General features: G+C 41.5%; 10 protein-coding genes and 1 pseudogene across 24 annotated transcripts in view; 5 read left to right on the forward strand and 6 right to left on the reverse strand.

The window, feature by feature from the left end:
* eif2d (eukaryotic translation initiation factor 2D) overlaps nt 1-9,054 on the forward strand; it is a 10,804-nt gene extending 1,750 nt beyond the window's left edge. The window contains exons 4-16 of one of the 2 annotated variants that reach the window (XR_012956202.1): nt 89-179; nt 269-376; nt 737-1,002; nt 1,294-1,411; nt 1,497-1,542; nt 1,640-1,746; nt 1,882-2,037; nt 2,794-2,883; nt 4,383-4,478; nt 4,915-5,035; nt 5,424-5,598; nt 5,696-5,854; nt 7,662-9,054. Coding sequence is in view for 1 of the 2 variants with exons in the window: in XM_076100453.1 (XP_075956568.1) it covers nt 89-179; nt 269-376; nt 737-1,002; nt 1,294-1,411; nt 1,497-1,542; nt 1,640-1,746; nt 1,882-2,037; nt 2,794-2,883; nt 4,383-4,478; nt 4,915-5,035; nt 5,424-5,598; nt 5,696-5,766 (1,445 nt within the window). In the remaining variant the exon portion in view is untranslated. Of the gene's footprint in view, nt 1-88; nt 180-268; nt 377-736; nt 1,003-1,293; nt 1,412-1,496; nt 1,543-1,639; nt 1,747-1,881; nt 2,038-2,793; nt 2,884-4,382; nt 4,479-4,914; nt 5,036-5,423; nt 5,599-5,695; nt 5,896-7,661 lie in introns of those variants that run through there. The other variant, XM_076100453.1, reaches the window with a different exon arrangement.
* A 27,230-nt stretch (nt 9,055-36,284) lies between these two features.
* slc12a5b (solute carrier family 12 member 5b) lies at nt 36,285-48,737 on the forward strand. 3 transcript variants are annotated; one of them, XM_076092272.1, is made up of 25 exons: nt 36,285-36,398; nt 36,487-36,627; nt 37,349-37,495; nt 39,456-39,510; nt 39,598-39,728; nt 39,892-40,139; nt 40,224-40,435; nt 40,531-40,698; nt 41,578-41,676; nt 41,779-41,836; nt 42,323-42,497; nt 42,843-42,961; nt 43,048-43,146; nt 43,431-43,550; nt 43,702-43,806; nt 43,924-44,092; nt 44,502-44,697; nt 45,062-45,231; nt 45,367-45,498; nt 45,796-45,903; nt 46,183-46,299; nt 46,469-46,662; nt 47,166-47,180; nt 47,290-47,423; nt 48,646-48,737. In XM_076092272.1, exons 1-25 carry the CDS (start codon nt 36,384-36,386, stop codon nt 48,735-48,737), a joined length of 3,219 nt encoding a protein of 1,072 aa, XP_075948387.1. In that variant the 5' UTR covers nt 36,285-36,383. The 3 variants fall into 3 exon arrangements, with proteins under 3 accessions (XP_075948387.1, XP_075948395.1, XP_075948404.1); XM_076092280.1 differs by having other exon boundaries at nt 46,496-46,662; XM_076092289.1 differs by lacking the exon at nt 47,166-47,180 and having other exon boundaries at nt 46,496-46,662.
* Nucleotides 48,738-52,235: 3,498 nt separating this feature from the next.
* LOC142950718 (ammonium transporter Rh type B pseudogene) lies at nt 52,236-53,557 on the forward strand (annotated as a pseudogene).
* Nucleotides 53,558-55,618: 2,061 nt separating this feature from the next.
* On the forward strand, nt 55,619-63,838 carry LOC142959234 (RNA-binding protein 39-like). 8 transcript variants are annotated; one of them, XM_076100474.1, is made up of 19 exons: nt 55,620-55,841; nt 56,935-56,992; nt 57,177-57,252; nt 57,645-57,712; nt 58,073-58,412; nt 58,548-58,597; nt 58,726-58,917; nt 59,847-59,900; nt 60,044-60,085; nt 60,198-60,315; nt 60,407-60,559; nt 60,753-60,890; nt 60,979-61,044; nt 61,123-61,327; nt 62,159-62,245; nt 62,326-62,416; nt 62,866-62,971; nt 63,104-63,182; nt 63,300-63,838. In XM_076100474.1, the coding sequence occupies exons 5-19, from the start codon at nt 58,407-58,409 to the stop codon at nt 63,398-63,400; spliced, it is 1,488 nt and encodes a 495-aa protein (XP_075956589.1). In that variant the 5' UTR covers nt 55,620-55,841; nt 56,935-56,992; nt 57,177-57,252; nt 57,645-57,712; nt 58,073-58,406; the 3' UTR covers nt 63,401-63,838. The 8 variants fall into 8 exon arrangements, with proteins under 8 accessions (XP_075956582.1, XP_075956589.1, XP_075956597.1 ...); XM_076100498.1 differs by having other exon boundaries at nt 55,687-55,702; XM_076100482.1 differs by lacking the exon at nt 57,645-57,712.
* A 1,368-nt stretch (nt 63,839-65,206) lies between these two features.
* pabpc1l (poly(A) binding protein, cytoplasmic 1-like) lies at nt 65,207-76,230 on the reverse strand. The gene is made up of 16 exons (XM_076100533.1): nt 75,612-76,230; nt 73,994-74,198; nt 72,500-72,693; nt 71,583-71,698; nt 70,859-70,998; nt 70,455-70,549; nt 69,907-70,044; nt 69,561-69,656; nt 68,650-68,910; nt 67,459-67,546; nt 67,252-67,371; nt 67,043-67,179; nt 66,843-66,951; nt 66,623-66,753; nt 65,839-65,914; nt 65,207-65,480 (listed from the first exon to the last, which is right to left on the reverse strand). Exons 1-15 carry the CDS (start codon nt 75,612-75,614, stop codon nt 65,852-65,854), a joined length of 1,896 nt encoding a protein of 631 aa, XP_075956648.1. The 5' UTR covers nt 75,615-76,230; the 3' UTR covers nt 65,207-65,480; nt 65,839-65,851.
* Nucleotides 76,231-76,367: 137 nt separating this feature from the next.
* Nucleotides 76,368-81,413, reverse strand: LOC142959295 (14-3-3 protein beta/alpha-1-like). The gene is made up of 6 exons (XM_076100543.1): nt 81,258-81,413; nt 79,863-80,164; nt 79,613-79,736; nt 78,925-79,088; nt 78,363-78,458; nt 76,368-78,254 (listed from the first exon to the last, which is right to left on the reverse strand). Exons 2-6 carry the CDS (start codon nt 80,154-80,156, stop codon nt 78,198-78,200), a joined length of 735 nt encoding a protein of 244 aa, XP_075956658.1. The 5' UTR covers nt 80,157-80,164; nt 81,258-81,413; the 3' UTR covers nt 76,368-78,197.
* Nucleotides 81,414-83,666: 2,253 nt separating this feature from the next.
* On the forward strand, nt 83,667-85,476 carry LOC142959363 (mimecan-like). The gene is given in 6 exon segments (XM_076100619.1): nt 83,667-83,786; nt 83,788-83,938; nt 84,170-84,334; nt 84,414-84,616; nt 85,081-85,173; nt 85,306-85,476. Coding segments are annotated over 6 exon segments (903 nt in total).
* A 46-nt stretch (nt 85,477-85,522) lies between these two features.
* Nucleotides 85,523-88,784, reverse strand: uqcc5 (ubiquinol-cytochrome c reductase complex assembly factor 5). The gene is made up of 2 exons (XM_076100609.1): nt 88,444-88,784; nt 85,523-86,087 (listed from the first exon to the last, which is right to left on the reverse strand). Exons 1-2 carry the CDS (start codon nt 88,595-88,597, stop codon nt 85,999-86,001), a joined length of 243 nt encoding a protein of 80 aa, XP_075956724.1. The 5' UTR covers nt 88,598-88,784; the 3' UTR covers nt 85,523-85,998.
* A 1,147-nt stretch (nt 88,785-89,931) lies between these two features.
* On the reverse strand, nt 89,932-93,092 carry kctd6b (potassium channel tetramerization domain containing 6b). Of its 5 annotated transcripts, none has more exons than XM_076100582.1 (3): nt 92,951-93,092; nt 91,993-92,094; nt 89,932-91,521 (listed from the first exon to the last, which is right to left on the reverse strand). In XM_076100582.1, exons 2-3 carry the CDS (start codon nt 92,017-92,019, stop codon nt 90,835-90,837), a joined length of 714 nt encoding a protein of 237 aa, XP_075956697.1. In that variant the 5' UTR covers nt 92,020-92,094; nt 92,951-93,092; the 3' UTR covers nt 89,932-90,834. The 5 variants fall into 5 exon arrangements, with proteins under 5 accessions (XP_075956697.1, XP_075956680.1, XP_075956713.1 ...); XM_076100565.1 differs by having other exon boundaries at nt 92,854-92,993; XM_076100598.1 differs by lacking the exon at nt 91,993-92,094 and having other exon boundaries at nt 92,951-92,998.
* Nucleotides 93,093-93,190: 98 nt separating this feature from the next.
* Nucleotides 93,191-97,262, reverse strand: abhd6b (abhydrolase domain containing 6, acylglycerol lipase b). Its single transcript, XM_076100555.1, has 8 exons — nt 97,138-97,262; nt 95,941-96,097; nt 95,160-95,273; nt 94,945-95,077; nt 93,995-94,152; nt 93,791-93,845; nt 93,610-93,710; nt 93,191-93,438 (listed from the first exon to the last, which is right to left on the reverse strand). Exons 1-8 carry the CDS (start codon nt 97,260-97,262, stop codon nt 93,259-93,261), a joined length of 1,023 nt encoding a protein of 340 aa, XP_075956670.1. The 3' UTR covers nt 93,191-93,258.
* Nucleotides 97,263-101,550: 4,288 nt separating this feature from the next.
* Nucleotides 101,551-108,862, reverse strand: slmapb (sarcolemma associated protein b). Its single transcript, XM_076090367.1, has 9 exons — nt 108,811-108,862; nt 106,512-106,640; nt 106,332-106,406; nt 105,938-106,240; nt 105,725-105,773; nt 105,503-105,652; nt 105,169-105,340; nt 102,735-102,869; nt 101,551-101,628 (listed from the first exon to the last, which is right to left on the reverse strand). The coding sequence occupies exons 1-9, from the start codon at nt 108,860-108,862 to the stop codon at nt 101,551-101,553; spliced, it is 1,143 nt and encodes a 380-aa protein (XP_075946482.1).
* Between the last annotated feature and the right edge of the window lie 3,257 nt (nt 108,863-112,119).

The following is a 112,119-nucleotide window of genomic DNA, read 5'->3' on the forward strand; positions in this document are numbered from 1 at the left end:
GCTATATGGTTGCGATATGAACTGAGCTACATCCTGTAATAATAACTTACTTTGATGTGAAGTAACGAATACTGTGTTTCCCTAAAAGATCTCATGCTGCCAGGCGTGGTGGTGCCTTCAAGTGGTCTCCCTGATGTGAAACCGGGCGACTGCTGTTCTGTTACGTTGGTGAACAACAGGTGAGTTATTGTAAAAATCAGATTTAAAAAGACGTCTTTAACAGTTGTCCTCACAGATGTGAAGTGTGACTCTTCCTGGTTGATTGCAGAGCTCCTGTTGCTGTCGGCACCGCTGCAGTGTCCAGCGGAGAGATGCACAGTTTGGGCATGAAAGGGAGAGGAGTGTGTGTTCTCCACGCGTACATGGATCATCTCTGGCGAGTAGCTTCCATCTTCCTGCAGATTCTAAGAACGCATTTTTCTGCATGTTTTCGTTCAAAGGAATAATTCCACATATCTACGACGACACCGAGTGAAATCAATCTCCTCATCTCACTCTTAACAAGAAAACTAATGAGCATATTTTTTAATTTGTTGAACTATTCCTTTAATATTGAGATCACAGTATTAATCAAAATCATCCACCCTTTTATTTTGCTTAATAACCCTCTTAATAAGAATCTCCTCATGCAGAGCTGGAACTCTGAAAGTTTAAATAATTGTTGCTGAAGTTATGAATTTACAGTTCACAGGATTCACCATCAAGCCTTTAACTTTGCATGTGTGTCTTCTTTCAGGGCTTTCGGAGATAAGTCAGGTCCTCCTTCGTTACCGGAGGCAGAGGGTGAAGGACAAGAGGTGAATGGAGAGGATTACGAGGTCGATGACACAGAGGAGGAGGAGGTTGAGAAGTGTGTGGAGGAGGAGGAAGAGGAGGAGGAGCAGACTCCAGGTGAAAAGGTCACAGGTCAAGCCTGCTCTGGTGTTGAGGAGCTGAGTCTGGCTGAGCAGGAGGAAGAGAGGGGCAACGAGGAAGAGGAGGCGAACCAAGATGACCTGAAAGGTACCAGACATCACGCCTCCCAACATATTAGTGACAAAGTCATGTTAAAAAGGAACTATTTCCAGTCATTGCTTATCCAGGCATGCACATTCCACCGCAGTTTATCCAAACCAGCTTAATATAATATAATCATAATTATTATCCCTGATTCAAATCAAATGGAGACATTCTCCAACTAAACGATTGCAGGGCTGCAGTTAATTCAGTGAGATGAGATTTTGTGATGTGGCAGAACGAGAGCCTGTTCAGACAGAAGAGGATGTGACCCGGGTCATGCCCTGATTTTCACAGAGACAATGGATGCCCTGCTGCTGCAGTGTTTTCTCCACGCACTCAAGAAGAAGGTGAAGAAATCGGAGCTCCCCCTGCTGACCAGCACGTTCCTCCGCAACCACATGTTCCCCTGCTGGTAAAAGTTCAGCTCATGTCTTTAAGACGTTCTAAAGAGGAATTAGATTTAGCACTGAAAAAAAAAACATCTGGTGTTATTTCAGCCCGAGTGGAAAGCAGCTTGATATCAAGAAGTCCAGCTATAAAAAGGTATATTTGATGTCCAGAATGAGACCTTTCACAAAGAGAAATAGACTCATTTATAACGGCCATCTGCATTTATTCATTGTGTTTTGTTTTCCAAAAGCTGTCCAAGTTTCTACAGGCCATGCAGAAGCAGCACAACCTCGTGCGAGTGAAGGAACTGACCAAGGGTGTGGAGAGCATTGTGGAGGTGGACTGGAAAAACCGAGAGTGAGCCAAGCAACAACTCAACTTAAAGAAATTCTTCGGTCGAGATTCAAACTCGCATCCCACCCACATTCAGACTCGCTAACCCTTTTGTCTTCCCCTTTTTTTTCCCCTTCTCGTTCCGTTAAAACTTTACAGGCTGCGTTACTTCAATGTTCCCGAGGAGACGGGTGATGAAGCGTCCCCGGTGCAGGACGGGGGGGAGGCAGAGCCCCCGTACCATCCTCCCGAGATCACCACTCTGTACTCCGTGTCGTCTCGACTGGAGCCGCTCTTCCTGGATGCCAAGAAGAGGTGTTTTTTTTTTTTTTGCGCTAACCCCCCTGACGCTTGATGCATGCACATGTTTGAAGGGTTCAGACGGCAGGGGGGGACGTAACACGGAGAGTCGAAAGCTCATCTATGCGCAAGCATCCAGCTGCTTCGTGTTTGCTTGAGCGCAGCACTGAATCCCCATCAACTCCAGGACGGCTGTTCTGGAGTTGACCCTCCCTGCAGAGGGGGCAAGGCCGCTCTCTTCATGACCAAGTCACAAATCTTAATCTCAAGCCGAGTTTACTGGAGTGGCTCAGATACAATACAATGTAGCGGAAATGCCTCAGATGAAGCTTATAATGGTGGAAGTATGCAAGTCTATGGATCACTCGGCTAGTTTCCTATTATTTGCTTCTAATTTGACCAATTTACATTTTTAGAGTGTTTAGGTCCGCCCCCCCCTCAAGTAGGAGACATCATGTGTCCATTAGTTTTTAAATGAAACATATTTGCATATTCATAAATTCTGGATTTTCTAAATGAGGCAGAAAGAGTAGATGTAATTTAAGATTTTCTTTTTTAAGACGGTGAAAGTTTTATTCCACACTTAGTGTTTATCTAGAAGGGACCTTTTTAAATAGCTGTTTTGTGCCGGATGTATTTTCTTGTTTACAAACTGTATGTGTTTTATTTCTGTCCCTGTAGAATAATCGCTTTATTCATACAATAAATGTCAGCTGAAGATGTGCACATGTATTCTTTACTTACTGTGTGTGTGCTTTGATGCCCCTACAGGAAAGGAACAATCCTGCAGCCGGCTGAAGTGAGACATATTGTCACAGAGTACGTGAAGGATAATGAGCTGGTGGATGAAAACAATAAGAAGTAAGTGATACTTAAAATACCAAGAAGTTATGATCTCAACATAATATCTCATTATCTCACTCTGTGAGCCGGTCCGCTGACGTTTTGACTAATCAGTTAGTCAATCGACAGAAAACTAATCACCAACTAATTAGATTTTTAATGAAAGTACGGCAGAAAATCTAAAGAATTCTGGCTTAATTTCAATCAAAGCGTATTTTTTTAAGAGTGAACTTATTTGGGGGGAAATGTATATTACAAGGTCTCACGGCATGTTTTGGTTCAAAGTATTCCCGTTGAATTGTTCAGCAACTCGTGTTCAGATAATTTAGAAGACACTAGAGGTGTTTGTCTGTGTCTGTAAAAGATGTACGTATATATATATTATATATATATATATATATATATATATATATATATATATCCAAGAAGTGGAATAACGTCACCCATTAGTTTGTGGACTGATGTTTTAAAGTCTCCACTTCTGCACTTTGGCCGTCGCCATCTTGTTTTTTTGCAACCAGACGTGACACGAGAGACATTTTAGACGACCAAAAAGTTACAGTTAACTTTTATGAACTGAAAACACACTGAAAGGGTTAAAGTTCTAAACGTAAAGGTGTGCAGCCTGTTCCCATTACCAGCTCGTCAAATACTGACCGGCACCTCCCCGCAGGGTTGTGCGGAGGTGTGAATACGTTTATGTGCGCTTCAGAATGTAGCCGCCATGAAACCAGAGAATACGGTTTTATGTCTCTGATTCACTGCTTTGTTCAAATAGCGTCTCTCCCTCTTCATTCATTCACGCTCTGGCTCCCTCGACCACCTTTTCCAGGGAGCAGGGGCCAACTTTGAATGATGTGTGTTTACGAACAGCAACCGACGATGCTACAGGGTTTACCTTTAACTTGCTAGCTCGCTCACCCGCCATCACATGGGAGAAGTTTCTCTTTCTGCCAGAAATCTCCTCAGATTTAGGCAACAAGCCTACTTAGGTTTAGGTTTAGGTTTAGGTTTAGGTAAAGGTCATGGTTTGGGGTTAAAACCGACCCTTTCTGGCAGAAAGCCCTGAAAGCAAACTCCTGTATTTGACAAATGAATGAATGTATTATCTCTGCTTCTGATGTGGGAAAAGGTTAGTCTGTACCGGCATATGAGATGGTAAAACTTCCTGAGCAGATAACTCTGTTTATTACATAACAGGGTGGTAGAAGGGCAACCTTAATGACCTCTGAACCTTTACAGAACTGACCCCGGACAATGTGATGTCGTTGTAATTGACCAGAATGCTTTAAATGTGACTCAACTAAACAGAAGAGACGTCTCGTGTTTCCTTTTAGGTCATAAATAAATCTTTGATGTGAAACAAATTGATAAAGACTGATGGGAGAAATTAAATGAAATCTTGCCATGCAGCTGGCAAAGCCTAACACGGCAGCATGTTTCCTGTTAAATGCCATGCTTCCACTAAAAGATGTGCTTTTTTTTCCTTTTTCCAATCAATGCTACCCTCGTCACAGTTACGTGACCATAAACCCGACGCTGTGCGACTGCTTACTGGAGAAGTCTGAGTACCAGGAGGTGGAGTCTCTGAAGTGGGATGACCTCTTTAGCAGGTAGACGCTTTGTTTTCTTTGTCTTCTTTAAGGACCATGTTGAGTATATGTGATGATTTTCACCTCACTCACACTTATTTTATCTCCTTCGGCAGGCTGCAAAGGGAGAACAATACAGTGCATGTAGTGCATATAGTATACTGTGGATTTTTATAGATTAACAATTAATTACGAAGAAGAGATAAATGACCAACATGTAACGACACTGTAGGGGGAGACAGTGAGCTTCATCAGTGTTATTTAAGACTGTAACACAGGCATGGGCAAACTACGGCTCGCGGGCCGGATACGGAAAATAATAATGAAGTATAATCTTTTTTGTTTACATGGTGGTTTAGTGATGATATGCTCTATATTACTACTAAATGCAACAGTGTCCCCGTCAGTCTCCGTCTCTCTGGTGCAGGTTAAACGAATGCCGCCTCATTTTTTACAGGGCGCTGGCGAGAATGCAGGAGTGCTATGAAGTCGTGTTCCCCGGACATGCACCCGTAAGAAAGAAGGGCCACATCGAGCCCATAGACATCTCTGTGGCTTCTCGAGGCTCCAATAAGAAGGTGACAACTTTTACTACAATCTCTTAGATCACCAGCTGGAGAGCAGCAGGTGATTTCTTCAAAACTCTCTCCACCAATAAGGAGACATGAGAGTTTAACAAAGAGTCTACAGCCGTGCTAGCAGCTCGCTGAACGAGGGTGCTAACTTAAACATGCTAACGTGCTGATGTTTAGCAGATGTCATTTTTACCATATTTTGCTAAGTTTGTTAGCATGCTAACATTTGCTAATTAGCACTTACGGGAGGGATTGACCTCTTGTCCGCCATTAATGTGCCTAAAAGATCCATCTATCTATCTTTACCTTGTGACTTATTGGTCGACGTAACAACTAAAGCAAATGTTGAGTTATTGTTCTGGCTCTAACTGTTTCCATGTGCTGCTGGCAGGTGACTCTAATAAAGAACCTGGATGTGTACGGTCTGGATCCTGCAGCTGTGGCCACCGCTTTGCAGCGCAGAGTCCAGGCCAGCTCCAACTTACAGCCCATCCCCGGGTCCAAGGACAAAGTCCTGGTCCAGATCCAAGGCAATCAGATTCACCAAGCCGGCAATTTGCTGATAGGTTTGGAACTTAATAATACCTGAAGCATCTCAGAAATAGTTTATCTCAATTGCTTTACTTGTACAAATGCATTCTAAGATTTTATTTATGATTGCAGATCATTTTCAAATTCCTCGCAAGTACATCCAAGGACTAGACAAAGCTCCAAAAGGTGGAAAGAAGATGTAACATTTCACCCGGTTTACTCTTCACTGTCTTTGAAGCTGCTGTATGTAAACACGACAACAAGCGACTGTCCACCACTCGTGTAATAAAGGTGATTTACTTCTCTTCTTCTGGAGGCTGATGAAGGACGAACGCTTTGTTGTGTTGATCTGATTTGGCTCCTGAAGATATTAGATTAAGGTTTCTGATGTGATCATTTAAACCAGACCAGCATCAAACATTCAGTGAAACTGATCGAATGTGTATCCAGTTTAATGACGTGTCCAACGTTTTTCAAACGTTTCAAACAAGCCACAATTTTGTGCGGTGTAAACTTCAAGGCAGCAGTATTTCACGTCACCACACCAAAGGAATCTTCAGTGACTCAACTTTAACTGAGGCTGCGTGCAATTAGACAGCCTGAGTGATGTTGAGGTCAGGTGTCCAAGTGTTCCATCTCCATATTTGTTTTCTAAGACTATTAAGTCTATTAAAAGATGGAATTTGGCAAAACAAGATTTAATTATCATCCTGTTATGTCACCCTCACTTCGTAAAATCCTGTTTTCCCCTCAGCCACTGAAGTCTAGATGAGAGAAGATCTCAGTAGATTAAGATGATACACTCATCTGAAGTGTCCGTCAGTTATTGATCAGGGGCCAACAACCGACAATGAAAAGAGAAGCCAATGGTGAAGTACCTTCAACTTGCATTCTCTCTACTGTCCACCAGGGGGCGACTCTTCTGGTTGTATAGAAGTCTATGAGAAAATGACTCTACTTCTCTCTTGATTTATTACCTCAGTAAACATTGTAAACATGAGTTTATGGTCTCAATCTCTAGTTTCAAGTCTTCTTCAACACAGCATGACTGTTGATGGACAGGTCCTCTGTCACCTGTTGTCATCAAAAAGAAATTGTCAAAAAGCACAAAACTTAAAAATGCATATACCAATCCATTTATTCTCAAACTATAACAAAGGTAGCCTACATCTCCCAAAATAAAACACCAACCACGGGCCTCCATGTGCACCACACCTGTGTCAAATGAGTCGAAACTAAACTTAAAGGGACTTCTGAGGAAACACAGCGCTACTCATTGGTCAACATCTAAATGGCTCCCACGCAACCGGCCCCTCATTCAGACACACCGGCCCCTGTTTGGCTTCCAGGGACGTGACTTGGCACAACTGTGTTGTGAAATAGTTGGTTCAGGTTCACTGGAGTTTATGCTGTTGGTGTTTACTGGCTTGTGTGAAGCCTTTAGATGGCTCTGTTTTCCACAGATGTTGAGACACCCAAAGCGAGCTCCTTTTTCCTTTTAAGAAGTTAATTCTGGATATTCATCCAGAGCGTGACCATGTTTTGGTTCGTACATACATTCCCCTTTGACATGCATTCCTTCTTCTGTGGTTTGGATATCCCCAAAAACCGGATCAGACCACAGCTTGACTTGATATTCCACAAAGTGCACAACATCCCTGAAAGTGGGTTTGCATTGTTGTCTGTCACTACAGGGGTCTTGATCTGGAACTGCTGTGACTTTTAATTGAGATGCTCGATACCAGCGATCCAACATCTGAAACACAGTCCATTAGTTTTAGTGTGTTGAAACATTTCATGATGCGGTGAAAACAATTAATTTACACCCAAAGAGTTGTGCCTTCAGCCAAATTTAAGGTTTCCTTTTTCCTCCGCAACAAGTGTTGTACATTTAACATTAAAAAAATGAAATATCCACATTTTTTTATTTTTGTATTTCACCATTAACTTCACTTTTGATATTTATTTTTAGGCGAGAAATCCACTGTAATATAATATAACAATAATACATTTACCAACAAATAAAAACCACTGCACAGCAGGTAGCCCACAGATGGCTCTAACAGGATGTTCATGTTTTTTTTGTATTCTTTTGAAGGCTTCTGGAAGCCTGTTGTCCTCGTGTGACTGGAGAGACCTGGATGTGATCTGTGGCGGTCTGTGATGGGAACTGGGACTTAGGACATGAAATGATCCAAGTTTAAGAACACTGCACCTGTTGACACTTTATATTTACTTTTCTGACATAACAGACACGGTCTCTGCACATGCGCAATATTTGCAAAAGTATATAATAGGAGACAAGCAAAAAACATTATTTTAAAAGGTGTAATTTGGACCTTTGAGTAACACATCTGAGAACTCACTTTTGATTCGTCACGTGGTGAAAGACGCAGGTGGGAGACGCAGGTGAAAGACACAGGTGGAAGTAATACGATTAGTTATGTCTGAGCTCCAGTCAGCTGCCTCGGCTTCAGGGTCCTGGTGGAGGTCCTGTTCAAAGCAGTCTTTTTTGACATGCATGGCCCCGCTGGGTGAAGACACATGTGATTAATAACATGAATTATGGCACCCTTCCATTTAGGTGAGTCAGGCCTCCTGGTGTTGTGCTCTTACACACTAAACAGAATGGGACCATAATTCATTGTTTTTTATTAACACCAGCTGTGTTGACCCTGCTGTGATATGTCAAAAGGGTTGTGTTACGCATGCGGGCTCAATTTCACACATTTGAATAGAGCAGAGCCATCATTTAAGTTATTAATAGCCTGACATCTGTGCTTTTCCTGTTATAACAGTGTACAGTATTGCATCTATTCTAGCCTTTGGGAATATTTTTGTGTTTTACAAATTTCTCTGCGTGATTCCGAGTATTCTTATAAATATTGGTTGCCGCATATTGTTGTTTGAAGATGTTAAGACGATGGGCTGTAGTTGGTTAGTGCTGTCTGTGGAGGAATGTCGTTTTTGATTTGTGAAGAAAGAAAAGATGGACGGATAATATAAAAAATGTTGTTTTAATGACCAGTTTATTGCAGTCCTGTAGTAAATAATCAAAAAAGTGTATGAGAAGAAATGTGGTAAATGTTCCATATAGGGTCCTAAATTAAATAATAAAGCATGTTTAAACATTCAAATATAATTATTAAATGACAGTTTTTAATTGTATTTATAAAAAGAAAAAAACTGCCTACCCCAGCTTTATTCTAAGACGGCTTGATTCAATGAAAGGCAGTTAAGGCTTTCCAGCTACCGACAATGAAATCAAACTCGGCAATTCTTAAAAACTTAAATCAGGAATTTATGGACAACAAAGAATTAAGCTGGTAGTCGTGCACATTTACACCAGTGCTCGAATAGAGTTTCCTAAAAAGTATCCCGTCGTTAAACATGTACCCAAATAACAGGGGGGGCAATCACTTTTTCACACAGGGCCATGTAGGTTTGGATTTTTTTTCCCCCTTAATAATAAAACCTTCATTTAAAAACTGCATTTTGTGTTTACTTGTGTTATCTTTGTCTAATATTTAAATTTGTTTGATGATCTGAAACATTTAAGTGTGACAAACATGCAAAAAAATAAGAAATCAGGAAGGGGGCAAACACTTTTTCACACAACTGTAAAAACAAACTGTAATGCTACAGACCAGTAGAAGAAAGTGAGAATACCTGTGTTTTTATTTTTATTTTGTCATTGTTTGTGTTTGGGTGGACTGACCTGAGGTCTGTACCATGAAGCAGAATTTGGGGTTAGTGAGGTAACGTCAGGGTTAAGTCTCATTTGTCAGTTCCATGTCGGAGGTTCACTTCTTACCTGGATAGACCTCTCTTCGTGGTACAGGCCCCTGTTAAGCTAAATTTAAACCAAATACTAAACAGTCTGTCACTTTCAAGGTCTCTGTTTGATCATCGCCAGCTTGGGTAAGTTTATAACATGTATAATTCATAATCAACAGTCTTACTATTAGATAAATGATGTCCTTAACTCAACAATTGTAGGAAAACAAGGATGGGGTAGTGGTTTTCAGTGTGTATATGATTCAATGCCATCATCTTTAATGTACTCCCCATTTATTTAATTTATACATTTGTATTATGCAGAGTGAAAATACTGTATGTGTTCAGGGTTCAGGGTTTAAGAGCTATTAAAACATACCTGGCTATAATTCTTTTAGGTGTACCTGGCCTTGCAACAAAAACTCCAACTTCCACTGCAACACGTCCTAGAAGACCCTGTAATGGAAGAAGCGATGGCAATACCCCAACCCTAATGACCCACATTCTTTTTACAGCTGTGTAGCTGGAAATACCTACGTCCAACAATGCCCATCAAATTTGGTGTATAGACAATCCAAAAAGGCTTGTGACCATCCCTGGATAGCTACCAGTACAGTTCATGGAAAACCCTGTAATGGAAGAAGTGATGGGCAATACCCCAACCCCAATGACCCACATTCTTTTTACAGCTGTGTAGGTGGAGGAACCTACATCATACAATGCCCAACAAATAAACAATTCTGCAATTGCTGTCAATATCCCAGAAAAGCTCAAACTACCATCACAATAACTCCCACACCCAAAACCTCCCGCACTTTATACCACAACTCCCATAACCACAGCAACTCAAACCACAACGACACATACTGAAAACCCCTGTAATGGATAAAGCGATGGGCAATACCACAACCTTGATGACTAACATTATTTTTATAGCTGTGTTGGTGGAAGATGCTACATCCAAAAACAAATTTGGTCTACAGACAATCCCACAACCACAGCAAATTAAAACCAGAAGGACATACACTGGAAACCCCTGTAATGGAAGAAGAGATGGGTAATACCCCAACCCTGAAGACCGACATTTTTTTTTACAACTGTGTAGGTGGAAGAACCTACATCCAACAATGCCCATCTCATTTGGTGTACAGACCATCCTGCAATTGCTGTGACTATCGCAGAAAAGCTCAAACTACCAGTACAAATAATGGAATTCCCTGTACTGGAAGAAGCGATGGGCAATACCGCAACCCTGATGATCCGACTTATTCCTACAACTGTGTTGGTGGATGAAGTTCGATGCAAAATTGCCAAAAAATTGGGTCTTTAGACAATACTGCAATTGCTGTGACTATCCCTAACCGCTCCCTCTATCACCAACGCAACTCCCACACCCACACCCACTACCACCACCACTAAAACTCCCACTACCACAACCACCTCCACTACAACTACTACAACTCCCAAAACCACAGCAACTCATTGGGACATTGTCAAATTCTGTTAAATGTACAATTTCCTGTCATTCTTCATTGCTGTTGGATGTGAAAAGTTGAATAGTGATTAAATATGTTCATTGAATCTGACATGCCTTACTTGACTTCGCGGTTGCTGTTTATGATATGAGACTTTTCTGTTGGTTCACGCAGCCCACGACAGGACAAGTAGCGTTCTTCGCTTGAGCTGTGTGAGCAGGTGTGTGATAGCCAGAAAATTACAGTCGGACAGCAGTGGATTCTGCAGAGCTCCGTGGGTGGGGTCACCTAGCTGTAGGTGGTTCACCAAAAAACCCAAATTAGGCTTGGGACTTTAATTATGTAGAAACAGGACCCTATTTTGATCAGCTCTGTTTCAGCGATATGTTGCCCTCCCGTCAGTGTATGATGGCGAGGTGCAGCAAGTAACCGCTAACGGCAGCAGACACCTTGAATAAAGTTCAAACAAACGTTTTAATGAGGGTGCCCGTTTACTGCGTTGCACTCTTCTCTTGTTTTGCTTTACTGTTCTTCTTCTGAGAAACTTGACAAGGAAGCGTGAATACAATGCACAGACAACCCCCTTAGTGGTGAGATGGTATTATCTGCTGGCCATTTTCGATATTACACACATTACAGTATAAAATTAAGACCAAAAACAACGAGTATACATCAGCGTTCAGCCTACTATCTCCTCAGGTTGGTAATATTGTTCAAATTTATTTCTCCGATAAACAATTATTGCAACTTCCCTGAGACGATAGTGTCCCGTTGTTTTGTGGGACGTCTTTCCCACGTTTTCCCAGCAGAGGTATCTGACTGAAAAGAAAAAGGGTCTGAAAGAACAGAGAGAAAGAAAAACACCTTCAGACGCATGTGTCTATTACATGTGCCCCATTGCTGTGGAAAACCGGGTTTAGTGGTCTGCTCTCAATCAAGTAGAAGGTCTCATCTGGAGAGGATTTGAATGCAGGATCATCTAATAATTCACACGTAGGCTTCTGGCGTCTCTCCAGACTGCCCACAGTGATCTGGCTCTGCTTAGCTCAGCGTGCAGCTCCTGGTCGCTGCTCCTCCCGGCAGCCCCGAGGAGATATCCGAGTTCACTGATGTTGTACCAGCGACACTGCACAAAAATGAGACTTTGATTACTGTGCGATGCAGAGGTTACATAAGGCTGTAAGCCAGTCATTAAGAAAGATGTTTTTAAACATTTTGGAAATCTCCATTTGGCACTGAGGTCGATGATGCTGGTGGTTACGGTGTAAATTTTGTTGCGCGTGGCAGATTATCTCCGTTTCACTCTTCCTGTTACAGTAAAGGCTGCAGTTCGTTTCCAATCCATGAAGGCTTGGAGACGATTTGCTGTCTATAAAATCAATAAAAAACGATGTGACAAATCAAACGTCGTTATCTTTTTGTTTTACTGTTTTGCCTCCCATGTTTTAAAAGTGATGCCCACTTGCATATTTTTACTGTTGCATGTCTAATGTTGGATTATGTTTTTTTCACGAGTGTTTCCGCTTGCATCGGTTTCAATTTAGATAACAGACTTGCTGATTGCGTAACGGGTGTATGGCGATGCTTCTTTTGAGCTTACTGAGGTCATTCTGCATCACTGCCGGTCCAGTTTACAGCTGAGAGGATGAGAAGATCAGAAATGATTTGGATGCAGTTATAGAAAATATAAATCTGGTTCATCTGTTTGAGGTCTGTCGTCACAAGCAGCATGTTTCTTTTTTTATTTTTGTTGTATCTGATAATCCACTGACAGTGTTTTGAGCTTATAATGTGGTTTGTAAAATGACCAGTTATTTTTGTTTTGAACAAATATTATTTCCATTTGGTTATGAAATTATATCATCACTGCCAGATTTTTGTGGCTTGTCATGAAACCATAAAGAGATGAAAAGATGTCTCTTTCCTCACAGTATCTGTGCAGACTTTGGGTAGTTTTAAATCCCAACAATCCTCCTGGATGAGTGTTCCAATTATCATTTTAGAAGGCTGTCATGAGTGCAGAGCAGTAAATACCTAAAGGCAGAAACTCACAAGAAGCAGATGTCAAACAAGACAGAAAAAAAAACCTGAAAAGAAACAGCCACGCATGAAATAAATCTATAAACCGTAGGACTCAGCACAGAGCTGAGGAAATGGTAATTCACTTTAATGAAAAGGTGCAAATAATCAACAGTGATAAGTCTGAGAATGAACAGACACAGTCTGTGCCGCCATCTGTTGGTCACCAGTCAACACATCAAAAACTCTTTACAGTTAAAGCAATAATACAGGCTTACAGTTCACAAGGCCTGGACATCAACGGTATTCTGCCTGTGATTAAGTAAGTAAGTAAAGTTGTATTGACACAGCACTGCCTTACAGCAACATCAGTGCTGAATGCAGAGGTGTAATTTCATGTATGTACCTGTAAATGAATATAGAAATAAAAAAAATACATGTAAACGCAACGCACTTAGGATCACAGAAAGCAACCAGTCACCACACAGATTAACCCTTGAACTTGAAAATATATGGAATTTATAGTGAAAAAAAAAAGATACATTTATAGAAAAAACAACTTAAAGAAGTGGGTTTTAGGATTAGCTGTCACGTTTGTCACGACTTACCGGCGACATGAATTATTTTGCTGAGAAATGACGCTGGCGTAGCGTCGTCAAGCTCGTTGATGCTGCCATCGGCACACATGTCTTTGCTGCTTACTTTTTGTAGATCAGTTATGTGTCGTGTTTAATCACGCAAACATGACACCATATTGCAACAATAACTTTGGTCCATGTTGCAAATGCGACATATAGCACACAGGAGTTGGCTGCAGGCGAGGCGACCGCTCCTGCTTCCTTCCGCTCTCATTGGCTGAAGCTTCGCCCCAAAAGACTCGCCGACACCTCCAGATATTTAGCATGCTAGAAATCTGGAATGCATCCGCAATGCACCAAATATCAAGTCCTCGAACAGCTCACAAATAGCGCCCGAGCGTTGATGAAAGAATTCAGAGCCAACGTGGATTTGCCTTTTGATCTGTTGGCTTTTGTCCAGGAGCTCCAAAAACTGACGGCAAGCAGACAATCGGGTCTTAAGTTGTGTCGAGTTAACGAAGCAGAACACACCGGCAAAGTGTGCGGGGGCAAGAGTCAGAGCTAAGTACGTGTTCAAGCAGACTCACGAAGTGTGTTGTTAGCGGAGGAAGCGCTGTGTTGCGTCCATTTTCCCTTCAAACACTGGTTTAGTAGAATTTCTAAGGTAGCTGGCAGATACATTTTTTGGCTTTATGAGTATAATTAGGACAAAGGATTAACAAAAAAAAAAAGTATTTAAATTGATAATTTTTTCAGTGAATCGATTACGTCAATGTTCCTTTTGATAACTAACGTAATAACTACTGTAATATTGTTTCATTTCCATTTGCTGAGCCTCCCCTGGAACTGGATGGAGCCTGCCTCCCACTTTGAAGACCTCCGTGCTAAGCTAAGCTAACCAAACAATTAGCTTTTAGAAATCTATTACTTTTGTAATGTATTCATGTATTTTATTGTATTGTATCATATTGTGTGGTATTGTGCAGTACAGTGTTGTACTATAGTGTTTGCTGTTGAACTGTACTGATAATATTAGGGCCACTAAATTGTAATAACCTGCCCATTGACTACAGACAAACATTAGCGCTCTAGCTAACTCTGGCACGTTTACATTGCGGTGGAAACCCCTTGTAAATACATAAATAAAGCAGCTGCTGACTTTAGCTTCATATTTATTGCACAGACATTACAATGACATTGATCTTCTCATCTAAGTCTCAGCAAGAAGGCAAAAAAGCATATTTCCAAAAATTAGCATAAGTAATCATAATGTTGGTGTATTTTCCATTAAATTCCTGCAGAAAAGGTTAGCGAGGCTTTTCGATCGCTTCGGGTACATCTATCAATACCTGCAATGCAATTCAACTGACTTACAATACAGACAGAGTTTCAGGATCCATGGAGTGAAGTCTGTCAGTCACTGATCCATCACACATCATACAGTACGTCATCATGCTGAGAGGATTGCACTGCTAAAAATAAATAAATAAAGGATTACACCATTTTACATTTTCCTGACCAAAACTGCTTAAGCACTTTGATTAGAGACCCAAAGAAAGAACATTTGTGACGACACAGCAGGTTCAGGTTGTTTTTTTTGGGGCACCGATTATGTTCTTGTGGTATGGCTGAATCATTGATAGGTCGATAGATTATCAGGGGACACAGATGTATCACAGCGGCCCGCCGTGGACGCGGCGTGTTCACTTTTGTTTTCATTTGTTCTTGCTTCGTCTTTATGGAACATTTTAAAATTAGACGTGACTAACGAGTCGCGCGACAAACTAAAACGTAAACAAAAATAAACGTGACAAAATAAGTCGGTGTCTAATTTGAGTTTTTACACAAAATCTTTTTTGGTGTTGGGGTTCCCAACTCTATTGCTTTATTATATCCCCTTTATTATAATGTTGGGATTTTCTACAAACGCAAACTTGTGACTCTGAGTGCATCTGTGTTGCAAGACATCTGCCCAGTGTTTGTCTTCCCCACATGCAAATACACCGGCCTATTATCTCTCAGACTTTTGCAATATTCATCAACTAGGACTCTTGACAGATTGACAGCCATTCTGTCGTAATTTATTAAGGACTCTCAAGGTCAGGGCTGGGTTGCGCTCAATGTGGTAGTTCAAGTACAATTAGTAGGCTCCATCATAATAGTGCTCTATTGACATGGGTCGAATGTTACCAGGGGTCCTCGTGTGATTTAGAAATGACCCCCCACGTCTGTGTTTCGTGGGGCGCATCCACACAGGATAAGTGAAGTCTATATTTTAATATTATAAATATTATAATATATAATATTATATCCATGTTGTGTAGCGAGATGAGCCTCCTGAATTTGCACCCAAAATACTGTAAACTTTTATTTAGAATTGCCAACGCAGGCTCCAAAATTCTCAACCGATTTGCACGATATGAGCTCTGTGTTTGGGGAAATATGGGACATAATTTGCGGCTGAATTTTTACTTGACGAATTACGAACATGGCAGATTAGCATGTGAATAAGATGACAGACGACCTCCGCAAGTATTACAAATTTCCAGAGTTGCCCAGGTAATAGTCTCGAGCTGATAGGGCTGTTGTTGGTCATTTGTAGCAAGTCAAATTTGCGTCGTTTTCAGCAAAAGAATAAAGTTCACCACACCCAGTGGAGGCTCCAGTACCTGCTCAGCAGACTAACACACACTTCATGCTTCAGAGGAGCTGGTGGCCTCTTCACCTCGCCTGCAGCTGACCCATCCTCCTTTCTTTTAAAGGAGACACTTACTCAACAATTTAGCTCGGTGCTTGAACAGGAGGGGAAAAAATCATCACTTCATGGCCTTAATCTGCAGGATCAGAGCATCAGAAAGTTTGTGTCTGTGCATGTGTGTTAGTGTGTGTGGGTGTTTGCAAAGCTTTCTTTGCAGGTAATTTGCTCGTGTGTTGTGCGTGCCGGCGTGCTTTTGAATACCAACATAGGTGTGAATGAGCGTGTCAACAGCACTGAGAGCCACATGTGCGGTAGCAGCAGCAGACAGGCGGAGAGGGAGGGAGGTGCCCGTGGGTTAAGAGCTAAAGCCGCTTGGCCCAGATGAAAATGGCTCTCAGGCTCCCTGCCAATCAAAGCCCAGCCAACAGCCCACTCTCACTGACAGGGCAGGGAAACGGTCAGTTAGGCCACACGCACACTTGATGTACGGGCAGCCTATATACGGACGTAGTGTGGTGTACGAAATAACATTATGGGATAGAGACAAAGAGCGAGGGCTCTACTTGAAATTGCATTTATATAAAGCTGCTGTAATCAATTTTTTTTACATAGACAATGGATTAAATTACTTTAGTGCATGTGAAAGGGGTCACTGGTACGACAAACGGGACTCTGGAGTTTCCCCCAGCTCTACGGAGCGCTTATTCTGCACATTGTTTTGTTTTTTTACAGCCTGCAAATTGTCTCATTTCACTCTCATCGCTCTCATATTATTGTTTTTTTTGGTGCCAGACGGAAGCTGTTTTCAGAGAAAAAGCTCTAAAAACATCTGTATATTACCTGCCCGGCATCAAACAAAAGGCCGATACAGTTATCAACTATCTGGTGAACATAGAGCAGCATTTAGCAGCTAAACAGACATATTTCAAATTATTTCAAGAGAGTGAATATTGGAATTAAATCCATCAGAATGCCAGAATCACGACTTCTTGAATGATGATGTTGTTCCTCATCTGCTGGGTTGTATAAACAACTGCTTTTGCTAGCATGTTCACAATATGTGAACAGAATATAATACATCATGACGATGAAGCCTCTAATAGCTTATAGAGACGAATAAAACATCAGGGGTTGGGTCTAGCTTTAAGCCCTCTTCTCGCTAACACCAGGTGTAAATCTAATGCTGGAGCAGCTGTAAAGTCTTAATCCAAGTTGTATTCATCACGTATCCCCTCATGGCTGTCCGCTGTGAGTTCACCGAAGTCGGGACTCCGTGTATTTAAAACTGTTATTAATAAAAGAGCAGCGGGGTGCAGCAAGCTGCCATGCAATGTCTATGGAAAGCTGATGTGGCCGCTACACATTTACTTGCATTGTCTTTTGATGTTTTCTTTTGTTCTTTTGTATTATGGCTCAAATTTGCACCACATTTGGATGGAAACCTGTGACCAAAAAGTCAGTTAATGCAGGTTTACAGTAACTTGACCTTGCAAAAGATGCATGGCGGGTGATTGGATGACCCATCTGTCATGGTGAGGCGAGGTGTAACAACGATCAGCCTGGATGTGTACAGCGCATTGCAGTGAGAGTCGGATTTTATATGGACAGAAGAAGAAAACATGAGATGTATGATGCCATTTCTTTCAACAAGTGCTTTATATATAAATAAATACCAGTGACATGTCACAGCTTGTGCTGTAAACCGAAATATCATCAGACTTTCTCATATTTAAATCCGGTATTTGACGGCTTCTTACACTGTGGAAAAGAAAGCTTGAGTAACGGTGCTGCATTTTAATTTCAATGAGTTATACAAGTGCTGCCTGCAGCCCTCCTGCAGATAATGGGCCACGGTCACGCAGGAGAACATAAAAGAGAGAAGCAGGATAAGGGGCAAAATAACAAAAGCGTGATGAATACACAGTAATGAAATGGAATCGCATTCTCCATTTGAAAAGAACATCAAAAGAGATGCTTAATCTCAGGAGGCAGTACTTTGTCAACTGACGTGCATCCCCTCTGTCTCTCAATCCCTCTCCATCCATCCCCTTTTTTCATGATGAGATGGATGATGATGATGAACGTGCGTGAGGGAGGGGGGGAGGGAGGGATAATACCTCCTGAATACATGAATGTAGTCATTGGGCTTAAACCGACTGGGGGGCAATTGGCGCACAGAGACTGAGAGCGTGCATGTGAGTGACACCAAGCACCATCATCAACTCTCCCCCTGCAGCCTCTCTGTCTCTCCATCCTCCTGTGACGAGAGAGAGGCACATGGCATCACGCAACAGACAAGACAAGTCAAAGAGAGGATGAAAAATTGCCTCTTTTTTTTTTTTTTTTTTTTTTTTACTGAGCTACGAAAAGAGGCAGTGAGACGCAAAAAGTAGAAGCAGCATCTCCCGGTTGGCTCCAGCCAACCCAGCATCCAGCTTTTCTTTTCTAAGCAACGGGATCAGGAGCCGTGCTCAGAGTGCACAACCTGAGGAGAGAGAGAGAGAGAGAGAGAGAGAGGATGCTGAACAACATGACGGACGGCGAGGAGGGAGAGGGGGGACCCAACAGCCAGGGTGAGTGACGGAGGATGGATGTGTATGTGACGTGAGTGTGTGTGTGTGTGTGTGTGAGTGAGTGTCAGCGTGGGTGCTGAATATTCCAGTGCACACGTGTGAGTTGGGTAAAGTTGGGGGAATGAGATCATTTCGTCTGCCTTTTATTGTGTGTGAGGAGAGAGAGGGATGGAAAAAGGGGGAAACTCTGTCCGCTATGGGTAGTCTGAGGTTGATTGGAAGCAGATATTACACACATGTTGAGAGAATGGAAACAAGTGGATGTTCTCCAGTCAAGCATCCGTCCGCTGCATCGCGCCTTCACTTGGCTCTCACCCCACTGCACCACCTGGGCTTTTCAGACTCTCCCCCCCTCTTTTCTGCTGTTCATTTGTCGGGTGGATGGATGAATCTGACATCTTAGTGCATTAGATGTGCTTCAGATGTGGCCCCGGTGCCTACATGCTCACACGTCCGTGTCAAACACTTGTAGAACTCTAATACAAAACAGTTTCCAGCGGACGGAGTGCAGCCCCTGCAGAGCGTCTTCCATGTTTCTCGCCATCAAGAACATCTCGCCAGGGGCAACATCTGCCATTCATAATGGTGTGTTTGTGTGTGTGTGTGTGTGTGTGTGTGTGTGTGTGTGTGTGTGTGTGTGTGTGTGTGTGTGTGTGTGTGTGTGTGTGTGTGTGTGCATACAGTCCAAGTGTAACCAAATATGTCTCCACCTTACCATATATATTGCAATATCTTTAAGGTGCAGAGCAACACGTGCAGTTTGCTTATATTAGTTATAAACTAGAGCTGCAACAATTAATTGATTAGTCCATTGATAGAAAATGTATTTGGTACTATTCTATACTCGTCAATAGTTGAGATGTGTGGATTTGAACACTTTAGCCCTGCTTACATCATTTCACCTTCTTTGTGTAGTTAACCGGACCAAAGTATAAAACAATTAAGCACAGTGCTTTGAGCTTCATGCTCACAGGCGTTGGCATGTTTACTGTTTGGCTTGTTATCATGCTAACATTTAACAAATAGTTAGCATAAAAGGGTGATTGGTATGTCATCACTTTTTGCTAGGAACTAAGACATAAATTACATGTTCGGTAGCATGACGCAGATGCAAAAGACAGGAGTTTCAACTCAAGTGCATTAGACTAAACAACAGGGGAACGATTACTGTTTTAAAGGGCCTGATTTGGGTTTAATATTACATCACAGGGGTGAATAATGAGGTGGCAGTTGAGATGATAGAAAACAGAGCAAACCGAGCAAGCGTGTACTAATGACTAGCAAGACCATCGTATTACACTCTGGCCTCTTTTAACAGAGCGGACGAGATGACGGATTTATGAGCTCACTGGAGGCTGCAAATACAAACAGCAATTCTCTTTTCTCATAAATTACTTTCCCATTCAGTTCCATATTGATGTGCCTACACCCCTTCAGATGGAAATACTCCAGGGAAGTAAAAGTAAATGGATCCAGACTTAATATAAAACCCCCACTTTAATACAATACATTATATTACAACACAACTACATAGTTTAGTGTCCGTGAGCAAGGCGTCTAATCTTCAACCATCCTGAGTGCATCAGCAGGCCGACAAACCAACAGCAGAGTCTTTAAAATGGTTGGAACAGCAGTCATTCACTCCATGTTCACAGCACTGTTGGGTCACAATGGAGCTGAAGCCACCAAAACACTGCTGGTATCATCTGGAGCAGCTGGTGCAGGAGATAAACAAGGGTCATCTCAATGTTACATTTTTGGTGGGGTTTATATGAAAGCATGTAATGACACCATGTGTGAGTAATGCAGGGTCAGAAGTGAGGGTTTTATTATAATACAGGAGCTGACAGATGAAAACAAATACTCATGCAGGAAGATGCAAAACAGAAAAACGTTAACAAAAAGTAGACGAATAAATCCACTTCTTTGTGGCTTTGGAGATGCTTTTTGGATAAAATTGTGAATTAAAACATTTACAGTAAAGTCATTTGAGAGTTGAAGTGGTGTCATCATAAACACCACTTGCTCTAAAAACTTTTCATGTATGAGATTTGTCTTCTATAACAGGTGTGTATGTTTAACATCTTTTCACACATTTGTAAAAACTCGATGGCAGGTTTCACCGTCGGTGTCCTCGTCATTTTGGTGGATCAATACGATCTCTGGGGACAGATGTTCTGTTCAGACTGGGAGAGATTAAACCTCGGTTGGAGGTGCAAGCACACACACAGACATAGAATAGGAGTGGAACAGGCATTGAAATGTTTTCCGTGGTCATTTGACTTGTACAAAAGAAAATGGCGTTTGTTGTTAGTTTTTATGGTGACAACTCATGTTAGTGGGGCTGTAGTAGTGATGTCGCAGCTCGCCAGGAAGAGAGCGGATGCAGCTCCGAAGACGAATGTCTGGCTAGTTAGCTAGGTAGCTTGTCTTTCTCCGGAATGGTGGGGAATGAGGCGTCGGGACCGTTAGATCCAGCAGCCCGCTGTACCAGTGTAGCATTAAAGCATGGTCGAATTAGCAAGCTAGCTGCCCGTTAGTTCGCTAGATTGCTAGCTGATTCCACCATGCTTTAATGCTACACACCCGAATAAAGTTGTCACTCACCTGGCGATAGCATTTTGCTTTTCTAGGCTGTGACTATAGTGAGTGCATGAAGCATTACATTTTTAAATTTTAATAATTTACTCTGGCTCGCTACGCTTCGTACCATTTCTACTCCACTGCTCATTTTAGTCGTTACTGCAAAGACTCACCTCAGTGAGTCCGCGACTTGTCATAAATCGGTTTGGTATGGTTGTCAGCACGCTACAACGCTCGCAATGGCAACGGTACACATAAAAATGTCCGCTGCTCTGACCATCCCACTACGTTGATTTGAATAGGAATTATAGTCCTGTTTTATTTCTACTGTGTGCCCACACACACACAGTATACATTACATTACAGACGCTTTTATCCAAAGCGACTTACAATTCAGTATCTATCTATACACCGTAGGCACAGCTACGGGAGCAATTTGGGGTTAAGTGTCTTCCTCAAAACTGCTTTAATTGCCTGGAGCTAGAGAAACTGTTTAACTGAACAACAGAAAAGTAAAACTATGGACTCTACACAATATTGTTACTAGCTGTTTATATTAAGGTTGTTGTAATATGTTAAGAGGTGATAAGGCCTTCATAGATCCTTATAAGATGCTTATTAATGTTGTTATGTGTTAGTAAGACTATATAAGTGTTAATATTAGCATCATAGGCATGTGTTTTGTTACATTATAAAACATGCATCAGCACTTCAAAGAAAATTGAATTAACAATTTATGAGTTTCTTATAATTGTTTATATATATATATATATATTAGCATCACACTAGTGTTAACTTTAACTAACTTACCTATTATGTCCTTATTAAACCTACTTAGCTTTTTTGTTGTTTTATTATGCATTTATAGCAGTTAACTATGCACTTATTAACAACTGTGTTTTTCGCAGTTCCCCCATTTGGAATGAGAACTACATGTGGTCAAAGTTAATAAAATGTAAATAAAAAATGACATAAATCAAACATTTTAGCGATGAAGGACAAAAATACAGAATGTTTTAACTTTGACCACATGTAGTGTGGTCAAGGTTGTAACTTACTCCGTCATTCCAGATGACGGAGTAAGTTAGTTACACTCAATATATGTGTTTGTAATGCTGCTATAATCAATCATAAGAAACATAAGGATTTTATTAAGCACTCTATAAACTATTAACAAGTCGAAGCGCATCCTCTGGAGACCCTGAGCAAATTGCTGGCAGTACATCCAATCGTTGCCTATATATTTCACTCTGAAACACAAATGCCAACTTTATGGTAGAGAAAAAGTCACAGGGTTCATAGCCCGCAGGATTCATTGTGTGTGGATGATGAATGTCTGTACTAAATGTATTGGTAATCCGTCTAAGCGCATATTTCAGTCGGGACCAAAGTGGTGAACTTACTGACCTGCTTTATTTGAAAAGGCCTGAAGACATAAAATCGACGTGTAATTCACAAGAAGATTAAAGAGTAGCATAAATATGTCTCTCTTTAGGATGTGAACTTTAGGATATATCAAATACAATTTGTCAGGAGTGTGATGACATAGCATAAAGAAAGGGGTCGCGTTAGATGGGTCAAACAAACACAGGTTTGTGTTCCAAATGTTGTTGAGTTATTTTGAAGTTAGTTAGTGATGTCTGTGAGGTGTTTTTTTTTAACTTATGTTACGTCATACTTATTTTAAGCCCAACCATGATGTTTTTCCTAAACCTAACTATGTTTTTTCTTTTTAATTCACAATGTTAAGCGTGATTTTACTGCGACCGTAGTGGAGCGTCATAGTTTGACACGCCGGGCTACACAGTGCGTTAGAAAAGTGACGTCAAAGGTCCTGAAGGTTCAGGATGTGAAGAGTTGGAATGAGAACGTGATAGAATATAAGATAGTATCGGATGAACTTCATTCATCCCTAAATGGGAAACTGGTTTGCCACCATAAACAAAGACATACACAATACATTGACAGAGACAAAGACACAATATACACAATAATATAATAATGTCATGACCCTGTAGATTTATCTCCTGGCTGATACTCGGGGTCTCAACCTCCAGGTTGGGAATAACTGTCGGTGGCTTTATTGAAATAAATAAGTCCGAACTGGAACATTTTAACTAAATTGCTTGTCAATCAAAAGAGTCGCTCTTTCTCTCTTGCTCGCAGGTGAATGATTAATGGCTGACAGGGAACAAATCAATTGATTCTACTTAAAGGAATATTCCAACAGTCTGGGAGAATACGTTGGTTTACTAGAACAAGATGAGGTGTAAGATAATAGTATTCTTTTTCACGCTTCCAGTCTTTATGCTAAGCAACAATAGGCTTAACACATGTGGGACTTATGGGAAAGAAGGTAAAACAATATATACCGTGTTCCTTTAAAGGAATATTCTAACATTTTGGGAAATACCGTCATTCCCCATCTGGCCTAGAGAAGATCGCTACCACACCTCCTGCCCTCCATCACAGGACCACAGACCGCTGAGATGGACTTAATCTGCTGGCCAGATGTCGTTACCTCATCCACCGCTGTTTGAATCTGAATCAATTTGTGTGATTGCCCATACGTTAATGCAGAGCGTCCCCGCATTGTAATCTCTCTGAGAGACGAAGGGTCACCTGACACATCCGCGTAGGTGGAAGAGTGATGCACAGACAAAACCTCCTTCTCAACCTTATGCAGATGATGAGTTACTCCAGTATATGATCACATTATTAGAATTAAAGACGGCAACAGAAGCAGCAGCTTTGTTATTGTTATTGTGCTGTAATAAACAGGCAATTAATCAGGAAACAACTATTTTGAAAGCTGAAACTATGATAAATAGGATAATATTTCAACATGAGAAATTTGTTTTATGTCTACGTAGACCTGAGCAGTCATGTAATTGTGGATCAGGAATTATCTCATGGCAGCAGACCGCTGCATTATTTAATCACAAGATTGGCAGTTCGATACCAGGCTCCATGCACATGTCAAAAAGTGCATGAGCAAGACACTGAACCCCAAGTTGGTCCCGAAGGGCTCGCGAAAATGCACATGTGAATGGCTGAACGAGAAGCACATTTTAAACCGCTTTGTCCCGTAAAGTAGAAAGACGCTATATAAATGCAGCCTGTGTTTGTTTGTCCTAAGTCACCGGGTCAGAAAGATTAACTCTCCTCCCTTTGAGCTTCAGCCGGTGATAAAGCTCAGCATGGTGCAGATTCAGGGCAGCAAGTAATAACAATGACAATATATTTCTATGGGACTGAACTGCTAGTACATGCTGTACTGTACTGAACCGATTATGTGCTCACAAGCAGGATTAGAGACGCATACACCTACAGAAAGTATAGACTCGATTCCAGTTAGATGACACAAGAGTGTTCGATTGATTTTATATAAACCACGAGCCAAGTATGTGACTTTAGGAGCAGATTTAGCGTCAATGGAACAAGCACTAAAACAATTTTCCCGTAAGAAATGTGCCATCGGCTTATTTGTTACGGGAAAGAAATGAGAGGTGTTTGTAGTGACTGATTCCTCTGTGTGTGTTTTGGGATGAAAACAAACCCCAGACCAGGCAGCTGCTGAGCGTTCTCCACAACTTCCCCAGCAAGGGAACATCTAATGATTCATCCACAGCTAGATGCATAAAAGGATGTTTGAAGGTTCATTTGACCACATCATGTATAAGAAAGGGATTTTGAGCGGGCATCGGTACAAAACTCAGATGCAGGTAAAGAAGAAAAGCTACTTTGGGAAAGTGAGAGAGAGATGATGATGATAAAGTAAACTGATGGGTGGGAGAAGAGAAAGACAGACTGTAGAATAAGCAGAACAACACGACAGCTGCAGGCGACAACGCAGCAACAAGTTTTAAAGTTTCACAGAGAAAAACCAAGAAATCTTTAAAGATACAAATATTTCCCTCGTGTTCGAGTTAATTATAAAAGTGCTGTACTGCAGGTTATACATGTTTAATAAATGTTTATCCCACATTTTTATTCTACACATTTCTCAGATCCATCTGCCATCATTTGACATCTGTGTTTTGAGGATACGTAAGGGTAACAATGGCAATATTCTATATTTTTGTTATTGTCAACAAATGAAAAGACCAAATTCAACAATGCATTAGTTCGTCTTAGCTTTCAAACTTCCCCATCATGTTTGTGTTGCTCTCAGACTGAAGTCGACTGAAACAGGTCTCAACTACTTTAATCAAAAATAAATAAATATGTGGCTTCATCATCTCTGTCATTTCAAGCTAATGTTACTCAAACAGGAGGAATTTGTGTATTTTGTTGTGGAATATTTCCAGCTGCAAATTTGGTGCTCATGCAGAAAGAATATTTCCAGCAGCTGTTTCGTGTGTGTGGAATTGAGGAAACCAACTGTTTATCGAAATGAAGAAACATGTCTGGCTCACCGATGTTTTGTACCAACAATGGAGCTCCAGGGCCAGGCACAGAGAAATAAGTGACTGGACCGCTGAGAGTGAGCTGTGGGAGGGAGAGTGATGAGGAAGAAAGGATTAGACCGCACTGTTCTTAATAATCTTCTCCAATCTGAGACGGGTGGATAGTAGATATGTTGGATTAGAGGAGAGCTCTATCACTATTCCCACTTCTCCTTCCCCAGTTCAGTGGCTCTGCTCCTGGATTTCAAACGGTCTTAGTAAAGCAAAGCCTCCAAAGAGTCATGTCACTGAAAAGTGCTGTAGTATGTGTTCCATATCTTAATGCGATACTTTTATGACCAAACAAATCTTAAAGCGGCTCTTATCAATATTTTGCTCAAATGACTACGTGTGATGTGAAAGGTGTCGACAAACCCAAAGACAATCGTCACCCGACCCTGCAGATCCCCTCGGGATCCATCCATCACATGCTGGAAGGTAAAGTTTGAATCTGATATGTCAAACCTCTATCAGTGTTGCTGCTGACAAATGTTCAGTGCGATTCCTGTCCTGAGCCAGTTTAGCTGTAAATCAGCCGAGGACACATCAGTGAAATTACAGAGAAGCAGCAATATGAAAATCCTTTATATGGCATTTAGAGAGCAGCTTTAAAGGACGTCCTGCTCTACTTTCTGAGTCACAGCAACATATTCTCATCCGACTTCGTCCCCAGGCAGCTACCTATATGCTGTGAAGTCTGGCCCTGGTGTTTTTTCCTGTGAACCAGACTTTAGGCCTGTTTCACTGCTGTTTGTGACCATGAGGAGCCCTGACTTGTGTGACGCAATTATATAGGTACAGACTAAGACGTGAACGTAGTCATCGTGACGTCACCCAGTGCTTTGTGGACTGCTGTTATGAAGCCTTGAGATTGGCATTTTGGCCGTCGCCATCTTGGTTTTTTTTTGCAACCAATGAACAGAAGTGACCATATTAGGACATCGGAGGAGTGACGTTGTATACGTCTCTGGTAGGGCAGCGACTTGTCAATCACTGTGTAGCCCCGCCCTAAAGCATCCCCTGCTTTATGGTCTGTTTGACTCTAAATGGACCATAATTCACTAAATGAACATCATGCTGTATTGAAGAAGACTTGAAACTAGAGATTGAGACCATAAACTCATGTTTACAATGTTTACTGAGGTAATAAATCAAGAGAGAAGTAGAGTCATTTTCTCATAGACTTCTATACAACCAGAGGAGTCGCCCCCTGGTGGTCACTAGAGAGAATGCACGTTTAAGACACTTTCACATTGGCATCACTCTTCAAAACCGGAGGTTGCCGCCTGTATATAATGGCTGGTGTATTGCAGAGGTCCAAAGGAAGCGTAGCGTTGAAGTTGTTTTTATGAGTAGTTCTCGAGCCACAGAACAAATAATATTCTTCTCGTTCTGAACGGACACTGCACTTTAAACCGTCTATATATGTTTGCTCCTTGGCTGTGTGTACACATATAAATGTGTGTGTGTGTGTGTGTGTGTGTGTGTGTGTGTGTGTGTGTGTGTGTGTGTGTGTGTGTGTGTGTTTGTGTGTGTGTAGCATCTTCTCACCACATCCAACCCTCTCCTGGCTCACAAACACAGGAACAAACACAGGAAGACGTTCTCATTAGCAGCCGAGTTAAACAAGAAACCAATCGTCACCAGGAGTGCTATTCTCTCTGACGAACAAGCTCGTACGTGTTGGAGAGACTGAAGAGGAAAAAGGGATTTCAGAGGCAACAACGTTGTTTCGTTTATCACAAAGAGCTTCACATCTGGAAATGTTGGAGGCTGGTTTGAATTTTGAGCTGTTGTTCTTATTTTGATGAGATCTGTTGAAGGATGTTTTAAAAGTTTAAATTACTCGTGTCTGGGGGACTGGAGATGTGTTGCTGGTGGGAAAATGTCACCTTCACCCTCATCATGCATACATCAGGACTTTAGACAAGTGTACCACATGAGGCAGTTCTGTTTGGCTTTGACATAAAGACTGAGGGGGATATTCCTCAAACTAGATGCTGTGGGTGTCTGGACAACAATTTCTGCTGCAGAGCCTTAAATGTTGGTCCAAGAGAAGACACTTTTGGAAGCACGAGCATGCATTCATTATGCATCATGGCCAACGAACAAAGGTTCCGTTCGGGTACATCATGATGCGTTCAGGCTCAGTAGAAATGAGTACTATTGGGCGAAGGTAAATTACAACGTTATCCATGATGTGTTTAAATGTAATCTCGTAAAATGTAGTTTTGGTGAGAAACTTCAATAAATACATTTGTTTGAAGGAGATGTTTTCACAACAACATAACTAGATATTAGAGATTAATTATGACCCGAGCAGCTTACTATATAATACTGTATAATCATTAAAACTGATAATGACAAGATTTGTTTTAATCTTGATCTTTTAATTCCTTATGATTTGAATTTGAATTGATGTGAATTTCTATGGATTACAATAACAAAGTAAAAGGATAACATTTGGACTTTTTGATGGTTTACACTGACTCCAGACTGCAGAGCTGTTGAACTGATGAAAAGTTCAGGGATCACAAAAGTGATTGAAATTTGACCCTAAGAGGAACGTGAAAGTGTGAACCAAATTTCTGTTGCTAAAAAGTAATGTATGCGGTTCTTATTGTACTTTAGTGTATAACCACCTAAAGATGAGAATCGTCAAATTGTTTTTGTGTTTGTTGACGGCATACTGAGAGTCAGTTTCCGGTTTCTGTGTCTAGTGGGACTCCTGAGACAGTTACCTCCATTGGGAGAACTGAAAGGGAAGACAGATTATTAACATTCCTTTGGCTCCATAGTCAGATGCAACCACTTAGGAGACAGGAAGTGAACCGTTGTAGGAGCCTGTAATGAGTCATCTTTCTTCTAGAGCATCTTTGGTTGCACCACCATTTTTCTACAGTAGCAAAAACTGGCTTGTACCACACTGCACACTGCACCTTTTAACTCAATATTCTGTCCTCAATTCTGTTTTAATGGCAAGTTTTACATTTAATTCGATCCACTTTTGGCCCACAGCGTCATACTTCAGTCTCACCCCTGCTGACTACAATCTGCCCGAGAGACAGAAACACCGGCAGGCCGACAGACAGTGAGAGAGAGTGTCAGTCAGCAGATAGGTTTAAATTAAACAAATGGCTTCATGGAATTAGCTGTTAATTCCCTAGTTAAATGGTGAAAATGGATGAGGTACGTGTTGATGTAATTGTGACGTTTGCCGTGCAGCTGATTGGTGCCGTTCTCTCACATGCAGAAGTTGGTTTCCGTCTGCCTCTGTGGCCTCCAGCAGCTGCTGGATAATCCCCTTGAGCCTGCGTCCTATTAAGCTTTTAAAAGCCGGTATAAACTGTCCATTTTGTAATAGCCGTGTCACATCAAGGGTACAAATCTACACCGTCCCGCTTTTCATCTGCACGCTGCGGTCGAGTCACAGTCACGACTCTGCGGCACCATTACAGACATTTTCAGATCTTGTAATTCCGCATTGATGTCATCTTTCTGAGGCGATCACTTCTTGTCAATAAGTCATATTTGTCTGTCTGTCCTGAGGATAAAACATTAGTGGCAGAACAAATCATTTAAATCTGCTGAACATTAGAATCACAAACTTGTCTGTTCTTCTTCTGTTCTTTTTAGTAATTGAGCTGTTTCCTTCTGACAGATTACTATCTGGACACAAACATCTCCCTCAAGCATAAACACATGGACTAATCGTTCTAATTTACAATCTGTTCTCACTCCCAGATTGTCGGTGCCTCTCCACATCAGAAATCAATGTGCTATGTACCGGGCTTTCCACTAACTCCACTGTGAACCCTCCCGCAGCATTAATGGACTGTGAGAGTATGTGACGTGTGTCTCCTCAGGCCGTGTGGGAGGTGTGGTGGATGGGTTCAACAAACACAGGTCTTTCGACCAAAGAGACCTGCGTTTGTGTCCCGCACAAAACTAAAAGTTATTGTTGACATTTTGTCACCAGTAGCTAGTGACGTGAGTCGTTAGTGTTGCTAGTCACATGAATCGTTTGTCCCTTACTGGTGACGTGAGTCGTTAGTGTTGCTAGTCACATGAATCGTTTGTCCCTTACTAGTGACGTGAGTCATTAGTGTTGCTAGTCACATGAATCGTTTGTCCCTTACTAGTGACGTGAGTCGTTAGTGTTGCGTCACATGAATCGTTTGTCCCTTACTAGTGACGTGAGTCGTTAGTGTTGCTAGTCGCATGAATCGTTTGTCCCTTACTAGTGACGTGAGTCGTTAGTGTTGCTAGTCGCATGAATCGTTTGTCCCTTACTAGTGACGTGAGTCGTTAGTGTTGCTAGTCACATGAATCGTTTGTCCCTTACTGGTGACGTGAGTCGTTAGTGTTGCTAGTCACATGAATCGTTTGTCCCTTACTAGTGACGTGAGTCATTAGTGTTGCTAGTCACATGAATCGTTTGTCCCTTACTAGTGACGTGAGTCGTTAGTGTTGCGTCACATGAATCGTTTGTCCCTTACTAGTGACGTGAGTCGTTAGTGTTGCTAGTCGCATGAATCGTTTGTCCCTTACTAGTGACGTGAGTCGTTAGTGTTGCTAGTCGCATGAATCGTTTGTCCCTTACTAGTGACGTGAGTCGTTAGTGTTGCTAGTCACATGAATCGTTTGTCCCTTACTGGTGACGTGAGTCGTTAGTGTTGCTAGTCACATGAATCGTTTGTCCCTTACTAGTGACGTGAGTCATTAGTGTTGCTAGTCACATGAATCGTTTGTCCCTTACTAGTGACGTGAGTCGTTAGTGTTGCGTCACATGAATCGTTTGTCCCTTACTAGTGACGTGAGTCGTTAGTGTTGCTAGTCGCATGAATCGTTTGTCCCTTACTAGTGACGTGAGTCGTTAGTGTTGCTAGTCGCATGAATCGTTTGTCCCTTACTAGTGACGTGAGTCGTTAGTGTTGCGTCACATGAATCGTTTGTCCCTTACTAGTGACGTGAGTCATTAGTGTTGCTAGTCGCGTGAATCGTTTGTCCCTTACTAGTGACGTGAGTCGTTAGTGTTGCTAGTCGCGTGAATCGTTTGTCCCTAACTAGTGACGTGAGTCGTTAGTGTTGCGTCACATGAATCGTTTGTCCCTTACTAGTGACGTGAGTCGTTAGTGTTGCTAGTCGCGTGAATCGTTTGTCCCTAACTAGTGACGTGAGTCATTAGTGTTGCGTCACATGAATCGTTTGTCCCTTACTAGTGACGTGAGTCGTTAGTGTTGCTAGTCGCGTGAATCGTTTGTCCCTTACTAGTGACGTGAGTCGTTAGTGTTGCGTCACATGAATCGTTTGTCCCTTACTAGTGACGTGAGTCGTTAGTGTTGCGTCACATGAATCGTTTGTCCCTTACTAGTGACGTGAGTCGTTAGTGTTGCGTCACATGAATCGTTTGTCCCTTACTAGTGACGTGAGTCGTTAGTGTTGCGTCACATGAATCGTTTGTCCCTTACTAGTGACGTGAGTCGTTAGTGTTGCTAGTCGCGTGAATCGTTTGTCCCTTACTAGTGACGTGAGTCGTTATTGTTGCTAGTCACATGAATCGTTTGCCACTTACTAATGATGTGAGTCGTTAGGGGAAAATTGTAAATATTAATAGCAGTGATAAAATGTACGTTAGTACTGAATGAATATTATTGTGTTTTTCGTTATTCTTTTGGAGAACCAAACCTATGAGGCAGGTAAATGAACTTGCATGAATGACGTGCTTGTCTAGTCTTTGTAACCTCTCAAAGCACTTTACAACACAAGCATTCACCCATTCACATACACACATTCATACACTAGAGGCAGAGGCTTTTCGGGGTTCAGTATGTTGCCCAAAGATACTTTGACATGTAGACTGCAGGAGCGAGGGATCGAACCTCAGACAGCTCTACCTCCTGAGGTATAATAGTTATTTTTGCCCCTAAATTTGCATATGGCCCTAGATATATTTGGCTTTAAGTAAAATGTGTCAACAACTATCGGATGGATTGCCATGAAATTTGATACAGATGGTTCAAGATACCCACAGGATGAATTTCTCTTTGATTAAATTAAAAGAGAAGAATATTAATTTCAGATTTACAAAGTAACACATGAGCGATTGAGCCGTTAAAGTCTTTACTTATTTACTTCCAATCTAAACTGCATCATTTCATTAAGACCTTATTACACATAAGCCAATAAACTCATCCCTCCTTGCAAACACTAAGCAACGGGCTGAAGATTAAAGCAATTTTGTGTTCTAGAGGTGCATTAGAAACTAGTTTTAGCGCATTGCATACAGACAAAGGAGCACAAAAGAGCTCATCCTGGGGCAGTAACTTGCTGTGGACATGATGAACACGGGTCAGATGTGGTGGCTCGTCCTGATCTAACCCGCACATTAAACACAGAGTCCACTCAGAAGTTTTGTGTGTTTTGTGTGTTCTGTCACCTCAAATACACTCACTGTGTCTGCTCCCTGGTGCTTTCACAAGCTTCTTCGCCTGCTCCGCTTCATTTCTGCTTAAGTTTTTCATTGCCTTTGGCCACGTCACATGAATGTTTTCTGGATATTCTCAGAAGCTTTTACGACTGAATACAGATCCGTCTCACGTGCCGTTCACACCCACATGAACCTAGCCTTCTCTTCAGCTGCAGGAATGTATCTATGTAGGTCACCTTTGACACTCTTTTATCTCCCGGCCAATGATTCTCCTGAGTTATCTAATGAAAGGGAAACGGTTGACAGACAGACATCTTTCAGCCACTTATGAGCTCAGACAGAGGCAGGAATCCTCGGACAAAGCACTTCTGCTTGTATCACGGACTAAAAATGTTTTCTTCTTGCTGCATTACAGCCCCCAGGTAGCTGCCAGACCAGCTGACTCATCTTTGAAAACATGTTTTTTCCAGATGACCTCTATATGATTTATATCCTGTGCATCCTGAGACTCATAAAACAGTAACAGAACAGATTTATTTATTACAAATAATACAAATCTAACTAATGTCTAATATATACTGTTAGATGCACATAATGTTCGAGGTAAACTAATATATTTGGGACTCTTTCATGCTGTAAAGAGTTAATCTGATCCATATTAAGAGCTTTGTAAACCAAGTGTCAAGTCTTAAAATTGATGCTCAGATATTGATAGAGATATTTGAGGGATCACTGTGGTCTGTTTTTCATCCTGGTTTTCTTTTAATTGCCTGAAAAGAGCTTTAAACCGTCCAGGTTAGAGCAAGTTATCAGGAGTCAAAGTTTGAAAGTATTTTAGTAATATGAATGACAGAATGACTCAGTGACAGTAAAACAGTAAAACTTGAAGGCAGCATTGATGATAACTCCTGTAATCGATTGACTGAACATTAATCAATTACAATTCTACTAATAAATCAGTTATTAATCAACATTTTGTTGTCCTCTTCTGCTTTAATAAATAAAACTATCAATTGTCAAGGAAAATTAAATAGTGTGTCATCTGCATATCGTTACTTGTAGTCGTTTTAAAACCAGTAATATTTGTCTGAGGATTAAGAAGACTTGCTAGGGAAAAAGGGCTCTGATTTAATTTCCACATCAGAAGTCAGATGTGGTTCATAATATGTGAGGTTTCACACAGCTGAGCCCTCACAGGGGGAGCAGATCGTTACCCTCTAACCCGGGGGATTTGTGAAGAGAGAGCTCCAGAGCAGCACAGTGGTGCTTTGATCCGGACGCAAACGTCGGCATGCTCACAGTGACAATGCTAACATGCTGATGTTCAGCTAGAGAGACCATGAATTCGTAAAACGTATTTATTTTGCGTGTCAAGAAAGTCGCAGTGAAAGAACTACTTAGTGCATCTTATTAGTTTTAAAGTGTCACTGACACACTTCTAAATGCAGCACAAATGACATGATACTGTGGAAATTAAGAAAACTACAATGACAGGCGAGGTAAGACAGATTTAACGTCATCCGTCACAGTAATGGATCAGGAGATCAATGTCAGCGAGACCTCTGGTTGGTTGATTACACTCCGAGTTCACTCACTGAAGGATGAGGTTGGTGGGATTTAGTGTGAGAAGAAGTGAGGTGTGTTTTTGGAAAGCTTGTAAATGAAATGTTATTGTTGACATTTGTGGGGGGGTGAAATACACAGATTTAACAGCTCACCTGCAGCTTTTATTATTTTGTGAATGTTCTGCAGCATTACCTGCCCCATAGGTAACGCCTGAAAAAAAGTAAAAATGCAAAGTATATATGAACAGATACATTTAAAAATAAATGATTTAAACTCAACCTCATTATTTAAAAAATGTATATAATTATTCTTAATGAGACTTTATAACATCACCCTTTTATTTCATGTACTTTGTCATTGACAGTGGTGTTTGTCAACAGTTTCGTCTCCCTGACTTTTTAGCCAATCACATGCCCCCCTCAACAATATGACCAATTTATACTACACAATATATGTCACAAACACACACATACATATACACAGAGAGAAGTCCTCACACACACACACACACACACACACGCACACACTCACAAAGGCATTTCGTAAAACGTGTTTTTAAAAGCTGATTTCACTCTAAGCTAAGAGCTGAAATGAGCTTTAAAATGCAGATTTAAAACCCCATGTTGGATTACAGAATACTCAGGTGGCTAAGAGTAGAAATAAAAGACCCAACGTGAGCCTTAATGTCACAAACCGCAGTTTGACTGGTCAACTCTTCGTTATTGTCTGACGCACAGTCTGAGATCATTTGCCTCTTAACCTACAAATAAAACAAAAAGCAAACAAATCGAAATAAGGAGTTCACGTTGGTCGTTAAAGTCATTTTAAAGGTCTTTTCAAGTCGTGAGTAAAGAGGTGTATAAAGCGTTTGGGAGTTTTGAATGTGTTGTGTTCAGGTATCGACAGGAAGCTGATGAAGACTAATCCTTCCTGCAAACGACATCAAAATTCACATGCTGTCTAATCCAATTTGACGGGCAGCGGCGTCTTTAGGGGAGCAGTCCGTCGTTCAAAGGATTATGTGCTGCGTGAGAGCCGTTTGGCTGGCATGTGACTCTCCTCTTTGCTTTAAAGATTAGTGTATAATGCTGCTGCGGCTCGGGGAATTGAAAGAGATGACTTGATTGTGTGGCTTTCACCAACCACGAGCTGCAGGACGTCCCATACATCTGGCTCTTTCACAACTTGTGAAGCCTTTTAAATGCAGTTGTACTGTTAAATGTCCCATTATGAGAAGTGCTGAGGAACATATGATTCCTCAAAATATGAACGTAAATTCAAGGCTTTGATTAAAGAGGAAGGGCTCACAGCACAGACTTAATCCTAAAAAAGGACGGCCACATTAAAACTGATGTGGCTGCCTGTGGTTTTACAGTCAGAAACTGTAATGAAACTGGTTTTTAAATCATTATGGCTCAAAAACGTAGACAGCAGATGTCATAAATGCTCTTTAAATTAAGATTTAATGCCATCAACATATTCATTTGACTTTGACTAAAACAAGCAGTGGAGTAGTAACGTTGCAAAGCGTAAACAGCCGGAGTAAGTCAAATTTAACAACTTGATGCTTCATCCACTCTCTCTTGTCACGAAGCATATTGATTATTGGAGCAGATTTACTGCCCACTGCCATGCTGAGTCACCGTCCCCAGCTCCTCCTCCCACTGCCGGCTTATAAGTCCAAGAGCCGTCTTTTGGTTTTAATCAAACATTTATTCTCCGTTAAGAATTGTGTAACGTCCCTCCACACTTCTGACCCGCAAACCACAAAGCAGGTAAAAGTATTGAATCATGACGTCACTGAAAACAGTGTCGGATGACTGTTAACCTTGTTAAGCTCAAGATAAGAGCACGTGTCATTACGTTGCTGATCCTGAACGCTGTGGAGGATGCAATCGGCTCTGATTTCACACTGAGTAGGATTTAAAATAGACTACGTTCTTGCTTCAGTATGACATCATTAGAAGAAGTCTGCATAGCAACTGGAACTCACAAATGAATTAAACACCTCAATGAAAGACCTCTTTAGGGAGTATTCTGCTGTAGCAAGAGGAAACGTGCCAGCAAGCTTTGATGATGTGTCTGAAAGAAGTCTGAAAGTGTGTTTGTATTCTCCTAATATGCAACGGCAAACATGCTTTGTATGAGATGTACAGCTGCCTGGATCACATTTGGTTGTTGATAGAGCAACATGTCTGTCAAGACACATACTGAATGTATCACTGACGACATATTTCATTTGTTTTTACATCAATATTCATATTCCAAACAACCACAATTGGGAGAGCAAATTAAATCTTGCCCGTATCACACAGTGTGAGACAGTCAAAAGCTTCAAATACCAAAATGTCATATTCTAAGTCTTCCAGCGGGAAACCAAATCAAATCCTCCGTCTTTGCTCCTGTAACGATTTTACAGCTACTCGTGAAATACCAAATGATGGAACATTTCAACACTCTAATTTGATTCATTAACGATCTACTATTCATTTTGTCGTCATCATAACTACATAATGTTTCTGTGAGCAGCTGTGCGTGAAGACGACTGCTCCACGTCTGCTAGCTGGTGCTTCTGTGTTTTCAGGTGACGGGAACCCCAAAGAGAGCAGTCCTTTCATCAACAGCAGTGCGGCCAGAGACGCGGATAAGAGCCAGCAGTATGACGGCAAGAACATGGCTCTGTTTGAGGTGGGGGTCGTTTTCAACAACATGAAACCTAGAGTTTTCATGTCACTCAGAGATATCTTATATAGCTGTGTGTTTCTGTTCCCTGCAGGAGGAGATGGATACCAGTCCAATGGTCTCCTCTTTGCTCAGCAGTCTGGCCAACTACTCCAACCTGCCGACGGGCAGCAAAGAGCACGAAGAGGCCGAGAATAACGAGGAGGGGGCACGTCCGTCTAAAAAGCCTGTCAAGGTAGAGTCCTGCGTGTGATCCGTTCATTCCAAAAATATCATGAAACTAACAGTTTAATAAACACGTCCTTATGGGTGCACACCATACACTGTATATAAGAAGTGGACGTAGTCACTGTGACGTCACCCGTCACCCACAGTTTTGAAGCCTCGAGTTTGACATTATGGACGTCGCCATCTTGGTTTTTGGTCGTCTCCATCTTGGGGTTTTTTGCAACCAGAAGTGTCACGAGAAGGTGGAGTTAAGTACAACCGGAATGCAAAATAAGACATTTTTAGACGACCAAAAATATACAGTACATGCAGAATTTTGAGGACTGTAACTCTCAGCAACAAAAAAAAGAGATCTATGGATACATGTATGTAGCTATTTATTGTGCAAACTATACTTTGTTTGAATTGGTCGCTGCCAGCCAACAGATTCGCCGATAAACATTTATCTTCTTACTTCTCTGCAGCTCAGAGGAAATAGACCCTTTTCAATCGAACAAAGAGCTTATCGTCTTCTCTTTGTGTTTGAAAAGAATAAACCCCTTTCTTTCTAATGAAATAGTTGGACCTCATTTCATTCATTTCAAAGGCAGAATCTATTTCAGCAGACAGAGACCGAACAACAAAGTGCACTACTTCCCCGATTATAACCCCCGTTTTTTAATCCATGTAGACTGAAAACTAAGACACAAAAACGTTGACTAATCGCTTTCCTTGTTTGTGCTTCTCAGGCTCCACAGCTGGGCACTCTGATGGGCGTGTACTTGCCGTGCATCCAGAACATTTTTGGAGTGATCCTCTTCCTGCGGATGACTTGGATGGTCGGGGTCGGAGGCGTCTTCGGCTCCTTCATAATCGTCTTCATGTGTTGCTCCACGGTGAGGGAAACTATAAATCTGCTGTTGCATATTTGTTGGGAAACGCGACGGCTCTTTGGCCAATCAGAAAACAAATGTATTAAAATATGCGTGGTTCATTTATTGCAGGCCAATAGAGCTGGAAACATCCATCCACCAAATACATCTTAAAGTGGTTCCTCAGCACACATACCCTTTTTTATGTTTTTTATTTTATTTTATTTGTGACATATAGCAAGGTTTTTTATTATTATTACTTTTGTAAAGATAAAGGAGTGGCATACCAATGGGAAGGTTTTTCTGATTATTCTTTATTTGTTTTGTCTTTTTATTTGCAAAAATAAAGATGAAGGAATGACATCCAGATGGGAAGGTTTTTTTATTTTTACTTTTTTTATTTTACTGAGAAAAAGAGATTAACTGTATGCAGAGGAAGATGTGTGGTGAATAATCGTTGTGTGGAGTCAGTTCGGGCATAAAAGCATTTGAGGCTTTCATGGCGGCAGCAATAACAGAAACAAACACAAGGACTGTCTGTGGAAAGGAGAAACAAACGTGAGGATAAATGAGTAAAGAAATACATAAATGAAAAAGAGGAAGAAAGAAATTTCAACAAATTATAATGCGACAGTAATAATATTCTTCTAATAGTCTGTTTCTGTGTGTGTTTCCACTTGAATGTGTGTTTGCAATAGAAATATGTTGATTTAAAAACAGATTATATCAAAGAACTTTTGAGCCTTGAAAGCTCAGCCGGTCCTTTTAGATCAGCCCACCAAACCCTTGAGTTTGTTCTTTTATTTGCATTCTACCAGTTTTATAAGGAATCACTTCTGATATTTGCATCTTATTTGTTTATATATCTGGTTATTGCCTAAATTTACATTTCACCATTTCACCTGCTTTATGTGAGCTCATTTCTCTCATCTACCTTTTTTTTCTACTTGCACTTCTTTGTTTTTGTATGGGCTCAATGCTGCTTGATGTGCTCTCATTTAAAAATGATCATAATCATTAAACTACAGACTGTTATAATATATAACAGGCTGTATAATTATAATTTGCATTGTACAGCTGCTAAAGGTGACATAATAAAACCTGGCATAAGGCGTTCTGCCAATAAACCCACTAACACCACCACCATCATTCCCCCTGTTGGAATCTGTCATTTTGCTGCTCCGTCACCGACCAACAGGTTACAAATACTAGGAGCTGACCTCAAACGTGCCCTGTGTGGGATTTGGTGACATCTAGCGGCGAGGCTGCAGATTGCAACCAGGTGAAACTTCCGCTGGTGGCCGACGGGAAAACATGAAAACGCAAATGACCCGATCTATAGCCAGTTGTTGTACGAGTATGTTGAAGTGGAAGTTTCAGTTTGTGCAGAAATAAATGCTGCAGCTGCTCAAGACCAGCAGAGGTCTCTCGTGTTTTGTTTTTCGTCCCTGGAGACCAAAATCACGGCGTCCCTCGTGTGTTTTTCCGAACTCAGTCGGGGAAGCCGAAGCAGTTTGGTTTGTCCGTTCTGGGCTACTGTAGAAACATGGCGGCCGGCTCTGTATGGAGATATAACAGATCATTTTATGGTGACAAAAACACAAATATTCTTATTTTCAGGTGATTATAGATTAAAGAAAACATGCTTATTTATGTTTTATTCCATTTCTGCCAATAATCTCTCTAAATGCTGCACAATGTTCCTTAGAAGGTGACTATTAAAATAGGGCTCATTTTTGGTCTCAGTTGACTGGAATTCCTTTAGTCTGTTTGTCATTATTTATGCTTTTATGACACTAAATGACTTATTGAGACACTTAAGAGCACATCTCTGGTAAACACAACCTTTAAAGTATAGCTTTTTGTGTGATTTTTTTGTGGAGTAATGCAGTTTTACAGATCTGTCGATTAAATCAAGTAACGGATCAGTCCTAATTATTATCCTAAGATGTATTCTAAACGTCCTCTGTTGTGCTTTTTCCAGACAATGCTCACAGCCATCTCCATGAGTGCCATTGCAACAAATGGAGTGGTACCAGGTGAGTGGATATCTGAGAGGAGATGAATTGGTGTGTTTGAGTGTGAGAGAACGCAAACCGACTCTTCTGTGTGTTTGTGACTCTCAGCTGGAGGTTCATATTACATGATCTCTCGCTCTCTGGGGCCCGAGTTCGGTGGAGCTGTTGGGATCTGCTTCTACTTGGGCACCACTTTTGCAGGAGCCATGTACATTCTGGGCTGCATTGAAATTCTGCTGGTGAGTAGAATATTGTCTTTACAGCCTTAAATATTGTCTATAGTTTGTCTATAGTCCTATTTAATTATCATTTCCTCGTGCCTCTACCCTTCTCCACCACACCTTGCCTTTTTTTCGCCTCCCTTTACTTTCCCTTTCTCCCTCCGTCTTTCCATTCCTTCAGATTTATATCATCCCCCAGGCAGCCATCTTTAAGATCGAGGGCCTGGAGGGCCAGGAGGCAGAGTTGGCTCTCCTCAACAACATGCGGGTGTACGGCACCATTGTGCTGAGCTTCATGGTGCTGGTGGTGTTTGTCGGGGTCAGATATGTGAACAAGCTGGCGCTGGTCTTCCTGGCCTGTGTCATCCTCTCCATCGTGGCTGTTTACGCCGGAGTCATCAAGACCGCCATCGACCCCCCCGTCTTCCCGTAAGTGACTCGCTCATTCACCTCTCAGAGTCTCCCGGAGGTGATCCGAGGAATGTGACGATGACGTGCCGACTTTCTCAACAGCGTCTGCGTCCTGGGAAACCGAACGCTCCTCTCCAAAGGATACGACGTCTGCGCAAAGGTCGTCGAGATAGACAATGAAACCGTCACCACCAAACTGTGGAGGACCTTCTGTGATTCTGAGACTCTCAATGCCACTTGTGACGAATACTTCACCAACAACAACGTCACAGAGATACAGGGCATCCCGGGGGTCAGTAGTGGCATCCTGGCAGGTAAGCGATGCCTGATCGATAACACCCTCTACCAATCATCAGGATGAGGATCAATCCACCTCACATGCTCAATTAAATGTCCCTCTGTCTTTTAGAGAACCTGTTTGGGAACTACCTAGAAAAAGGGATGTTCCTGGAGAAGCGTGGGCTCGCATCAGTAGTGAATACAGACAATCCGCCGACCAGCACGAACCGCTACGTCCTGGCTGACATCACCAGCTTCTTCACCCTGCTGGTCGGGATATACTTCCCATCTGTCACAGGTGAGCAGCAGAAGAGGACGTCCTCGCCCGATTGAGGGGCTGTCTTTAGCTTTAAAGCTGCTCGAATCTATATTTTTAGATTAAATGGAAATCCTTAAGGTTTCAGTCCTGGTTGATTTAGAATTTCTATGAAACTGTGCTTTGAGTTTAGCAGTCTGGGGTCCAGAATCCAGTTTGTAATACTACACATGTATATATATTGCAATATTTTCATCATTGTCAACAAGCACCATTGTGTTACCTTTTTGGTGATAGATATAGTGACTTAACATCTTCAAGATTACCACGTAAACAACGGATTAGACGTAATGTGATCGAGGTAGAGATGAACCGTTAAAGAACAATTATTCTTTGGGCCGTTTCTACTTTACTTGCTAGTGAGAGATACAGACATTGAAGTTGAAAGAGGGGATGCCACGCAGCAAAAAGACCCGAGGGCAAGACTTTAACTGGGGCGGCTGCATTAAAGACTTAGACTTGATACTAAGCACTCAAACCGGAGATCTACACTGTAATCAGGCCCGTTTCAAGAGGCAGCAGGGAGCTTTCCAGGGGGAAAAATCCATCAGTTATTGGAGGTTTAAGATCATGAGGAAAGTTATTATCGTCACTTCCTGCTGCGCTGACTTTGGTGGTAAAAGGTCGGAGCTTAGATGCCGAACGTCAACGCTGCACATTTTCTGCATTCACATATAATCTATTCCAAATTAATTTTGCAGCTGTACCATCTTTTCATGAGCGGATCTGTCTGCGCTGCAGAACCAGATTACTGCTGATGCTGGTGATGTGACTAGAGAGAAAGGGAGAATAGATATTACCTCTCCCTGCTGGTTGTCACAGCACAAAGCTCCTGATTGTTTCATCTTGCTCCACTCACAGGGATCATGGCGGGCTCCAACCGCTCTGGAGACCTGCGTGATGCTCAGAAGTCGATCCCCATCGGCACCATTGCAGCCATCACCACCACGTCTATTGTGTGTATCCTTCACTGAGCTCGACCTGCTGGTTTTACATAAACCTTTGGCACGTGATATGGATCAAACATCTCCAATGATACATTTCTTGACAGCTTGTCCCCAGACATGTCCACTGTTGTGCTGTTTGGAGCCTGTATAGAAGGAGTCGTCCTCAGGGACAAGTGAGTCTTATGATGTAGATTTGTGTAAATGCTGTCGTAGTGATATTGTGATCCCACTCTGACAACGAGCACCAGTTGTAAAAACATCAATAAAGTCATAGCTCAACAATGAGTTGAAACTGATTATAAATAGAAGCCATATGCCATAATAATGTTTATTTAGGAACTCTTCACATGGTTCTTGTTTTAAAACGAGTCGGCAGAAACATTAAAAGATCAAGTGTTTACAGCCGATGAATAGCTAACGTTAGCTGCTGGAAAATGAAAAGTTCAGGGAACAAAATCGACAGTCGCCAGGTAGAAATGAGAAGCCTGCTTTTCTTTTCTTTTTTACCTCTGTTCGAAATAAAGGACCAATTGTTCATATATCCACTTATATATATCAGTTTGAAAACATTCAAAAGACGTTAGTTTATCTGAATGAATGGTCAACAAGTCAGTGTTTGTTATTGCAGCTTCTGAGTGTTTAGTCTTCTCTCTCCACAGGTTTGGTGAAGGGGTCAATGGTAACCTGGTGATTGGGACTCTGGCATGGCCGTCTCCGTGGGTCATTGTGTTCGGCTCCTTCTTCTCTACCTGCGGAGCCGGACTCCAGAGTCTGACCGGAGCTCCACGGCTCCTGCAGGCCATCTCTCGAGACGGCATCATCCCATTTCTTAGAGTGTGTACACATGTCGCACTAAAATGTGTCTTTATTATTATTTTTAAACGCATCAGCGAGCTGCAGAGAATGTTGATATTTTTAAAGGCAAACTCAAGACCTACTTTTTTAATCTGGCTTTAAATTGAGCTTTATTTATTTATCTTCCAAATGATTTATTTAAGTACACCTTTTTAGTTTATTAGTGTGTTTGATTCAAATCTTTCTGTAGCTTTAAGCTGCAGAAACAAACACGATCATCACATTAATAGACTATTAAAATCCCATACTTTATTTGTACAGCACGTACTGTCCAAGGAGGTGCAATGAAACTTGATTTAATTCAATCCTTTCATGTTGCTGCAGGTGTTTGGGCACGGCAAGGCCAACGGGGAGCCCACCTGGGCCCTTCTGCTCACAGCTTGCATCTGTGAGATTGGCATCATCATCGCCTCCCTGGATGCAGTCGCACCCATCCTCTCCATGTGAGCACATCACACACACACACACACTATGTTCATTGTTGTGCGGGCTGTCTTTTTAATTTAATTTTCTCCTCCTCTCTCTTTAGGTTCTTCTTGATGTGCTACATGTTTGTCAATCTGGCCTGTGCCCTGCAGACTTTGCTGAGGACGCCAAACTGGAGGCCGCGCTTTAAGTTCTACCACTGGTGAGTGTGTGGGGTCAGTGTAAGAAAACCTAACATATGCTGCAATGCCTGCTTTGGATTTTAATCAAAGTAACAGCATCTGCGAAATGACAATATTCACCAGAGCTGTGTGCACCTGGATCACCATGGGGAGCTAAACCCATGCTGTCTGTACTCCAGCATGAGTTTAACAGCAGAGGATTAAACCTGTATTTACAAGCTGTGGTAATTGTTGAGTTCCAGCCAGCGGTGTGAAGCTGGCAGAAATTATTTAGACCAAACATGTGATGTCCTGTCTCCTGCAGGGCTCTGTCTTTCTTGGGTATGAGCCTGTGCCTGTCGCTCATGTTCATCTGCTCTTGGTATTACGCCATCATCGCCATGGGCATCGCCACCTGCATCTACAAATACATTGAGTTCTGCGGGTAAGTAATCAAAGTAGGTACGATTGAATCGCAGCAACCAACTTAAGTTTCTCACCCAGTTTGTATTCTTTGCAGTGCATCCACTTATTCTGCCAGTGGCTATTGTTTCAGCTCAATTGGGCTTGTTTTTGTTTAATGTGCTGTGTCACAGAGCGGAGAAGGAGTGGGGCGATGGGATACGTGGCATCTCTCTGAGCGCTGCACGCTTTGCTCTCATGAGGCTGGAGGAAGGACCGCCACACACCAAGAACTGGAGGTCAGTCCACAAAAGCAGTGCTACTTGTATCACCGGTTGAATTTTAAAACACCATTTCTTTACCGTACTGAGATGAGATGGTCTTTTACTTGGTGCTTTGCTTTTTTTTTTCGTCAGGCCTCAGATCCTGGTTCTGGTGAGCGTGGACGAGGAGCAGAACGTAGAGCAGCCTCGTCTGCTCTCTCTGGCCAATCAGCTGAAAGCAGGGAAGGGTCTGACCATCGTCGGCACCTCAGTTCAAGGAACCTTCCTGGACAACTACACGGAGGCCCAGAGGGCAGATCAGGTTCATCCTCTAATCTCTGACGCATGCACTTTGACTTGTGATAGAAACACAGTGGATTAATATCACTCGTCGCTCATCACAGTTATTCACAGATGGCCGATGCTGCCCTATGATTGGCCATTGTGTGCTTCAAGGCGGGACTTAGCGAAAGGTCAATTTGTCTGAACTTTTACCCAGATTTTGTGATGTCCGACAGAAAGGGTGAAACGAGTAAAACAGTCTGTGGGACAGATGGTGCACCAATGCACTAAAATGATACACTTCATATCTTCACTGTAGACTGATATTTACAGAAGTAGGAGAAGATATCTGCCAGCTGTGATTAGTTGTTCCTCGTCACATGACGTGCGGCACACGCTACAGCTGTCAGGACTGTGACAGCTGTCTTCTGCTCTCTGTGCATTTGCAGTCTTTGCGTAAGTTGATGGAGACGGAGAAGGTGAAGGGTTTCTCTCAGGTGGTCATCTCCTCCAATCTGAGAGATGGGACGTCCCACCTGATCCAGGTTGGAGGACTGGGAGGTCTGAAGCACAACACTGTGTTGGTCAGCTGGCCCCGAAACTGGAAACAGCCTGAGTACCACCAGCAGTTTAGGAACTTTATTGGTAAGTCTTAAACACTGGTAAAATAATAAATGTCTTAGATATTATTTAATGAATCTGATTATCCTGGTTATTGAGCATGTATGACTTAAAGTGGTTTGTTCACAAAACAATGCATTGCTCTTTAAAGTTACTGTGAGGAACTTTTAACTGATTATGAAACAGTCTCAATTTAATACTGATGCCTCTAAATGACCTGAGAAGATGGGCTGTTTCTAAAGCCTCAATGATGCATTATTTATATACAATTAACACCGTCACCAGAGAAATCATATTTTTCCTGTGTAGATGAATTAAACAAGGTGAGGTAACCCTTTCCCAGGCCCTTCATTGTGCTTTATACCAAATCCACTGTGTCCCTCCGCAGAGATGGTCCGAGAGACGACTGTAGCCAGTCTGGCCTTGTTGGTTCCTAAGAATATCTCCAGCTACCCGTCCAACGGAGAACGCTTCACCGAAGGCCACATAGACGTGTGGTGGATTGTCCACGATGGAGGCATGTTGATGCTGCTGCCCTTCCTGCTGCGACAGCATAAGGTGGGAAACAAAGACACACAGAAACATTCTTTACATTCGAGATTGTTTGATGTGATTTATATGTTACAAAGGGCACCGTGTCGAGGTTTAAAAAAGAACATGTTGTTCATCGGCTGTGAATGTTCCTGTTTTCAGGTGTGGAGGAAGTGCAAGATGCGCATTTTCACTGTGGCTCAGATGGATGACAATAGTATCCAGATGAAGAAAGACCTCATCACCTTCCTCTATCACCTGCGCATCGAAGCTGCGGTGGAAGTGGTGGAGATGGTGAGAGACTCGTCTGACACATAATCGGAGTTCACAAACAAGAAGGAAGCCAAGAGGAGAGGATTATCATTATATCTTTATTTGATCAGGCTATCCCATTGAGATCAGAGGGATGGTTTGGGTCTTTTGATGTGAGGTTATAAGGGTGATGATGAATGATGATGATGAAAAATAGCTTTGTTTTGAGATGAACCCAGATTTGTTTCATCCATAGAACCAAACTTTCTTTCATGTTATGACTCCTGTTTCAGGACTTCACTGTATGATAAATGAACAAATGTATTCGTCTCTTTAAAGCACGACGGTGACATCTCAGCCTACACCTACGAGAAGACACTGGTAATGGAACAACGGTCACAGATCCTCAAACAGATGCATCTGACCAAGAACGAGAAGGAGAGAGAGGTAAAGCAGTAAAGTTCGTACTACACTTAACTGGAGGAACCTTGATACCTAAAGAAGGCGTGTGTCATTTTAAAACCCCTTTTACCGAATGGTGCGCATAGAAGACCATGAACGTTCTCATTATCTCTCTGTGCGCTCCAAATATCAGCTCTCGGGCAGGGAATTGGTTTATAATAAGGTGTTGTTGTCTGGACTTGTTTTTACTGATCTGAGGGAAGTGAGAATGAATTCTAGAGGGAAATTAAAACTAATTCAATCCTTTCATTTTTATAACTATAGATCCAGAGCATTACAGATTCATCCCGTGGGTCCATTCGGCGTAAAAACCCGTCTGCCTCGCGCTCCCGGCACAGCGTGGACGAAGCAGCCAGCGTGGCAGAACAACCAGAAGACGAGGTAATGCTGCCACGGTCCGTTTTAGGATCAAATAACTTGTCCCTCTTGTTCTCCGGCTGAATCTGCTGTCATTGTTTGATCTCGTCACGAGTGGCCGCTGGGTTTCTCCCACACTGATGAGTGTCTCTTTTCTCTCTTTCACTGTCATGTCACGGTGTCTGTCTCTCAGTCTGTGGCTGTCTCCAACCCAAAACAGGTGCAGCTCATCCACAGTAAGAACGCCTCCGCACCAACCAGCCCCACGAGCCCCACGAGCCCCACGTCTGGCGCCGCCACGTGGACGGACAACACAGGCGCAGAGAAAGGGAAGACCCCTTTGGCAGCGAACCCGGAGGCCGGCAAGGACCTCTTCAACATGAAGCCGTGAGTGACCTGTCAGTTCTCTGCTCAGCACCCAGCACAGGAAGCAGACATGACACATGACATGCACACGTGGGTCAGTGGTAAATATTTGTGTGTATCGACCCAGTCCCAATCTCTACACTCACTGACTTTGAGGTGCGCTCCCATAAAGTCTTTGTGTTTGAGGGCTCTCTGGCAGACCTTGTGAGCCCTTTATTAACCCTTTCCGTAAGTCAGCATTAGCATGGAGACATTCACATTCAGCCTGGAAAATTACATTTACTCCTTGAGGGTTCAGGGTTTAAGGCCTTAGGGGGGACATTGGGATTGTGCCTAAGACGCAAGGAAAAGACGCAAGTGGGCGAAACGTGGATGCAATTAAGAGACTTGGGATGTACGCATTGGGTTCCTGCGCAACAAACAAATCTTTGAACATTAACCGTTAACTAACACAGATCTTGTAAATGCACATGTCCTGTTGGTAAATAACTGTAATTATTTCCCCCCCTAACATGCTGCTACAGGGAGTGGGAGAACTTGTAAGTATTCTTCTTTTATTTTGGAGGAGGACGCACTGTGTGGACTGAGCAGCTGAGAGCCTGATTTGTGAACCAAAGAACTGATGTGGCCTTCTGTTTGTCGCATCAGGAGCCAGGTCGACGTGAGGCGGATGCACACGGCGATGCGGCTCAATGAGATCATCATAAAGAAGTCCAAGGAGGCAAAACTGGTCCTGCTCAACATGCCTGGACCCCCCAAGAACCGCATGGGCAACGAAAACTGTATCCTACATCATAAATACAATATAATGCATTCAGATAGATCTGAATGTACTTCGCTCTGTTCAGTTCAGGTCCTGCAGGTCCCACGATGGCCAAAGTCTTCTATCCCGATACCGGTCATCTCATATCTCAATAACAATACATATCACGATATAGCATGTTTTCTGTTCATTACAGTCGATATGACATAACCACATGGTAAAGCCTATATATTCTATATTCCTGTGTTAAATACTTGACAAACGAGAAGTGTTTTATCATTTAATTAAGAACTTTTGTGCAAAGCGAACATAAACAGCTTCAAGAGGAGTTATAGAGACATAAATAAGTATTTCCATTAATCCCATTGAACAAGTGGAAATGTAACGTGTGATGAAAAAACAAAACCGTAATCTTCAAATTAAAGTCCCTCAAAATATTTCACATCAGATTTGGCGAGAAATTGAAGTCAGTATCTGCTCGTTATTATCGACGTTATTGTGTATCATGAGTATATCACTCAAATATGAAATAAATTATCGTATCGAATTATCGCCCAGCCCTAGAGCAAGGCAGCATAGAAGCCTAAACACAATAAAAACACTATCAGAGAACTGAAGACATTAGACGTGCTGATACTACATATGCAATACAGAATAGTATTGAAGGCTCAGGTGATAAAAGCAAAGAAAAACTGCAACAATAACAATATAAATTATGCAGTTTATCGTTTATTAGACTTAAGAGCTGTTTGAGCTTTTTGTGAGATTTTACAGATAAAAATGTCAAAGACTAGTGGCCCCTGTAACTGATACTGTATGTGAGGGCAGTGTACGAAATACACCTGGCTATCTGGGGGTCCCACGTCCCCTGATATCCCGATATTAGAAGTCAAGCTGGAGCTAGTATGAAATACTTATATACAGACACGTTATTGTAATGAAGAAACATACCGCTGCAAATATCTGTTTTCATTTTTTAGACTAGAATCTTTGCTGTTTTTGTGAAATATTGGATAGTTTTTACGTGTTTGGATTTTGAACAGTTATTTAAATAAAACCCTTTGAGAAGGTTAGAGGAGAAATCGCTCTCTCGTAGATGAAACGTGTGACACGGAACCTCGAATAGACACAGCTGGGACCTGATGGTTAAATTGTTTTTTATGTAAAATATATATATATACATACTTAAGGTAAAAGCAAAGGTAAGAAAACTACACTCCTTCACTGTGCTTGTCTCTCAGACATGGAGTTCCTCGAGGTGCTCACTGAAGGTCTCAATCGGGTCCTCCTGGTGCGTGGAGGTGGACGTGAGGTCATCACCATCTACTCCTGAAGGGGCTTTGAGGTGTTTCAGGGGCCCACACACACACACACACACACACACACACACACACACACACACACACACACACACACACAGACTCTGCCCTCCATATTGTCCCCCCCACAACCTCACATATTCACCGTTACACCACATGAAGAATTGTGCAGCGGTCGACTCTCTGATCTCTGCCTGTCAGCTGATAACAGCAGATATATGTTTTTGCTAAGTTCTGACATTTTATTGCAAAACGAAACCCAAAGCGTCTCTTATTCTAAGAAAGAAAATAGAAAGTTTTCACTTTTTTCTTTCCCTTTTCTGATTTGTTAAATCAACATTCTGTCCTTTTGCTTTTCTTCCTGTTCATTTGTCAAAGAGGATTTTTTTTTTTTCTTCTTTTAACTGTTATTTATTTATTTATATTATTTATGTATTTAATTATCTAATCATGTCTGTCTTTGTCCTGGTCTAATTTTGCCTTTCATTGTATGGTTGGAAGCATACAGGTATTAATATTATAGACTTACAGGTAATGATATTTATTAACAGTGGAAATGGGTTCATTCACATTCATTAATTGGAGTATTGAAAAAGCAGAAGTACGAGCTGTAAATAGATTCACGTCTAGTTTTATTATTCGTTATGTTTGTAAATAAAAGTCGGCATCAGATAGATTCATGTCAATGACATGTCATAAATTATATCGTAAACTATTTATTTTTCATATGGTGTGGTTCAGAAAAAACGTTTAGATCCATAAATATTCTGTATTTGATGCATGCTGAGTGCACCAGGATTAAAGGAGGACTTTGCTCGTTGGGTTTCTTGCAGAGAGTGATATAAGAAGATTGGTCCCGCTCTCAGCCTCAGCCAGGAGATGCTTAGCTTAGCTTAGCTTAGCATAAATACTGGAAACAGCTAGCATTGCTCTGTCCAAAGGTAACAAAAATAAAGCTCACTAATTAATATGTTGTATCTCATTTGTTTAATTCTTACAAAAAACAGTGCTTTATTATCAAATAGTTATTATAATGAGCCGATCATTAACTCATTAACACATTAAGCTGTTATTCTGTTAAGTTAACTGCTAACGTGAGAGTCGTATCAACCTTCTCGTCTGACTCTCTGCAAGACAGCGAGTCAGCATATTTCCCAACATGTCCAACTACATCAAATGTAAATTTGCTGCTATACTAATGCACCCTGTTTAAAAATGTGAACGCTGTGATGTTGTGAACGCAAACATTTGCAGATAGTGAATAATGTATAAAAATGAAAGTATTTTGGAAGAATCTCAGAATGTTTGTATGAAACAGTTTTAGGATGATTTATTCATGGAGTCAGATTATCCTGCAGAGTGCTACCGCTCAGACGTTTAGTTGTTGTGAGTCTGTGGATGTTTAGTTTCTATTAGTGTATGCTTTAGTCATTTTTGAGCATTTATTAACTCATGCACATGTGCTGTTTCGTCATAGATATTCACACCGAGTCTGCAAACATTTCATAGGATATGACCAGTAAGAGTCGGCCACATGTACATTACATGTGCTTAGTTGATATAATGTCTATATAGGCAACAAAGTGTTTGGTCATAATAGTTTATTATGGAAGTTTTTGTACAGTAAGTACACAGTCCTTTGATTTTATTCCCCTCTCCCCCGTTGCCCTATTAGTGCTGTGAAGTATTTCACTTAGAAAATTCTGCATCACTTGCAAAAAGCATTCAGTATCTTTTCCAGGAAATCATAAGACGTGTGAGTCAAATTTGTATTGTTTTCAACCCCGTAGCTCACCTCATCATATTGATACGTCCTCTTTTTGGTGAATATCTATGCAGCCCTCCGTGTTCCCCTTATACAGTAACTCTGAAAGGTGTGGGTGCAGAACATGAGCAGCAACGAACCTGTGTTTATGTTTGATTCATGAGAAGATGATGTGGCTCTACAGGTTGATGTATCGGTCACTGGTCTGCAGAAGTCATAATCTATAATGTGTGTGTGTGTGTGTGTGTGTGACACCTGATGCTTGTTTGTGTGTGGACGGTGTGTGTAACTCAACAGGAGGACAGAGTGAAGATGGGACATTTGTAAATAGGTGTGTGATTTTTAGGCTTAGAGATAACACGTGCAATGTGTGTCAACACGGGTTTTATAGATATAAAATAGTTTGTATTGTCTTTTAAAATGATGAACAAACTTTGTTTCATGTTCTGCCATGTCTTATGCAATGATGTACAAGTAATGGTTGAAAGAAACCATTTTATATGTCGGCAAAATGCAATAAACTAAAATCATTTTAATACAACAGTGACGGTTCGAGTGTTATGATGTTCTTACAGCGTCTGCTCATAGATTCATTGTTTTGCAATTGGATTTATGGTTTGAACTTTTGCAAATGTCGACTGTGTTTGCCTTTTTATCAGCATCTCTGATCTCAGATCACACTAGACACATATAGAACATCAAATATTAATTTAGCAACAAAGAAATTGTCTAACCGTGTTGTAAGACACAAACTGTTCTATCAGTCTTCTGTTCTCACCTTAAAGGTTCAATAAATGTGACTCACAGCATTAAAGTGTAACTTCACCCGCTGCATCATTTTGAAAAAATAAGTGTGCAAGGAGCTGAGGAGGGGGGAGTTACTCAATGGGTGTTAACATTCTATTTTTGGATGTATTTCACGATGTAGACTCGTCCCAAAAGGTCGACTCTATCTCAAAATTGTCAATGTTAACACCAGCATCGATGCGTTTCATCACAGTACAGTTATATCATTTCATTTACTGCCTCAAAAAACATGCTTAAGTGTGCAGTTTCTCTTTATTATGGCAGCAAACAGCTGTTATCTACGCAAAGAGTATATAAAGTGGAGTAATGTCTACATGAGCAGAGAGTGAAGTCGATCTGCTTTTGTGTGTTGTAATCCGAGCTTTCTCCTTGTTCTGATGACATAGCTTTAGATGCATGCTTTTAGTGCATATTAGTGCACGTGAGCAAACCCCACTGGTGAGCTCACGCTCTGCACCGGCTCAGCCGTCGCCATGTTGAGAGCCGCCAAGAGGCAACAGAAACGCTCCCGATCTCGCAGACAGCTCCTTCGCTGATTGTGACATGCAAGTTGAAGCGTTTGTCATTGTGCATTTCATCATCATGTCCCGACTGATCGAAAGAGATGCTCACAGGTCAGCAAACGCTCTGCCCCAATGTTTTCCAAATGGAAATCAGCCAGCAGGATCAAAAACATGGTTAACACATGCCGACTTTTTATTATGCATATAAGTTTTTATAATGCATATTTTTATTGTGTGAATTATATTATATATTTCAGAAGTGTTACAAGTCTTATTACAGCGGCCCAAAGTCCACGCTGCAGCGTTATATAGCTTCTGTGTGTTTGAGAGAGCGAGACGGCAGGAACGAGGTCGATGTCTTCGACCCGTCTTATCTGAGCAGAGAAACCGCAGACTGCAGAAGAACTGATCGGCGTTTGTCCCAAAGAGCAGTCGGGATGAAGACGAAGTCGACCAGCCTTCGAGTGAGGTTACCTGTGTTTGTGTTTGTCACACAGGTGGTTGTCCTTGCCTTGCATTGCATTGACTAACCCCATGGACAACGCGGTGTACAGGGACTACCCTGTTTTCACGGACATACAGGTCATGATATTCCTCGGCTTCGGGTGCCTGCTGGCGTTTTTCCGACTCTACGGCTTTGGGGGGATGGTCTTTAACTTCCTCACGGCCACCTTCGCCATCCAGTGAGCCATCCTGGTGCAGGGCTACTTCCAGTTCAGCCACGAGGGTAAGATCCACCTCGGGGTGATCAACCTCATGAATGCAGAGTTCGCGTGCGCCGTGGTGCTGATATCCTTCGGCGCCGTGCTGGGGAGGACGAGTCCCCTGCAGCTGCTGGTCATGGCTCTGCTGAAGGTGCCGGTGTTTGCGTGCACCGAGTGGGCCGTGCTCAAGTATCTGAAGATCAACGACGCGGGAGGCTCCATTCTTATCCACCTGTTTGCCTGCTACTTTGGCTTTGGGTGTCTCGTTTGCGCTGTACAGGCCTTGCCTGAACGAAGGCCACGCGAAGGAGACCACCAGCTACCAGTCCGACATCCTGTCGGTGATGGGGACCTTGTTCCTCTGGGTGTTCTGGCCCTCCTTCAACTCAGCGTTGACCCTGAAAGGAGACGACCAGCACAGAGCCGACCTCCACACCTTCCTCGGCCTCAGCGCCTCCACGCTCACGGCCTTCGCTCTCTCGGCCATGCTGAACAAAGAAGGTAAGATCACCATGGCCGACGTTCAGAACGTGACCCTGGCTGGAGGCGTGACGGTCGGGGCGTCCGTGGATATGATGATCTCGCCCGCGGCTGCGTACGCTCTGGGCTGCACCGCGTGCATGCTGGGCTACAGGTACTTGACCCCCTTCCTGGCCCGGCGCTTCCGGATCCAGGATCAGTGTGGAATACATCATTTGCACGACCTGACGGGACTTATATCCTGCGCTGCGGGGATATGTGCCATACTGATGGCTAGTGAGGAGATGTATGGCCCCAGTTTGTATGAGATCTTCACCCACAGGTCACCAATGGAGGGGGACCCGAAGCTGCGAGAGCTCCAGATGTTGATCCCCAGTTTGAAGCCGGGGTTGGGGAGGACTGCCCGGGAGCAGGCTCTCTTCCCGGTCGCCGCTGTGTTCTCCACCATCGGAGTGTCGGCGCTGGGAGGCGTCCTCACGGGCTTCGTCTTGAAGCTGCTGTACCTCGCACCACCGCCCGATAACTTCTGCTTTGACGATGAGCTGTTTTTTGAGGTTCCTCCGGATTATGACTGACCACTTAAACTCCATAATAACACAATGGAGGGTTCTGCTGCCTGATATGCAGCAGCCAAGTGTGGTCAATGCATTTGACTGAGGAAGATGTGAATAAGCCTGTATTTTGTCTTTATAAGTAATTTAATGTGCTGCAATAACTAATTACATCCATGCCATTGTAAATATGAGTGCAGTGACACTGCACAGCACTCTTTGTCTGATGCAACCAGCAATGTTGTTATTTATTGTCCGACATGTAAACATAAAAGGAAATTGAGTGATAGTTCTCTTGGTTAATTCGCCACAAGTTTTTAATGTGAAATAAACACTTTTTAAACCGTGTGCATTTTATCAAAATAGTAATTGTGTAAATAATTAAAGCTGTGAAGTCAACTAAAGTTTAAAAAATGTCGACATCCTTGAGATGCATCATCTGGTTTTCATGGGACGTGAAAAAAACTTTTAAAAATAAATAACAACAAAGATGCCATAACGTTTTGTTTTTTTAAATGCACAGGAGCAAACAGGCTTAAATACCTATAACAAGCATCATCTACATGAAACTAATGAGGAATATCATTAACTGACAACTGCCAGACCAAATGATGTGAATAGTACTGAGAAATTAAACATATATACTGTTAAAGTCGTATAAACTTAATATTGATGTGGAAGCACATACAAAAAGAACAAATGTTTTAAATTACATTTAAAGGTGTGTGTTTCAGAGGTCTGTAGCATTGATGATGTTAGCATCATTTAGAGCAGATAATAAAATAGAGATGAGAGACCACTGACGTTTATTTTTCCTCATCACTAGATGGCGACCATGAGCCGTGAAACTAAACTGACGAGACTTGGTTCTCGCGAGGAAAGGCGAGATTTCAAAGCCTCAGGGTGTTCGTGCCCAGAGTATGGTCTGACAGGAGAGATGTTGTTGTTTGAGGCTAGCCCCTTTTGGAAGAGCGCTGGGCTTTAAAACTAACTTTACGTCGTGGACAAACAGTGGAATTACAATGTAATGTACTAACTGACGAATCTAGAGGTATTGTCCTTCCTCCGTTCATGTTAATGAATGGAGGACGCTCGACAAGAGCTGGGAGGCGGGGTTAAAGAAAACGCTAGTGCGCATGCTCCAACAGGGCCCGTAATGCGGAAGATCCGGGTACTTTCATCTGAATTCCACACTCGGAAGTCGAACTTTTTTATACATCCTTGGTTTAACGAGATGTTTTGGCATAAAACGTATTAAAGGGAGTCGCAAACAGCAAAGGTTCCAAATCCTCATGTTTAGGAGTTTGCATAGAAACTCATGAACGGAAACCAAAATTTGGCAATTTCTCCCTTTTTTAATTAGTTATTTTAGATTTACACATAATATAATATTTCAAGTGAGCACTGTATTAGATTTTTACATGTATTTGACTAATTTGAATTAAATTAAATAGCAGCAGATACAGAAATACTTTTTTTGTAATATATGGGCACACCAATAAACTACTCTACTGTAAAACATGAATCTGTTAAGTAGTTGTGTAGTTAATTTTGATGGGAAATTAATTTTCTATGGCACATGGGGTTTGCTAATTATTTATCTATTTATTTGTACTGTTCTCTAAGCACCTGAATTTCCCCACACTATGGCTCATTTTATAAAAGGTAAAGTGACAATATTGATAATGACATTAGATATTTAGGATACTTCACTCCTATCTCGGGATAATCATTTTATTTGATTTTAAGTAAAATACATAGGATTTGGCGGTTTTTGTGACAGTTTAATTCTGACATATTCTGCTGGTCTACGTTTCTGATCTGCTGCTATCATTGGACCTACAACAAACCTGGTTACAGATATTTGTAATCTATAAGAAATGTTTGTGGACGAGTTTGTAAAGTAAAGTTATTTAATATACTGTACTGTGAAACCTTGTTTGCTTGTAGAGTTGTGAGAGAAAGTCAGAAAACCTCAGTTTGTGGTTTCAGAATGAGAGTGGTATAATGCCGTTTATCTCCAGCAGGTGGCGGTAAAGCAAAAACCAAACACCACCGCTACCGCAAAATCTGATAGTAGAAGAAGACGAAGAAGAAGAAGGAAGGAGAACGTTTTCAACCCAGGGCCACACGACCTGCCAACGGATAGTTGCTAACATTTAAAAAAAGGTTACATAACTTCGAATTTTCTGATTGCATCTTAGCTCTGAGTGATCTGCCGAGAGGGAGGCGTCGAGAAGAGTCTCCTCAGCACCACATTTCCCGTGATATTTTGACTTTGGCACATCATTTCATCAATTTCAAAACGGTAACGTCAATGTTTGCTAACGAAGCTAGCTCGCTAGCCGCGGAAACGCTGTTAGCCATGTTGGCTGTTAAATTTAGCGCTTGTTTTTACATTACTTGGACTACTGTAAACATCTTGGACCAACGGTATTTTAAATTGGATTATTAGTGACGTCATATATATATGTTTACTGGTATTCATATAAGCAGTCTAGTGTATTAATAAGGGTCATTATTGATGTAAGCTAACGTTTAGACGACAGCGATGTAGCTTGTTAGCTTTAGCTTTGTGTTGGAGTGCAACGCGTGTTTATCTCTAAGTGATCTCTAATGCTACACATATATTTGAGCTTTATGTGAGGTTTAGGGTGGTGTTGTTATTCAGATTAATTGCTACTAAAGTGATCTCTAATGCTACACATATATTTGAGCTTTATGTGAGGTTATGGGTGGTGTTGTTAGTCAGATTAATTGCTACTAAATTGGTTTTTATCGTAGATTATATTTACAACATTTGGGGGAAATCGTTAAGGAAGTTCGGTCAAACTCGGTCTCGCATTGCTGCCATCTAACGTTAACGAACGCTAACTTCTGTTAAACATACAAGGAATGTGACATGGTGGATGGTGCATAACATTAAACAATCATCACAGTGCAAAATACAAGACATGAGCTAAAAATAGAAACATGTAGAAATTTACAATAAAATATAGTAAACAGATGAGTATATTAAAACAATCTAGCTGTCATCCACCAGGTCTACATTTAATCTACCAAAACAATATTAGTTTGTAGTTGTAGCTCATCTGACTAACCTTACAAAGGAGAACCTGGCTCGATTACAAGGTGAATTTAAAGGCATGTAATAACTATTACACGGTGACTATAAAGACATGTAATAACTACATTTCTGTTGGTGCAACATTATTGTTTAACTGTGTAAAGCTGGTACAACAAAGATCAAAGACAGAGCATGTCGGTGTGATGGCAGCTGTATGGGAAGGGAACACAACTTAAGCACAACTGCGTCAAGACGCTTTTTTCAGTGTCTTACAGAAGCTGCCGAAATAGTTTCTTATGTGTAAAAGTAAAGGAGTTGTTTGTGTCTTTCACAGGATCATCATGGCTGATGATTTTGACGTTGAGGCCATGCTGGAGGCTCCATTCAGAAAGGTGGGTTGCAGATTACAGAGATATGAGGCCTGTTTGTTTCACTGTTATCATTTTACTCTTGAGTCCTTTTTTTCTGATATTTGCTACTGTGACAAAGTTTACTTGACTGTTGTGTGGTGTATAATTGAGTATTTCAAACGCAATACAGAATTATAAATAAATCCACATCTATCTCTCTTTATAGACTTCCCTAATGATATCTCACCTCTACTCCCATGAATTCATCTTTGATTCCACTGTGAACTGTGAAAAAAAGGAAGGTAGTTATTGTGCATATACTGATGTACTGTGGTTCACCTTAGGACTAAAAGAGACTCAACCTAGAACATCAATCCCTATTCGGTTGCAACAAGGTGAATGCCAATGGTTGATAAGCCCACCTTTACCTGTCCAGCAAAGGAGGCAGTATTCAGATTTACAACCTGCATGCCATCACGGTTTCTGAATGTGCCGTCCAATATGAGCCGTTTTCTGGAACGTCGTACACTGTGTTGCTTTGAGAAAAACCATGTATCACTCTGTCATCTTTAAGTTGTGTTAAGAAAAAAAAAAAAACATTTCACAAATTAATACGGGATACTCAATTGTGTTTGTGTCAATCTGTTACTGTTTTAAATCCAATAGTTTGACATCAGTATGCTTGAAAATGCAGATATTGCAGTTGTGGAGCGTCTTTGTGCGAATACATGAGCCACGTCATGGTTTTATGGCAAAATACAGGTGAACTATTAATTTCTCTTGCAAGTAAATATGAATACTGCCTCTTTGCCATAGTCAACTGTAATGTGAATCAGCATCTTGATTTTGCATGCTACACGATACCACAGATATTGATTTATTATTATTATGACTGTAACAAATAGATTCTATCTAGCATCATTGTATTATAAAGAGTTTCTTTTCAGTAGTTAATAATTCCTTCTGAAGTCAAAAGGCCAGAAGTATTATATCATGCAACCTAAAGATAATAGCAGTGTAACACGTGGCTGATTTGATGGATTTATTTCTTATTTTTTTTAAATTCATTTATTTCCTTGGGCGTCAATATTACTAAGAAGTGTGAATCCCTGTTTGCTTCAGGGCAAGATGTGTGACAGAGGTGGCATCGAGCTCTTACAGTCCAAGAACGAAAATGGGTGAAGATCACTGGACTGACACCAACCACACAGGATCTCTTTTAGTGGCCGTGGGCCATGCGTGGTCACATGATTAGGCACACATAGTGGCATTGGTATGACCTATGAGACGGGGAATGGTGGAGATGATCTGACTTCTGACCAAGCTTCCTGAACTCTGCTAACATGTTGGACACTCTCCCTTAACTGTGCTTTGTTGCATTCAGTACTGAGCAGCCTTGTTAAAAGCAGGAGTGGGATGGGAAGCAATTGGGGTGGTGGAAGGACACTGTCCAGACATGACAGTAGGAAGTTTTGAAGTATAATTATTAATTGAATACATTCTGCATTTTCTCTTGTCCCACCCCATCCCCTTTACCTTGACGACTTGAAATGTTTCATCTACGTCCTCATGATGTTCTTCTATCAACCTTGCTTAGGATGAGATCAAGTCCTCTCATGCAAATGGACACGGCGAACAAAACAAGAAGTAAGTTTTGATATATTTTCTGGCAATATTAGCTGTTTGATTCTGAGCTACAAGTAAAAAAAAAAAAAAAAAAAAAAAAAGCAATGTGTTTGCCCGTTGCACGACGATGGTGTTGTAACATGTTTCAGAAAAAGGAGAAGCCGTAGCAAGAGCCGAAGCCCAGGTTCTAGGAAGAGAAGAAGCCGGAGCAAAGACAAAAAGAAGAGCAAGAAGAGGAGCAAGAGCAGAGAAAGAAAGAGGAGCCGCAGCAGAGAGCGCCATCGCAGCGGCTCCCGGAGCAAAGAGCGCTCCGGCCGCTACAGAGCACGCAAGAGCCCCGTGTATGTCTCCTTTATATGACCGACGCACTGTGTCCACTCTGTTAGGTACACCTGCACAGTCTCATGCAATCCAATGCAACCGTTATTGTTTACGAAGCAAAAGAGGCGCAACGCACCCACCGGCTATCGTCTGACGATGATTTAGCTTTTTATCGGTTTAAAATGAGCTTAACTGGCTACTTGTGAAACAATCCGGTCGTACACGTCGTCTACCGATAGCTGGTGGGTTCTGAGATTAAACCACCACTAACTAAACCCCTGCTGCCCAGTTTATAACTTCATTTGCACTTCTTTGACAGTGTCGGCTAAAACTGAACATTATAAACACCATAAAAGAAGACTTGATGGCAAATCAGTTGTATTGGATGATAAGTGTGTACAGGCGTGCCTGATAAAGAGGAAACTGAGTGTGAGTAGTTATCAATAGCTAGTGTGTCTGTCTGGTTTGTTTGTTGTATATTCAAATGTTCCGCTTTGACAGAAAAAAGTTCAGATTTAAATATTTCTGTGTTTGTAAAAAGGTATTTAAAAAGGCAAGTATGCAAAGTTACGTACTATCGGTTGTTCAGAGGCCTTTTGTCTCGTCGTACTGAGAGAAGTACGACATTAACGCTTTATTAAAGTGAGCCAACAAGCTGAACACCAGCATCCAGACTCTGAAGCTACTGAATGGAATTCAGCCCTCGTTGTATTCTTTACACTTCTTCTTCTTCTGTAACGTGTGAAAATGTCTTCTGTGAAACGTGCCTCTCTGCGTTTTAGAAGCTGGAATTTGTGTGATTGCTAGTTTCTCCTTTAGGACGACAGCAGTAGACGTCAGTGGTAACAGTAAGAATGTTGAACTACAAAGATTGTTGTCCGTGTGCAGAGAAACTCGTCTTTTCCAGCGTTATTTGAAACTGAAACAGTAATTCTTCTTCATGTTTTAGCCGGAAACGTTCAAAAAGTAGGAGTCCCTTCAAAAAGGAGAAGAGTCCCATCAGGTGAGCTGAAGCTGCACATTCCCGTCTGTAGGTCTGGGTGCTTCATTTCCTGATTTTGTTACAGCACCCTGAAATCAAGTGATTGTTTCTCAAACTCACTTTGAGGTTTTTAACGGATCTTTAAAAATGTGTTTCTATTCAAGAAACTTTGAAGATGCTATCGGGCCGTTTAACAAAATCAGGGAGTATGTCTGATTTACCTTTTTAATTTTCCATAAGTATTCATTATTTTACCATTTATTTAATTATGCAGAGGTATTGGTTTGTTAACGTTTGGTGTTTTCTCTTTTGTTGAAGGCAACCCATTGACAACCTCACACCAGAGGAGAGGGATGCTCGCACAGTGTTCTGCATGCAGCTCGCTGCACGAATCCGAGCTCGAGACCTGGAGGACTTCTTCTCCGCCGTGGGAAAAGTCAGTTGGTTTTGTCGTTGTTGACGCGTGTAATCCGGCGTGTCTGTGTGTGGAAGTGATCTCTTAAATGGTCGACCTTCTCTCTCTGCAGGTGAGGGATGTGAGAATGATCTCGGACAGAAACTCCAGGAGATCAAAGGGCATCGCGTACATCGAGTTCGTGGAGTCTTCTTCTGTTCCGCTGGCTATCGGATTGACCGGCCAGCGGCTTCTAGGAGTTCCCATCATCGTCCAGGCCTCTCAGGTCGGTGTCTTATTATTCTATTATTTCTACCTGATGTGACGGAGCATTTTAATACCAACGCCTCCCTATTAAACCCATTTTTCAAATGGAAACGTGTTCGACCCAGATAACATTGCGATTTAGACAAACTCTGAATTTCTGCATTAATCTACCACATTAACGTAATTACTTTACTTACAACGTGTGATTACAGGCAGAGAAAAACCGAGCTGCAGCCGCTGCCAACAACCTGCAGAAGGGCAGCTCCGGTCCGATGAGGCTGTACGTGGGCTCGCTGCACTTCAACATTACCGAAGAAATGCTTCGAGGGATCTTTGAGCCGTTCGGAAAGGTCAGGAACAAGTTTCACTTCTGAATAAATTATGATTTTTGACTTGTAGATGCATTGGTGACGATCCTCCTGTGTTGTGTTTGCACAGATTGAGGGAATCCAGCTGATGATGGACAGCGAGACCGGTCGATCCAAAGGATACGGCTTCATATCGGTAACCAAAGCGTCTCCACCATCGTCGGCGCTTGACTGTTCGCAGCCTGTTGGACTCTGACCTCTTTGCCTCTTACAGTTTGCAGATGCAGAATGCGCTAAGAAGGCCTTGGAGCAGCTCAACGGCTTCGAGCTGGCCGGCCGCCCGATGAAGGTGGGTCACGTCACGGAGCGCTCGGACTCATCGACGGCCAGCTCGTTCCTGGACAACGACGAGCTGGAGAGGACCGGCATCGACCTCGGCACCACGGGGCGGCTGCAGCTCATGGCTCGACTAGCAGAAGGTTTGTTAATCACCTGCAGCACACGAGAGGAAGTCATTCGTTTGCCAAATTTATATTAAAAACTGTACCAACTGTGTAGATAAATACATCTTACGGTACCGTCCTCAGTTTAGAACAATATAGTTGTCCACAGTCGTATAAGAAGATTGATACGCTGGCTATTGCCTCAGTCTATACTTTCTGTTTTAATGCCTTTACGTTTTTAACTTCATTCAAGATGTCGACATATCGAGACATTTTGTCTCTGAATTCCCTGCAGAACATCGCCGCTCCATTGTGTCTTTATTGTCCACCAGGGTGGAAGTTTGTCTTTCACTCACCAAACATAAAAAACCAGTTGGTAAAAGATAAATACAAATTCATCGACATGGTCATGTTAGACATTAAAGCGGTTCATGTCAGTGTCTGTGGCTTAGATCTACTGTCTCTCTCTCGGGAGGATCTGCTGCTTCTCTTAGTCGTGTATCATCACAGTAAACTTTAAACATTTGGTCGGACAAACGAGACGTGTTACGGCTTTTATTCGGCCTCTGAGGATTCACGAGTGGCATTGTCTCACTATTCTGACGTGTCATGTTGCACGGCTGTAGGTGTCACAATGTTGCTTATCGGACGCCCCGCCCTGATTTTCTCTGCATGATAAACAACAACATGTGAGTAGTTATTGGATGTGAACATTTTCTCCATTTCTGACTGCTGGGTCTCAAAGGATGTTGATCTTCTCATCTAACTGTTTCCTAAATGTCACAATCTGTCCGTGTCATGAAGCGATCATTAGATTTAGTTTCTTAAATTAAACACGTTTTCATTTCTCTCTCTCTCGTCTCTCAGGAACTGGTCTGAAGATCCCTCCTGCTGCTCAGCAGGCTCTACAGATGACCGGCTCCATTCCCTTCGGAAACCTCTCTCTCCCACAATGTGAGCCTCTAGATGACGTGTGTGTGTGTGTGGATATATTATTTCTTCATCTTTCTAATCGTTCTCTTTTTTTGTTTCAGCTCTTCCATCTCCAAGCCAAGCGTTGAACCTCCCGTCACAGCCGCTGGCCACACACTGCCTCCAGCTGTCCAACCTGTTCAACCCACAATCGTAAGGACGTCATCGTTTGCACGGGTTCAAACAAGACTCGCATGCCCAGATGTGCAGTTTTTGGTCTCCGTACATTTTCCTCCTGTCCACAAGTGGCTGTGAAGAAATGAAGCGATTTCAGTGGCGAAGAACAAAATCCATCTGCACATCATTTTGAGTAGAAATGCATCCAAAGCTAATCTGAGGCTTTAGCAGTCTTAAGTTTGGCAAATCTAATGGGTGTTTTCTAAAATGGTACTTTTTGTTACTGGCCTTCTGCTGCAGCTCAGGAAGGAAACCGAGTGAAGCTACAGAGAGTTTCACATTAAAAGCATTACTTTTAGAAGATACGTTGTATTGACTGTCTGACACAAACTGCAGAGGCCTCGTAAACGGTCATTTCAGGAATACCAACAACGTAGGCTTTTGAAGCCGTTGTGTTTCTAACGTTCCCAAACTTGTTCCTTCAGGGAGAACGACCCCACCTGGGCCGTGGAGATCCAGGACGATGTGATTGAGGAGTGCAACAAACACGGAGGAATCGTTCACATCTACGTTGATAAGAACTCTGCTCAAGTAAGTTCACTCCCAAATAACACAAATGAGCTCATTCCAAGTGGCTCAAAGGGGACACGATGTCCGTGTTCCGGTTAATTCACAGACCTGATAGGACGTCTTCTGTAACCGTTTCTGTGTTCTCCCTCACAGGGAAACGTGTACGTGAAGTGTCCCTCAATACCAGCAGCGATGGCGACTGTAAACGCACTTCATGGACGCTGGTTTGCAGGTTTGTGATGATTCCGTTTGGTTTTTGAATCCTTTTTAAAATGTGACCTTTAAGGATCAGAATGTGGAGGAAAGTGTTCCCGTTTTTAACAGCTCATTGTTTCCTTTTCTCTTCCAGGTAAAATGATAACGGCCGCCTACGTCCCCTTACCGACCTACCACAACCTTTTCCCCGACTCGGTAACGGCGAAGCAGCTTCTAATGCCGACACGCCGATAGTCTGAGACGAGCTCGTGAGCGTCAGTGTAAATACCTTTGTTTGCAGTCATGAAACAGACTCAATGAAATTAGTTGGCAGTGTGTAATAAAAGTTGCCTCAAGTTCATGTGTTCATAATTGAATATTAGGCAGGTTTTTTTTTCTGAGTTGCTTTTCAAATTTTTCGTGGGTTTGTGTTGTAAAACTACCACTGAGAAGTAATCTGCAGTTATCTATTGGTCTGTATGTTTTTAAATATTCCTGTCTTATCTGCTTGTTTAAATCAACACTTTTAGATTTCAAATAAATTGCAAAGAGTTACAAAACTGTGTTGGGTTAATGGGCCTTAAATGGCAAAAGTATATCAATGTCAACAATAATCCTTTGTAACTTTTTACAGCCATAATTTCATTTTTTGTATGAAGGCTCCCAATAAACTTTGGCAAATTTGACAATTCACATTTGACAGTTTCTGTCCCATTTCTTTGGGAGTTCCTCGTACCAGTCAATTAAAAATGTGATTTACTTCATTTGGACCCCATGTTTCTCCTCCACTGGTCACTTCAATTGTTTTTTTATTGAATTGGATTCAAACCGGAGTTGCCGCTGACGTTGTGGGACACAGGATGTGCACAGAGAGGATGAACTCGTGTGGATGGTTCCACGTCTGCTGCTGAGCTCAGTTCATCAATCTGAGAATGACGGTGAAAGTTACTAATGCATTTAAATGTTAAGATTTCTTGTGAACATTAAGTTACACCAATCTATCATGTTTTTATATTACACTTGATATGAATCCTGTGATGTTAACTCAACTTTATTTATATTTACACACAAAGGAAACTTGACTCCTAGTGGTGATGCATAACAGTAAAGCAATGCGGATGTTTTAAGATGATTCTAGAAGTCTCTTTTTGTGTCTTCAGTGGAAACCAGCCTTCAGCTTCACAAAACAATGCTGTGAGAAGTGAAGTAGGCAAACCGTGGAATCCGGCCTTCAGATTCACAGCAAATGTTTTCAGAAGCAAAGTCACGAAGTTTGTCCTTCAGCTGTTCCCAACAGACCGAAGTAGAAAGACACGAGGGCTCACGGTGAGCCCCGCGTGGCTAACATTTATATTGCATTCTGTACTATGACATTTATCATAGTATGAAAATTATAGATATACTATGAAATTGTGACATTCTACATTATTAATTTCTTTATGGCACACTATACCATGACATTTTAATGACATACTGTACTATTACACTTTTTATGACATTTCTATGATATATCATACAAATCACTACAATTTTCTTTCGCATGTGTTATTTTTTATGATCATGTCCGAGTTCATAACGAAGCTAAATAGGCGACTGAATTTAAATTATTTTGTACATTTTTAATATTCAACATTAACCTGATAATGAGAACAACGTTCCTACCGGAGAGCTTCAGAGAGGACGTCGTCTCAGACTCGATGTGCTAGTGTTTATTTACTGGACGATGGATTAAGGATACTCTGATTCTAACATGTCAGGGAAACTGTAGAGAAACAATCACGTGGTATTTAAAGTGCAACTAAAAACTAAAAGATGAAATGACACATTGCTCTTTCAAATAAAATGTAAAAATGTATAAGCCAAAAAACAGTGGTAGACAGTAAATCAGAGATACATTTACAAAACCAACCAGTTATTCTTCTTCCTTGAAATCTCTTCTCTTAAGAAACTTCGGAAAAAGCAAAAATCTCTTTTCCGTGTTGCTCGTGAAGGTTTGCTCTACAACCATCAAATACCAGTGGACGTGTTCTGCCCTGCGGCCTCAAGGGGCAGTAATGAGACCATTACATCATCGTTACACACATTAAATTGATTCTTTTAGTATTTCTACATGCACTTCCGGAGCTGGTTCCCACGCACAAGCACAAGTCGATAAAACAAATGACACGAGACGGGTTTAATGCATATACTGTGAACTTTATCTTCCAACAAAAGGTATCGCAACAACTAAATAGTTCCTAACTTTACAAATCTCTCAATTTACTTTTTTTTCCTCTTTTTTTCAAAATTTTACTCTTTTTTTAATTTTTTCCCTCCTCCAGAACATCGTTGACATCTAGAAAGAAATGACACGGTTAAGAGTATTTCATGGCAACATTTAATGTCTGCAACTCAGCACACACTTCCTGATGTTAGGAGTAAAGAGCAATAACCTTCATTCAATATAACTTGATGTAGAGATCTGCTAAACCTTTTGGGACTGGGGGAGAGCTGAGCACAGGGGAGCTTTCTACAGCAGGACATTCGTTTAATTGATTAACTGCAGTTATGTTCTGCGCTACCGAAGGTAACCCGGTCCAATCTTAACCAACAGCTGCTTTAATTAAGTCAGCATGAGTAGTAACTGTACTGCATGTGTTGCAAGGATTCATTCACCGCTGACGATAAATGGAGGAAGAGAAGTTGTTGCTGACCTGAAAGGACTCTTCACTTCTTAGGAGAGCATTCCTTCGCCTGGTGAGCCTGCAGGACGGCGATCGCCTCGTCCACCTGACCGGAGGACGGGACAAAGAAGATGCAATAATCCAGCGACACCAGTCTCACCATCCATACCACTCAACGCACTTATTGTTCTAGTCACCTTTGCTCTGCCAGGTGACAGCTGTGCTGTAATGATTCAGGGCTCATCACTGTGGGTTTGCTGACACACAGTTTTTAAAGGACTTAATGAACTGACAAAGTACATGTAGTCGGACACAAACAGCAGTTTTAACAGCTTTTGACTCGTTTATCGGGGAAAATATCCGCACCGACGAGCATACGAGTTGATTTGCATACATAGGTCACACACATGGCCTTAAACAGATCAAGTATAAGGTCGCTTCCTGAACAGATTTAATGATCAGCAGATGTTGTTTTAAGTAGTTTGGCTTTTGAGATCATGTTATATTATCATGTACAATCCTGCGGTTGGTTGGTTTGCTTTCACACCACAAAACAAACTGCACCAGAGTCCGTTAGGAAGCGAACAGAGTTCGAGCTTTTCCAGCAGACTTTGCACAGTTTGACTCTGGAGACGGTGCAAAAGTGATGAAACAAGAGCAAATAAATAATGTAAATAAAATTCTCTCTTTCTTGCGGGAGGTGGGCTATGATGGGGTAAACACTCGTCTCTGACCTGACCCCGAGACGCTAATCAGCACGACTCGGTACCAGCAACTGTATAATAGCAAGACAAAAGAAAGCAACACCTCATACCTTAGAGTGCAGGGACTCGGGGGTCTCCAGCATGTGCAGCAGCTCAGAGTTGTCGATCTCCAGCAGCATGCCGGTGATTTTTCCAGCCAGGTTTGGGTGAAGGGAGTGGATCACCGGGTACAATCGCTCCCCTACGCATCACAAGCAGGGAGACAGGATTAACCACCGAGTTCCTTCAATGGACAATACAGAGAAGGAGCAGAACTGAACGGTGGCCCACCGAGAAGCTGTTTCTGATCCATGAGTGGAGCTGCAGCCAACATCGAGGTGGTGAGGGGCTCGTGGCCTTGAACGCGCACCGGTGGCTCCATCACAGGAGCAGGAAAAACCTGAGGAGCGGAACAGTGAAAACTGAAGAAAGGCTACACGGCGGTGATCAGTATTTCATTCCTGGTCCTGGTGCAGTGCAGACGACAGTACCTGTATTCTTGTCATGGGTGCAGGAACAGTAAGGACCTGCTGGACGTTCCTCACTGCAGGCGAGTACTTGTACTGGCCGCTCCTGGTCATACCGGGCACGTCCGTACGGCCTCCTACAGTCTGCGTGGCAATGTTATCTAAATAAAGACGTCACACGCGTCAGAAGTTACCGTCCACACGGCCGGAGTTCCTCCTGTTGTCATACTTACTCGTCTTCTGCGAGGAGCTGATGATGCGTGGAGCCTGGGTGGAGGCCTGTCTGACCGTAGCGATGGGGGTCGAACCACGTCGGGGAACAGCGGGAGCAACAAACTGGGTCGAGTAAGGGCCTGAAGAAAAGGACGTGCGACATTTACACACATTGCATTCATCCGTGCTGTATATTCATGTGAACACATAACTAATGACGGACTCACCCTGCAGTCTGGGGGGTTGTCCTGTCCAGCGAGGAACTGGCCTCATGTTGCTGACGGCATTGTGGTTGTAGAAGGAGCGAGTTGGAGGCTGCGAGAATACATCATGTTAAATATTACAGGTCAACCTCTGGATCACAGCTAATTTAAGCTTTGTAATTATTGAACAGATACATCAGACACAGCAAAGCACCCATCACACCAGCAGCATCCTTAATTAACTGTAAAGTTCAGTGAAGTTCGTCTTTATCTATTTCTCTAGGGGAGGGGGGGGAGGGGCATTTTAACATGATCTACCCTGCTCAGAGATTTTAATATTATCACATGTAATGATTGTTTTATAACGAGTAATAATTACAGCTGCCATTACTTCATTAGCTCTCCTGTAATTTAAATTCCGTTTTTTTTTCCCGCAGGAAGAGCTGCTTGTCCGTCTACAGCACGTTATTAATCCAGTGTGAAATCTATTTTTAATCTGATGCTAACACTAACAAACGAGAGAGGGAAACACTGATGTATGTACGGATGTTCTCTGTTGGCTCGTCCTGCTGAAAACATCCATTATATCCGGAGGGTTAAAATGACGTCCTGAACGATGAACTACATGACGAGGAGCACCAGCGAGCGTCGTCTTCACCTCCTCCTCCTCCTCCTCCTGTCACGTTAATCCCGTCTCAGGCTGCTGATTATTTTAGTAATCGATTAATAGACGTATGGAACAAGAAATAATTTTGCTTTATTATTAAAGAGCAAAACCTTATATACAAAAAGGAGAAAATAAGACTCTTAAAGTGAACAACTAATTGGTTTCCCTAGAAAAAAAAACTTGCTCAAATTGCATACAATAATATTATCTGACAAAACTGAATGTATTTAGTGCATTTAAGTGACGTATTAGATTCTGGGTGTAAAAAAATAACTTTTTCTAAAATGCAAATTCAGCTCGTAATCAAGAGGTTGGTCATCCATTAAAGAGACTTCATTTTAGAGTTGTGTTTTGCTGCCACATTGTGGTTGGTTTGACTTAAATTTTCATCTTTTAAACTCTACTTTAAATTCAGACATTTATATAAGTGAGCGCATCACGACTAGACATTTATTTTGGATGCATAAATCTATTACTGACAATCAAAAAGCCTTTTTCAGGATAATGAAGATCAGATTCCCTCTCTATCGCTGGTCAAACCTCCGTACCTGAGGAACCGTCATGTAGTACCCGGCCTGCTGGTACGAGTCGATGATGGGACTCGTCATGGTCCTCAGGGTAGCGAGTCTCTGCATGTACTTGTTGGTGAGGATGGCCTTACGCTCCTCCCTCCGCTGAGCCAGAGCCACGTACAGAGGCTTGGTAGCGACGATCCTCCCGTTCATCTCCGTCACGGCTTTCGTCGCTTCCTCGGGTGAAGAGAAACAGACGAAGCCGAAGCCTTTGCTTTGGGAGCCGTCCGTCATCACCTGCAGCCAACGAGGAAACCATTAAAGTACTCCAACACCGGAGCTGCAGATCTGAGACTCGAGTAACTTCAGGCTTTCATCGCCTTCAAGTCTCGAGTCTCTTGACTTGAGGGCAAAAAAAAAAAGGCTGCGATTCATTATGAGACCCACAGATATGGAAAACTGAAGTTTGGTCTTTTTGGAGTTCTGCTAAACTATTGTGAATAATTAAAGGTTACATTAACAGTTTTATGTAGACAGAATATTTTCAACTTTCAATATTACTGCGCATTGATACAGTCAGATGAATCTGAACTCTTTTTAGTTAGAACGTGCTTTTAAAAACAGCAGTCTAATATAAAAATCTGCATCTTCTCGAGAGCAGCATCTGAGTGAGCCACTAAAGTACAATAACATGTGTTCTACAAAGATAAGGCTTTCACACAGCAGCTCTGAGACTGAATTAGCCTCGCGGCTAACTGACCTCTCCGTACTCACAGCTCTTCTACTCTTACTCTGTTTAAGTCACTGCATCTCGAAGTATCGTACATCTACGAGGCGGAGAGTCCTCGATACTGAGAGGATACATTCTGAGGAGAGTGTCCCTTTAAAGTATTATTGGGCATTGACACTACCTGTTATGTGTGTGTGTGTGTGTGTTCTCTCGTTACCTTGGCACTGGTGATGGTGCCATAAGGAGCAAACTCCTTCCGGAGTCTCTCGTCGTCGATGCCATCGTCCAAGTTCTTCACGTACAGGTTCACCCCCTGGAATCAGAGACGGGGGAAGAAATGCAACCGTTTCCTCCGTCCTTTTCATATGCAGTTTAACTTTTCATTACATTTCACAAAGTCCACATCTGACTTTGTGAGTTTACTCATGTCACCCGTCTGCATTAAATGTCTACATAAATGTTTTCCTGCATGTTGAAATGTTTATCATTATTTCTTCAAATATTAACTATTAAACCAAATAATACAAAATAAACACAACTCTAGAATGTCTTCAGACGTTCACCTGGTAGCGCTGGATGCGATCCTGTTTGATCTGGTCAAACCTGCGCTTCAGTTCTCCCTGACGCTCCAGACGCTTCTGAGCCCGACCGACGTAGAGGATCTTCCCGCTCATGTCCTTCCCGTTCATTTCATCAACGGCCTGAGAAACAAGGGCAGCATCAACGTGTACCTTTGTTTATCTACAGTACTGAACAATACGGACTCTAATATAAGTGAGTATGTGTGTTGTTGTTGCACCTACAGTTTACATGAATTATTAATAATCATAGGACATTAGTATTTAGACATTTAGCATGAAGTAGTTATGTTAACATGCTACAGTGCTGCTAACATGTAAACTAACAGTTATATAACATATTATACGCTATATTTCATGAGCGGGAGCAGAAAGACGGCGTGCCAAATAAAAACCGGATAAAGAGCAACACCAACACCACACTACAGGTGAACACATGGCTCATTGTTCTCTGTTGATGCACTTTGTTGTCTGTAAACTATAAATCAAAGCTGCCGTAATGTCACTATAATGAGTCTGGGTGCACACACTACCTTCTGAGCGTCCTCGTGGTTAGCGTAGTTTACGAAGCCAAATCCTCGTGAGCGTCCCCTCTCATCCTTCATCACCCGCACACTGAGAGTCCTCCCTGAGAGTTTGAGCACAAAACAGCCTCTAACTTATAACCAAAGTGTTAAAATGTGTCTGTAATCGCGCTACGGCGCCAAGCGCGAGCATGAACAAAGCTTTATACAACATGTAATACCAGCCACCACAGGCCCAGCCGCCACAGGCCCAGCATGCCCCCGGACAGCCCTAAAAGGTCCATGGTCCACCCACCACAGTCTCCCAAGATCCCCTGGGAATCACTGCTGTGGCATTCAATCCATCACAGAGAAGTTCCCCAAACTGAGCAGGAGAGCAACACACAAAGACTAACAAAAATGTGCTTTCTCACCAAATGCCGTAAAGATTTCCTTGAGTTTCTCGTCGGTGTAGTCTTCACCAAAGTTTTTGATGTAGACGTTGGTGAACTTCATGGCTTTGGTGCCAAACTCCATCTCTCTCTCCTTCCGGGACTTAAAGTGTCCGACAAAGCTGCAGACAGAATCAAACCCACCGCCGAGGGGACAATAAAGACGGGACAGTTTGTAAAAGTTAGTCTCTGGCTTCAGCACACAGCATCAAAAAGGCCGTTAATGAGGACAAACATCAAGAACACAACATCAACAACATTTGTTTGACAAAAATGATTATTTCTGTAAATATTGTTGTCAGATGACAACATTTAAGAACAAATATGAATGTTTCTCCTCCGATCATGAATGAGAAACCTTCGCTGTATAGACATCATCACTTTCTGATCTTACTTTGTCTCTTTAGTCCTAAAATCACAACACACACACAAAGACAACAGACCTACACACAGATCCTACTCATTCACTGACCTAAGCAGGGACAACTGACATGTTTCCCCCAGAAAATGGGCCTTTGTGTTGACAATGCCAGATTCCAAATGTTTACCTGTCTTTTCACTGAGCAAGAAAACATGGAGAAGTCATCCAGCGTTAATTTACAGCTTATATATATATATATATATATATATATACATGTTCTGCACTACTCTTTGCCTCAACGTACTCGTCTTACCAACCTATTGAGATTGTTTTTAGTTTACTCACACTTTCCTATCATTCAGCAGCATCCCGTTCATGGTGCCGATGGCCCGGTTTGCAGCCTCGTGGGTCTCAAAGTGAACAAATCCATAACCTTTGGAGCCTCTCTCGTCACAAACGACCTACGAAGACAAACATGCAAATTACATCTCACATTTTGAGTTAAAAATGTGTCATCTTGCACTTTTTAACAACTCCTGATACTTTTTCTGTGATTCTGACAATTTTGGAACCGGTTCTCGATTCCCATCATCACTACAGCAGCTTTGTGACGGGAGCGTTGTCTGCTTCTGGTAGTGACTGTAGCAGCAATAAAGACCCTTTTCTGTTAGTGATGATGAGGTACTTTTGTGGGCAGAGTGTAGGTGTGTTAAACATGTTAGTGCTGTTGGTCGGTTTTGTTTTGTACAGAAAAAGAATCTACGTTTTTGTCCTTGGTGGTCTGGTGTGTCTCTCCGCTGGAGTCTGAGCTGAAGGAGTTTCTAGTGGACCTGGTTGATTTCTTATGATTTCGCGAGACGGTCCGCAGAAGGCTAAACTATGAGCAACATTTTCTCTCCGTCCCTCAAAACGCTTTGCCGATACTGTCGCTCTCTAGAGCGTCGGATCACAGTTCATCATCTCAGATGTACGAGAAGTCAATTCTGGCATCTGACAACACAGCAACACCACATTTTAGATGCGTATACCTCCAGTCTTTTCCTTTGTTGTGTTAACAATATATTTTACATGTTATGGGTTTACTGCTCTGATCATCAGTTATGTTTGTGTGATTTTGTATTATTTTGCCACATCAGGGTATACTTCATATAATATGAATATTGTCATGAGAGCCTTACTCATACACATCCCAACATATCATGATGAAGACAAGTGGATCAACCACGCAGTCAGTAACCAAGAGGACGACCGAGGCCGCTTACCTTGCAGGACAGAATATTGCCAAAGGCTGAGAAGGTGTCATACAGCGCCTTGTTGTCAATCGACTCATCCATGTTCTTGATGAAGATGTTTCCCACACCGGACTTCCTGAGTCCCGGGTCACGCTGAGACCACATGATACGGATCGGCCGACCCTTGATAACGTCGTAGTTCATCGTATCCAGGGCGCACTCCGCTAAGATAATAATAATACGACAATCACAAAGTCCTTTAGTCATCAACAGCATCTTCATTACATTTGACATAAAGCAGCACTACTCATCATGCAAGACCATGTTTCTCAAAGTCAAGGATGCTTCCTTGGTAGGACGGGTCCTTCCTCGTCGAGGCAAGGCGAGGCCCTTTCTGTACATTCGGAGAGCACGCGTTGGAACAGTCTGACGAGGGTGCCGTGTGCTTAAGAGATGGGCCGGGGTTTTTTTACTTTATATATTTGGTAGGGACAGCGCACATTAATGAAACATTCGATCCACGCCTTCAACACCTCCAGAATCGACTACTGCAACAGTATTCTTTATGGCACATCATCCTAAATAAACTCCAGTACATCCAGAACTCTGCTTCTCGCCTGCTCACCCACTCCTGCGATCACCCCTGTTCTCCAGAATCTCCACTGGCTCCCCGTCCCACAACGGATCCAATACAAAGTCCTTCTCCTCACTCATAAAGCCCTCCATAATCAGGCCCCCTCCTACCTCACCGACCTGCTTCACCACCACACTCCCTCCCGTCGGCTCCGCTCCTCTGATGCCAACCTCCTGTCCCTTCCACTCAGGACCAAGCACCGGACATGGGGCGACGGAGCCTTCTCCATAGCTGCCCCCTCCCTCTGGAACTCCCTCCCCAAACACATCCGAGTCTGCACCGACCTTTCCATGTTCAAATCACAAATCAAAACCCTCCTTTTCAGAACTGCTTTTAATATAAATAAAAAACAAATGTGGGTGGAGTGATGAGGTGAAATAACTGAACGTTTACCAACATATTTTCCATTTACAATTCAGGGGACAGGAAACGCGCGGCGCACAGAGGATTGTGGGTGTTTTAGGAGCGCGTAGGATACACGCGTATCCTTCAAAGTCCCCTAAACGAAGGACTCAGTCCTCAGTAGAATTGGAACGATCGTTCGGTGGGATTCAATGTTGTAGCATCGTTGAAATTCAGTGGTTAAGGATCCTTTCCTTGACTTTGAGAAACACCCTCAGTCACATTCCACTTCCTTTTACCAAAACAGAATAATCTGATTATCGTTACCCTATCAGCTGATCCATTTGGAGTCTCATCCCCACAAAATCATGACAACATAAAACCTTTTCTACATTTGATTTATCTTTTAATCCTTGTTTTAGGCCCATGCCTATTTCTAGACCATTGCAGCGGATCCACAGTGGGTGACACGGTCCAGTGTATTACTTTGAGAAACATTCAAGTGTGTCGATTTAATTTATTGCATTTTTACAAAACGGGTACGTTACCATCCGCCGGTTGCTGGAAGTTAATGTAGGCGTATCCCAGAGATCTGCGGGTGATGATGTCACGGCACACACGGATGGACATGATTGGTCCGGCAGGAGAGAACTTCTGGTAGAGCATGGCCTCCGTGACGTCGGGGTGCAGGTCGCCTACATACAGAGAGGCGAGGGGGTACGATGGTGGACTGCTGTTCATCTTGGGTGACAGCTGATTCAAGAAAGAAAGAATGTTATGAGTATTAAATGAACAAGCTGAGACACAGACTATATCCTCTGAGGAGTCAGTTTATTAGGTACACAAAGTTACATCCCATGCAAACCTCCACAAACAGCGTCGCAACAATTTCTACCTTTACAGACACACATGCCGTCTAAAATGGCGGTAACATCCACTATGAGCATCATGAGGCGAGTCAAACCGATTACCCCCCCCCCCCCCTCTACTCCGACCTTTGGAGCCTCAAATGAGGAACCAGCGACCGAAGCAGGTTTATTTTGTTGTTTTTTGCAGCCACAGCACCTGTGGAGCTAAAAGGAATAAAAAGTGAAGAATTTTTCCTCAGAAGAAAATATTTTATTGAACAAATACATTATTGAACGGTTCCCCACACACAGTTTAAACTAGGTTTTTCTGCCAATATTCAGTTAAAAAAAAAAATGCAATCGTGGGTTCAACATTAATGTTTTGTAGTCACTGATCCCTGATGATGCTTCAAGTTTGAACAACAAATCGTGTTGAAATCAATAGAAGGAACACTAGTACTGTTAGCAGCACCGGAGCTACCAGCTAACTGACGGAGGCTCAGTTAAGTTACATTATGTTTTATTCAGTAATAAATTATGAGTAATGGGTGAAGCTAACTTCTAACCTTGTGTTCAAATGTAATCTTGTGAATGTTATTATGAAGAGAAACCCGAATAAATGTTTGAAGAAGTTTTCACAGCAATATTAAATAGAGAGGGAATTATTATGGCCTGTCTACCTTCCTAATATTAGATCTAAGCAGCTTATAATGCATAACTAAAACTACTAATAAAAGAAATTTTATTTTTTTTAATCACTAACATTTTTCCTATTCATTTAAATTGTGTTTTTTAAATGCAAATAATCACTATAGATGACTTTATCAAAGTAATAACATTTAGAAATTTTTTTTTACGGTTTACACCGACTTCGGGACGGTTGAATATATTGAATATTTTTCTGGAAGGTGCTGAAAAAATAAGTGTCTAGAGCATTGTATACAACATCAAAACAACAAAACACATCTGTACTGGCTTATATGGCTCAACAATCGGCACTTGTCATCTATGGCAAAAAAAAAAAACATTCATCACATTTTTGTCAAAACCATGATATGATCCGAACCACGAGTTGCACCACAACTTGTTTATTTGGTCCATCACGTTTATTCCAACTAGTCAAACGTATTTTTATTTTTTTTTTTTTTTTAAACTGTATAAAGTTTAAATATTTAATATAAATATATTATATATTTATATTATATAAATATATATTATTATTAATAATAATATAATTTTTTAGCCAACTATGTGAACTCATAAACCATGTGTGGTTAAGAAAGTAAATATAAATAAAAAAATAAAGTATGCTAATTACCATGTCGAGAGAAGGGGCGTGGCTAAATGCTGGGGGGATGAAAAGGTTCCGCGATCTAAAAAAAAAAAAAAAAAAAAGAAAACGCCTGACACAAATCAAACATTTAACATTTCAACAAGTTATCAACTAATTCTGGCAGAACTTAAATAAAACAAATCAGGCCATGACTACAGAAAAGTGACAATATTAAAAAGGATCGTAAAAGATTAACTGACTTGCTAGCAAAAAACACTTAAGCTAGCTGAAGTTAAAACAAGCTAAACTTTAATGTCACACCTTTTCTTCGACTGCTTCACATTAAAAGTTAGCCGACATCTGCGGCAGTTGAGGCAACTCTCAATTTACAGAAAAACGATTAAAAATAGATTAAGATGAAGGTTACTTACGGCTTTCTTAAATAGCTAATGCTGTCCGGATAACTGTTACTAGTCTCAGTGTAGCGGGTCGTTTCCACATGGACGACGTGAGGTTGTTTTCGTTTAATTACGACCGTGGAACACCTGCAGCGCTCCCTCCGCGAGTAGTTGTTTCAATTAAGCTGTGAGAGGGCCAGAGAGGTTGACTGGCGTGATCATTCCGCGATGAAAAGTAGTTCCCACATATTGAGGGTTAAAAATCTTATTTTTTCTTCCTAAATAAAATCACAGCCCATCCACAATTTATCACCAAATCTCAGTGAATCCAAGCTGTCTTTATGAACTACTAAATCATATTAAATTTCCTTGTGAACAAAAAAAAGAAGACATAATTTGCCTGTTATCTTAAACGAAACTTTATTTCACTGAATGGTCTTTGACACTTTCCTATTTCTTACATGTATAGTGAAACTAGAATGGTTTTAAGATACATAAACACAAAGCTAGAATTACACCAACCATTTGTTTATCTCCATTTCGTCATTGCTTTTTTTTTTTTAGAGCTATTCTAAAATCTTCACAACCACGTGTGTGCACTGGGTAATAATAGACTGTTACAGAAGCAATTTTTTTGTAGCCATAAGACTTGTCAGTAAAAACAAAGCAAGTAGATACCCGATATACAGACAGGCTTTGTTCCACATTCACTAACTGCATTTTCATCAAGCATAATAATAAACTGACATGAAGTTTTTTTTTTTTTTTTTTTCCTCAACAGAAGATTATTTCAATTCATTGGAGTGTTGTCAGAGAAAACAGACTGTCAGCTATAATGTGGAATGGTGTCTCTCAACTACAATATGTGGAATGTAGTGGTGATAAATGGTATTGTGACACTGAGCTTCTTTCCAAAAGTGATGACTTGGGACTTTCTCCCAAATTTGCCCCCTTCAAAATAGACCTGATTTTTGAGGCGATCATTCACACCAGCTATCCTTAAAAAGCAGCGAGCTGCACCTGGGTGGAAACTGACATCAGGATGTAGCTATTTGAGTTGGTCTGGTCTCGCTCTTTCCCTTTGAGATTTCTAAAAACAACAAGCAGATGCTGCCACAGAGGCTGCAAGAGAAAGCCAGGCACAGATTTTTTTTTTGTGTTTTTTTTTGTTGGAGAAAACAACCGCTTTAAGAGGAATATTTTGCAAGCAGGGTTGATACAGTGTGGTAAGACATTTTTTTTTTCAATTAACATCAATAAAAGGTTACTTTAGGTTTTACATACAGATGATAGTCAATCTTGCAAAATACATGGAACCACATTTACGCACATACAATTTTCATTGTACTGAGATCAAGCAGCACCTGAACAGTGAGTAAAACTACAATGACAATCCATACTAAAGTTAAAAAATTAAATTAAAAAAAACAAAAAACGGAGCACTGCCTTTCCGAAAGCCTAATAATGTGGAATGTCTGAACAAATCTAACATGACAATTTAAGGGGTCCCTTAAAACTTTGAAACTGTGAATTTGTGAACATGATCAAGGAGCATTACACCAAGATGTCAGTGTCACAATACAGCCCGCCTCCTTTCTGTATGAGCCCACAGCAGAATTGCAGTTGGTTGTTAATACAGGATTGTACGTGTGCCTGGAAATTCAAACACAAACGCACAAAAAAAAAAAAATACGTTTTTGGGTTGTGAACGCCTACCATCACAGTGTTTGGTGGAAATCAACTGCCAGTATAATTACCATACAATAAAACCTGTAAATATCATGATGAGGAATCACAAATAAGAAAGTAACAAAAAAAAATAAAAAGCACAACAAACTAGCTGGGACAAAGGGATTTGGAAGGACGATTAGAATTCACAACCCCCCCCCTCCCACCCCCAGACCGCACACACACACACTGTCATACCCTTTCACACTTGCTCTCTCACTACATACATACACACACACACACACACACACACACACCGCCAACAAAAACAACAGCAACATGGACTCACTAATCAATACAACATGTTTCCACAAAGTGACTGAATCTGCTAACTGAAAATCACCCTGTCACCTCACAGAGAACTGAGAGGGGTAAACTAGTTGGTCAGGAGCAATTCAGGCTGCTTGTCATACAGAAGTGGGAGGAGCTGATGGAGTGGAGGGGGATGTATATAAGCTGTCTGTGTTTAAGATAAGAGTGTAGGTGGATTAACAGTGCAATTCCATTAGTTTTCCCCATCTCCGGTCTCTGCCTCATCTGCCTGGTTTTCTGATGTCCACAGCTGGGAACAGAGACAGGGAGACGTTATAGTTTATAGTGTATACTTTGAGTGAAACACCGGGATCAATCAGGAGGGGGAAAGAAAAACAGCCTGGGGCCGAAAACTCACGGTCAGGTTGTCCCTTAGTAGTTGCATGATCAGGGTGCTGTCTTTGTAAGAATCCTCGTTCAAAGTGTCGAGTTCAGCGATGGCGTCATCAAATGCCTGAAATACAAAGATTGCAAATTGTTATTTAAATTTAAATAATCCAGCAGCATCCTGTAAACACTGTGTGGCATCGACTATGCAAAACAGAACATTTCTTTGAGCTAGTCAGCACTGAAAGATAAATAGCTCAAAATAACCGTACAAGGTTAATTTATTGTCATTGTACAACACAGGGTTGCACAATGAAATGCAGTTCGTAGTGCCAAAAAGAAAAACCACACTAAAGCTGCTCTGAATCCTGGTTGTACGGCAGCTGATACTTGTCGAACAGGCTGTGGCTGGATGAGTATTATCTTCGCAGGCACCTCTTCTCACCGATATCACTGATGCTCGGTAGGTAGATAAATACCAATGATGAAAATGTACCCATGGTTTCTGGCTATTTATGATGTTTGTGTTCAATTCAAATTACAGTTAACCTGTTAACGGTTTCAAAACTATAACATTAGGCTTCAGTTCATACCCCCTTAGCCAGAGCGCAAGCCTGGTCCGGGTTGTTGAGGATTTCATAGTAGAAGACTGAGAAGTTGAGGGCCAGGCCGAGCCGGATTGGGTGTGTTGGCTGCATCTCCCCCTTGCTGATGTCAAAAGCTTGCTGGTACGCCTCCTGGGAATTGTCCACTGTAGCTTTAGGCAGAAAAGGGTGAACAAAAAATTAGCCTTCACTAAAACACATTTTAAAGCAGTATGTTTTGGGCCACCTGGGGGCAGCACAACAAGCAAAAAACAATGGCATACTGTATTGTCAGACAGGGAGAAACACCATAATTTATTTGGAGTAATCTTTGTGTCTGCCTAACCTCCCTTTAGCTTTGTTTCAGTCACTACTATGTCCTGAGGAAAGTATGTCTCTGTAGGTGCTGAATGCTCCACTGTGTTCACTATATGTGGCCCAACTTAGACAGCTTGCCCTCTGTATGTCAACAACTGTCTGCCGTTGCTGGAAACAAAGTGGATAAGAGTTGTTGTGAGAGGGAATCAAACAATAAATTGTTGGGCTACGCAGATCTGAGAAGGACTACATAGTAATGCTCTGTGGGACCCTTTCTGGGACCCTTTTTGACCCATTGTTATTATATAATATTCATTAATGCAGCTTTAAGTACATTGTTACAGCACATATTCATAATATTGATCATGTCCTCACTTACTCTTCTTAGTATCCCCAGATGCAACCTCAGACAGGTATCTATAATAGTCGCCTTTCATTTTCAGATAGAACACCTTGCTCTCAGCAGCAGTTGCATTGCTAATGAGAAAGTTGTCCAGTAGCCCCTGAAAACAACAATTAAACAGCTCAGTTGTGTGTTAATCAGGCTAAATGACACACAAGCACTATCTTTACAAGTGTATGAATTTGGGTCTGTTTGTATTCGCCAAAAAATAAAAGAAATCCCTTACGAGCACATCGTGGCAGATTTCCTGCAGCTCAGCTTCAATCTTCTCCCGGTATTCACGTGCCATCTGCTGCTTTTTGTCGTTGCCCTCGGTCTTCTGCTCGATGCTGGAGATGACTCGCCAGGATGAGCGGCGTGCTCCCACCACGTTCTTGTAGGCGACAGAGAGAAGGTTGCGCTCCTCGTTTGACAGCTCGGCACCTTGCTCCGTCACCGACTTCATGGCTGCAGCCATGTCATCGTAGCGCTCAGCCTGCTCAGCGAGCTTGGCCTTCTGTACCAGGTCGTTCTTATCCATTTTCTAAACTGGGGGAGGGAAAAATAAATACAAATAGTACAGGTTATGTGCAGTTAAATCAAAAGACAAGATAGCTCTCACATTGTCCATTCAGTGGACATTTCTGTGTTTGTACATCAAGAGTCAAGAACTGATTTTATTTTTGACCTGGCAGACCAGGAAACCCTGCATCCAATGGAAAGTGAGGATAAGCAGTGCGAACTGGGCCCATTAGCAAGTGGGTCAACCACACAACCATCACTAGCTAATGTTAGCTGCTAGCTGCCGTTACCGTCAGATTGATAGCGTTCGTCAATCCTTTCTCGTCTCTAACCACCGTCATTAACCTAATTACGATTGAATCAACAGTCTTAGCGTTTTACGATGATACCAAATGTGATACACACACGGGTTCCTGGCTTGAGGAACGAGGTTTTTAATGCCCTCCCCTTATGTTCCTAGCATGGTCTATTTCGACTAACTTGATGTCAACGGTTAGCTTTGGTAAACGCGATTGATCCGATTCACAATTTTGTTTTGCTCCCATTTACATTAGCGACCTAACAGGATTAGATCACGTTATATTGTTGCTAATCTGTCGTTATTTGTGAATGGAGTGGCTAACAGTTAGCTAAGCTAGCGTCGTCTAATGTAGCTAGATAACGGTTAGTAGGCCAGCGTGACCAACGGCTGACTTTCGTTTGTTAAAATATATAAAATAAATACACGGTTAGGGGGTTGGCAATCCATTTTTAAAATACAATGAACAGAATATAAAAACATTCTACTGCAATGTCTGAACGTTGCTTTTGGCGTTTTAATTCATTTTCTAACAGCTGTATATCACGGCCCGCCCAGGCTGAACGAGCCTGTCAGAACAAAAAGTGTCATGGAATCCGTCCGCCCGTTAGCTCGCGAGCGTTAGCTGCTAGCTCGCTAGCGTTAGCAGCTAGCTAGCGCGCGCTAACCCACTTGCCTTTCAACAAACCCCCGCGAGCTTGGTCCGTTATCGTGACGGCTTCAACCCGGACACGATGAAACGGCTATTCTAAGATTGAGCTCCTCGTGTAAATATATAGTATTCTAATGCGCTCTGTATAAGTACGACGTTATTACACTTACAATATTGGTGACTTTAAGTCCTGCTTTTTTTTTCCTCTCTCGCTCTCGCGCGCTCTCTCTCTCTCGTTCTCTCTGGTCAATTCAGCCTCCGTCCTCCGTGTCGTCGTTCAGGGCAGTAATTACCACTTCCGCTTCACAGCCACTTCTGTTTCCTCGTTGCTCACCACACATCTGCCTTACATAATGCAGCCACTGCTATAGGCTGAAATAAGATCATTAATATATAACATAGATACTCAACAGCTCACATATTGTGTGTGCTTACATCACATTCTCATAATCTGTTTTGGATTGAGATGGTTACATGAGGATTTTTATTTATTTATTCAAATGTATTGAAAGCAAAGAATGCATATTGTTTATTGTTTGGTTGCATCTTTGCACTACTGTTTAGTTAGTTAATTTAATATTCTATTTCGTTGTATATATTGTGCATTTTTACATCTAATATGTTTACTCTGTTATTCTTATTGTATACATTGTGCATTTGATATTTCATATTTTTACTGTTATTCTTATTGTATATTGTGCACTTTATATTTCATATTTTTACTCTGTTATTTTATTTACCTGTACCATAATTGCTGCTGTAGCAAAAAAAATGTCCCCTTGCGGGATTAATAAAGTAACTATCTATCTATTAATTAATAAAGTAACTATCTATCTGTCTATTAATTAATAAAGTAACTATCTGTCTATTAATTAATAAAGTAACTATCTATCTGTCTATTAATTAATAAAGTAACTATCTATCTGTCTATTAATTAATAAAGTAACTATCTGTCTATTAATTAATAAAGTAACTATCTATGTCTATTAATTAATAAAGTAACTATCTATCTGTCTGTCTGTCTTGTCTTAATGTAGCTGCTTTAAACTCGTACAACATTGACATTATCCCTTTCTATCATTCTGCTTCAACACGAGAGCCTTCTGCATTTAAACACATTATAAAACTATATAAACAATTTTGGGCAGGACATTGGAAGCCTCCTATTGGTTGTAATCGTGTGGAAACATATCAGTAACTGAGACGCTTCATACGTGAGAAAAGCTCCTTTTTGCTTCCCATCATGCACAGTAAGATCAAAGGTAAAGGTCAGTCTGCAATTTGCTCGAGGACACTTAAGCAGATCCGGATGTTTATCGGTGGGCTTGAACACGATAAATCTTCCTATAGCACAAGCAGTAGAAGAAGAAAAAGGTAAAACATCTTTATGACAATTTCCTGCAGGCTCCACGTTTGATCTTTGCCTGAGTGCATATGACAACAGTGCCGTTTGTCCTTTTTTTAGATGAATCACAGTTTATAAAATGTCATTAAATAGTAAACCCAGGGATACATCTTCAAATTGCTTCTCCAAATTCCACAGATGTTCAATTTGTTATGAAATGAGACAGAAAAACAGGAAATCCTCACATTTGAGAAGCTGGAACCACAAATGTTTAGAGTTTTTGCATAAAAAAGGACTCGTGAATGACTGTTAATCAAAGGGGATTAGTTATCTGCCGATCCACTAATTAATGAATCGACTAATGTTTCAGCGCTAATTGTTATTTTTCTACATTTTGGAAATAAGTGGTCGTAATGGTAGTAGTTTTATTATCTCTCTGTGGAAGAGGAAGCATGTGAGTTTTGGACACCTCACATATAATGATGTTAATCGCTGTCCGTTAGAGAGACGATGGTCCCTGCATTCATTAGGAAACTAAGACACATTGCCTCATGGAAACTGTTCAGGATACATTTTGTAACTGTCCAGTTGCTACAATGCTAAAATGTTTTATCACAATGCAGAAAAAGGGATTACAGCTGCTCACCAGAACTCCTCCACGATTAATAAACAAACTAAAGACAAATATTCCTTCAGAAATAGAGTCACAGCCATCTCCTAAAGAGACACGAATAACTGCCGTTATCGAGTTGGTATTTGAACTGAAGTATGAAGCTGAAAAAGGGAAATATTAAAAGATAGTTCTCTCTCTACAGTTCAGTGATTCATGTCATTAATCACTCCATTTTTTTCCATTAATTACTTAAATTCAGGAGCACTCTCTCTTTCCAGTAACATTATTGTCGACTAAAGTCAAGTTTAAAAGCAGCGTTCATCACGTGTACCTACTGATTATCCTATATGCATTTTAATCATCCCTTTATGCTCAATAGAAACACTTTTCTGTCTGTTTTCTACACAAAATTAACAATACATAAGCTTCTGACCACTGACAGCAACACAAACACAGCATGTGTTGAGTTAAAGTCCGTTTCCTTTTCTTACTCAGCAGCAGCTTAATAAAAAAACAAAAAACAAAACTGGACGGAAAAAAAGATTTCTGCTCGCATGAACCTCTCGATCGCAGCCCAGCAGACAGACCGCTCTCTCTCCTCTCGCCAGCTACTAAGACACAATGATGCAATTAAGGACTTTACTTTTCACATCTGTGATGCTCCCGTGGATGCTGTCTTCTGCAGCAAAAAATAAAAGCATGGAAGTGAGAAAACCTAAGGTAAAGATATCTTTTTGGGGGTTTGAGCGGGGTGGAAGAAATGCACAATAGTCTGGAGTCGGGGATGTAAAGAATAGTTATTAAGATTTCTCCTTTTTTACAGAAAAACACTGCAAAGGTTCCAAACTTTAATGTCCTTCAAGACACCAAACCAGCAGCTCCAAGAGCCCACGGTAAGGTCCGTTTAGACAGATCTAAGTTCTCAACAACAGTTTCAAAGCCGATTATGCAACACTTGCTGAGGCATTCTTCCACATTTTTGTGAATGTAGCTAAAGCCCCATATTATGTAATAACGGGGCCGATTAAGTGTCCTCATATAAACTGTCTGGTGTAGTTTTAAGCTGCACTGTCACATCGTTTTCTGTCCAAAAGGTGATGATGAAAACATTGTGATGTTTCCAGAGCTGCCGACTTGCCTGCTGTGTGTTTGCCTGAGCGGGTCCGTTTACTGTGAGGAGGTGACCCCGGAAATGTCGGCCGTCCCAGCGCTGCCAAAGGAAACGGCGTATCTCTACGCACGTTTCAACAAAATCAGAAAAATCAGAAACCAAGACTTTGCAAACATGGGTGAATACAAGTCGTCGTGATAGTTTAGTCTTCAGTGAATGTCATCTTTCAAGCTCACTTCCTTTCTTTTGTCCCTCAGCCACAATAAAAAGAATCGACCTAACCGGGAATCTCATCTCTGAGATAGAAGACGGAGCCTTTTCTAAACTTCCACATCTCGAGGAGCTCACTCTGGCAGAGAACAGACTGACTAAACTCCCCGTGCTGCCCGGCAAGCTGGTGTCGTTCAACGCCAATTTCAACCGGCTCAGAACCCAGGGTGTGAAGGCGACCGCGTTTAAAGTAAGTCTGCAGACATGATGCACTTTGCATGCGTTTGGATGTTTGATACAACAAGCGGCCCTATCACCAGAATAATAAAGAAAAAGCATTTCAGGGACCATTGTTGTATTTGTTTGAGTGTGAACTGTAATTAATGGTGGAAGAAATAAAACCTACAGCTTGGTGAGAGTAGAAACCCCCCCGTGAGAGAGTGAGACATGTATTTCAATACCCGAATATATTCGTGGAATTTCATGTGTGAAAGCGCAGGATAGATAAATATAAAATATAATGTCATTTAGACAAGGGTTTAAGATTTAATTAGGAATTCATATTTGTATTTGTTTAATTTTTAATTATGTTTGTTAAAAGGGCCAAAATGTTGTTTCACTTGTTGTGTTTTTGTTGCCGTCTTAGAATACAGTGTATATATATATACTGTATATAGCCACTGCTTATGCTAATAAGCAGCTTTGTTGTTGCAGAAACTCACCAGGCTGACATATCTCTACCTTGGAAACAATGAACTGGCAGCAGTGCCCCAACTTCCAGAGTCTCTGCACGTCGTTCACCTGCATGTAAGTTCACATGTGACTCACAGACGCTCTGGGGAAGAAAGTTGATTCTGTTTTGTTCCTGTCAGAAGAAAGTCAGCGGTTGTAGCTACGTGACGGTAGAATTGTTTTCTCTCCTGTGTGTTTGTTCTGCAGAACAACAAGATCTCCACAATAACAGACGAGACGTTCTGCAAAGGCAACACCAGCCACTACATCCGCACCAACATGGACGAGGTGAGACTGGACGGGAACCCCGTCACGCTGTCCGAGCACCCCAACAGCTTCATCTGTCTGCAGTCGCTCCCTATCGGATGGTACAACTGAAAGTAACCCAGAGCATGCTTTTGACGGAGGTAAACCAGTCACAAAGTGCAGTTCTTATGTTACATTTAATGTAGTCAACTCTAGTGTACAGTGTACGATCTCTTAGAAGCAGACAGAAGTCATATCATTACAGAAAAACAATATTTAAACAAGGATTGTTTCTTATCTTAGATGATGTTGCACAGATACTGGCAGATTGTGATGTCTCTACATACAAAGACTCATTTCTGTATCTTTTATTTTGTTGCAATTTAGTTGAGACGGTTTTGTTGAGACGGTTTTGTCTCGGCATGTGCTATGATATGAATATGTCAATATGAGACCATTGTTGAGATGATTATTACTGCTAATAGTTCTTATTAAAGATAAACTTGCATGCTTCTCCATCAGCCTTACACTCTTGACTCCTTCATAACTGTGATACGGTTGTTGCGACATGCTATGAAGTACAGTCCAGCCTGTAGGAAACAAGTCAGAGAGTCCAAGAAGGTGTCCTTAGTCCACATTAAGTCCCACCGTCGCTCACTTGGCTGCAGGCTCATTAAGAACCAAACCATCTGCTATCTTCTGCTGGTAATCCCGCTCTGATCGTTTCCTTCGGTAGACATCATCTGGAAAAGAAGTAAAAGACTGAATGAGACACTTGAAATATAGACAGGTCTGATGCTGTTAAAGCTGCAGGAAGTGATCAATAATATTAATAATGACTGCATACCATTTAGGTGAGCTAGTTCAAAGGGAGCACTTAATGGAGCTGAGCCATGTTCTTCAAGCACTGACAAATCTGAATGTCTTCAGTGAAGGTTTATACCAGGACACGGAAAACCAAAACAGCTGGAGTTCAGTTATGATATTGAAAAGAAGAATAAAAGACAGTTTGCAACTGCAACATATATGCAGTAAGGAAGCAGTTCTAACACAAACGAATGACGTCCATTTCTCTGAAGAGGAAAGCAATTTCCTATGTCCCTGAATGGCCTCAGAATACGACAGGATCAAATATGCACGGCAGCTTTTTCTCATTTGTTTTGTTTTTAACATGAGAGGATCTAGTTCTCCTGAAGTGCCACATCTGGAATAAATGGTTACGGGGTTCAGTGAGAGCAGCTTTTTAAATTGACGCTCTACAGGTGTAGCTTCACACAAGAGCAATAACAACAGATGTGTGCAGTGGTGGAAAGTTGATTTATTCAAGTACTGTCCCAAAGTACTACGTTTGAGGTACTTATACTTTACTTTTCATGCTGCTTTATAGTACTTCTACTCCACTACATTTCAGGGGTAAATATTGGACTAAGTGTACGAAAAGTTACTCCTTATTTTTCATACGTTTTCCTACGAAAGTCAGCAACTTGTGTTAACTTCTGCTCGTTACATGAATACAGTCTTTTCAAAATAAAGTTTCGTCTTCACAGAATACAAATCAGTCAAATACTTTGTTAGGTTTAGGCAACATAACTAACTTAAGTTTAGGCAACATAACTAACTTAGGTTTAGGCAACATAACTAACTTAAGTTTAGGCAACATAACTAACTTAAGTTTAGGCAACATAACTAACTTAAGTTTAGGCAACATAACTAACTTAGGTTTAGGAAGAGATCGTCAAATGCTTTGTTAGGTTAAGGCGACAAAACTACGTAGATTTAGGAAAAGATTGTGGTTTGGTTTACAATAACTTCAGCAGTGTCGTTACTGAAGTACATGAAACATAAATCACCGTTCATATTGGGCAGCAAACAGCCGTCTCTTGGGTCAAACATCGGTAATTGTTGGACCCATCCACCTCGTCTCCCTCCCACCCTGTGTGGCCTTTCTTACTTCCTCGTTCATGATTTGGCGGATAACACACAAAATGTTTTTTCTGGGATATCTACGAATTACAGCACTTTATTTTGAAATCCCAATCGTTTTTTTCCCCCAGAGAAATGTGATGTGTTTTGAATGTGAAGAAAGTTTTGAAGATGAGCAGAAATTTTGCTGAAACACATATGAGCAACTAAAGTCCATAAGTTTATGAATTAATAAAAATTATTTTAAAATGAATAGGTGCCACATGCACATTTAAAGAGGTCAAAGACACAAAAAAAGATGACTAAATCATGCCTACATATGTGCTGACTCAGCAGAAATAACACTCAATGAGAAACGTTGATCTACAGGAGAATAAATATTTGAAAGCAACACAGAATGCCAGAGAGCCTTACAGCATCATGTTCCATTATACGTTTATATTTTGAGGCCTGAAATTAGTGATTTCCTTTACAGAAATAAAGACTTTTTGTTTCCACCATAAATTGATGCAGAAAAATTCACCAGAATGCAGGAAAGGACAGCGGGAGGACCACCAGAACCCCCACTTAATGTGTCCCCCACCAATAGTGAAGCCAAATCTACACCCTTGTACTTATGTAGCATTTTAAAAGGAAGGGTACTTTAGAATTGTAGTATTTCTTCCACCACTGGTCATATTACAATGATGTGCAGTATGTTGTCTTCTCCTGGTATTAAAGTCTGCATTAGGGGCTGATTATATAAACTCACACTGATAACCTGCTAGTTTGAGACCACGATCAGCCACAGGTAGTTTGTGTTGAATGGAAATCACACCAAAAAATATCATCATTTAATCGATACTGAGGTACTAAGTCAAGATATATTGTGACATGTATTTCTATGTGTCAGCAGCTGTGCATGCAGCTCCCTGACCTGTACTGTGTACTTAAAAAGGCCATCTTTTTTCCACATTTCCTATTAGTAGTGAGAGGAGGAGAGGGAGGCTTGAGGACATATTTTAAAAGGTCAATAAGGGTTGTTGTGGGTCCTAAATCTGTCCACAAAGCACAGTCCTAACAGGAGGCCCACAGTAAACAGTGAGGTACTGAAACAAGCAACATGCCAACTGTTCAAGTAAAAAAACTGAAGTTAAACTGTCGTAAAACAAACTCAATGTGTGCATGTATACTCACAGAAAGTCTCTTTTCCTATCCTCACGTTGATCATGATCCACTCCATAACGCCTCCGATGCAGAAGAAGACGGGGAGGAACCTGTACGTCCCGAGGCGTTGTTTGCCCGGAACAAGGCTCAGTAGATATTTTACTTTATCACTCTTTCTAAACATCGTAAATAGATATTAAACAGCCTACAGTGCTGCAGAGAAACGTGTCCTTTCCACTTGTTACAAGAGCAACGGACGCGAGGATGGGTGCGCTCGTTTTGTGACCCGGCGTAAAGCAAACGAGCGGAAATGTCTAGAATCTTAGAATCTAGACACGAGCCAACGGCAGCTCGACGTCGGAGTACAAACCGAACGCATCCAGGAAGAGTCGTCACATCCGGTTGTGTTATGCGTCATTAAAACACGGAAATACAAACAAAATAAGATAAAAAATAAAATCAAAATGTATTTGTTTTTAAATGAAATACAAAAATAGTTTTAAAAACAGCTCAAGTTTTTTTTATGAAGTCATGAATACAAAATAAAAGGGTTTCCAGTGGCAGTCTGCCCTTTTATGCAAAGTAACCTATATATTATATAATATATAATATATCATATATATATATATATACACACATATTATATTATAATATAATTATGATAATAGCAATGACACAAACATGTTAGGTTTGTTTGAATAAATAAATGACCAATGGTACAATGGTGAATCTTAAATAGTGTGACAGTGATCTTTTAAAGCTTTTGGGGTCTATGATGTTCAGCCTATCACTGAGTATGGATGCGAGTTTAAATCAATGTATTGAATTTGCTGAAATTTACACCTAAGTTCTGTTTTTTGTTCACCCGTTTCTGACTTGGTCTAGTAGTTATTAACATAACATTACCCTGGCATTTATATGGAAGATGAGACCTTTTGTAATTTTTTCTTATTTAAAAAATAATAAAATTGGACATTGGACTTTACAATGTGTAGTATCTTAAACACAAATAAATATAGCAGATTATTTTAAGTAAAGTTCATGTTTCCTAAAGGGATTCAATAAATCTACAAAACAGGTCACTGGATGGAAATACAATTACGAAAGAAATGCATTCAGTTTAGAAATTAACTTTTCTAACAGGAAAGTGTTAGTGAGGACATTATTAGCTGCCATCTTTATCTGTGCTTTACAGCAGAAAAATAGTGAACATGAGGGCCAACTGGCCTACAGCTCTCCACTTGTATCACAATTATGAATGTAACTTGGCAGGAACATTTTTGAAATTAATGCCACATTGCTCGAATGCTGATCAAAATGGCTGATAACTTCTCACACAGGCTACTTCATAAGAAGTCCAAGTTTCCACAAATTGTAGTGAACTTGTTTGAACATGCTTACAAGGAGCTTTTAAAGTGGTTGGATGTTTGACTTGCTGACACACAGTAGGCCAATATCAGTGCAAAATATCAAGATAATGTTAAAAGTTCAACCATAAAACAAAAATAATGACTGACGAATGCACAAATGGGTTTATTTTGACTGGAATGATCAAACATCACTGTTGAGATGAGCTCTAAACAGTAACAGTATGATGCAATACTGCAGAGCGCACAAATATATATATACACAAGACACATGCGACGACGGTCTTCAGGAATAGTAAGTAGCGTACAAGGAGAGAAGAGAGCTAAGAGACTAAATTTAAGATCTACTGGAAATTGGGCAAAAGATAATCATACATTATTATTATTATTGAAAACCCTTCACGACTAGACAATCCAAATAAGTTCTCTGTTCAGTGTCTGTCGTCCAAAACACGACCAAGACAGCAAATTGTTCTCTTTCCCCCTCAAATTGAGATCTAATTGCACATTAATGCAAATTAAGACTTCGATCTGCTACTGTGTGTAGGCAAAGAGTCTTACACCACGGCTACCTGTTTACATTCCCTTTATCATTGAAATAAACAGATGCAGGTATTGGAACCACATTAAATCGGAAAATACTCCCAAAAAGAATCAACATACCCACATTTTTAGCATCGTTTGGGTAAAATAGTGTTTCTAAATAAATACAATCGTAATAGAATCATTGTTATCGGGTCTTTCTGCTTCATAAGAATTGTGTTCTTTGTTTTGTAGACATAAATTCCAAGAATTAATTCCTCTAGAAATGTTAAATAAGTAGTGGTAGCACAGATAAAGTGTTCTTGCACTCCAACAGGTGAACAAATCAAGAATTCACATTTTCATTGTTTTTATGGTTTCTGTCTGGACTTTGAGCCTTTGTGCCACATTTATCATACAAGAAAGAAAAACATTATTATTGACACATTATCAAAACGAGTTATTTTTGTGATCGTGACTCGTGTAACATGGAGACAAATCAAACAGTTGTGAGCAACGCCTCCGCTGGGATTCAGTCCTCGACTTTGTGAGCCGGTCTGCAGAAAGTCCAGTGATGCTCCACCGTGTTCTCGTTCGCTCGCTCGCTCATGTGGTGCACGCGCGTGTTGCGGATGGTGAAGCCTTGTTTCATGATGTAGTCCATGAGGTGAACCCTTAGGGCCACCTCTTGGTGATAGTCACACGGTCCGAAGGTGAACGACACCTGGCAGTCTCTGGTGTCCATCATGTGTTTGCTCCACTTGGTGAAGTTGTTGGAAATACCTTCCAGCAGACCGTGAACCTTCGTGGTTATGGTTAGCTGCGTGATGATAACAGCCACCGGGTTTGAATATTTCGACAGTTTCCGGGTGCTGGAGAGCTCCACGACTTGCTCAAAGATGTCGGGAGGGTACAGCGGCTTGGGGTCGTTGAGGCACAGGATCAGAGGTTCGATCTGGTAGAAGTCCGCCTCTTTCCTCAGGAGGTCCGTCTCTGTGAAGTCCAAGGGGAGGATGAGCTCGGACGTCCGCAGGAAGTTCAAGATGTACCGGAAAAGCGTCCCGTCGCGATCGATGAAATAATTCCCCTGGGAATCGCGAGTTGTGGGGAAATCTCCCCGGAACATGGCGCCCAGCATGGAGTCCGGATAGCGCTGCAGGGTGGATAAACTGGTGGTGTACAGGCGGCCTCCCACGTTCAAGGTAACAGGAGAACTCATCTAGGGCAAAAAAAAAAGATACGGGAAGATGATAAGAAACATGTTTCTGTGAAGTTTAAAATGAGCATTTGCATCCTGCAGTTGTAGGTGAATAACATGAATAGTGTGGATTTCAGCTGTCAACCTAGCTAAGATCAATTGAGTCTGATACAGAAGTTCTGCAATAAATCAGCTAGTTTGTGGTGTTGAATAATATCACATTATAGTGAAAAGAAACACCTTTCAGTGTAACGCAATATGATTCAACAGCACCGCAAACTACAGCCTCCAGAACGATCAGACGGTTGAATAGACACCTCTCTAAAGCAGGTTTGATAAAATCCAAACATTACAACCTTCATGAAAGTAGGGAAGTTATTAGACTGCATTCATTTTAGATGCTAAACGTAAACTGGTTAAACGTAAATTTAACATCAACAGTGTCAGAAATAAATTGCTCTTATTCTAGTCTGTCTGCTGTTCATCTCTTACCCTATGGCCCCAGTCTCCATTATCCATTTGTAGAACAATACCCACTTGGTCACAACCAAAATAGAGAGGGAACAGATACGCTTTGGCTTAACTCAATTTCACCTGTGAAAAAACAGTCACATTAACATGAGCTGTAACACAGTTATGCAGAATATGATCGACACAATCATGTAGACTTAAAGTCAAATCATGTGTTTTTACCAGTAGAGCCTCCTTGTGCCCGTGTGTGTGTGCGTGTTGTATTACATGAGTAATGATCTACCCGTCTGTTGTAGAAGAAGGTGCTCTTTAAGTAAATGTATGCAAGTATAACCAACTAAAAGTGCTCAGGAATAAATATATAATATTTCTACTGAATTGAAACTGAAATCTGACGTTACGTAAGACACAATAAACCCACCAAGTAACTCAATTATCTAATAATAACTATCTAACGTTAACTAGAGAATGCTAGTGAAGCCAGCTAACGTTTTTGATAATTAACGTTAATGGGAAAAAACTTAAGTAGCTATCCAACAGTTATACATTCCACTCTTTCTGCTATGATAAAAAGAAGGAAGCTGGCTAACGAGCAGATTTCGCAAGGAAGTAAAATATATATTTTTAAATATGCTTTTAAAATATATATATGCTGTTAATGAGCTGTGAGTCCAGTGAGGATGCACTGAGATATGTAGCGTTGAATAAAAAGCGAGTACCACAGTGGGAAAATGGAGTTTATCGTGTTAGCTCGCTAGCTAGTTGCCTGCTAGCGAGCTAACACGGCTAACGTTAGCAGTCCACGAGCCGTTACTACTCACGCGCGAGGATCTTAAATCAGCCCAGCTGGAAGTAACAGAGACGTTAAAATAAAAGCCTTACCGGCGCGTTTTTGTGCCTATTGCTCTTTTGTTGTTGTTGTTGTTGTTGTTGTTGTTGTTGTTGTAGAAACGATGTGCGGTTTGGTATTTAACGTTACCGTCAGAGATGTTGGCAGCTGTGCTCGACTCCGGGCTGCAGCAAAACTGCGCACACAAGGAGTTTTTTATGGAGGGGAGAGGCGGTCCTGCTGCAACCACAGACACCTCTGCATGAATACACTCACATACATCCAGTACAGATGAAATGCATGGGGCTTTTATTATCATGATGCAGGTTACCATACAATGCAATGCATTTTCTAAGAAATGCAAAACACTATAAAAAAAAAATCTTGCTTTCTGTCACATGTCACAGCTTAGACGTCTGTTTACACTTGCATGTCATGTTCATTAGTCTTTAGTTAGCTCAGGAGGCTTTCTTTGCGCCCCCCCTGGCCCCTTGCTGCAAGATGATGAACTCCAGGATGAGTTTGGCTGTCCGACAGGGCCTCTCCATCACCACGGAGTGTCCACAGTTCTCCAGCAGGTCCACTCTGCATCCAGGCAACACCTCTGCAATGACTGCGGCTCCAGAGACGTCCACCACCTTGGACAAACACGGGGGACCATACAGTTATCATGTGGACCTGGAGCACCAAAAACCTGAGCCACCAAGTTTTGTACACAGCCACATGCATTTTTAGGATTAATTTAGAAGCAAAAGCTGCCACTTATTTAATTATAGGCCTTGCTGAGTCACTGGATCATCATACCTTACCTGGTCCTTTTTGCCCCATATCACTTGTAAAGGAGCCGCGATCAGATGTAAGTGCTCCTGTAAGGCGTATCTCGATGTCTCACCAACAATCTCCATGAATACTAATAAATAAATAAAAAGGAAACACATTTACTGTATGAACTATCCTGCAAATCCTTTAAAAAAAAGTGTGTGAACTAACCTTCTTCGTAAAATGTGTTGTGAGGCTGTCGAACATCTACCAGCCCTTGAAGAATCTAACAATGACAGCAACATGTGTAAAACAGCAGCAACCCAGACAGTGACTACTGCAGTGAGGTGAGATATTATCATCCACTGTGAGTGCACATGACAAAGTGAATCCCCATGATGCATTTCATTTTTCAGAAGAGTTGAAGGCCCTGACCTGCTGAGGGATTTTAAAGCGAACATGAGAACAGAGTCTGAACATGTCCTCCATCTCCTCGGGCGTGGTGGGGATCAGCGGGATGTTTAGTGTGTAGTTGCTGTGCTCCAAGTCCTGCAGGTGATTGTCGAATTTGGTCTCACAAGGATGTCTTATACCTGCAGGAGGAAAAAAAGAAAAGAAAAGGAGGAAATAATTAAGCTTGTGTGTGTGTTATTATGATCATGTCAGGTCATGTCTTGTAATTCTTTAAAGACAAACTGGTGATCAAACAATAGGCGTACAATTAATCCACGCTCAGTATCAAATTCATGTGCTTTTAAAGTTTAAAGGGGAACTCAAGCTGTTTAGTGTTGCACTTCCATTAAGTTAAGGGACTCCAGAAACACATTAAAAAAAAAAAAAAGAACAGAACCAGAGATGTGGGCAAAACATCTAAAAATGTTGGCTCCTACATTTCCCATAATGCAACTCAATAACCTCTTCCATTAGGTCTGTGAGCCAATGGGAAGAGTCTAAGCTTTGTAAATAAACTTCTACTTTCCCAGTTAATTTAACTCCTTTTTGCTCGGATTGAGAAGGTAAAAGTATCTTCGGTGTAAAAACTTTGCTATGAGTAAAACAAAAGACCCAAGAAAAGAGTTTTTATTGACAAAGTTTGTTACCAACATTTTAACGCAAGGTGTGAAAAACAATAGAAAAGATTAGCTTGTTTTATGAGCTGATTTTATGTCGGTCAATGAAGCTACTGTACCTTTTTTTTTATCCTGAGCGTGGAGGAGTTTAAGAATACTGGAACATATGTTTTTCAATTTCTATATATTTTTTTCAAATTAAAAATGTCCTTTTAACCCTTTTAGATCACGTCCCCGGTTATAATTTATATCTAAAATAATTAACAGAAGAAAATTCTATTTCTTTGCTCTCTCTCTCTCTCTCTCTCGTCTGACCGTCTGGACAAATGAGAGTGATGCTGCAGATCTCTGAGGGGTAGCAGGCTGCGTAAACCCCGGCTACGTTTCCTCCCATGGAGGTCCCGACCACATGGAAAGGTTTCCTGTTCAAGCGAACGGTTTCCACAAACTGAGAAAAAAAGATTTTCAGTTGAATGATTTTAGGTACCCGACAATAAACCCTTTTAAATTCCCCTCTCTTCGGTGTGTACCTGATGGATCCGTCTGACCTGACCCTGAATGGAGTAGTCCTCTGTGTTGGTGCGTGTTGTTCCCTCATGACCCGGCATGTCCACACACACAATGTGAAGATGTTTCGGTAAATACTGGAGCAGCAGGAGAGAAGAAGGTAGACAGCTGAAAACCATGAAGTATGGAAGCCAAGAAACGCTGTAATACCTGGAACCTGAGAAGCAACTGAATTCATAGCGTTAAAATATTTTACTTTGGAAACCGTCAGTCTGAACTTAAGTTCAGTTTAAGCTTTGTTTTCTCGGATCATGTGACTGACTGACTGTAACCTGATTGGACAGAGGTCTGATTGACAGCTCATCCTTTGCATGACATCCACATTTTTAAATTTGACCGGTGGAATTAGAGCAAATTTAGTCAAATCTGAATTTGTGAACCTTAGAAAAAAAAATAAGAAAACAGTCTCGAAATAACCTGGAAATATTAAAAAAAACGGAATTCAAGCCATATAAATTCAAATAAAGACTTTCCAGGTTTAAATTTCACATTAACATCACTAGTAAGTGTTAAAATATTTAAATTCTCATGGCCTGTACTTCTATGTGTTGTCCTCAAAACTCTTACGAAGCTATTTTATGAATAATATAAGTTTGCTTAATAAAAAGTCCCAGTTTCACAGGATAACATCCTGTGTTCTTGTTACGTTTCTTGTCACTCCTCCTTAAAAAGAAAAACAAGTTTCTATCATAGAATTCTGTTGAGAGTCACGAGCACAAAGCAGCAAACTGTTTTGACAACAACCTTGACAACAGTGAGCCACGTGTCTTTGTGAGCAGAGAAGCCGTGCAGCATTAAGATGGAGGGTCTCATCCCCGGCTTTCCTCTGGAGGCGAAGCAGAAGCGATAGCCGCCGCAGTCGGCGTAGCGCACCTGCAGGCCCAGAGTCCTCCTCCAGTACCTGAAGAGGAACCAGGAACGTGTGAGCTCATGAACACAGACACCGGAACTCAGAGTCAAGTAATAATGGGCTTTGAAGCAAACTATTTTGTGTACTTTCACACAGTTTATGTTCATAAAGGTCACATTAATAAAGGATATAGGCTCACATACTTCAAATCTAAATGCAAGACTCACATGTAGGAAAAATCAAACTTTCAAAGTGCACGTGAGCATGTGGGTGTTGCTTTAAAACAGCCTGTGCAGCAAAACATAGTTCAAATCCAGGCTGATATTCAGTGAACAGATGGATAAAATAATAATTAATAACAAGACTTGAAGAAATTGTCTTTTTGAAGGAACGGTGCAGCAGCCATAAATACACGGAGTCTTGGGTTTGAATTTTTAACTCAATGTAAAAATCATATTTCTTTAAAGGAAATTGATATTAAGCTGAGAAACAACATAACTGATACTTTTTTAGATTTTGGGCTATTTTGCTTCTATGAAATGTCTTCTTTCATTTGCATCTGTAGATTTTCTCCTAAATTCACCAAAAGTTACCGTCAAATATGTATTTTTTATGGCTGTACACAGGATTTTATGTTTTATGGAGTGATACAAAGAGATATCCTTCATTCCCTCTGACTTTGATCTGTCAACAAAATGAAACATGACTTTTGGATCCGTCTTAATCCAGTGTTCAGATTTCTGTTCTGGGAATTTATGCAAATTAGCATTTATTTAATCAGACAATGCCTCATTTGCATATTAAAACATACATTTTCAGAAAACTTGCAATTCAAAAAATTGTTTTCTTAATATAAGTACTCAACTGGGGAAGTTTCATTATGGAATATATTACTTTAGATGTTAACCCTATTCTCCTTTAGTGTCTTCCCTTAAGCAGTAACAGTACATGTATTTTGATTATAAGCTAGTTTTGTCGTCAGTAAATTGTAATTTACTGTAAACTACTTGGAGCATAACTATCATTTGTGGCTGATAAGAGGGAATACACGTCAGATATTAAACGTATGAAGTGAAAGGCGTCGACCTCACCAGTAGTAGACTCTGATGAGTGCAGAGGGCCAGAGGAGGAAGGAAGCAACGAAGGCCAGGATGGGAATAGCCAGAGTTCCCCCCGCAATTATGAACAAGTTCACCACGTCCAGATCAGCTGCCATGGCTTCCCTACAGCAAACACACACACACACACACACATGCAGTGTGTCGGGGGAGGGGGTAAAGCCAGCGTCCATACAATGTTGAGATAATAAATAGTAAATAACACAAGAAACATCTCTACAAGCCACGACTTTCCCTTTTTCAAATTGTAACAACTTACTTTTCAGATTATTCCCTCCTGGTTTCTTGTGATTCTGTTGTATTAGTTCTACAGCGTGCAGATACTTGAGCTTATTTAAAGGTGTTGATGTGTTGAAAGCATAAAGAGTCAAATTATCTACTTGATATAATCAAAATAAAAAACAACTCTCCCCGTGGAGTGCAGTCAGTCCCTGGCAGTTTGCTCTGGATCAACTCATTGATTATTATATCATTGGGGAAAACCGGGCCACCACATTATTTGGTCAATCTTTTAAAGTGAACGCACAACAGGAACCTGATTCAGAGTCCAGGCAGTTCACTGTGTACAGAAACACAAATATAAGAGATAAATACTGCAGTAAACCTACAGTAAAGGATTGTTGTGTAACAAAGGATTATTAAGGATATGTGACCACCGAAATCAAAATGTAGAGACAAAAGGATTAAAAACGATACCATTAAAAGGTAAACATTTTTCATTTAATGCGTCGCTTTGGACAAAAGCATTCACACAATGTAGTTTCACCTTAAACCCTCCAACAAAGGAGCGTCAGTAAGTCACATTCATCCACATGTGATGTCTGGAGCTTCAGGTCCAAAACGTACCACAGGGTGTCATGATGGAGGCCGACTCTGGAGCTGCTCCTGGTTTACAGTCAGTCGGGAAGATGATTTCTGTCTTTCCTCTTCTTCTTCTTCTTCTTCTTCTTCTTCGTCTTCTTCTTCTTCTTCTCCTTCTCCTTCATGAGGTTTCACTGAAGGGAAGAAACAGAACTGATCAACATCAAACAAACTGCCCACAAGAGGTGAACGATCTTAGGATGTTCTGTATGTTAAAGAGAGATGCAAGTACTCAACTGGTGAAGTTTCCTGGTGATATCTACTAGTTAAATGTAGCGCCTTTAATGAAAGACTTAATAATTAATTGAAAGGTCCACCAATGTTTCTGCATGTGCTGGCCTATTTATTTGATACATACAGCAACATAAAAACAAGTCTATTAACTATTAACAGGTTGTTTGTATGGAAGGAAAGCTACAATTCTTAAGACTTTTATAATTGTAAAAGAAAATTTAAATAGAATGAATGTAAATTAAAGCTTTATTAAGTCCAAGATCACACAGTAAAAAACAAAAACAAAAAAACCCATCTATTGCAATGTGCAGCTGCCATTCTGATGCATCTCTGGTCCACTACAGATGACCTACATACAAACTGGAGCAGAACTAAATGGACTCGGCCACTCTGCAGAGGAGGCTCGCGTTGCGTGTGAATGCTTCTCATGTTTGGGTTTATAAAGGACGGAGAGAAGAGGCTGTCGTCAGTCTGCTCACATGTCTACACACACAGAGTCTGAGCATCACGTCAACATCTCTCGCCCTGTTGAGAAATATACTGCATCTTGTCTGACATCTGTCAGTGTGGTCTGCCGGTAACTGCACTGAGAGCTTCACCCTGTCATCTTCCTGCAGAAGTGGAGGCCACCACAGTGAGACGTCACATTTACTCTGTTACAAACCCATAAAGATGAGGTCTCACTAGAGGCAGCCTTTGAGAAAGAACGGTCAAAAAGAAAAAGCTGATTTTTAGTGCACGTTCCTGCATGGGTCACGCTCCACAATACTTGCATCCTACATTTCCCATAATGTAACGCTAAATGCCCACTTCTTTCCAAAAACAGTTTGTAATGCAGTCTTTCTGTTGTACACTCATAGTCTAAAGCTGTCGTCTCACTGTGTCACCACGTTGAGACACTGAAATGTGATCCAGGAAGTCCGGTTGGAGTAAAAGATTAATGTGTTTACAGGAGCTGTGTGAAGGATTTAGTAGCATCCAGTAGTGAGGTTCTGTGGAAACAGACCCTGTGAAGAGGACCCTGCTGTAGACACAAACAGCTCATCCTAAGCTGATTATACACTAATGAAGACATAGTCATGAATATTATATTCCATTTCTAATAATCTCCCCCTAAATCATACACATTGTTCCTTTAAAGGCTTATCAGAAAACCTACAGACTCTACAACTCTGTAGAGTTGTTAGTGCAGTAACTATTTCGTCACAGGGCTCTAGTTGGTCTGAACAAGGCCTTAAAATGACAGGGTGCAGCATTTATGGGATCTACTGGTAGAAGTGGAATATAACTGTAGTTCTCCTACATGTGTGGCACACAGGATTGGTTTCAATCTGCACCCTCCACCACCAGATGGCGCTAGATCCCACACACTGCAGCTTTAAGGCCCAAAGCCACATGACACACACACACACACACACACACACACACACACACACACACACACACACACACACACACACACACACACACACACACACACACACACACACACACACACACACACACACACACACACACACACACACACACACACACACACACACACACACACACACACACACACACACACACACACACACACACACACACACACACACACAATTTGTGTAGGTACTTGATGTAAAGAAAAACCTGAATTGTATTCAATCCTCTAAAAGTCTATAAGAAACAAGTGTGATTTAATTATATGAGCACTACAAGGTGTGTGTGTGTAGATTTTAAGGTATTCTCTGGAGCAGGTGGGTGTTTCTACATGGTTTCTTTGACTCACATGTTGCTCCATTAAGTTCCCGTCTGTATTATCTCCCGGTCATGTTACTGTGGTTCAGCTCCTGCAGAGGGGCATCGAGTGTCTCTTTGTCCCGCAGGTCACTAACAAGTCCGTCCACACACTGCACGTCTTCACTGCACCACAGTCTATGGTGCTGCATGGTGCAGAACAGCAAGCACGACATAAGATCCAACCTCGTAAATTATTTAGCTGGAGGGTGGAAGCAAAAGTATGAATGTAAATACGGTTCCCTTCCCTTAACATGAACAGACAGCACACACCACAGCTTACCTCATATCTGGTGTTCCTCTACAATGAGAGGATCAAAATAAATAAAAGGTCTGACCTCATCTCCGTGAAGCTGTTCAGCGACTGCCTGCTTATGCAATGACTATAAAAGATGTGAACGATGAGGGTAAGATCTTTAATTGAGGTCACTCGTACATTTTAGAGCAGTTATTCATAAACTCTGAACCCAAGAAACTATATATCTCTCCATCTCTTTACAAAACACATATCACAAATAAAGCAAATGAATAGATTGAGATTTGACACAAAATCATATATATTGCATGCAAATATATAACCATGAAAAACACTACTTTACAAGTTTAGTGTTGAGTTTCAAAAACATGACATTTCAAGTGTTACACCAGTTTCTTGTTGGTAGATGGAAAACATTTAAATGATACTGTTATGTAATACTGACTTCCCAGTGGTGTGCAGTCCCCGGGTGATCGCAGTTATCGATAAAATGTCGGTTCCACTGAATTCAAACCTTGTATGTGTATTAATTGGCACAAGAAAGAGTAATATGATGAACAGTAGCTGGTGCCGAAACGTTACCGTCTATGGAAGCAACTGTTGGGTACTTAAAAACCCTGAATGTTGATGAAGGAAAACCAGAGTTTACATACATCTATTGGGGCTGTTTCACTTTAATCGTCATAAAAGAAAAACTGTTTTCAGAACTTTTAATAACGCTGAACAAAAAAAAAAAAAAAATGTCCAAAACGTTCTGAAAATCCCCACTTATATTAGCGATAAAAGATATTAACTTAGCAGTGCCCACCTCCTCCATAAACTGATGTTAAGGCAGTCATCATGCACTCAATCCGGGTCTGCATTATTGTGAGAATATTTATTATTCTGACAGTTACAGAGATGTGTTACATTGAGGGAGGTTCAAACTGCAGGTGATATATCTAGAGCTAATTAAGCGTGTAGCGGTTCTTTACATTCGTTAATGGATGATCCTAGAAGTCATGGTGGTAAACAAAAACACACGATCCTTCAAGAATAATAATAACAGGGATACAAACAAACTTCTTCATTTTTGCACACAAAAGTGACATTCTTTTATTAACCTCTCTGTCATCTAAAATAGAGCCTCTTAGAAATAAAACAGTGTTTAGTATGAGCCCTCCTACTTAAAAGTGCAGATATGATAAGGGGGCAAGTTTTTCAGTGCGGAGAAATCGGATGATAAACGTGTGTGTGTGTGCGTGTGCACGTTGCCCTCAGGTCCTGAAGAGCACAGCAGCAGTCACAGCTGTTAGAGCCACAGCAACAACGGGCCCCCAGATCAACCACGGCTTCTGAAACAAGCGGCGACACAGAAACGGAAACATGAGCAATACCACATGAAACCGACCACCAACCACCATTATGTCATCGTCATGGGATTGCAAAAGCTTTGACAGAAGGGGCTTGCCATTTGAAACCAATGCAGTGCAGACACAGAGAGAGAGAGAGAGAGTTTAAAAAGTAAAAAATAAAACAGCTCTTTGAGATAAAGAGAAGCTCATCTAAGCCAACGGGGAGAAACAGTTGTTAAGCATTAGCCATCCAGACAAGACAAGCAGATGTCAGATGTTGGAACTGTATGATTAGAGAGGTTAGAGTCTCTGAGACGTTTGTCTGTCCCATTCCCCTCCCCACGAGGAAGGCATTCCGGGGAAATAAGTCATGCAATTGGTCCAAAAGACACTGGTGAGAATGAAAGATGTCGGCCGATTTGACAGGAGTATCGTGTACCTTACTACCACAATGCACCGTAGCACCAATACAGCACAGCCAGGATAAGGCCCATGACTATGGCTTGAACAGGCAGCAATGGGGACGTCTACAGAAGGGAAGGGACATTACAGTGATCAACTGCAGCGGGACATACTTCTAGCTGGGCGGAGCTTTATTAATAAACCTCTCAGTCAGGAGTCTGTAATTGGTGTTTACACAAATCTCAAAGTGACACACGGCTGCCAACAGCAGCAGACAGTGGATGAGTAGAGGTGAGCAGGTGTGCTGCTGTGACTCAAGAAAAAAAATATATATACATATATACACATATATATATATATATATATATATATATATATATATGTGTATATATATATATATATATATATATATATATATATATATATATACATATATATATTGTGAATCTTACAAAAAAGATTTGTTTTTTTATGCCTGGAGACTTTTTAACAAGATAAAACAAATCTGATGCAAAGCTCATGCTCCTAAAAACCAAATTTGCCTCTTATGCAAAGCTATGGTGCTGTTTTCCTTATTAATTATTAAAACAGAATTGAAGATTATTCTAAATGATTTGTCATATATATATATATATATATATATATATATATATATATATATATATATGCATGTCTTTGTTAGTGTGCGATGGACCAGCACTCACCTTTGTCTCTTTCTCCTTTAGTTCCTCCATGTTGGCTTTGCACTCCTCAAACTGGTCAGCGAGCGACTGCTTCTCCTGCTCAGTCTTCTCATATTTCTCCTTCAGGTCCGACAGCTCCGTCTTCACCTCCTCGTACTGCGTGAAGCAAACTGTTATTTTCAACTTCATCGCAAGACAAATTCATTTAATTTAAAATGACTCAGCTGTATTATAGAAAGCACCTTTTCAAGGTGAGGCAACTTTATTTATAAAAGCACATTTCGTTACAGAGAAACTCGATGTGCTTTACATTTAAAATAATAAATGCAACAAAGTGAGGTCACAGTAAATCAAACACCATATTTATACACAGTCAAAGTTGATGGACAACGTTTTTCCTCATGTTGAATATTTAATGTGAAGCTGTCGGCCGCATTATCTGCCCAGAGAGGTTTCTGTTGCTGCTGTTTGTTTACATTCCTGATGATGCAAATAAAAAGAAAAGCTCGACAGGAATGTACTACTGCTTCTGTTTTGTTAGTCACGTGTTTGTTGTGTCGCAAATGGGCTACGACTGAATTGTGTTCGTGCATCCCTGTGTTACATAATGACTTTAAATGATCCTTGAACACACACACACACACACACACACGATCACACACACACACGCAATCCTGCAGCCCAAAGTGCACCACAGATGAAAAGATCACAGACAAAGTAAAATAAATAGATAAATAAGAAGGTTGCATGTCTGGGTCAAAGGTTGTTGAGTATCGGTGACGGTTCCTCTCATGCTTTTGTCCTCTAACAGAGGCTTTTACAGACGAGCAAAGAGAACCGCGAGAGCACTCAGGTTCCACAGGTTCCACGTTTCATTCAGTGGCCGACGGAGTGACGCCATATTGGGATGAACGGCTTGTGGTTAACGATGATTTCATCTCCGCTTGCTGCTATTAAACGGCGCCCCTCCTCCTCTCTCTCCATTCCCATCCAGCCTGCTCAACCTGACTGGGAGCATGCAGCAGTTTGGGCTGGAGGATGCTTTAAAATGTCACAATCTTTTTTTGTTTTAACAGAGAAGCTTCACAGCCACCTCAAGACAGTTTTACTTCGTTAAATTTATTATCCAAGAGCCAGAGAGTGCTGCAGGAACGAGTCCTGAAACCCAGAAATGAGGTAATCTCCAAGTCAACAGGTTTATGCCTGAAATAAGGTCTGTGGTTAACACAAGCTTTTAACGTTTTGTTCTACAAAATAAGACACGTCAGTAAGTCGGTAATTTGGAAGCTTTCCCGAGTCTGGAAAAAGGGTGTTGCTAAGAAGTCTCTGAATGAGACCACAAAACATCATCACACCGACTAGTCCGCCTTCACAGCCTCGTTGTGTTTACCCGCGCTCATGCGACTGTGGTTTAGTCCGTTTACAGCCTGACGTTAGCTTTTTACTTCTGCCAACGCATTCACGCTTCAAAAATCAGTCAGTATTATAAACTTGTGTTTGCCACAAAAAAAAAAGCACTTTTTCAAGGGAACCAGTGATGCTAACTTCCTGGTTGGCCGACAAACATACGTCCTCCCCGCAGCGCTCTATTAGAGGAAGCCATTAAGGCAGTTCTGTGCCCTCGGCTCAGTAACTCCATCATTGAAAATCCCAGATTGTGATGTGTTCAGGGCCTGTATGTATCAGTCGCATCCAAATAAAAGATCAGACATCAGAGAGCTGCTGACTGATACAACATCCTAATGTCCTGAACCAAACTATTTATACGGGCAAATAAATAACCGAAGCAACATACGACACAACATGTGCAGTTAAAGAGCAGCCAGTGGCCCAGACGGACAGGTTGAGGATCAGGGCCTGCAATTATCAAGTGAGTCAGAGCAGAAGGTTGGTTCTAAATGGGGCCTATACAAGGAACTAAAGGAGACGAACTCTTAATGGAGAGATGCAATATCATCACAACATACTGGTTATGTATATTTGATCCTTGAGTTTTCATTGTATTGCTCTGCGTGTCATTAAAATGTGATTTGTATCTGCTCTCAAAAGGAGAGACTTGTTGAGTGTGCATGTAGGAAGCTTCATAAACACAGTAACAGCTCGTAAACAGCAGCCGTGTGAAGCAGCACACTAGCAGTCCTTTTACACACTGGATCTATTCTGCCACGTTGCTGCTGTGCACTCAAGACTGTTTTGAAATATCTCACAGATCAATACACAATCATTTACTTGTGTGTGTGTGTGTGTGTGTGTGTGTGTGTGTGTGTGTGTGTGTAAGTAGACTTTATGCTTTCTGTGCAGTCAATGTAAACAGCTGCACTGGTCACAACATCTGTTACGTGTCAACAATGTGTGACTGTCAGGTTTGAGGGTAGAAGTATTCTTAGCCCCAGAGATAATGGCTAGGAGTGATTCTGGTTTTTACTCTCGGTCTTTTCTTCTTTTGGGAACGTACCTCTCTCTGCAGAGCCTTGCTGTGGCTGTCCGCTTCCTCCAGCTGGGTTTGCAGCTTGCTGCTGTCCTGCTGGTGCTGGAGCTGCAGGGCCGCCAGCCTCTTCTCCAGCTCCTGCTGGGACCTCTCCAGGGATTTGAGGCTGCCGCTCAGCTCCGCATTTTGGGCACGTGAGCTACCGGAAACAAGACAACGCGGAGTTCAATAGGTAGGGGGAAGAAGGGCGTGTGGTATTCTGTGTGTGGCAGAACATGTTGGAGCAGAATCAAGCAAATGAGACAAGAGGGAGCACGGAGGAGGTGGGGGGGGTGAAGCTGAGCTCTTGGTGCACACTGACCTGGCGAGCTCCTTGTCCAGCTGCTGCTGCCTCTGCAGCGCTGCCTCTTTCTCGGAGTGCAGAGCCGCACATTCGCTCTCCAGGCTGCCCTTGTCTCTCTGGTGGGTCTTGAGGAGTTCCTCCCTCTCGGACTTGAGCGAAGCGCACTCACTTTGAAGGCCGCTCCTCTCCTTCTGGAGCTTGTTCGCGGCTTCTTGCTTTTCGGATCGCAGGACCGAGCACTCCTTCTGGAGGCCGTTACACTCGGCCTGCATGGACTGCAGCTCGCTGGCTGTGAAGATAAAAAGAGCTTCTATGTAACATTCTTGGAGCAGATGCTCTGTTCTTAATTAGTCACAGAAAACAAATTTTCCGTGCGCTTGGACGGACATTTGAGTCTCAACAAAAGAGCCATATTTCCAAATCACGAGGATACTAATATATATGTATTTGCACCTTGTATTTCTGCAGTTTTCTGCCACTGCTTGCTCTGCTGCTGGAGGTCCCGCTGTAGGTTGTCAATCTCTCGCTCGTACTTGTTGGCGGCCTGACGCCATTTGTCCAGATCCTTCGAGGCGGTTGCCAGGTTGGCCTGGGCGGCGTCGGCGTCGCGGTCCCCCTCTGCGGCGGCCGCCTCCAGGGCACATTTCAGCGCCTTCACCTCGTCGCGTGCACTCTGCAGCTCGTCCCGTGAACCGGAGGAGACGTCCATCTGCTGCCTGAGAACGCCCGTCTCCTCTTGGAGCTGCCGCAGCTGGCCTGTCCGGCCCACGGAGGGGGTTCAGATTAGCGGACATTTTTTTAGGAGGACAGACAGAACGTTCCAGTCCACATATAAACAAACATGTACCTTGAAGATGTTTTATCTGTTTTGCAGACCCATCAGCTTGTTGCTTGTTTTCATTTCTCTCGTCCTGCAGGATACCTGCAAAAGATGACTGCAATTATTTCATGTATTTGTAGTTGTCTGTGTGCACAGTACAAAGTGAAGTAAATGGTATCGAACATCAAAGATTATTATTATGTTTACCCTGTAGCTCCATGCATTTGTGCTTCTCAGTATTAGCCAGCTCCTGGGCTTCTCTGAGGTCATCATTCAAGCGCTGGATCATTTTCTCTGAGTCACCGAAAGACCCCATGTTGGACCTGGTCAAGTCATCTGATAATGAAATACAGAATAAAACATGTATTATCCAGATTAGACGTTCTTCTAGCTGTAAGAGTAGAGATGTGTGTCTTCCTGCAGTGCATACACAGACATTAGGAAGTTTAAGCCACGATGACACATCGGGAAGCAATGACGGCAATTCACAACTCTAAAAATAGACGGATAACTCAAAAGTTCCACCACATTAATTCTGCCTCAGTCCCAAATACCAGGGCTGACATACTAGATGATTTCCCAAGATATTAAAATGGGACTATTACATAAACTAATTGCTAACCCAGAAATAGACACAACTACATTATCTGCAATTTAAAAATATATATATTTTCATCCAAGCTTTCATTCTAAATTGTCCATTAACCCGGCAACAAACAAGTCTCTGGCACGTCTCCATGGCTTGGTTAACAGTGAGATACTGTAAACAATACACAAAGGCCAACGTTGTCAAGGGGCTGTGTTGTTTCCCAGAGGTGGAAACAGGCTCCACAAATACTCGGGCTTTGCAAATTCCCACTGAATATCTTGATCCCCTAATCTGCCACGGCTCGGAAAAGAGATGACCTCATCTCAGGCCCAGCAAATTGGCACAAGGCGGAAGAAAAAAACAGGAGTCGGGACGGGTCAAGCGTGTGCGCCATAAATGGACACATCATCAGTGGAACGCTGTAAATGAAAAGTGATTTCATTGTGTCTGTTAACGCACGCACGCGTATTGATAACTGTCCCTAAAAATGAGAGAGGGGGTACGAAGCGGCTGCTGGAGGCTGGTGGCACCCTCTGACTCAGGCACATGACCACGCTGCTGTGTGCCAGACAAAGGATGGGCGGGGGCGGCGCTCTGTCCAGCGTGTGTGCATGAGGTCGTGTGTTCCCTCATGCATGCATATGTATGAGAGAGAGAGAGAGAGAGCAAGAGACAGAGAGTCAGAGAGAGAGAGAGACACAGAGAGAGAGAGAGAGAGAGTCAGAGAGAGACACAGAGAGAGACAGAGACAGAGAGAGACAGAGACACAGAGAGAGAGACACACAGAGAGAGAGAGAGTCAGAGAGAAAGAGAGACACAGAGACAGAGAGAGACAGAGAGAGAGACACAGAGAGTCAGAGAGAGAGAGAGACACAGAGAGAGAGAGTCAGAGAGAGAGAGAGAGACACAGAGAGAGAGAGAGAGAGAGAGAGAGAGAGAGAGAGAGAGACACAGAGAGAGAGAGAGAGAGAGACAGAGAGAGTCGGAATGCGAGTGGGCTTCATGTCAGTGGGGTTCTGTGTGAATGACGTCTGGAGACATTTCAGATATCTTTGGTAGCATCAGTCATTATGGTCATTATGCGTTAGTGTCACAGAGTAATGATGGGATTAGCCTGTGTGTAAAAATACCTCTCTGACTAGTTGGGGGTTGGGGGTTGGGGGTTGGGGGGGGGGGGGGGGGGGTGCTGAGCATAACACGGCCTCAAGTGACGACAGGAAGAAAAAATGTAGGAGAAAGTCTTTTTTTGGCTCGGGTGCTGAGGGCTAAAGCCATCATAGTCTATCTTTCCCCCGATGTCGGTTTGCTTCCCAAATGAATGTGACGGCGTTCTTTACAACCGAATCGGAGGGAACTGCCCGGACTGAAAGTCCACAGTGTTCAGCGGGTTTCTATAAAACTGCAGAGGGCCAGGGGGGGATATTAGTTTACAGCTATGAAACGGTGCTGTATGAGATCCAAAGAAAGAAACGTCCTGATCGGTCTGTGAGGACTGAGGTACTGTTGTCGTGAGGACACTGTTTGCTTTGTGCTGCCTATATGCAGCGTGGCGGCACAAATTCATCCGTCATGCAAAATTAATTCGCTCACCAACATGCTCGCGCATTATTCTCATGAAGGTCCCTGTTGGTTTTGCTGTTCTCTGCACTGCAATAGCTTTGGATAAGTAACCCTACATGGCGCTAACACACCGGCTGCCATCCATCTTCTAATAAGCTGTTGACACTTGAGAAATCAGCCCCTGAAAACAAGGCCACCTACATCACCGTGAGCTCTACAGCCAACCAGACACTCTACTGAACTGTGACTCATGCTTTTCTCTCTCTCTCTCTCTCTCGCTCCACATCGTCAGTTGGTAAGATCACGGTGTCAGGTGAGAACAGCCGAGTCATTCAGGAAGGAACACAGCTGGGTTACCTTTAATGACCGGTACGTTATTCAGGGAATCACTGAGCTCTTTCTCATCCATTTGCTTATCTGTAAAGAAAAAGTAAACACATATATATATATATATATATATATATATATATATATATATCTATATCTCATGGCAACAAACACATAGACTAAATCAAGAGTTAATGTTGATAAATAGAATACATTTTAAATAAATATCCTAACTAAATCATTAAAGCTATTGCTGCTGTTGTTGTGGTTAAGGGTTAGTCATATCAAGTACTTCTGCAAGCTGCATAAGTGCTGAGAAATGTTCCTTTGAGGTCTTAAGTCACAGAAAATGATCTAATAAAAAAAGGTCAAGAATAAAACTCATCAGGAAATATTACCTCGAGGTGATCCGGGAGCTTCTGTACTCGTGTGCTGAGGCTAAAGCAATCTCTGGCATGAAGAACTCTCCTCCAACTGTCAGATTTTTCTCAGATGCGAAATGGACCAGTCCAAGCTGGGAGGCTGGAAGGGGGGGACACACCGAGGGGATGACAGACGCTGTGTACCAGACCTCCCTGCTATTGTTAGACTGAAGCCAGTGAAGACACAGAAATGGTTGAAATAAGTGAACAAATACTTAAAAGTGTGGTTATAAAAGCTACAGAAGAGGTAAATCAGAGGAATCTCATCAAAAACACGACCCCCCTGCCCCCCTTTGTGTTGTGGCTGAAGTCTTCCAGCCCCTCCACACTAGGTCATGCATCCGAGTGGGGCATGTCGGAAGGTGCAGCTGCACAGTCAGTGACACAGAGAGGTTTTGTTCAGGGAGCCGGGGCTGCTCTCTGACCAGTTGGTACTGATGTAAGAAACCTACAGGACACAGAGCAAGGGCGGCCAGTGTGATGGCGTGCGTCCTACATGTGCTGCATCCACCTCCTCTCTTACTCTGCCCTGCAGGCCTTTTAAATGCATGAATTATTAGCCTTTAGCTTGAGAGCTGCTGCGACAAACTGTGTGTTGTTCAGCTAATCTGCATTGTATCGGACTGCTTTGAAATGTTTGAGAGGCTGAGGTGAAATCAAGACAATGAAAGAAAAGCAGTGGCCGACACTGAAAAGGCTTTCTACATATATGCAAATAAATGTTTCCCCCTCTGGTGAAAAGCTTTTCATAACTTCCTAAACGCCTTGAATAATGCATGAAGTCCACACACAGACATGCTTGTGTAAAGGGTGGCATGGTTTAGAGTACATTTGAACTTAATTCTTTTCATCATACACAAGCATGCTGACTTACGAGAGAAACAGATTCACTGATGTTGCCTAACCTGAGTTTATTCAACGGCTGTATGATTCGATATCATGAATGGTGACATTATGCGTCATACTTGTAAAGACAAAAACCACAGGCTCAACGGGGCAAGTATGAACAGCTCTCGTGTTAATTGCTTTTCGGGATCAGTACATATAATAACAGAAAAGCTGCACCCAACTCAAAAAAGTGCGAACCAGTCAGCGTTAAGAGACTGTCGGCCAGCTAGCTGCCAAAGTCTAAACTACAGCTGACGGGACATTTAATGTCCACATTAACAACCTGCAGGTTTAGTCAGGACACTTAAGAAGCTGCCTCTACAGTTGGCAGCTACATGCTAACAATAAATTTAACTAGAGAATCAATTGTTGGACACGGCAAAGGCCAAGGACTCACAGAGTAAAAATGTAAGATCCTATAAATATAGTAAAATAAACAACCAGGGAAATGTCCTTTAAGAGTGTTTTAATTTTCTGTGGACATATTCCAGAGAGAGACCTCAACCTTGGTTGGCTGAGCAAGCTAGTAATTAAGTACAGGTTTATGATCTAATGCTGCAAATCATTGACATATTTTCAGTCAATAATCAAACTGTGCAACCTTCGGCTTTATTCTCAGTCAATTTATAATCTTTACAAACTGTATCTTTGCATCCCACAGGGGTGTTATTTTACTTTTGGGAACTAAATATCCTATAGGGGATCAAAGGCTCTGAAAGAGCAAGCAGTGTTCTGCACACAGACAAGTGAAAGGTAAACCCACATAAACCGGTTTTATAGGTGAAAGATTCACCAAACTGTAACAATAAAGCTCAGCAGCAAAACTACTTCATGTCAAAATGTGTGGGAGCCAATAGATTCAATATGATCTGAAGTTGCTTAACTAGTTGCCTCTGATCACGCTTCCAGAGCCGCCATGCCAAATTCCAAGGATTTTACCCTACATGCTTTCATCACATTTACAGCACTCTGGACTCGTACCAAATGCAATAAAACAAATCAGCTCATTGCCTCAGCAATAAATCTGTCTTGATAGTGTTGAATATATCCTATCAAAAAGGCACAACTAGTAGTTGTGATGAATGGAAATACAGTCTACACTCAGCTGCCAGTTTATGACGTATACACACACAGCTAAAACTAATGCAGTTTAATACAACAGTCCTGAATTTATCCCGCCTTTGTGAGGGTTATAACGTTCAGGTTTTCATTGAAACTGTTTTAGAGAGAAGGTGAATAAACTGTATGAGCATTTTGGAAGATTAAAACGTGATAAAAGGATGTATTACAAGTCTTTTGGATTATACTGCATTAGTTTTAGCTTGGTGAACCTTATTAACTGTCAACTGGGTGTATAATGGTATTCGTGTAATGCTATATGGATGGTTATGGAAATGTTTTGAAGGAAGATCATAAAATTCAGATTCAAGTCATTTCTGTGACGGTCATCTACGAGTTTACCCACAATAAAGAAAATGAACTGAAGCAAGCTGTATATTTAACTGAATAATAACTTTAGTGACTTTAAGTATTTTTTTATCTGTGATGGTATATTCCACACAGTAAACTAACTTCAAGTCAACTAGCGTTTGTTTGACGTTGTAATCTTAGCTAAATTAAAGTTAGATGCTAATGTTACTGTTAGCTTAGCTCATGTTAGCTTATCTACCAAACATTAAATAACGTTGGCTTATAGCTAGCTAAGTAGCTGTTAGTTGTTTTTATTGTTACCTTATTGTATTTCTTTACTTAATATGAAGTTACACGGTTAAATGTGTCTTTAAAAATATTTAAACTGTCCTAACTTACCACAAAACAACTTCAAAATAGAGTTAAGTTACTGTTAATTTGCTGTGATGATAGCTAACTTAGCCTAAAGTAATCAAATGTAGAGCTAACGGCAAATTAGCAAGGTTTTAGATGATACTAGCTCAAGTTAATATTAGTTTAGCTAATGTTAGCTTAGCTACCGAACGTTAAATAATGGTACTGGATGTAACGTTAGCTAACTGATAGCTAGCTAACTAGC

This window comes from Anarhichas minor, unplaced genomic scaffold (assembly GCF_050575085.1).
Source record: "Anarhichas minor isolate MPS153535 unplaced genomic scaffold, ASM5057508v1 ptg000003l, whole genome shotgun sequence".
In the NCBI taxonomy this organism is placed as follows: Eukaryota; Metazoa; Chordata; class Actinopteri; order Perciformes; family Anarhichadidae; genus Anarhichas; species Anarhichas minor.

Excerpts from the sequence above, each read along its gene's own strand:
- slc12a5b (XM_076092272.1), top strand. Across the intron at positions 40,436-40,530 it reads CAGTAGTGGCATCCTGGCAG|AGAACCTGTTTGGGAACTAC; the intron begins GTAAGCGATGCC and ends TCTGTCTTTTAG. Across the intron at positions 45,499-45,795 it reads CGGTGGAAGTGGTGGAGATG|CACGACGGTGACATCTCAGC; the intron begins GTGAGAGACTCG and ends GTCTCTTTAAAG.
- LOC142959234 (XM_076100467.1), top strand. The coding sequence starts at position 56,942 with ATGGCTGATGATTTTGACGTTGAGGCCATGCTGGAGGCTCCATTCAGA. Across the intron at positions 60,316-60,406 it reads TCTTCTCCGCCGTGGGAAAA|GTGAGGGATGTGAGAATGAT; the intron begins GTCAGTTGGTTT and ends CTCTCTCTGCAG. Across the intron at positions 63,183-63,299 it reads TCATGGACGCTGGTTTGCAG|GTAAAATGATAACGGCCGCC; the intron begins GTTTGTGATGAT and ends TTTCTCTTCCAG.
- pabpc1l (XM_076100533.1), bottom strand. Across the intron at positions 72,694-73,993 it reads CTTCCAGCAACCGGCGGATG|CGGAGTGCGCCCTGGATACG; the intron begins GTAACGTACCCG and ends TTATTATCTTAG. Across the intron at positions 66,754-66,842 it reads GGATCAGAAACAGCTTCTCG|GGGAGCGATTGTACCCGGTG; the intron begins GTGGGCCACCGT and ends TGTGATGCGTAG.
- LOC142959295 (XM_076100543.1), bottom strand. The coding sequence starts at position 80,156 with ATGGATAAGAACGACCTGGTACAGAAGGCCAAGCTCGCTGAGCAGGCT. Across the intron at positions 79,737-79,862 it reads AAATCTGCCACGATGTGCTC|GGGCTACTGGACAACTTTCT; the intron begins GTAAGGGATTTC and ends TGTTGTTTTCAG. Across the intron at positions 79,089-79,612 it reads ATCTGGGGATACTAAGAAGA|CTACAGTGGACAATTCCCAG; the intron begins GTAAGTGAGGAC and ends TTCTGCCTAAAG.
- uqcc5 (XM_076100609.1), bottom strand. The coding sequence starts at position 88,597 with ATGTTTAGAAAGAGTGATAAAGTAAAATATCTACTGAGCCTTGTTCCG. Across the intron at positions 86,088-88,443 it reads GATAGGAAAAGAGACTTTCT|ATGATGTCTACCGAAGGAAA; the intron begins GTGAGTATACAT and ends CTTCTTTTCCAG.
- kctd6b (XM_076100582.1), bottom strand. The coding sequence starts at position 92,019 with ATGGATAATGGAGACTGGGGCCATAGG. Across the intron at positions 91,522-91,992 it reads ATGGAGACTGGGGCCATAGG|ATGAGTTCTCCTGTTACCTT; the intron begins GTAAGAGATGAA and ends TTTTTGCCCTAG.
- abhd6b (XM_076100555.1), bottom strand. The coding sequence starts at position 97,262 with ATGGCAGCTGATCTGGACGTGGTGAACTTGTTCATAATTGCGGGGGGA. Across the intron at positions 96,098-97,137 it reads CTCATCAGAGTCTACTACTG|GTACTGGAGGAGGACTCTGG; the intron begins GTGAGGTCGACG and ends GTTCCTCTTCAG. Across the intron at positions 95,274-95,940 it reads CGTGGCTCACTGTTGTCAAG|TATTTACCGAAACATCTTCA; the intron begins GTTGTTGTCAAA and ends CTGCTGCTCCAG.
- slmapb (XM_076090367.1), bottom strand. The coding sequence starts at position 108,862 with ATGGATGAGAAAGAGCTCAGTGATTCCCTGAATAACGTACCGGTCATT. Across the intron at positions 105,653-105,724 it reads TGTAACGGCCTCCAGAAGGA|TGAGTGCGCTTCGCTCAAGT; the intron begins GTGCTCGGTCCT and ends CGGCCTTCAAAG. Across the intron at positions 102,870-105,168 it reads GCAAGGCTCTGCAGAGAGAG|TACGAGGAGGTGAAGACGGA; the intron begins GTACGTTCCCAA and ends TGCTTCACGCAG.